Genomic DNA, 136,579 nt, shown 5'->3' on the forward strand with positions numbered 1-136,579 from the left:
GCCCGTAGTAGAAAATGAATAGGTCATTTGGTTCGCCTGTATATTTACAAATAATGGATGGTGAATTTCTCGCCAGTATGCTATGTTCATTTGCTCGTACATGCTATGGTAATTTGCTCGTCTACGTTATGATAATTCGCTCGTCCATGTTACAATATTTTGCTTGGTAAGATGTTTTTAAAATTGGAATAGAAAAAGAACAAAATCGCTTCGAAGCTTCCCTCATGCTATAAACTAATTCTGTGCCAAATTTCATGAAAATCGGGGAACGGTCTAAGCGCTATAAGCATAACAGACACCCAGAGCAAATACCAATAGCTGTTTTTTGCCAACAAATTGTAAATTTAAACTCAGCAGGAGTTATTTCATTTATTTTTTTGTGCTTTCTTCATCGTATATACTTGTTCTTATTACTGATAGTTATTTGTGAAATAGTTAAGATGACTGAACTTTTTCAGAATGAACAAACTGGAAAATTATTTTAAAAATTACTGAACAAAAAGAAAGAACATTGTATTTTATAATAAAACATGCATTAAAATAGTATTTTTTACTTTTGGCAGTAAATTTTCGCATTCAAAAAAAAAAAAAAAAAAAAAAAGTGGAACTATTTCACTTTTTTTTACTTCCTTTTACAAAAAAGGAAGTGTTGTATTCGCGAAAAAAATTTCACCCTAAAATCGGCCTTAAGTTCCATTTTGCTCACCCTCAAATGAATGTTGAGTTTTTTTTTGAACCCGACCACACGTGAATATGTGCCTAGGAACGTACAGACACCCGAAATATCCATTTTGACGATCCCCGAGTTTATTACAACGCGTTTTCTCGTGACGTCTGTATAAACGTAGGTATGTGCGTATGTGTGTATGTCGCACAATTCAAGAACGGAATGTCCTAGAAAGTTGAAATTTGGTAAGTAGACTCCTAGTGGGGTCTAGCTGTGCACCTTCCTTTTTGGTTGCATTCGTATGCTCCCAAGGGGGTCTTTTGCCCCTTTTTGTGGGGAAATCATTGTTAATTTCGATGTAAACTCAAGTGGTGTTATAATTTGGTGGTGTTTTGGTATTTTGGGTCGCCAAGTTTTGTCGCCAACTTGACGACACATTTGGCAATTTTTTAAGAATTTTTTTTTAATCTGGTTTCAATTTGGCCACTGTTGGTGATATTTAGAGAGTAAACTATTGAATCACATTAAAAGTGCCAATAATGGGAAAATGACATTAAATTGGAGTAAAAGGAAGTCATGTGATGCACGCATCAGCTCGTTTTCTTCATGGGGGCAGAGTGAAAAATGAAATATTTTTCCAGTGAAATATTCTCTATTTGAGAAGAAAAATATTTTTGATCAAATGAATCAGTAAATAAAAGGTTGAATGAATACATGAAAAAATACTGAAACAATAAACGAATAATTAAGCAAATAACTCAATTAATGTATAAAGAAAAATTAATGAGCGAGTAAACGAGTAAATGAATAAAAAATGAGTGAATTACTAACTGGAGAAATGTGGATGAATTGATTGATAAATGAATCTGTAAGTGATTTAGTGAAAGATTGAGTGAGTAAAAAAAATAAGCGTTTTCACTTTGTCCCATCCACTTTGCCCGAATTGTACTTGACTAAATGTACAAAATATTTAAATTGCAAATAAAAATAATCTTTTCTTTACTAAATAAAGCTGAAAGTCTCTCTGTCTGTCAGGATCCCTGTGACGCGCATAGCGCCTAGACCGTTCGGCCGACTTTCATGAAATTAGGCACAAAGTTAGTTTGTAGCATGGGGGGGGGGGGGGTGCCCCTCGAAGCGATTTTTCGAAAATTCGATGTGGTTCCTTTCCTATTTTAATTTTAAGAACAAAATTATCGTAAAATGGAAGAGTAAATTACGAAATTATCATAACGCGGAACCGTAACATGGGCACAAGCCAATTGGCGAGAAAATTCACCATAACATGATTTGCAAATATACAGGCGAACCAAAAGACTTTTTAATTTCCTATTACGGGCAAAGTCGTGCGGGTACCACTAGTTTCAAATTAAGTTTTCAATTTGCTCATTTTGAAAAAGCTCCGACATCTTAAACATTTTACTTTGCCCCACATTCCCCTACTACATATTTGCTTAAACTAGCATCGTTTTTACCTAATTTCCGGATTGTCCGTAAATTCGCTTATCCGTGGCTACCGTGCCACCCTATTATGCGGAAAATCGAGCGTTCACTGCAACATGCTAAAGGAGAAATGTCGACGCATGAAAAAGCTTCAGTTCAAAAGTCTGTCTTACCTTTAACCCTGTGTAGGTAGCGAATCAGCGTTTGCTTCTGAATACGTGTGTAGAACTTAGAGAGAGTCATGTGTAAACGATGAACACGTAAAAGATATATTTAAGAAAAAAAAATTAATTTGAATTTTTACATTTTGAATTCAAATTATGTTTTTCGCAATCACGAGTGTGCGTATGTAGGCGTGTGCGTTTGTGTGTGGGGGTATGTGTTTGTGTGTACGGGTTATGTGTATGTGTGCGTAGGCATATGTGTTTTTGTCTGTGTGCAGGCATGAATGTGTATGTTTTTGTGTGTGTGTATGTGTGGGTGTCTGTATGTATGCGTGTGTGTATGTGTTTGTGTATGTGTGTAGGTGTATGTGTGTGTATGTGTTTGTGCGTGCGTGTGCGTAGTCGTGTATGTATGCGCGTGTGTGTAGGACATGGATGCAACCTGGAGACGTCTTTCGCTAGAGGAGCAGCATCGTGAGGAGCCGGTCGACGGTGATGGTGTGGAGGGTGGCGGTGGGAAAAATCAAAGGAACGTCAAAAACAGTCAAGTGAGAACAATAAGCAATCGTGATTGCTCAATAAACTAAAACTTAAGTATATACACATAATTATAACGCATATCCAAACATCACGAGCAGATTACACGATTAAAGGCAAAACACGACAATGTAGGAGAAACAGACAGGAACTATTCGAAGAGTGTGTACGGCGTTAGAATGACCTTGCCTTTAGGGGGTTGCAATATGGAAAGAAATAATTTATTCAAATACAGTAGACCCTCGTTTTACGCGGGGGTTACGTTCCACGGAAATGCCGCGTAAATCGAATCGCGTAAACTTTGACCTAATAATAGTGTTATAATAGTGATTAGGTTCCGCAGATAAAAAATACTTTATTCTAGTGATGACTAATTGAATAATAAGTTTAATGTGTACTTATATCGATTTTTATGCACAACATTTATAAAAACAACATAAACTGATTTCGTGTTTTGTTTATAAAGAGGAGGCAGTCATTACGAATTTTTCTCTCTAATTCTTTGCAGAGCATTAACGCTCCATGATAGAATCTTCCTTCACCAAAAAATCAGAAAGATCATTTCTATTGTCTAGGAATGGCGCAAAATTTTCAATGTGGACGTTTTTGGTTGTGCGTCACCGACGTCGGTATCCTCGTTGGTTTTGGCCTCCCTTGTCACTCCTAAAAGCTCTTCTTCCAGTGAGTTCTGAACTGTGTGAGTTTAATAACTCTACTTCTGGAAAGAGCTTTGGAACCAATCGCACAAAATGTCTCCAGTGGCTCAAGCTCGATTATCAGCACGCCAAAATGCAGTTGATTAAGCGTAATCTGCAATCTTTAGGAGTTCGGATTTTGAGAGAGGGAAAAATTTTATCTGTTTGCATTGTGTGCCGCATCCGCGTAAAATAAAATAAAGCTGTCAAATCTTAAAACGCGTATTATCGAAACCACGTAAAATAAACCCGCGTAAAACGATGGCCTACTGTATGGGATTAGTTTGATACATTTATCACAAGCAGCATTTACCGGATTCATTTTACATTATTTGTTTTCATGTATTGTGTTGCGTATCATGGGGGAAAATGTGACCCTAACGTTTAATTCATACATTATGAACAAAATAAATGTTGTTATACTACTAGCGGTACCGGCAAGGCTTTGCCTGAAGTAAGAAATTAAGAGGTCATTTGGTTCGCCTGTATATTTACAAATAATGGATACTGAATTTGCTCGCCCGCGTTATGGCAATTTGCTCGTCCATGTTATGATAGTTTGCTCGAAAAAATGTTCTTAAAATTGGAACAGAAAAAAAAATCGAATTTCCGAAAAATCGCTTCGAGGTGCTCCTCCCTATGCTACAAACTAACTTTGTGCCAAACTTCAGGAAAATCGGCCGAACGGTCTAGGCGTTAAGCGCGTAACAGACAGAAATCCAGTGATCCAGATGTAAAGACTTTTTTTCAGCTTTATTATTAGTAAAGATATAGGATTGGTTTTCTGTATTTTTCACTAACAGCATTTACTGGATTCACTTTACATTAGTCGCTTTCATGCATTTTGTTACGCGCCATAAGGGTAAATATGCCTCCTACGTTTAATTTATACATTTCGGCCAAAATAAATTTTACTGTATTATTAAGTGTGATTTTAAATAATTTAAAAAGAGTAAGTACGGACGAAATAATTTCGAACGAAAAAACATATTTCGTAATAAACGTAAATACTGTCTGACCATCTATTACATGGAAAGGCTAATATCCGGTTCATAGGCGGAAATGGACCTATCTATTAGTTTATAGGGATGTTAGTTGGTTTGTTTCAGATGCGCACTTTTGCTTCTCTATTATTTAGCTTTGGTTTTGTAAAAATGAAAATTGGCTCACAGCAGCATATTTTAAATCTAAAGTATTTGATTCATATTCTTACGACAAAAATGAATTGATTTCTTTATTCACAACGAAGTTTTGAGCATCCATTTTGCTTTTACGTTACTGAACGAAATGAAAACATTTTCTTTTTGTTGTTTCCATGGTAACTATTTTTGTTTCCCCTATTTTATTTTTGAGAATGCAATAAATAAGGCACTAGTGACATTATAAAACGCGTGCGTAGAAATCCCATCGCTATTTTCCCTTCTCCTCTGCTAGATTCCTTCAGATGGAATCGTGTTTACTCGGCAGATTGCCGAATTACATACAATCCGTGGTCAAACAGTATGTAGCATTTTAAACATAACGTCACATATTTCTTTAAGTACTTTAAAAGCAGTTATTTTGGTGAAAATTTAGGTATCGGTGAATTTGCGAGCTGAAAACCCTCTTAATGTATAGCTTTGGCCACACGCGGCGGAAAATACAGGGCTGCTGATTTGGAGTTAAAGCAAAAGACTTCGCTTCCGGGAGAATTAAAAACCTCCATATCCCTGGTTTCACACATTTCTAGAGTACGGGGGTTCAAAAAAACTTTCTTTCAGCTACAGTCCAGGGCACCCCCTATTTTCTTTTAGACTTACTAATAGTATTAAGCTGTAAAAAATTTAGCTTCTTATTCAAATTTTAATAGGATGCTCAATGACCCCTTCATTTAACATGAGCCGTAGCATAGAAAATGCCACAAATTGAGAAATAATTAATTTTCCAAGCTGTTTTTATGTAATTAATTATTTTAACGGAATGTATTGGGCAGATTACTTGTGTATATTATAATCTCATCAAAAACAACCCTGTTGTAAAAATGTCCCCGCCAAGAAAACCTTTAACTTTTCCGCACAAAAAAGAAAACCTGCATCCTAAACCCAAAAACCCTCAGCCATAAAAAGTTATGATATCTAGTTTGCCCGCCAAGTATCTGCCAAACTATCATCCTCCCTCTTCTCCTCTTTCATCACACCTACTTCCATCAGAACCTCCTCCCACCTTCAACTCCTCAGAAATATGGATAGATCTTTTAAATTGTTTATCCTGTTTGGCGGGAAGCTTTTCAAAGTAAAGTGGTTGCTTGGTAAGCAAAAAGCTTCCCGCCAAACAAGATAAACAATTTAAAAGATCTATCCATATTTCTGAGGAGTTGAAGGTGGGAGGAGGTTCTAATCTTTTTTCAAAGAGGTTTTATGATGAGATGTGACGAACTGACTATTTTCAGTGGCTTTAACTAACTGATACTTTTCAACTTCCTCATTTTGTGAAATATTGATGCTTATATGTCAGAGCGACTGTGTGTGAGTAAATATACATTCTTCGTAACTTCTCTCTATGTTTTTTTAGTTAATACAACTAAATCATTTTGATAGTTTACTTCTAATGTAAAATGAGTAATAAATTTATACTTAATACATGTGGCTCGACAGATGGAAAAGATATAATGGAATTCGAAATGCAGCCACCTGTTTTTAGTGGATGCTGGACTGTTAATGTAATAAAGTTTAACTTCACTTCCGTTTAAAACTGCATTCTGTACAGGCATTTTAAAAAAGAAAACTGGATTTAAAAGAAGAAATAGTGCAATGTGCAAAAAAGCTTTAAAAAAGTCAGTTTTTGGTTAATTTCGCGAACCCTAACGGCTTATGTGCGAACTAAATGGTGCAAAGACTAAATAATTGTGAAGATACATGAAAAGAGTGTTCAAAGGAAGCATTTTAACCGTATTATAACAAAAATTTTAAACACTAGTATTTTCATAAAATTTTTGCAAAATTGAACTTTTTTTCCAATTTTGGAGAAATTCTAGCCTCGGTAGGACCTTCAAAGAGTTGTTCAAACTTGATAATATTTTACATGTGTGTTGTACTTACACATGCACAGCTTTTGGCAGGTATTCCAAATTAAGATTCGAAGTTTCGTTTTTTTCGATCCACCCTATTGAGCACCCTCTTTCAGTTGAAATAAGAAGCTAAAATTCTTGCAGTGTATTACTATCCACAAGTCTAAAAAAATGGATGGGTGTTCTGTTATCCAAGAGTAAATTGTTTTTTTTTTACATGTATTTTCTAACCTCTCTATTGTAGAGCTTCACCAAACTAGGATATCGATAGCTTCCAATAGCGCTACCACCCTCCCCTTCCCTCATCCTGCCATCAGTTTATTCTTTTTCTACGCTTTAAACATGGAAGTATTTCATGATTCAAAAGATAGGGAAAACGAGGTGCAGTAGCGTATCTACGGGGTCTAGGGCCCCTGGCTAACTAAAGAAATTGCACCCCCCCCCCAGAGCTCCCAGATGGGAGGTTACCGGAAGTCATTGTGCCCTCAAAAAAAAAAAAAAAATTTTTTTTTTTGGAACATTTTGCTTAATTGATTCGACAAATAGGAGGCAGCATTGTAATTTTTTTCTAATTTTCTTTTTTAGAATCGTTTCCAATGATGCCCGATGTTCCTTCTCAGTAGATGCTATGTATGTGTATAAATATATATCCCATCTCGCTCTTTTTTGTGCGAGTTTTTTTTTTTTTTTAATTTTTTAAAACATTTTTCAAATCTATACATATAATAAAATAAGATGTTTGTGTGTGTGTGTGTTGCGCGCTTCCCGGGAAAACGGTAAGGCCTAGAAAGATGAAATTTGGTATACAGGTACAGTTTCTGCCGAAGATGTGCACATCGGGCTTCGATTTTTGAATTTTGAATTATAAAAAAAGTTATTTAATGTTTTATGTGTTTTTTTGCACTTTTTAGTACTTTTTATATCACAGACCCCGAACCAATTGCACCACACAAATATTTTTTGTACTGTAGTGTTAGAAATTTAATTTTAAATGTGATGAATGAAAAAATTTTGAAGATTGAGCAATTTTTGTATTTTTTATGAACTTTTGAAAAAACCTTCAATTTGCATTTTTTCCTGGGTTTTATATTTTTCTAATATCATCCTGCGAGAAGTATCAAAGCCTCATTTCTAAAATTTAAGTTGGTAATAGTAAAAACATTTCACCCTCTTCAGAAGAAAAAAGTTCTTAAAAATACGCAATAGTTTTTTTTTTACAATTTTTTTAATGCTGAACACATCATGTCTTTCCACGCATCGGTCGAAAAAAGCGTTCTTCAATCTTTTATACCTCTGACGTCACTTCTTGGATTTCGATTCGATATTTACGACGGAATCTTAATCGCAAAGAATGTTAATCTTTTTTTTTTACTATATAGCTTACTTCTGCATTTTATAACGTGATGGTTACGTGTTTTTCCGGCAGCGCTTGCTTTTTTTCTTCCCTTTTTTTGTTTTATTTAATGATTACATTTATTTCTTTCCCCCCCCCCCAGCTGGAAGTTTTGCTGTATCTATATTACGTTACATTTCATATTTGTATGCATTTAATTCAATAAAAACAGCGAGATTTTTTTTTTGTCACTTGCTTTACTTTGTTACTTTTTGCACACTATGGGGAATTTTGGAGACAACTTTTTTTTTTTTGCTCTACTTAAATAAAAAAAGCTGTTTTTTTGAGTGATCTTTGTTTTTATTAGGAAATGAGCGGGGATGTTGAAATAAATAGAGATGGATAAGAAAATTTAGAGATAGATCGTGAAGGTAGATAGCCGCCAGAGGCGGCAATCTCGGCGTCAAAACGGGAATGGCACAAAAAAAGATAGAAATGGATTGATTAATACTGCTGCCAAATTTATTTAAACAATCGCCGAAGGCGTCAAACTTGAAGTAAAAAGGTAAATTACAAGTTAGCCAAACAGCCGCCGTAGGTGGCTGCTTGCATAGAAAGGTGAATGGCGTAAGAAGACGAACCAGCTGGTCGTCGCAGGCGGCTAGTTTTATAATAAAAAAAAAAAAAAAGAAAAAACTCTTTAAAAAAAATTTTTTTTAATCAGTCGAAATGCCGCCCCCCTGGCTGCAGATTTTTTAAATTTTATGATAAAAAAAAAACCTCTTTAAAAAAAAATATTTAATCAGTCGAAATGCCCCCCCCCCCTGGCTGCTGCGCCCCTGGCGAGAGCCACTCCTGCCAACCACTAGTCACGCTACTGACGAGGTGATAAGACCCTACCCCGAAGTCACACCGGTGACCAAAACCCTCGATTCCTCCCTTATCAAGTGTTTTCTCCAACAGATTCTGCGTCACGAAAAAACCCTGGACTCTGTAACACGTTTGTTGAAATACTCTGTTACACAAAAAATACCGTGGCCAGAAAAGAAAGAAAAAAAAAAAAAACCTCGTTGCTATCTGCAAAACGTGATCCATTTCTTTGCTGGTGTTCTTATCAAAATCAGGTCAAGATGAAACCTTCAAGATGAAATCGAAAATATTCACGGAGGGATTAAGACTGAATGAGCTGAACAAAATAGGAAGGTTTACGAAATCTTTGACAGCATGTTGACTGTCATTGACGCAGTACGTGTAGTGAAGTTGGTGCAGAGTACGAGCTGAAATTCTTCTAAACAATAGTTATATAAGCCATTGTTGTTTGTTTGGAGAATCACTTTTAGTTGGGTCACTGTGTTATGATAAAACTTCAATTTTTATTTATTTGTTTTGAAACAATGAGTCTGTGCTTAACAAAAAGAAGTCTTCAAGTGCTGAACATAGGAAATACGTGTTTAAGCTGGCGAGCTGAAAGAAAAAAAAATTTGAATTTTGACATCTGGAATTCAAATTATGTTTTTCGCAATCACCAGTGTGTGTGTGTGTATGTAGGCGTGTGTGTTTGTGTCTGTGTGCAGGTATGAGTGTGTGGGTAGTTGTGTGTATGAGTGTTTGTGGTAGGGGGGATGTGTATGTGTGTGTAGGCATATGTGTTTGTGTCTGTGTGAGGGCATGAGTGTGTGGGTAGTTGTGTGTAGGTGTGTATGTGTAGGCGTCTGTATGTATGCGTGTGTGTGAATGTGTTTGTGTATGTATGTAGGTGTATGTATGTGTATGTGTTTGTTTGTACGTGCGTGTATGTATGCGTGTAAGTGTAGGATATTGAAGCAACCTGGAGACGGCTTTCGGTAAAGGAGCAGCATCGTGAGGAGCCGGTCGACGGTGATGCTGCAGAGGGTGCTGGCGGGAAAATAAAATGATAGCACATCAAAACAGTCAAATGAAAGCAATAAGCAATCGTGATTGCTCAAAAAAAGTATTTTATAACTCCTTTTTACGTTCAGTAAACAGTGCATGAAGTTACCATTTTTTTTCTGTCTATCTCTTTCCTCGTTATACCGTAAAATGACTTTTGTTTTAGTGACGATGCCGTTTTTTTCTGCTTCTACCCCCCCCCCAAGTAAAAAAATACTAAATACTGCTGTACTTATGGAATAAAAACCATTGATATACTGAAATATTTTGGTAATAAATCTGTGCTAATAATATGATGCTGAAGAGTTTGTTTGTTTGAACGCGTTAATCTCAGGAAGTACTAGTTCGAATTAAAAAATTCTTTTTTTTTGTGGAATAGTCCATTTATATTGAGGAAAGCTATAGCCTCTATAGCATCACGCTATGACTAATAGGAGTGGAGAAGCAATAAATTGGAATTAATCAATGATAATCAGGATGCATTTTTTGTTGCATCAATAGCTCTAACTTTTGTTGCTCGAACAGCTCTGTCGGTAAAGCACTTGGCCAGCAACCCTAGGAACTCAGGTTCGAGCCCACCTGCGGGCGGGATTATTTTCAGCATTAATTACCCGACTCATTTAAAAATTAATTTATAAATCAAGGGTTTTCAATGGACTGTCATGCGTAGATAAATGACAATGATATTTATAAATGGATCACCCTCATAACAGCGCTGACTTGGGTAGTACGAGGCAGTTTAGGCACCAGTTAGATGAGAAAGCCCATTTGAAAATGAAAGTTCATAATATTTGAACTTTTATCTCAGAACAAATTGAAAACACTACTAAATTATAGCTAAATAACGCATATAGAGATGGCATTGATAACAATCAACAGTTCATTAATAAGATACAATATCAAATTATATCCAATGAATACATTAACAGATGGCGATGATATTTATCAATTTCTTATAAGTAAAAAACCAATAGAAAATTCTATCCAGTAAATAAATACATGAATTTAAATTGGCAGTGATATTTATCAATTGACAATGATTCAATGACAATTGGTAATGATATTTATCGATTGACATCAAATGATATTTATCAGTTTTTTTATAAATAATAATATCAAATAATTTATAAATAAATATCAAATTATATCCAATGAATACACATTTAAATGTCAATGGTACTTATCAATTGATCACAGTCATAACAGAGCTGGCTGAGTACGAGGCAGTTTAGGCACTAGTTAGATAAGAAGGCCCATTTGAAAATGAATGTTCATAATGATTTGAACTTGTATCTTAGAACAAATTAAATACACTACTAAATAATAACTAAATAATACATAATGAGATGGCAATGATATTTATCAATAGTTCATAAATAAGATACAATATCAAATTATATCCAATGAATACACTTATAGATGGCGATGATATTTATCAATTACTTATAAGTAAAATACAATAGAAAGCTCAATCGAGTAAATACACACACATATTTCAATTGGCAATGATATTTACCAATTGACAATGTTTCAGTGATAATTGTCAATGATATTTATCAATTGACAATGATTCAGCGACAATTGGCAATGTTATTTATCAATTGACGGCAATTATGTTTATCGTTTGTTTATAAATAAGATACAATGAATATGAAATATTTGTCAATTGTATCTTATTTATACCAGTTGTTTATAAATAAGATACAATTGACATATAACTGGCAATGATATTTGTCAATTGATGATCCTCAATGTGAGGCAGTGTAGGCACCAGTTTGATGAGAAGTCTCATTGGAAGATGAAAGTTCGTGGTGGTTTGAACTTGTTTCTTAAAACGAATAAGATACACTAGTAAGTTCTATCCCAAAGATGCATAGAGGGTGACTCAAAAGGAATAGTGGGGTTCCAAATGTGTACATTTTAAAAGGTGAAAAGGATACAACAACGAAAGTTTTTTAACATTCTCAAATATTTGTTACTGTCTTCCTCCTGACACTTAAACGATATCTCAACTGTACTAAAACTCCCACCATACCCTATGTAGCACGTACGCAGCTACAGAAGCAATTGCTACAGTCATCCAGTTTTTTATTTCATCAAAATTAACAGGTGAGGGGGCATAAACACAGTATCCTTTACCTATCCTCACAGGAAAAGATCAAATGGTGTTAGGTCTGGTGACCAATAATAAAGCACTAAATCACTTCTCCCTTTAAAGTCATTTTGACTAACTGAATATTAAATAACAAGTTTGACACATATGATAATATGCAGATATGTCTGGTGGTAGCCAATTGAAACTTTACAACTCGCTCTTTCATTTAGCTCTTAGGTCAATATCGCCCGAATTTGTGGCCTTATGAAATCCCTTCAGACATGGTATAAACCCAGTAACCTTTACATATCCTAACAGGAAAACATCACATGGTGTTAGGTCTGGTGACCTAGGGGGGCCCTAACGGTTGCCAGTTGAGACTTTACTACTTGCTTTTTCATTTAAGCTCCACCAGAGATCTTTGTCCCAATACTCTCCAACTCATGAACTTATGAAACATCTCCATTCTTTTTCAATCACCCTGGTATAGAGAGTGTATAAACCCAGTATCCTTTACATATCCTCTCAGGAAAAAATTCCATGGTGTTAGGTCTGGTGACCTTGGGGACGATTCATCAAGTATTAAATAACCTCTGCCTTCTTGATCAACATTTTGACTAACTGAAAACTAAATAACAAGTAGGATACATACGATAACACGCAGAGGCGTCTAGCGGTAGCGAGTCGAAAGTTTACAGCTCACTCTTTTTATTAAGCTCCTCTAAAGAAGACCAATATTCCCAAATTGGTGGCTTTATGAAACCCACCCACAATTTTTTCAATCACCCTGGTATATAGATGGCAGTGATATTAATCAAGATATGGTCCTTTAGAACGAAACATCAAGACCATTGAGGCGGCAGCTTGATGAGAAGGGCGCGAATGTAGATTATGATTTTGGTCCCATGTCAGCGAGGAGAGAATTTCTTCCAAGAACCAGAAGAAAAGAGATTGAGTTTTATACTCAGTAGATTATTTCTTCCCGCGACCTGTGTTTCTTAGAGTAATCCACCATCATAAGGCGTCCAGCGCTTTCTACTGCACCAATGACCTGAAAAAAAAAAAAAAAAAACCATCACATAAGTTAAAATACACCACCAGCTCAGTTATTCCATCCGAGGACTGCAGTTTCGTGCTTTTTAGCACTCATCAGCCCGGAATAGGAATCACATGAGCTGGAGGCGAAAAATCTCTCAACGGAGCCAAGAGAGCCAAACAAACTGGTAGCTGATGCAGAATTAGCAAACCAGATAAGCGACCGCAGCAATGGTGCGGTTCAACTCAAAGATTGATGGCAAAGCTAAGGTATTTTGTAGTAAGTTACCGCCCAAAAGCCAGGCTGGCTGATGAGTGCTAAAAAGCACGAAACTGCAGTCCTCGGATGGAATAACTGAGCTGGCGGTGCATTTTAAGTAGTTCTGCCTTAGCCCTGGCTTTAGGGCGGTAACTTACTACAAAATACTCTAGCTTTGCCATCAATCTTTGAGTTGAACCGCACCATTGCTGCGGTCGCTCATCTGGTTCGCTAGTTCTGCATTAGCTACCAGTTTGTTTGGCTCTCTTGGCTCCCTTAAGAGATTTTTCGCCTCCAGCTCATGTGATTCCTATTCCGGGCTGATGAGTGCTAAAAAGCACGAAACTGCAGTCCTCGGATGGAATAACTGAGCTGGCGGTGTATTTTAAGTATTTCTGCCTTAGCCCTGGCTTTAGGGCGGTAACTTACTACAAAATATATCACATAAGGTTTGCAACATTAGATGTTGGCTGCTTTAGAATTTACCTAAACGTGACGACATTAATATCAACTCGGGGTTTTGAGTGTTGCAATCAAGAAGTCTTATACATACACGCCTGGATTTACGTACAAGCTAAGCAAGCTATAACTTAGGGCCCCCGCTTTGTTAGGGGCTCCCATCTCCCGGAAATTAGCATGATTCCTTCCAAAAGAAAAATAAAAGTAACTTGAAAGTATTTCCCCTTCTTTTCTCTTCCCGTGCTCTTTCTCTCTGTCAGTTGCTGTCATTTTTGTTTGCCTATTTCTGTCCTGATATTTTTGTAGCTCCAACTACATCTTATAAGGCTTCAAAATGAAGAATTTTATATCTAATTTTCAAAATTTCCTCCGGGGGAGAATCCCCCCGGACCCCCTACAATAGGGGATATTCTATGCTCCACTTAAAGGGGAGTCCTCAGTCACTCTCTTGATACCATTTCCCTTCTTAAGGTAAATCCGAAAAGGACATCAGAGAAAACACGATAAAAAAAGTAAAAGTATTGCTGTATGTATCAGAAGAAAGAGACTGACGTAGTAAAGGGGAAAAAAATAAATAAAAGATTGCCTCTTACACCACCGAGAAAAACGTTATTCAAACTGCAAAAGGGGCCCCATTCCCGAAATAGCTTAGGACCCCGTTAAGTCTAAATCCGGCCCTGTACACATATTTATTTCATATATTTTTTGGCCAACCCTAAGCTCTTAGAAATAAACCTTAGATTTAAAAGAAAACATTTCTAATGTCACTTTAAAGTTTTTTCGATTTAAAATTTGTTTGGTGCTAAATTTTAGAAACATAAATTACCTATTACCTATCATCTTTATTTTTTTCTAATAAATGAATAAATAAATAAATAAATAAACGGTATTATTTTTGCTGTATTACAAATGTATCGCGCATATTGAGAGAATAGCTTATATTTACAGTTAATCCGCTCTAAATATTGCCAGTTTGTATGCTCGAATTTAAAAAACGTTTCACACCGGCATATTGCACAAAAAAAAAAGCTTTTAAAAAAGCCTATGAACTGATGACTCGAGTTGGACCGAAGGACGCTTTGAAAACCTGGATTATTTCAATACAATACAATCCGGTTTATTCGGACCGGAATCCGGAAAAATCCGGGTAAAAATACATTCATAAATGAGCAGACCTCCTGTTTATTACTTAAAAAAAGAAGCTTTGTAACAAAACTACTTAAGATTGTTCTGCCGTTTGCTGCAGAAGTAACTGCAAATTTTTCGTTTTTTCATTTTTTTTTTTTTTTTTTTTTTTTTTTTTTGCATTTTTGTATCAGTTGCAGGTTAGCTTTACTATATACTAGCGGTACCCACACGGTTTTGCCCGTAGTAGAAAATTAAAAGGTATTTTGGTTCTCCTGTATATTTATAAATAATGGATGATGAATTTCTCGCCAATTTTCTTTCCCATGTGACGATTCCACATTATGATAATTTGGTAATTTACTCGTCCACGTTGTGACAATTTGCTCGGTAAAATGTTCTTAAAATTGGAATAGAAAGAGAACAAAAGCGAATTTTCGAAAAATCGCTTCGAGGTGCTCACCCCTGTGCGACGATTTCATTTTGTGCCTAATTTCAAGAAAATCGGCCGAGCGGTCTGGGCGCTCTGCGCGTCACTGATCCAGACAGAGATTGACTCTCAGCTTTGTTATTAGTAACTAGTCCTACCCGCACGGGTTTGCCCGTAATAGAAAAATTAAAAGGTGTTTTGGTTCGCCTGTATATTTACAAATAATGTGTGGTGAAATTTCTCACCAATTGGCTTGTACCCATGTTACAGTTCCACGTTATGATAATTTTGTATCTCGCCAATTGGCTTGTGCCATGCTACGGTCCCACGTTATGATAATTTCGTAATTTACTCCTCCATCTTATGATAATTTTGTTCTTAAAATTGGAAAAGAAGGATAACAAAATCGAATTTTCGAAAAATCGCTTCGAGGTGCACACCTCTATGCTACAAACTAATTTTGTGCCGATTTTCATGAAAATCGGCCGAACGGTCTAGGCGCTATGCGCGTCACAGAGATCCAGACATCCTCCGGACATCCAGACAGAGAGATTTTCAGCTTTATTATTAGTAAAGATAAAGAAGAAGCTTGCGCATTTGGTTTCCGCTGAAAAAAAGTCTCATTTCAACATTTCCCCATTGTTAGTATTGAATCCAACACACTTTTCTTCAAATGTCTCGGAAACTCATATCTGCAGGTACTGCCGTTTACCTGCACATGGCAGTGTTATTGACAAGCACGTTATTGCACGACACGTGCAGATGTTGTACATTTAATCAAAATGAAGACTGAATATTTGGTGCATTTTTAGTTCCATTCTTGCTATTGTAATTTAGACGTATTATTTAAGTGAATGTAATTTTTTGAAACTCTACAAACTGTATCCGGATAAATGGGAACCGTATAACCGAGGTTAAACTCAGGTTTCAAATTAGATTTCTAACTTTATTGACAAAAATAACTTCATTATTACTTTTTTTTTTGGCAACAGTTAAGAATTCGAATAAGTGGAAAACATGACCGAGTAAGTTACTTATGAAATAGTTTTCAAAAAGAGACAGAACGAGCAGATTCGTCGTCAGGGGCGGACTGGGTCCCCCAAGAGGGCGTCAACCTTGACTCCCAAAGGCACAAAAGAACAAAAAAAAAAAAAAAAAAAAAAAACGAGTGTGCACAAGTTTGGGAGTGCAAAGAAGAAAAAAAAGCAAGAAAAACGAAAGCGGACATGTTCAAGGACGCAAACAAAGTAAAATAAATAAAAAAAACCGAAGGTGTTCAGGTTAGGAGGCGTAAGAAGAAAAGAAAAAGCTCACAGGTTCGAGGGGGCAAAAAAGAAATTAAGAAAAAGTGCACAGGTTTGAGTTTATTGCTGGCAGTGAAACGAAGGCACCCCGGTTCAAAGGCGTTAAAATATATAAGAAAAAAAAACGCTGCGTTTAAGGGCGTAAATAAAATAAAAGGAAATTAAAAGTTTGAAAGGGGAGGGAGCAAGAAAAATAAAAGGCGCATAGGTTCGAAGGCACAAAAAAAGCAATAGGTGCTAAGGTTTGAGGGTGCAAAAAATGGAGGTGAACAAGTTCAAGGACTCGGAAAAAAACCCCGAAGGCAAACAAATTCGGGGGCGTAAATAAAAAGAAAAAATGAATGCGCACATGTTCGAGGGCGTACAAAAAATGAAAGCACACAGGTTTGAGGTCGCAAAAAGAAAGAAAAAAAACGAAGTCGCACAGGTTTAAAGGAGCAAAAAAATATAAAAATGTATATCAAAGGTGTACAGGTATGAGGGTGTCAAAAAAAAAGAAAGAAAATACGAGGGTGCACAGAGGGCGTTCGAGGGCGCGAGGGCACATCGGCCCAGGCCGATGGTCCGGCGGGCCAGTCCGCCCCTGTTCGTCATCCTAATTCGTATTATTTTGAGGGATCTCACCTTGTCCAACATATCCTTTGTGTGAGCCGCAGAGAGGCAGAATCTTGCCCTGGCCGTAAGCAGAGGGGTCGCGGGAAATCCGACGGCTACGGCTGCCACATTCGCCTTCCATAATTGAGTCACGAACTCCCTTAGAACAGAGAAGCACAAGATAAACTATATGCGAGCTGTTTCATATTGAATGGGACGAAATGAAAGCCACCCCTTTTCTCTTGGCAAATGGATTGCTTCCGTAATTTTAAAAGTATTCTTTCTGAAAGGGCATGCTTAAAAACATAGGATTTAACTATTTTTTGAATAATTTGACGAAGCTTGATATTTTTGAACAATTATTTTAATCGATGCGCAGATTAAAATTCATATTTTACGCTTCTGCGCATGACGTTGGCTTATTTGTCATTCACCTATTTACTCCACGATTGCACCCCTTGGCGGCATTTTGAATAAAATTGGCTACGGTATTAATGAATCTATATCTATTTTCATCAATATGAATAAAATATTTTCTATATCTATCTCTAGTTCCGTTTTGAGCCATTCACCTTTTTACGTCAAGAATGCTACCTGCCGGGGTCTCTCTACTTATACAGTCTGTCTCAAAATTTTCAATTCCATCTCTATTTTAACCTAACAGCCCATTCCCTAACAAAAGCAAAGATAAAGAAAACTCTCTCATACGTTCCCCGTAGTGTGCAAAAAGTAGCCATTGCAAAAAAAAAAAAAAATATGAAGAGTTTTTCTAAAAACCATTTTATTTTTATTTAGCCCCGTTTTCGCTTATTGGCATAGATGAGGCTAAAAATCTTAAGAAATTAATGATCTTACGTAATTAAAAAGTGAACGTATGAATCTATTTATGTCCGAGTTACTTCTCCCGAACGTCTGTAAACTGACTATCGAACCAGGTATCGATGGTTTCGTCATTTTCCCGTCTTTTTGTTTGGCTATGGCAACATAATCCTCCGATTAGAATTTGCCGAAATATCCATTAAAAACTATTCGCAACTCCAGAGCTCGAATACGCTACCTTGCGGATATTTACAAAACTGCCGAAAAAACTAAAACATTGCGTTCCCGTGTTCATTTTGGGCAAAACAAACAGTTTATGTGCATTTTTTTTTTTTTTTTTTTTTGCGTAATTCATCATTTGGAATCGTCATTCGCAACAGCGTAACATCAAAAATATCTGATATAAACTGTGAGTACACATTTTATTTATCTTGTTCTGAGTGAATTTGAATAAGTATCAGTTTTTCAATTCGATGAAAAAAAGCGGACTTAACAACATTGACTGGACACTAGGGCGATGCTGAAAAATTACTCTTTTCCTTAACCTAATTCCGCATAAATGATTTAAATAACCTTTCTTACTACAGCATCCAACTGAAATGGACAGTATGTAAATAAATTTTCTTAAAAATATTTATTGCAGAACAGATTGAAAAATCCAGAAAGAACGTTAAGAATTTAAAAAATAAAAGTTTGGAATTTTTATCGCTAAAATATCGCGCCAACTTAACTTTATTGCTCTCCAAAAGCTGTCATTATCGGTGGAAGAATTTCGCCAAAAATCTGTTTATAGGGTTACGGTTTTAAAATTGTGTGAAAGAATAATGTATCTTGACAGATTTCGCATATCAGTTAAATCATTTCCATGACGAATGAATTAAATGCATGATGATTTCTTTTGATATCCAATCATATAGTCATAGAAATAAATTATTTAGTGTTAAATGTTACTCTTGAGTCTGTCATGTATGTGCACTATGTGACAAAAATGTCAACAAATGCCGGAAATGTCACAAAAATGTCAACAAATGCCGGTAATGTCACGAAACTGGACATAATATGTACTAATGTATAGAAAAAACGGTACAAAATGAAAATGCTGTTCGAAGCGAACCAAAAATTTATGAATTCCGAATTCAACATCGTAAAAATGGCTGCTTCAGAACAACTTACTGTGTGTTCTGCATTAATTTTTTACTTTCGTAATACTTTTTGATTTCTAATCTCTTTCTACATGGGTCAGAATAACCAAAAGACTTTGAAAAATCTTTTCAAATGAATAAAGAACAAAAAATCATGCATGCGAACAAAAATTTCTCTCATTTCGTAAGTTTAGAAGCAATTTATACGTTACAGCGTGCGTTTGTTTTAGTTTTTTCATCCGCCATTAGACAGTGACTGCAGCGCCCCCTATAGTTTGGAGTTGCGAATTCATTGTGGACACTTAGATTTCGACATGAAATCCCTATTTTTCGAAGGCTTTCCTCCATTCAAACTATTAATCAGTGCTTCATCTCCACTTCCCATAACAATGCTTTTACTGAAATCTGTAGCGTGAAGAAAATAATTGAAAAGAAAGATGTTTCCTTTTTTTTTTCGAACATGATCAAACAAAATTCTGGCTTTTGTTTTTGATGCTTTTCCTGTAATGTTTTGAGGCTTTTCCTGTAATCGGAGGATTTAAAATGTTTCCTTTCTGGTTATTTCTCCACAACCTGTTGTAAAATTTTACTGTTTTTTTTTTTCAAGCCGATTATTAAACACACGTCACTTGACGTAACTTTTACTTTCGAGGTAGACCGTGCAAAGCCGGGCGACGTAGCTAGTTATACCCTAAATATTGAGTTTCTGCACAGTGCTAAATTTTCTAATGAGTATTTTGAAAGTGTTTAAAAATAAAAATAATATTTCTGAAAAGGTGCATTAATTCTTCTAATTTTAGATTAGTAGGAAGAAACTAAACAAAACATTGTCCTTTTGCTTGGTTTGCGAAGAAAGCGGGACAAATGTACATCCTATAATTTAGCATTAAATGCATTTCGTTTACTGCAAATGCCTCTTAAATTTTGATCAAAAATGGTTTTTTTTTCTCAGTGTAATATTTTTATGGCTCACTTTAGTGGAATGGCTCCTGTTAAAGTAATTAACGACTAACCAGTTTGAAAATTCAGATTTTTTGAATTAAAAACCAAGGCTGATTAAATTTTCCTGAAGAATTTCATATTATATTTTTTATTTTCATATCATAGTGCGTCTTTCGCGTCCTAAAAACTTTGCATTAATTACTTTGCATGCACATTTCTCAAGGGTGCTTCAGGCACGTAGCTAGAACTTTGTTAAGGGGGGGGGGGGGGTCCAAGGTTGCACGAACTTCAAAAGAGGAGGCATGCTAAAGCAGAATTAGTAGCTGATAATTAAACAAGACTAAGATAAATCCAATCAAAACTGATCATTAAAATATGATAATTAACTAAAATTATTAAATAATTGAAATTAATAGAGTCATTAGTTAAAATTAGTTAACAAAAAGTTTATGTTAAGTTAAGTTATTAAGAAAAGAGAAAGAAATAAAGAAAACCCCGCCAATGAGACTGTGGGATGCGGCGGAAGTGGCAATAAATGCTTGTTTTTACTTTGCCAATGGCAATTTGATGGACCAAGGAGAGGGGCTGAATTTCAAGGTCACAGGACCCAACTGGTTTGAAAGTCGAAAGGAACACTTCCCCCGTTTCGGACGGAGTAGGTGACACAGCAAAAAGCAGACGAAAATTGGGGAACCTGCATTTGTTGCACGAGGTTCTCGTGTTCTGAATTGACTCAAGCGCTGGAAAAATTGCCGATTACTGGGAATATTTAAGGGGAGAGAATGCTGCGTTTTATAAAATCATTATCTTTCGGAAAAATTTTGTTGATGCGAGATGCAACAACTGAGAAAAAAGAAGAGGGGTCTTTCGGGAAGGGGGGGGGGGTCCAGACCCCATGGACTCACCCCTTAGCTACGTCCTTGGGTGCTTGCGAAGGGGGGGGGTGTTTACTTGGTTTTTGGTCACCTTTGAAGGGTATCCTTCTTGGGAGTGGGGGAGAGTGCTCCTTAACATTTTTCAGTGCTCGCCATCGGCTTTGGGGGATTGCGCGCATCTGTGTTTTTTATTCTGAGAAAATTGAGAAAGCGCCATGAAACTGCACGATCTCAATGCTCAGAAGTTGTAGTGTTAGGAAAAACTAGAAAATCACCCGCCAAGGTACGACGGGTGAAAATCGCTTCCACATTTGAACGAAGCAATGGGGTCGTTTCCGAAATTTTAAAAGTTTTTTTTTTTTCTGAAAGAGCATGCTTAAAAACACAAAATCTGACCGTTTTTTTAAATCGTTTGAGACAAAGTTTAATATTTTTTAGGAATAATTTTAATCAGTTCGCTTTCATTGTTTACTCTTCTACCGATAACATTTTATTTATTTACTAACAAAAACACCCGGCGTTACCTGGGTCAGAAATAATTGTGAGAAACGATTGCTACTTTTTACTTCCTTTTACAAAAAAGGAAGTATTGTATTCGCGAAAAAATTTTCACTCAAAAATCGCCCTTAATTTCCATTTTGCTCACCCCCAAATGAATGTTGAGTTTTTTTTTCGATTCGACCACATGCGGAAAAGTGCCTAAGAATGTATAGACACGCGAAATATCCATTTTGACCATCACCGAGGTAATTACAACGACTTTTCTCGTGACGTCTGTATGTATGTGCGTATGTGCGTATGTGCGTATGTGCGTATGTATCTCGCATAACTCAAAAATGGTATGTCCTAGAAAGTTGAAATTTGGTACATAGACTCGTAGTGGGGTCTAGTTGTGCACCTCCCCTTTTGGTTGCTTTCGGATGTTCCTAAGGGGGTCTTTTGCACCTTTTTGGGGGGAAATCATTGTTAATTTCGATGTAAACTCAAGTGGCGTTATAATTTGTCGGACACTTGGCGATATATCGCCAGTCTTTTGGTCGCCAAGTTTTGTCGCCAACTTGGCGACAAATTTGGCGATTTTTTTTTTGGTTTCAATTTGGCCATTGTTGGTGATATTTAGAGAATAAATATTGAATCACATTAAAATAGCGAATAATGGGGAAATGACATTAAATTGGAGTAAAAGGAAGTCATGTGATGCACACATCAGCTCGTTTTTTTCTGTTTTAACTGAAAGAATCAAAACACACCGCTTTGACGTGATTAAAAATCCAGAATCTTCCTTACCCATAAAAGTAAAATAGCAATAAGTATAAAAAGCGAAATAGCATTCAGTTAGAAACGAAAGCACGACATTTAAGCATATAAAAATTGAAAGAATTTCCAAAACATGAACTAACAAAAACAAAGATCGCTAAAAAACCGTGCGCTTTATTTATTAAACTAAATAGTACGCACACACACCCAAAAAGTGTCTGTTATGTTTCCCAAAGAGTGCAAAAAGTAGTTTCCAAATATTTAAACGACTTTAAATTTATGTTTGCTCCAGAGAAGTCTTGATTCAAAATTTTCATTATGACTAATTAATATTGCTGTTGTGAAGCAACGAATTTTGGTAATAATGGATTTTGTATTAATTCACTTAATGGGGAAATTACATGAAACTTACTATTTTCTATCTTAACTTTTATTAACTAAGTTTTTTAGAAATAAATTATAGCTTATGTTGCTTCCTGATAATGTAGCTATCTGTGGTGAAAAAATGGTTAAAATCGGTCCAGTAGTTTTGAAGTTTACCCCGGATATCCTTACATACAGAAGTACCCATTTATGTATATGGATTTTTTTTATTTATTTAAAAGCTAAACAACTTCACATACATAGAGGACTTGCCTCCGGAGACACACACAGGGAAGATTTACAACACAAGAGAGGGAAATAACACCCGAGGCACCGGCAGAAATCGAACCCACGACCTCCGGCTCAGAAGACGAAGCTTCTACCACAGAGCCACGGAGACCCCTATCGATGAAATGAGCAAATGCTATTCACTGATGCCATTCACAGAGCACACTATTTAATTCACTTCTTTACTACTGTGTACTGGCAACGATAGGGTTGATAGCAAGCGTAGAACGCCATATTTGATTCGATTCTTGATTATCCTAACGTGGAAACGCGGTGGACAGATGCATCTAAGTTCATCATTTGTAACGTCATAAAGACCACGATTTTGTTTCAAAATCGGACCTTTTAAAGTAATTATAAAAAATGAAGCGTTAAGAAAATGAAAGTTTTTTTTTTTTTCTCGCTTCATGTAATCTCCTCTTTTTTTTGCTTATTCTATTAATTTTAGTGATTAAAAGTAGTACTTTTGACTGAAGAAAACAACCCCATTGCCTGTTTGGTGATATTTTGATGGTTGAAATTTTAACCCTAACTACCGTGGATTGAACAATAAACTCCTGTGGATAGCGTTCGTAGTTGACCACTTTTTCGTTTCTTCATTCGCCTTAAATTAGTTTTACCAGTAAAACAGTTAAGTGACCGGATCCAATTCAGCCCTGTCAAAATGAAGCCCTGCATGTCAAGCATTACCAAAACATATTATCAAATTATCAGGCTGTGGCGCGAGTTTCATTGTTGATGAAGTCTGGAGCCTTACTCGATTTGGCTATTATAAGAAAATGAGGATGGTACATTAGATACCTACGGCGGTTTGGATAGGAAATACAGCATCAGGGGAACGACCGGAGAGTCTTCGTTGCCGTAGATGAGGAACCCCTTCTGTTTCAGCTTCTTGCGGAAGTAATGCGTGTTCCGCCTAAGTTGCCGGATTCTCTTGGAACCTGAAGTAAAAGGGAACAGAAAATGGAGTGAACTGAAAAAAAGAATATGACAATAAACAATAACCGCAGTCCAGGTTTCGCACCCAGAGACAGCAGTTCCGTCCTTGTTATGAACTCATCAGAGAACTCATAACCGAGCTGGTGGCAGATGTTATCTCATTGAAGCTGAGAGTACCAACACACTGGTAGCTAAACTAAATTTAGCTCAGAAGCGAGGGTCTGTAGCCATGGTGGGATTCAGATTGTTTATTGAAAGCAAAGTTCGGAAATGAAGGGGGTCGGTTCGGAACGTAAAAAACGTCACAGTTTGTAATTTTTTTATCATTTCAAAAACTTCTCTGTTTTCTCCTGCTTAAAAGGACGGTTGAATCTTGTGCCTATCTCACTTAGAACGAAAGATATACTGTCTGACCATCGATTACATGGAAAGGCTAATATCCGGTTTATAGGCGGAAATGGACCTATCTATTAGTTTATAGGGGTGTTAGTTGGTTTGTTTCAGATGTGCACATTTGCCTCTCTATTATTTAGTCTAAGCTTTGTAAAAATGAAAATTTGCTCACAGCAGCATATTTTAAATCTTAAGTATACTCCATCTATATTCTTACGGCAAAAATGAATTGATTTATTTATTCGCAACGAAGTTTTGAGCTTGCCATTTTGCTTTTAAGATCCTGAACGAAATGAAAACTTTTTTATTTTCTTTTTGATGTTTCCATGGTAACTATTTTTGCTTCAACTCATTTTATTTTTGAGAATGCAATAAATGAATAAGGCACTAGTGACATCATAAAACGTGTGCATCAAAATCCCATCGTTATTTTCCCTTCTCCCCTGCTAGATTCATTCAGATGGAATCCTCTTTACTTGGCACATTGCCAAATTACATACGATCCGTGGTCAAACAGTAGTTATTTTTGTTGCATGCATTTAACTAATATTATATTCATCTTAAAACTTTTAACGCGTTTTTCTCCATGATGCAATTTTGCATTCAAAATCTTATACGTCAAGAACTGATAAAGATAAAGTAATGAAATTTGTAGCATATCTTTCTCAAACAGTTTACTTTAATTTTTATTCTTCAAATTTAAAATTAAAAAAAAAAATGAAACAAAAAAAAGTATCTTCGAATTTTTCGAAATTTTTCTTCAAAAATTTTCTATTTTTTATTGAATTAATATTTTTTGCATCGCCGAATAAAAATTAAAGCTTAGATGTTTGTTCATATTTTTTTTTTCTGGAAAAAAATGAAAATTGACTAAGAATATTTTGAGTTATAGCGATTTTTCGCAACCCCGTTTTTCTCTTTTTTTTTAAAAAAAATTAAATTTAAATAAAAAAATTTTTTTTTTAAATATTTTTGTTTGATTTTGCTTGTTACATAGATGGTGAATCAGTGCAAAAAATTTCAACACTCTAAACTGTTTATTATTACTTTTTTTTTTTCAGAATGTCTCCCGGACCCCCTTAAGCAGTAAATTATCCCCCTAAGCCAGGGTTAGGGCAGAATTACTTGCAATATACCGCAGTCCATTTATCACATTCATGCCGATTTTTTTTTTTTTTTTTTTGCTCTTTAAATAGCAGGGTTCACAAGCTATAAGTCACCTTGTTCAAGCTAAGGCTACGGAAGAACTATAAGCAGTATTTTGTAAACCCAATTACTTTATCCAGAGACTGCAGATTCGTTCTTTTAGTCTTGCTGGTGTGCTGACTTAGCTTTAGCTACCAGTTTGAAGATAATTTCAGTTTCACTACTAGGACATCTGCCTCTAGCTCGGTTATCGCTATTTTGATTCCGGAACAGAGACAAAGCAGCAGTCTCTGGATATAGTTCAATCCATGTATTGATAGTAAGAATTTCTACCTCTTTCACGTGACCTAATCAAGGTTGCCAGGGGCTGGAAGGTGCCTAAAATAAGTAATTTACCCTCATCGAGTTTCCGAAAATCGTTATCATAAAGGAAGAGCAAAAGATGGAAATGAAACGCTTAAGTAAGGTTGCCTATCCTTTTCCGGTCACTAAGCAGGGTTGCCAGAGGCTAATTAGTGCCCAAAAATGAGCGATTTACCCTCATCGAGTTTCCGAAAATTGTCATCAACCTTACTTTAGCGTTTTATTTACAGCTTTTACTCTTCATTTATGACAACAATTTTCGGAAACTCGGTGAGCGGTCGATTATCTCCCTCATTGAAAACCTTTGATCCCCGGACAACCCTGATTGGCGACCCGAAAAAGGTAGGCAACCTTACTCAGGCGTTTCATTTCCATCTTTTGCTCTTCATTTATGATAACGATTATTGAAAACTCGATGAAGGTAAATGACTTATTTTTTAGACACCGTTCAACCCCTGGCAACCCTGGTTAGGTAACGCGAAACAGGTAGAAATTCTTACTTTCGCGTGTTATTTATAACTTTTACTATTCATGTACGGTACTGGTACTACATTCGGTAGATTGGTGGCTTTTCCCGTAATTTCGCACGTCTTCATATGTTTTAGCACCCATTTTCCAGGAAACTGACTATTGTTTCTTCTAAATAAAACATTTTTTCTAACGCTTGTAAAACTAATCAATATTGTTACAAATTCTGTAAATAGTAATTATTGTAGTAACGTAACCTGTAAATAGTTTCCCGTAATGAATATACAGCCCCTATGCATTCGGCTGAAGTATACGATCCCCTATTTCTTTTTTTTCATTGATAAAATTTGATAACGGTCTACGCATTTCGAGAAGCGTTTCGAATCTTGTGGAATATTTGAGAGCTCTCTTTTCGGTGTATATATAAGCCGTTACGCTGGATAAAAAGTTAGTTTCGATTGAGAATTTGTACTGTGAGTGTATTAGCTCTGTTTATTGCGAGGCATTTCGCTGGGTTGTTTTCGTATTTGGACGTAAATACGTGTGTAACAGTTGAGTTTACGGTGTTGAGTGATATTTGCTCAATTGCTGATGATTAATTTAGCAGTTGTTAACGATTTCTCCTGTACATAGTGCAAATAAAGCTCCTGTGTTTTTATCAAGAACTGTGTCTTCATTTTTCAAGAAAGTTGGAAGTCGCACCGGATACTTTAATGATATGATGGTTTTTGCTTAGAAATGGATCGTTATTAACACGCTTGTATTAGCTTCACTTGTATGTTTGTGAGTAACGCTCCTTTGGACTAAGAGCTAGTGGCTCTTAGTCCAAAGTAAACCAGTAGCGGATTTTAGGGGGGGGGGGGCACAGGGGGCACGTGCCCCCCAAAAAAGGATTAATTAATTTCACTATTTTATTTATTACTTCTAACTGACCTTTCCTTTGCACTTTCTTTACGTAGCTAATTAAAAAGAACACGAAACACACACACACAGCATATTTTGAATAAAGGCATTTTTGTTTGCTAAAGAAGTATTACTGGAGTCAGAGGCACAGAGTTGCAGAATACATTTAACTCATTATCTTCAAACTCAAGAGACCGCTTTATAGCGATTCGTCTATTAATTCTTCTTTGATGGAATCAATAATTACCTTTTTTTTTAATGTGTAGGCGCACTTAAAAGAGTCATTTTGATCTAGGAACGTATTTGCGAAATAATAGATTTCTTTTTCAGCTAATAAAAGATACAAAATGAAAGAAATTATGTGGTAGTTTCCTAGAAAATCCATGATTTTTAATAGAAACGGCATGTAGTATCAACTGTATCATGGCTTTAAGAACAAATCAGAAATTGTTTTGAAATTCATACAGAAATAGTTTCTGAATGCTTCAGTGAAACTTATATATGTTATGAAGTTATGATTAAATTAATTAAAAAAAAACTCGAGAGGTATGGGTTTATTTACTAACCATGCCCTCGTGTCACAATCATTACGACAATGTTCCTAGGTAAAGCCGCTCATTGTCTAGCATCTTGGTGACATTATATTGGGTTTAGTATTTAAATGGCTTGAAACGTTAAAGATGTATTCCGTTCACATTCAAAGTATATTAGTGCATAATATTCATGTACTTAGAAGTAGATTCATTGACCTTAAGGAATCCTAAAAAAAATAATAAATAAATAAATAAATAAACATGCACATTTAAAAATAAAGTCGTCAAAACTTTGTTATGAAACATCAAAGGCGGGGGGGGGGGGTATTCAATTTCCCGTGCCCCCGCCAAAAGATTTTTCTGTATCCGCCCCTGCTTATTACTGTTAGAACATTCCACCACTTTATGAACTTTCGTGGCCCAGCGGTCTGAGGCGCAGGTCTTCGCTGACGTCCACCTCCGGGAATCATTGGGCGTGCGTTCTAATCCCGTCTACACCGAAATTAAATTATAATCTTGCAACTCAATTTTCGCCCACTTTTTGTGATCGGATTCTTTTAAAATTTGGAATAAGTTATTAGTTTATTCTAATCAACACGCTTTTGTTAGCTTAACTTGTATGTTTGTGGGTCCAACTTTCCTTTGGACAAATAGCCAGTGGCTTCTTAGAATGACTTACAACGTAGAAATCAGAGCTGCAGTGTGTAACAATGTTTGCACATCAATTTACCAGAAAGCATTCAAAATGTCTGATGCAAATAATGCAATAGAATACTAAGATACATTCCGTTATAATAAAATAATAGTTTAAAAAACTAAAAGAACCCGCTTTTGTAGCAAAATGAACTAAAAAGTAAAAAATAAAATAATAGTTTAAAAAACTAAAAAAACGTATTTTAGTAGCAAAATGAACCAAAAAGTTAAAAATAATCTTTGGATGACAAGTGTATAAAGTAATTGACCAAACACTTAATTTTACTGTAATAAAAAAAAGCGTGGGGGGCTGCCTATTTACATTTTTGCATGGATAAGAAGTGGAAGAAATTTAAGAAAACTGATAAAGAAGCCCCCCCCTCTCACGCTTTTTTTTTATTGCACTAAAATTAAATGTTTGGTCAATTACGTTATACACTTATCATTCAAAGATTATTTTTAACTTTTTAGTTCACTTTGCTACTAAAGCGTGTTTTTTTAGTTTTTTAAACTATTATTTTTTTTTTTATATCACTCTGCACACAATGTTAAAAAAAACCTGAAATGTTAATATAAAAATTACTGCTATCCGTGTTGCCGGTAACTTTTACCGGAAAATCCTATTTTATTTTATTGTAAAATTTTATAGTAGAACTAGCAAAAATACCCGGCGTTGCCTGGGTCAGTAATAATTATGAGAAACAACCGCTACTTTCCTTCGTTTTTTGCTTTAACTGAAAGAACTCAAAACGTACCGCTTTGACGTGATTAAAAATCAAGCTTGTTCTTGCACATAAAAGTAAAATGGCAATAAGTATGAAGAACAAAATAGTTTTCTTTTATAAACGAAAAAACGACATTTGAGTATACTTAAATTTTAAGGAATTTCCAAAATATGATTTTAAACTTCAAATATCGAAAAAGATTTGTCAGTTATTGTTATTATTTTTTTAAATTGAACATTGTAGTCTAAGCTGGAGCTGGACAGTAAACATTTTCATTTGAAATTCTTCCAAAATACGAAGTAAAATTTGGCGATTGTTTGAAATTGCGCGGCAAGACTAATTAATGGAAGTTTTTGTGCTGCTTATGGATTTGCTTAATTTAGTTGGCGGATTATTTGCATTTTGACAAACGTTTTAAAGATTCTTTTAATGGCGATATTTTGGTTATATCATGAAAACCGAGAAACAGTATTACGTAGTCTTTAGCTTCAAAAACAGCGACAGTTGAAAAAATCTGCCTTAGCTATTAAAATCTGTCCGCAAAAAGATTTGGCGAGATTCCTGCTGGTCGCTTTGATAATGAGTTAGTGTCCAATCAACACAAATAAATAAATAAATCCATTAATTGCATCAAAGTTTCATTAAAATAGAAAATAATCAGCCAAATCTATTTATTATTTGCCAATCTTGTGCGAAAATGTTAATTAAGATTCTACTTGAGAAAAGCCTTGAACAGTCAGACGAAAAGCAAAAATATTAAACGATACAACTATTTATTGTAGCTATCGACGGGGAGTTGAGATGATACACTAAATACTGTATTGAGTTAAAGGAAAGCCTTCGAACATGGAACTAAAAAGCATATAACTCGTTTTTTATTCTACTTAGAAATTTCGAACAGGTGCCATCTTCAGAAGAAAAATCAGAGCTTTCAATGGACATAGATGTTAATATGTGCAAGCATTTTTTCACCCCATATTAGAGAATTTGTATGAAAATCTTGTTTTATTACCCCCTATGGTGGGTTTCCCCCCCCCCCACAACGGGATGAAAACTACCCTATGTGTTATTCTGATGCGTAAGCTATAATATTGTAAAGTTTCATTAAAATCCATTCAGTAGTTTTTTCGCGAAAGAGTAACAAACATCCATCCATACAGACAAACATTCGCATATATAATAGTAGTAAGATGCGCGAGTTAAAAAACGCAAAAACAGAGAGCAGCAGGTTTGAACTCGGGTTCTTCGCATTGGCAGGCGGCTTTGCTGAATACCATACAAGTCGAGGCACATTGAGTGCGGGGGAAAACGATGTCATGTGCTTTGTACTGTTGGTCACGTGATGCATCCATTGGCGCTGCAATCTTTTTTTTTTCGGTACAATTTACCGTCATTATTTTCTGTGCTGTAAACACTCCATTTTGCAGTCATATTTGCCATAAGAGTTTCCTGAATTTTTAACACTGCAGTTGACCTACCTTCATCAGTCCCGTCTTTCCCCATAAGTATTTTCATGGACGTGAGGATCTGTTGAGCCACGGGGGCTGACATGCCGTTCGCATACATGAAGCTGTGGCTGTTTCTGCGCAGGTGCTGAATCACTTTCTGAAAAAGATTTTCAAAAAAAAAAAAAAAAAAAAACGTTTTCAGAAATGAGTGAAATTTTGAGAAAAAATGTATGAAATCATTATGATTTAGAGCACACATTTTCAAAACAGAAAATGTTATACAATGTGAGGTTTTCGGGGAATCCCTTTTTCTTAATTCAGAACAAGTTTTCGACGCATATTCTCTAGAGTGTTTAGGTTATGATACGAAATGTGGATCTTATGTTTCCTGACTACTTCTATGTGTTTTATTATAACTATTGATTAGGGTGGTTCAAAAAAAACCTTTTTTCAGCTAGAGTCCAGGACACACCCATTTTTTTTTTTTTTTTTGAGCAATCACGATTGCTTATTGTTCTCATTTGACTGTTTTGATGTCCTATTTTTTTATTTTCCCACCGCCACCCTCCGCACCATCACCGTGGACCGGCTCCACACGATGCTGCTCCTATAGCGAAAGCCGTCTCCAGGTTGCATCCATGTCCTACACACACGCGCCTACATACACAACTACACACGCACACGCGCACAGACACACACACACAAACACATACACCTACACACACATAACCTACACACACATACACTTACACACATACACACACAAACACATACACACACGCATACATACACACATACACACAACTACCCATACATTCATGCCTGCACACAGACACAAACACATATGCCTACAGACACATACGCATACCCCCTCCCCCACACATACACATGCCCCCCCACACACACACACACACATTCATACACACAACTACCCACACACTTATGACAGCACACAGACACAAACACACGTACACATAACCCGTACACACAAATACCCCCCCCCACACACACAAATACACATGCCTACATACACACACTCGTGATTGCGAAAAACATAATTTGAATTCAAGATGTCAAAATTCAAATTATTTTTTTTTTATTTTTTTTTAGACTTACTAATAGTATTATGCTGTGAACGTTTTAGCTTCTTACTAAAATTTTAATAGTAATAGTAATAGTAAATTAACCCTTCCATTTAAATGGGAAGCTAAAATTCTTCCAGTGCATTGCTATCCACGCGTGTAAATATATGGAGGGGTGTCCTGGGAGATACTTTTTTACTAATATGTATTTTTGAACCACCCTACTATTGATGTTGCTATTACTATTATAAATTTTTGTTTCCACAACTTCGATTTTCGCTTATATTTTCTTCTTTCATTGTTCAGTTTTAATTAAAATTCAAAAGCTCAAGCCTGTTTAAAATCCTTTAAGTAACAAAGGGTTATAAGAGTTTAAAAAACGATTGAAACGGACATTTCGCTTCACGTGATTAATACATCCAATTTGATCAGTACCCCAATAAGTTGCATTTCTAAAGTTAAATATTGTTCTACTCAAAGGTTGTAACGTTTTTTATGTTCCCAGTGGAATACTTCGAAGCATGCGGACGTGCCTTCTTTTTATTTTTGAAAAAATATCTGGTTTTTATCCGCAGTGTTGGGAGAACATTTTAGATCTTTGCATCTATCGAGCAGCTAAATGTTCAGTTGTAAGGGACCATTCATTAATTACGAAAGGATGATTTGGCAATTCCCCCCCCCTTCTCCTCCCCTGTAAGGGCACGTAAGATGTTTCTACCCCCCCCCCCCACCCGCCCTATTCTTACGTAAGATTCCATTTCGTTTTTCAAAACAATTAAATTACGAATCTTACATCACTGGAATCGAAATTAAATTCACTATTTTGTGTAAAGGAAATATTTACTTAAAAGTTGGAATCTAGACTGAATGTTTTTTTGATATTTTTACTTCCTTTTACAAAAAAGGAAGCATTGTGTTCGCGAAAAAATCCACCTTAATTTCCATTTTGCTCACCCCGAATGAATGTTGAGTTTTTTTTCCGACTCGACCACACGTGGATAAGTGCCTAAGAACGTATAGACGCGCGAAATATCCATTTTGACGATTCCCGAGAAAAAACAACGAGTTTTCTCGTGACCTCTGTATGTACGTATGTATGTCCCATAACTCAAGAACGGAATGTCCTAGAAAGTTGAAATTTCGTATGTAGACTCCTAGTAGAGTCTAGTTGCGAACCTTTTTTTTGGTTGCATTCAGATGCTCCAAAGAGGGTCTTTTGCCCCCATTTTGGCCACTGTTGGTGATATTTAGAGAGCAAACTATTGAATCACATTAAAAGTGCCAATAATGAGAAAATGACATGAAATTGGAGTAAAAGGAAGTCATGTGATGCACACATCAGCTCGTTTTGTATAGGATGCGATACTAGTAAAAAATAAAACATACCGTACATAGTGCGATTCTTTTATTATATTTTACACTATTTATTCTTTGTTAAACAAATACAAAACAGCTCATCCTAATACGCTTTTTATCTTCCAGACGCAAATGAAATAGGATCCCTCTCAAACCACTTGACCGCGCGATTTCAAATGTAAAATATCGACTAGGAAAATAAAACGTAGGAATGGGTTTGAACCATCCCCCCCCCCCTTAAAGTTAAGAGTATGTAGAGATGTTTCCACCCTCCCTCCCCCTCGGGACCCTTACGTTATTAATGAATGGCCCCTTACAGCGTGTTCACAAGAGCTGTGTGAAAACGAAATAAGCTGTTTAAAAACACTTTTATAACACCGATTCTTAATGTTCTGTATCATATACTGGGTGTTCCACTTCAAATTGCAAAAATGTTCAAAATGAGATGCCGAGTTAGGATATTGAAAGTTTGAACTAAAAATGAAAATGAGTCAAAAAATACAGAATTTAACTTTTTATACGGGCCCCAAGTCCTCAACTTATATATTTGGGGATGAATTGTACATTGAAAAATAATTCCAACTCAAAAAGTTTGACATTAATACGACCAATAGTCACCGATATATGAAACGCAGCGTTTTGTGACTTACACCACTTTCCACTTGCCGTCAAGAACACCTTTTGGGGGAAAATATAGCGGTTAACAAGTGTTTAAAATTGTGTGTGTGCATAGAGTGTGGTTTTTCAATTTGTTCGAGGTTTTGTAGTGTGTTTTTGCGTATCACGGAATAACATTTGCAGTTGTTTTTGAATAGCAATTTAAAAAATATTTTTTTTTTGTTTTTTTACTTCAACAATCTGTCACTCTTCTGAAAGGGTCATAAGTTCCAAATCTCATCTTCTGTAGAGTCCCTTAAAACTTTGAAATGGAATATCGCCTTGAGTTTTGGTCGTACAAATGTCAAGATTTTTGTGTCAGTAATAGTTTTCATTGGATAATATTTTTCTAAATATATGTTAGGGGACCTAGGGCCCGTATAAAAAAAATTAAATTTTTGTATTTTTTGACTCATTTTTATTTTTACTTCAAACTGTCAATATCTTAACCCTGCATCTAATTTTGAACATTTTTGCAATTGGAAGTACGCATCTATAGGACTTTAAGTCATTTGGGTAATTAAATTAATCCTATCAAATTAATCCTTTAAGTCATTTGATTCCTAGCTGGAATCTGGAATTTAATGTTAAATTTTTAAACAAAGCAGAACGAAAAAAAAAAACCATTTGAATAAATTAATCTTTTAGATTTATCGCAATTGGGAGGGTCAGAAAGTCTATGTAACTCTTTGGTTTGTTTTGGTCTTGTTGTATTTCATTATTATTTAACTATAGTGGAGGCAAGCTTTTAAAGGCAAAGCAGTGCTTAGTTACAGCATTAGGCCGCAACCGGTTAGGTTTGCCTAAGGCCCCTATATAGACGAGCCGACGCATCAACTTAAGATCGGCCATTTTGGATCGGAGCGCGTGTTTGAGTTGTTGTCTTTTCTGGCAAATTACCGCATTTGGTGATTTCTCACTGCGAGCAACTATTAGCAGCAAGTGAATTGTTTATTAAATAAAGTTTTATTTTTGGCTATTTTGGCTAAACCCGAAACGTTGCTATGGTAACCCTAGCTACGCAACAGTGAAAAATCCCATCCAAAATGGCTAAACTTAGGCTGATGCGTTGGCATATATATATAGCGGCTCTAGGTTTGCCCATCTGTAGTCACGTTTATTTAATTTTCGTGACAACGACAACCGTTGCTGCATTATTAAAATTCGTTTTCTGTCATTGAGTAAAGAAACATGGAGTAAAGAAATTACGTAGAGAGGCCCCGCTATGCTAAGAAACTGAAGCCGGAAGTTGCACCGCTGTATCCCAAGATCCTTAGCTTCTTGCTAAATGTATTGAGATACATTTTGATTCAAAACATTCTGTTACTGAATCTCAATTGGTTGTTAATTTAAACTTAGATAGTGTTGCAAGTTTATGAGGCACGTTTTTGAAATTGCATTACAACATGAATTAAAATGTAAACCAATCCGCCAGCTACTTTGATTGGTTGTAATCATAACCTCACCCACAATTGCACCGCTGTATCCCATAATTCCGGCTTCAATTTCATCTCCTTTTTACCATAGACGGGGCCTCTCTGTTTAAATTTCTTTATTCTATGGTAAAGAAATTACATGGAGAGGCCCCGCTATACTAAGTAATTGAAGCCGGAAGTTGCACCGATGTATCCCAAGATCCTTAGCTTCTTGCTGAATACTTGAGATACGTTTTGATTCAAAACATTCCATTACTGGATTTCAATTGGTTATTAATTTAAAGTTAGATATTGTTGCAAGTTTAAGAAGCACGTTACTGAAATTACATTACAACATGAATTGAAACGCAAACCAATCCGCCAGCTACTCTATTCGGTCCCTTCGTGAGTTGGTGAAAACCATTTTCGGGAAGCGACTATGTTATCATAACTCCGCCCATCATTGCACCGCTGTATCCCATAATTCCGGCTTCAGTTTCATCTCCATTTTACCATAGATGGGGCCTCTGTATGTATATTTCTTTACCCTATATTTTCTGCGAAAACTTTTGAAAAAAAAAACATCAATTTCATCAAGACCGCTTTCCTAAACTGCAGAAGAATTAAGGGGAAAGGAAACTGAGACGTCACAACGAAGCCTCAGTTTCGTTGCTTTATCAATTTCATTGCATCATCAAAAGAGGATCCAAGTTTCTTTGACCAAAAAAAAAAATTAATTTGAATTTGTGGCATCTTGAATTTAAATTATGTTTTCGCAATCACGAGTGTGTGTGTGGGGGGGGTATGTTTGTTTGTGTGTGGGCGGTTTTTGTATGTGGTGTGTAGGCATGTGTGTGTGGGTAGTTGTGTGTATGTGTGCTTGTGTGTGGGGGTACGTGTCTGTGCGGGTAGTTGTGTGTATGTGTAGGTGTGTGTATGTGTTCGTGTGTCTGTATGTATGCGTGTGTGTATGTCTGTGTGTAGGTGTATGTGTGTGTGTAGGTGTATGTATGTGTAGATGTATGTGTGTGTGTGTGTGTGTAGGTGTAAGTGTAGGCAAGTAAGTGACGCAACCTGGAGACGGTTTTCGCTAGAGGAGCAGCATCGTGAGGCGGCCGGCCGATCGACGGTGGTGCTGCAAAGGGTGCTGGCGGGAAAATAAAATGATAGGAACGCCAAAAACAGTCAAGTGAGAACAATAAGCAATCGTGATTGCTCAAAAAAAAAAAGAACATACAAGGTGTCTAGGAAAGAACTCTCTGATTTCAAAATTAAATATCTCGAAAACAAAGGCCCATAGTGGAACTAAACAAACGGTATGTTAATTGTGAAACCCATAAAAGCCATGTACTGTTTGACCACGGATTCTATGGAATTGGCAAACATCCAATTAAGGCGACTCCATCTGAATGAGGGGGAAAATAAAATTTTTATGCGCGTATTCCGCTCGTTTGAATGAGACTCTGCTTAATTTAGAGGCTAACATACATCTCCAAAATCTGACAACCCTGAAAACTAATAGATGCTTCCATTTCCGCGTGTAAACCGGATGTTTGTCTTTCCATACAATCCGTGGTTACACAGTACAGAAACTTGGAAATTAGCACCAGAAATTGCTAAAGAAAGGGCCCTGCACTCTGTAATTGCAATAGAAGTCAAATAAATAGTGCTGTGAAGGGATTCGACGATAACTTCTAGCGCGAATGTAAGTACCTCTGAGTGGTAAAACTACTGCTGAAGCGCCTAGCCCCCTTCGCAGCATTTTTTATGGGGATTCTTATTGCAATTACAGCGTGCAGCGTCCCTGTAGGCAATTTTTGGTACTAATTCCCAGGTTTCTGTGCATGATTTTTATGGGTTTCACAAAAAACATACCGTTTGTTTTATTCCAATACCGGCCTTTGTTTTCGAGGTATTCAATTTTGAAATCAGGGAGTCCTTTCCTGGACACCCTGATTTTTATGGGTTTCACAATAAACATACCGTTTGTTTTATTCCAATACCGGCCTTTGTTTTCGAGACATTCAATTTTGAAATCAGGGAGTCCTTTCCTGGACACCCTGTTCAAGTACATGTAGATCAGGCACGTCTCTTATAACAGCCTCGTGAAACTATTTTATGTGACACGTATCACACATTACCAAAATGGACAGAAATGGCGAAAGTGTTTTAAATTCCATCATCAAAATCTATGAATTTTGACTTCCAACCTTGCAACCGGCGATGTAGCCCCCGTATCCTGCAAAGCTCTTGCTGAAGGTCCCCATTAGGAGATCCACCTCTTTCGGGTCGCAGCCGTAGTAGTCCGTCACGCCGCGCCCCCTAGGGCCGATGGCGCCTACGCAGTGCGCCTCGTCTATGTACAGGTAGCACTTGTATTTCTTCTTCAGGGCCAGCAGCCCTGGGAGGTTCACTATGGTGCCTTCCATGCTGGAAAAGGAATCGGATGCTTAATACAACGACCTATACGCAGAAGGGTCTGAATTTGAGTGCATTCCTTTTTATTTTACCACTAGCGGTACCCGCACGGCTTTGCCCGTAGTAGAAAATTAACAGGTCATTTGGTTCGCCGGTATATTTACAAATAATGGATGATGAATTTCTCGCCAAATTGCTATGTTCATTTGCTTGCCCATGTTATGATAATTTTCTCGTCCGCGTTATGATAATTTGCTGGTCCACGTCATGATAATTTACTCGTCCACGTTATGATGATTTCTTCGGTAAAGTGTTCTTAAAATTGGAATAGAAAAAGAACAAAATCGGATTTTCAAAAAATCGCTTCGAGGTGCTCACCTCTTTGCTACGAACTAATTCTGTGCCAAATTTCATGAAATTTGGCCGAGCGGTCTAGGCGCTAAGCGTGTAAGAGATATCCTGACAGATTTCCAGAGAGACAGAGATCCAGATTTTCAGCTTTTTTTATTATTAGGAAAGATGCTCTCAGTTTTGATTGAATGTTTGTCATACACAATTACCTTGAAGTCTTAAGAGTCATAAGCATGGGCAGAAACAGCATGCATGTCATAACACGGCTGAATTCTGCGCCGTGTTCTGGCAGATGTCTATCGAAGTTTCGAGGATTTGACGCTTAACGCAAAAAAGTACCTTTTGTACAAGTATGCATAGTTACCTTGAAGTTATAAAACCTATTCATAGAATAATAGTAGTATTACTTATAATACATTTTTACATGTATTAAGAATTATTAATATATTATTCTACATAGTTATCTTGAAGTCTTAAGAGTCATATGCATTGGCAAAAACACAATTCATGTCGTAACACAACTGAGTTTGGCGCAATGTTCTCGCAAATGTTTAGCGTTTCGCTCATTTTGCGATGATTTACAGAATAATGTCTGTGAGAACTTAGCGCAGAATTCAGCTGTGTTACGATATGGGTGGTGTTTCTGCCGATGTTTATGACTCTTAACACTTCGAGGGGACTTTGTATGAGACACACATTCAACCGTAACTGACATATTGGGGGGGGGGGAAAGGTGGGTACAGTAATTTCGGACCCAAAAAGTATCAAAAATAAAATTAACAGAAAATAATAATGACTCAGACTACCTCATGATGATATGAACCTCAGTTCGTATCAAAATGAACCCCGCTTGCGTGCACATAAATAACAATTTAAATAACTTAAATAACAATTATTTAATGTATAAAATTGTATATGTAATTGCAAATATATTTAATTTTTTTCTTTAAAGCAAGAAACAACATACAAAAAGCAAGACAATCGCAAACTACTGAGGTTTGCTAGTCTTAAAAGCAGAATCTAGAAAAAAAAAAGTGCAAATTGTTTAAGCTTGCATTACTAAACACAACTACAAGTATCTTATGTGTTAACAAACAAGAATTTGAAAAAAAAAAAAAAATATTTTAAATAATTGAGCTTTTGTGCTTGTTTGATCGTGTGGCAACCATGAAATTGTTACCAATCACATAAAAAAGGGCTCAGAATTTTATTTAAAATTTACTAAAAAAGGGTTATAATTTTAATTTTATGCAACTTATAATTTCTAAACAAATTCCATCAAACGCCAAAAGAAAATTGTTCTTTCTGTTGGTATCAATCTTTTTGATAAGTGCGCAAATTATCATTACCGAAATTGCGAATGGATGCTAATTCGGTTTTCAATTTATCCGCCGATTAAAGTGCTACCAAGATTAGACTTAGCTCTGGATAAAACCACAGTTAGAACACGAAATAAATTTCAAAATTGGTTCGTTTATCTAAGAGCTACGATATCACGGAAGCACGCACATACACGGAAAACGTATAGCCCCATTCCTTTTTGCGTCGGGGGTAAAATAATACAAATCAACAAAATAAATATATCTAATGCGCACACTAAAACAGAGACAATAATAGTAATGGATTTGTTTCCTTCAGTCATCAAACTTTTAGTCACTGAAATTGATAGAATAAGCAAAAAAAAAAGAAATAAAAATAACATGGAGCGAGAAAAAACTTCATTTTCCCAACACTTAGTTTTTAATTTATTTTTCAAAATATCTGATTTCGAAAATAAGGCGTGGTTTTTATCACGTCATTGTACTTTGGCGCGTCTGTCTACCGCGTTTCCACTTTATGATAATCAAGAAGCGAATTAAATAGTTTGCTCTAGGCTAGCTATCAACCCTATCGTTGCCAGTACCGTGAGTAAAGATGCGCATTTAATATTGCGCTTTGCGCATGGCATCAGTGAATGACAGTTCATCATTTGTGATGTCATCGGCAGAAGCGTAAACAATGAAAGCACACCCAATAAAATATATTTTTAAACATTAAACTTATTCGAAGTATTCAAAAAAAAATGGTCAGATCCTATGTTTTTTAAGCATGCTCTTTCAGAAAAGAATACTTTCAAAATTTCGGAAACGATCCCATTATCTTTGCATAATATGCCATGTTTCCACGTCTGATTTCTTTTTAAATTCAGATAAACCGCACCATATAGTTAAATAAATAAATCCATTTTCTCTTTACCTGTATAATCCTTCTACTAAAAGAATTATCTTCTTCCATGGTCGATGTGTTTTCGGTTGCCCATATACGATTGCTGCTCTAATTTTTCTCTCCAGGTCCTTCATGTCTAGGAAAAAAGCCATGAAGTTATTAAAAATGTAGCTAATATAATATTGTTACTATTGTTACAAATTCTGTAAATAGTAATTATTTTTATGATTAATTTGTTGTAATCGGACTAAATTTGACGTTTATTCCATTAATTTTCACCTAAAATTGTCTTAGTAACGTAACCTGCAAATAGTTTCTCGTAATGAGTATACAACCCCTTACATTCGAATGAAGTATACGGCCCCCCCCATTTCTGAATAAGATTTGTGAGTGGAATAAAAAGAAAATAAGAGAAATTGGTAGAACATTGTAGGATTTTCTGGATATTTCTTTACTAGGTATAAAACGCCGGGCGTCTTGTGAATGAAAGGAGAGTTAGTTTTGCTTTCTAACTGTGGAGTCTCGTTTTATGTCTTTCCGCTGGAAGTGTGTATTAGCCTTTGCGCTGTATTTTTGTGTATTTTTGACGTAAATACGTGTGTAACCGTTTAGTTTACGGTGTTAATTGATATTCGCTTAATTGTTATGGTTAAGTTAGCAGTTGTTAACGATATTTCTTGAACATAGTTGTAAATAAATCTCCTGTGTTTTTCTCAAGAACTATGTCGTCATTTAAAGAAAGTTTGAAATTGCACCGAACTCGTAACAATATTCTGATTTAATTGTCTAACAATAGTCCTATTTGTATAGCCTTTAAAATAGGCGTGTCAAGGACACGTTTGCCGAGTCGAAAGTGCGAAGACCGTCTGAGAAATAACAACACGACTCTTTCATTTATGCAGGGCCGTCGCCAGGTACATTCGTTTGGGGGGGGGGGGTGTTGAAACTGATTTTGCCGACTGACTCCTAACATTTTGCCGACCCGAGAGATACATACGTACACACATTATATATACGTACATACACACACACACACACACACACACACACACACACACACACACACACATATATATATATATATATATATATATATATATATATATATATATATATATATATATATATTTATATATAAATTCAGGGTCTCTGACTAGAATTCGTTACATATTGCAGTCTGGAACATGCAATTGTAGACGTGCTTCAGTGCTACTAAGGGGATGCATTAATTTCGATTAAAGGCAAGATAGACTGCTGTCCTCCGAAAAATTTCTGAAATTGGCATACTAAAAACATGATTTTAGGCTTTGGTTTATATAAGAAGCAAGATGACCGTGGATTCATTCTCATCTTTTTTTCGCTGGAGTCAACATGCTTTTTTCTAGAAAAGGTGGTTTTCGGGAGTTCTTCCTTAAAAATTTCTAAAAACAAAGATTTTATGCCATCTTTATTGACGCGAAGGAAAGGATAGGGGGTTCGGGGGTCCTCCCCGAAGGTTTTTCGAAAAACACAGTTTTAGGCTATTTAAGGATACTTTTGGGGAAAGGGTAGGCAGTGACGGATCTACATTTTTTTCCCGAGGCGGGGCAAATATCGAAACTGCCGCCTTTATCCATCTTTCAAGTTTTAAAATTGAGTTTCAACGAAAAAAACATAAAAATAGTGTGATTTTGCTGCCTTCTAAAAGTCGCCGCCCTTGGCAACCCCCGTCTCCTCCTCCCCTTAAATCCGGCACTGAGGGTAGGTATTTACAGATGTCCAGTGGACAGTGGCAGATTAGCTAGAGAAAACGGCAGTGAGAAATTACAAGGAATTTTGGAGGAGACATTCTGGGGAAATTCGAAAAAAAGAAAAAGAAAACGTACTTTATCCATATAAAATTTAACACATAAGAACATTTTCTACTCAAAAAGTTTTGTAATATAATGGTGAATTAATTATGCTGTACATAATTTTTTGGAAGGGACGGGGGACCCTCATGGTAATCATTCGTTTTGGTATCTCTGAGTACATTGATTCTGATTGAACATTTCCATGGCGCACAAATAGGGATTTTAAGTATACAAATCAGAGAAATTGCTTTGTGTGGGAGAAATAGTTTGCAAAATGAGTTATATCATGCTAGTAATGTTAAGCTAGAAAAAGTGGTGTTCGGAGATTTCTGCCCCTAAAGATTCTAAAAATGAAACTTTAGACAGTCTTTGACGATGTTTGGGGGAGTTTAGGCTCAGAAAAGTTTTCGAAACTGAAGACTTAAACAGGTGATAGTAAGTCATGTTTGGTTCCGCTGGGGCTCAGGGGCACTTCCTAGGCGATTTCGTGAAATTAAAGTTCCAGAAAGGCAATCATAGACCACTATTGGTGATATTAAGGAAAGGAGAGGGGAATGACATTTTTTAGTGTTGTGGGAAAAGAGTGGATTTCATAGACTCTCCCCGGAAATTTTCTGCGAATGATGTTCGAAAAATGTATTTTTACGCGATCTGCAATGATGTTTAGGAGGGGCTGCCCCCCGGAAAAATTTTAAGGACTTAAGTCTTGAAATAAAAAATCCTCTAGACAACTTTGATGGATTTGGGTAGCTGCGTAGACAGGGGAGGGGCCCAGCGCCCAGGGAGAAGGACCGAGGGCAAAACGCTTCTAAGATAGCCTATAACCTTGTTTTTCGGCTTTTAATTTCGGAAGATTTTCGGGGGCGAGCCCCCGATCCCCAAGCAGTTCCGTAATGTTTTTAAAAATGGTTTTCGGGTCTTAAGTTTTAAACATTTTTTGGTAAGACCTTCCACTCCTCCCCCTCATTCAACTTAGCAAACCATAGCGTTTACAATGTTCTTAGCAGGTCAGCTCCCAAACACCATATTCAGAAATACTGAAGGAGAAAACATGTCAGCATTTCTATCCTCTAGTTAAGAATATAACTCATGCATAAGTTTTGAGGTTATTTATCACTTTTTAAAATACCCAGACTTAACAAATGGGAGTGTATTGGTGTTTTAAACAACTATTAATTAATAATTAGCAGATATAAATAATTAGCATTATCTATAATGAAATCAATTTAGCAATTCAATGAAAAATAATTAATGTGATAATCTCCTTGAGGTAAGAACCTAAGAACCTGGGCCTCTTCCGAAATAGAATCTTTGCTACACCACACGATTTAAGAAAGGAGTATCGGCTAGTGTTTTCCCAAGCGTTATTTGAATTGTAGTTTTAAACATATAGTTTTAAACGTTAAACGACTATTGGTGATGTTAGGAGAAGGTGATACGAAGTGATTTCGATCGAAATTTTTTTGAAAATTGAGATCTTTAAAGTGCCATTGTAGGCCATTTGTGGTAAACGAGGTTCAGAAGCTCTCTCTTTCGACAACTTTCTGAAATTGAATGCCAAAAAACGAAGTTTCAGACGATCTTCGTTGATTTCATAGGAACCTCCTGCAGTAAGTTTCTAAAAACGCAACTTAGATTACATTTCATTACCATAAGATAAAAGGAAATGGTTAGGTTCTGCGATTCCTCCGTCCTCCCTCCTAAGCTACTTCCCTAAATCATTTTATTTATTAAAAGAAAAAAAGGTAGGAGATCCTCCTCCAGATTTTCTTTTTAAAAAACATTTTAGCTGTTTTAGTTTTTCACGACGAAATTTTCAATTTTCACTCTAATGTTTTTAATTGTTAAAAGTACAAAATTATGCAACCTTAAAACAATCTGTTAACATTTTGAACTTACAGACTAAGATAATTTAAAGCTTTTATATTTTAACTTGAGGAAGGGTTAAACGTTTAACATTTTGAATACAGGTGGTATTTTTTAGTGATGCCTAATAAGATACCTTTTTTTACTTTTTTTAAATATCAGAAATCCTGAATCTCTTGATAACTTTCATTTTACTTTAATTTTTTATAACTCATTTTTTAAACACTCATTAGAATTACTGGTGTGACTTTTCTAGACAAGATTTTGAATCTTTTCTTCTATTTGAAACATATTTTCCTTATTTTTGTACGGGTGTGCCCTAGGAAGCTATCATGTTTATTTACCTATCGGTTTTTTTTAATTGAAACTTGTTATGCAATTCTATAACGCTCTGGCTATTCTTTTTCTCTATTGGTTGAAAAAATGTTTGAAACGTATTTCAGCTGTCTTTGGTTTGGTAAATGGTAATTTTAATGATGTTGTACATGTTTGAATGTTCCTAAATAATATTTTTAAATTGCATTTTCTTCTGAAATTTTAGAGCTAAAAAAAACATTCATTTGCCCTCCCCCCCCTTTTTTTTCCTTTCTTTTTTGAAACTTTTCACAAAAAAATTTTCATCCCAGCAACTTACTTAGAACTCTTATTTTTCAATATTTAACGGAAGATATACATATATTTATGTAAATGGGGAAAGATTAAAATAATGCTTTGAAAATATTAGTTAAAATAATCATACCTTTTCTGCTGCATTTCAATAAGCTTTTTTTTTTCCTCTCAAATTCAAGTAAAATGCTTTTTCAGATTTTTCCTTACTTGCCACAATGAGAATTATTGTTCATTCACATGAGAATAAAGTTCAAAAACTTTAACTAGTCTTTTTTTTTTCTTTTGAAATTCATAATGAATAAAATAGCTATGCAGGATAGTCACTCAAATCTTCTGCCAAACTCGGGAGCCGGACAAAGTCAATACACTTGTATCTCTTCAAGGCTCCAACGCCAATAACCTTCTTTTTCCTTCTTCAGGCGGAAAGTTCACACAGCAGGGGCCGGACAGACCGTCCTAAGCACACAACAACAGTTGATCCAACTCTTCTCTAATTTTCCCTCGAGCTCCTAGTTCCAGAGAAAGGTTTTTAACAGAAAAGACCCCTGAAGGTCTGACGTTTCTAATGTCACCCCTACACGCGATTACGCCACGCCGTCTCCACGACGGCATTTCTGAGTGTTACAATTGGCGGACAAATATCTTGCTTTAGTTACACAATAAACTTGTGTGGTCGACAAATAGGCATAACCCCTGCGAGTAGAATACTATTTCGGTTTTTACCCGTAAGCCTAGAAAAAGGGAAACGGTGCTGAATGTGTATTCAGAAGTTCGTCTCAAAATCAAACACTTAAAAATACATACCAATGGGACTTTGTGTTGTAATAAAATCCTTCTCTCTATTTTAATTTTTTTTATCATTTCGGCACCCTATGCATTTCTCCAATTTGCTGTGAATTTTTTTATTGATGATTCAATTTTATAAATGTGTCTACTGTGCACTGTTCAAAGCTATCATGTTTCTTAATGTAGTTGTGTTTTTAAACTGAGACTTTCCGTGGGTTTCTATACAAATATTTTTGAAAAAAATATTTGAATCTTACATCTCGGCTGCTCACAGGTAATCTTAATGTGTGATACAGCTTCGCAGATATTTCTAAATAATATTTTAAGATTGAATTATCTTTTTAAAATTTACAATATAAACACTCATTAGAACTCAGGATTTGCATTGTAAATTTGTTAAAATGAGAAAATGTTAAAGTGCACTTCCATTTATCCAAATGCACTTCCATTTAACTTTTATCAAAGATATAGTGAACTTTGAATTCACTCTAAAAGTAAAAATTGCCGATTGTAGCTGAAATTGCCGACTGAGTACAGGAAGGCGGCGCCCATTGGGAGGTCCCAGTGACCTCCATAAAAGTCCTTATTCGGCCAAATTTGTCTGATTATTCGGCAAGTTTTAAGACATTATTGCATTTTTTTAAATTCCTGAATGTCCCTTCTCATGTGTGCATTGCATATCCGTATTTTATCATTCGGAAAATTGAGGATTTTCCCCAAGAATTTAAGTTTGGGGTGTCCCTGGATATAGTGTCGGCAAAATAATACTTTGTTCAAGTAAATGTCGGTAAATTGAGAATACTGTGCAATTAGCAGTCGGCGAATTGATTATGTCTTTCAGGTGGGCTTTGAGATGAATAGTCGTCAGTACGCAAAATATACATGTTTTTTGGTTTTTCCTTTTTCAATAAAAGGTGAAAACGTGCACATGGTCAAACCACATACTACTTTACTCAAAGATTTAGAATACAGAATCAACTGAAAAAGAAAAAAATGCCGACTCTAGCTGAATTTTCTGAGTGGACACTTATTGTCTCGGCAAAGTGAGCAGTCGCAAACTAAGCAATCAGCATAGTGTGAGCAATGTAAAACTGAATGTAAACGGAGACACCATTCATTATTTTTTCTTGCGCAAAGTATGAAAAGGTTAGATGTATAACTTTGTATGAATATGATACCTTTTTTTTTAATTTCTGTCAATTAAAACTTTGAAATTCCGAAACATTGAAAATGCCGACTTATGAACTGATTTTGCCGACTGGATGAAATCAGTGGGAGGGTGAGACACCCTCCTCACTCTCCCTATGGCGACGGTCCTGCATTTATGCACTGCAGTCGAATAGCATTTGTAGCTTTGTGCCAGAACTTGGAATTTTTAAATTTTGCATCTCCTAAATCGTTTCATTAATTATTTAAAGATACAGTATTGGATAATATCTATCACTAAAATTAGAAAATCACCCGTCAAGGTATGACGGGTGAAAAATGCTTCTACACTTGAACGAAGCAGTTGCCTGTCGGGTGATATTTTGATAAATGAAATGTTAACCCTAACTTCAGTTGAATAACCCTGTAATCCAGTAGTTCATTATTGACCATTTTTACCTTTCTTCATTGGCCTAAAATGACAATCTTGCCAGTAAAACAGTCAAGTGACCGGATCCAGTTCAGCCCTGTCAAAATGAAGCATTTTTACCGGCCATGTCAAATATTACCAAAAAATACTATCAAAGCATCATGCCGTGGCGTAACCAACGTGCTCCATCTCCAGCTATACCTTTCTCATGAATAAACCGAAAACCCAAGGATTTTTCACAAAATCCGAAGGAACCAAGGTCTGTATTGCGCAATCTCCACCTATAACTTTCTCATGAATAAACCCAACCCCAAGGATTTCAGACAAAATCCGAAGAAATCAAGTTCTGTATTGCAAACTAAAGATATTGGGGGAAAGCTCTAGCCCTAGTTACTACGGCAGTTGGGAAAAGAATATTTTTAGATAAATTTTGTAAACAGGATGTTTTGAACTCACCATTTTGCTTGATGAGGTAAAAAGTGAAATTTTAAGAAGCGGACCAACGTGTTCCATCTTCCGAGTAGGCTTCATGAATGAACCTAAAACTCAAAGATTTCAAGCAAAACCCAAAGAAACCAAGGTCTGTATTGCAAACCAAAAAAGTTGGGGGAAAACTCTAACCCTGGGGACGGACTAACTTGCTCCATCTCCACCTATACCTTTCTCATGAATAAACCCAAAACCTTACTTAATTTAAATAAAATCCGAAGAAACCGATGTCTGTGTATTGCCCAATATCTACCTATACCTTTCTCATGAATAAACCCAAAACCTTACTTAATTTAAATAAAATCCGAAGAAACCGATGTCTGTGTATTGCCCAATATCTACCTATACCTTTCTCATGAATAAACCCAAAACCTAAGGATTTCAAACAAAATTCGAAGAAACCAAGGTCTGTATTGCAAACCAAAGATATCGGGGTCCTCTCTCTACTCTAGCCCTAGTAATTACGGCAGTTTATGATGGTAAAAAAATATTTTTTGTTAAATTTCTCAAAATCAGATGTTCTGAGCTCACCATTATGTTTGAAAACTGTGACTTTTGCTCCGGACAGCCTGCAGCCAAAGGCGATCGAGGCGTGGTTGAGTTGGTCGCTTAAGATCAAGCTTCCCTTGGAGATGATGGAGGGAATGGACGTGGTGTTGGTCGCGAAACCCATGCCCACGATGATGCTGTCATCCACGCCCAGGAACTCGGCAGTGAGCTTCTCTAGCTCTTGGTGGATCTCCAGTGTACCTAGAATCAGACTTGTTATGGAAACTCTGGGCTAGGCAAAGATTGTACATACATATGTATGTAACAGATCGTATACAAATTGTTCCACTGCCGCTTTTCAAAATGGAATTATAATGGAACGGTGACAGATATTAAATTTATTCTTGCGGTGTGAACGTGCGAGGTCAGAAATTTTTTCAGGTTAGGTTTGAAAGTTTTATATGGTATAAGTTTTTAACGACAGATGTCGCTGTGCTGTCTTAGGATATCGCTGCTGTCGCATGCCTCAACCGAAGCAAAAATTAGCAATGGCATTCTAAAAAAAAAATTCTTGGAATATTTTTATTCATTAAGATTGATCTCACCACGTCGTCAATCGGTGTAGGGTTTTTTGATACACAACATCCTTCAAGCACCACAAAAAGAAGTCTCATGGATGAAGATCTGGTGAAGACGAAGACCTTCGTGTTTTTTGTTTGTGTCGTTTGAGTAATCCAACGCACGCCGCACGGTCATTGAAGTATTCATCGAGGAACATAGACCTTTCTGGTCCGATGAGTACACGTGCATAATGATGCTGAAATCGTTATAAAAACATGCCTACTGTCGTTATAATCATAATAATGAATTTTCAGGAGAAAACTTGGCGTATACATCTTGTGCATCAATAGGAAGCTACAGCGCCATCTATTATCAGAATTTTCAACTACCGACATAAATGACATGCAACAAATTCCTGTCTTCGACCGTTCATAACCCAGAAGAATGAATTTAATATGGGTCACCGTTCTTTTGTTTTTTCGTTTTGAAGTCTGACGATTCATTTTCGAACACCCTCTATGTAATGCATCCGTTAATTATGTTTGGCGTTATGTCACAGAAAATTCCATGCATCGATGATTTTGTTCTCCTTTCAACTTAATATTTTTCTTTACGTGTATAAGTCGAAACACAAGAAAATTGACTCATAAAACTGAACTACACAGCAAACAAAGACAAACATGTTTCCAATATTTCGGTCTACATAATTATAGATGTACTTATTTCTCGTCTTTTGAAAAGTGGAAAAGTTTAAAAACTGTAACCTGACTAAGGAAAAAGGAGAAACATTTAAAGGGTAAGAAACAAGCTAGGTGCTGTTTGACATGATCGTCTTGTTGAGTCATTTGATATGTTAGATATTCTCATTCATTTCTATTGAAATCCTCTGTCACTTTCACATTATTGACATTATAATTCAATTCAAATACTGTAGGCGTGCGTTGTCAATTAATCATAAAATTAAAATGCTTACTTTTTGTAGTTGACAACGAACAGCAACGGCATTTGAGTTGAATTGTAATGTTATTAATGTGGAATTGACAGAGGATTTCAATTGAAATAAACGAATAAGAATATTTCACAAATCAAGTGACTTGTTTCACTCAACAAGACGATCATGCCAAACAGCACCTAACTTGTTTCTTACCTTTTAAATGTTTTTCTTTTTTCCGTAGTCGGCCTACAGTTTTTAAACTGTTTTTATTTTAATATTTTCCGTTTTAGCTTGTGATGCAACAAGAAAAGGAGGAGTGATACAATGGGGTGGTTTCCTTCAGTCAAAAGCACTACTTTTAGTCACTGAAATGGATAGAATGAGCAAAAAAAGAAGAAAAATTAATTTGAATTTTGACATCTTGAATTCAAATTATGTTTTTCGCAATCACGAGTGTGTGTATGTAGGCGTGTGTGTTTGTGTGTGTGGGGGGGGGTTTGTGTGTACGGAGTATGTGTGTTTGTGTCTGTGTGCTAGCATAAGTGTGGGGGGGGGTATGTGTATGTGTGTGTAGGCATATGTGTTTGTGTATGTGTGCGGGTAGGAATGTGTGGGTAGTTGTGTGTATGTGTGTGTATGTATGCGTGTGTGTTTGTGTGTGTATGTGTTTGTGTGTGTATGTGTTTGTGTGTGTAGGTGTATGTGTGTAGGTGTATGTGTGTGTAGGTGTATGTGTGTGTAGGTGTATGTGTGTATGTGTATGTGCGCGTGTGTGTGTGTGTAGTTGTGTATCTGTGAGTATGTGTGTGTAGGACATGGATGCAACCTGGAGACGGCTTTCGTTAGAGGTGCAGCATCGTGAGGAGCCCGCCTGTCCACGGTGATGGTGCAGAGGGTGGCGGTGGGAAAAATCAAAGGAACGTCAAAAACAGTCAAATGAAAGCAATAAGCAATCGTGATTGCTCAATAAATAAGTAACATGGACCCAGAAAATACTTTCATTTCCCCAACATTTTTTTTTTTAAATTAATTTTTTAAAATGTCCGATTTTTCAAACAAGACGTGGTCTTTATGACGTCGGAAATGATGAAATTTGCCGCATCTTTCTACTACGTTTCCACGTTATGATAATCAAGCAGCGAATTAAAATTGCGCTCTTCGCTTGCTATCAACCCTATCGTTGCCAATGCACGTGAGTAAAGATGCGAATTAAATATTTTGCTCTGTGAATGGCAACATTGAATGGCATTTCATCATTTGTGATGTCACACGATAGTGAAAGCGCACCGATTTAAGTATTTTTTAAAAAATATTAAACATAAACAAATTACTGAAAAAGTGGTCAGATCCTATGTTTTAAGCATGCTCTTTCAGAAAAAAATACTTTTAAATTTTTGGAAACGACCCCACTTCATGAGTAATACATACTTTTAAAAACTCGCGCTAAAAAAAAGAAAGGAATGAAACCGTTAAAAATCGGGTTTATAAGATAAAATCGACTCCTACTGCTGTTGAAGTCGGTTAAAATGAAGTCTATGTTAACCGGGCGATAAAAAATAATCGATTGACTCCTTATTCAGCAAAATCGGCGATACGGTATAACATAGACCTCTATGTTCTACAGTGGGTGACCCAAAGCAGGTAGGTTAACGAAGAACGTTCGAAAATTGTTGTTTTTGGATTTGTATAGCAACACTTTCCGCTTTATTTCTTATCAGGGATCGCGAACTTCATAAAAGTGATTCTTGCATTATTTTAAACCCAATATTAATTTATCATCAAACATTACAAACACTTGAAAAACCCTCTTTGCCCTGCCAAGGGGCTTAAAGCGGGTAAACCGTTGGGGTAAGCCGGGTAAACTTAACTAATTGCGATTTTGTACATTTGTCAATCAAATATGAAGTTATAAAAAATTAAATCAATTTACTAGCTAACTGCCATCATAAAAAAAGAATAATAAAGTTAACATTTCAATCAAATGCAGATTCAAATGTTAAGTCAGCATATTTGTTTATAAAATCTAAAGAAATCATTTATAAAATAATTGGACTAACTAATTACCATCGTAAAAAATAACTTTTTAAAGTTATCTCATTCGAATAGGAAATCGAAGTCAGTACATTTGCCAGAAAAATATACATAAATACATTAATAAATCTTATGCTCGCTTTTCCCTACCCGCTTTGCCTAAAAGCATGTTTTTATTTTGATAATTATAACCTTAAATTTAAAAAAAAAGATACAAACAGAATTACTATCGCAGTTTATAGGTGGATGGTGCCAGAATAACGAAATATTATTTGTCAATAAAATAAAAATAAACTAGTAATCACAATTACATGAAATCCACCGCCAGCTCAGTCATTTCCAGCCGAGGACTGCAGTTTCGTGCTTATTAGCACTCATCAGCCCGGCATAGGAAAGTGACTGAGCTGGAGATGTAAAACCTCTTAAGGATGCCAAGAGTGCCAAACAAACTGGTAGCCAATACAGAATTAGCACTGACCAGACGAGTGACCGAAGCAATGGTTCGGTTCAACTCGAAGATTGATGGCAAGGCATGGTATTTCATGTATTTCTGCTTTAGCCCTGGCTATTGGGCTGTAATTTACTGAATATAGTAATCACAAGTTACATACCTTCAGTTTATTTTTAATATGTACCTATTTTTTATTTTAAGCCTGGCTACGCCATGCCGCTTCCCAGCTGCTTCTCTAGGACTGATTGAAGCTCTGGGGTGTTCGGGTAAACGCAACATATTCATGCATCGCCGCTTGCGCGGTGGCATGCGAATGCCTACCCGCTTTGGGCCACCCTCTTCTACGTAAATACAAACATACGTAGTCTGCTGAAGCTTGACCACGGAGAGATGGCGGATGACCTTGAAGCGGGAACATCATTTGCAAGAGGTTGTTTGTTATTGCTTTGTAATAGGTAGGATCAGTAAGATCGCGCCTCTTACTACTCGGTGCTTTCTGGCTGACTCCGTCAATTACAAATGATGTTGCCGCTTCAAGGTCATCCGCCATCTCTACGTGGTCAAGCTTTTTAAAATCTTTGGCTTTGCCGTAAAAAGTAACTTCCATTGACTGAACGAGCTTTTTAAATACAGGGTGTCCTGAAATAGATTGACTGTTTTCGAAACTAGTCGCTAAATAGACGAATGGACGTATCTCAAAAAAATCGAAAAATGAGTTATGACCCCCACAGAAATGTCCAAAGTCGATTTTATACTATGGCCAATGGGCGTATCTCTACAATAAATAGCAAAAAAGTCCCTCACATTGGTAGCGGTTCTCAAGCGATGCAGTAAACTGGAAATCTTGAAACCGATTTTCTGCAAAATACTTAAACGTGAGATACCCCCATTCGTCTTTTTACGACGAATTTTTTTAAACATTAAAACAGTTAATGATAAAAAACAAAAACTTCTTGCAGAAAACTCATGTGGCTGTTGGTAAATCCCCCCCCCCCCCCCCGAGTTCCAAATTTTAGTTCAAAAATGCTTTAACAGATGGCGCTGCTCATAGTAAGTCTGCAGGTCAAAAAAGAATTGAAATTCACAGATTATTAATCCGATTCGACATGTGATTACAGCCGACTGATGTCATTTTCAAAATATTGTTACGTACTTTTGTTCATTAAAAATAATTTTCGAAGATTTATGACGTAATTTTCTCTCTCTTCTTTTTTTTTTTTTATTTACGGGCTTACTATCTGCGGCGTTTCAATTAAAACATAGAACAAAAGGGAACTCTCCACATGAATTTTCTGCAAGTTTTTTTTTTTATCATATAACGGTTTTCCTGTTATAAGTTCTTGAAAACAGTCAGTCTATTTTAGGACACTCTGTAAGAACCGGTTATTTACTGATTTAAGCAAGTTTGATTCTAAAAGTTATAAGAACAGGAAACGAACGGGACAGCGAACAGGATTGGACAGCCTTAGTTATTCTTAATTAAAGACAAGGATTTTATTGTAATTTAGCAAACTCACCGAGTTCGTGCCGCGTGCTGCATATTCCAACGCCATTTTCATTCAAGCATTTTGCAACGGCGTCGGCGCACTTTCCGTTGTTGTCTGCCATTCCCAGGTAGTTGAAAGACGCCAAGTTGATGCATTCGCTTTCATTTCCGGTAAATCTGAAAATGGATTATGTGCTACAAAAAATGTGTTTGATGGCACAATAACAATTAGCTTTGTCTCAAATATTTGATATTCAAGAGTTACTTTTTGAAAGGGTAGAAAAGTAACGCTTAATCCATCGAGGTATTGTGGCTTCCTTCGTTCCACCTAGGTTTTTATTTATCTTTTTCAGTCACTATATCAGTGGGTTGAAATAAAATATTAAGCCACGTGACCTCAAACGGTTGTCTCAAAAGGTTGGATAACTCAAAAAAAAAAACTCCTGTTTCTAATGAAGCTTCAACTTATTTCGTCTTTCAGTTTGTTACTTTTCTTCCATTAGGGTAACGGCACCAGTAACAGACATGCTTAAGACAACGCTCCCAATTTAACTCCATTTTCTGAGTCTTTTAATGTATTTAGACTGAAAACTATTTTCCTCTCGTGCAACTACATCTCATCTGACGTTTGGCTGCTTCTGGATCCTCTGAATGAGTTAATTCTATTTTTATTTGCTCTGTTTTGAAAACAAGTCCGAACCCCAGGAACAGACACCGACAATTCCGATGACACCCAGTAACAGATAGGATGAGGAAAGGATGAGAAATGGACAGAATTCTCTTCAAAATTCTTTATTTTTAGAACTAGAGCCTTGTTTAATTCAAATGAACATGAAACACCGGCAGACCTCGTGGTGGCTGTTCATCACCTTCCACCACTGCCTCGTGAATGCCAACTGGCTCATGATATTCACTCTGATAACACAAGAGATTTTCACCGTATTCATGGGCCACAGCAACATTTATTTTTCCCAATTAAAAGGCTTATTATTTAAATCCAAACTTGCGACTCTCTGTTACTGGGCCCTTGTCTGTTCCTGATGCCGCTACCCTATGTTTCAAAAGGTTGGATAATTCAAAAAAACTGTTTCTAATGAAGCTTCAACTTGTTTCGTCTATCAGTTTGTTACATTTCTTCCATTATGTAAGTTACAAATTGTTAATAAGTAACAGCATGTTTTCATTCACGAGTTTTTAGACTAGGTGATTAAAAGCAATGATCGTAAATGTTGATATTATATTGAATATGCACTGGTGTCAGCTTTTTAGTCTAGTGAGACCTCGGGAGCTGGTACAGGAAACAATCTTGTGTCGCAGCTTCCTAGGTTGTCTTAATTGAAAATGCATTTAATCGAAATGCAAGATCAGAAAAAGGATGTATCATCAGAATGTTTTGAAGCAACTTCATCTAAGTGAGGTTTCCAACCCGTTGTTTTCTGTTCTGACAGTCATTATTACTATCATTATCATTACTAGCTGCGTCCTGGCTTTGCACGGTCTACCTCGAAAGTAAAAGTTATGTCGAGTGACGCGTGTTCCGCAATCAGGCTTGAAGAAAAAAAGAATGTTTTTTCTTTTTTTTGTCTTTGTTTGTTAATAAGTAAACTTTTGCGGCAGATTGCGAAAAAATAACCGAAAATTAAACATTTTAAATCCCTTGATTACAGGAAAAGCCTCAAAACAAAAGCCAGAATTTTATTTGTTCATATTCGAGCAAACAAAAAGCCAATAGATCTTTCTTCTCAATGATGTTCTTCAAGTCACAGATTTTAATAAAAGCATTGTTACGGAAAGTTGAGGTGAAGACCTGAATAATAATTTGAATTTAGGAAAGCCTTCGAAAAATTGAGATTTTGTGTCGGAATCTAAGTATCACAATTAATAGTTTTTAATGGATATCTCAGCTAATTATTATGGGAGGATTATGTTAAATAGCCAAACATAAAGACGGGAAAATGACGAATTTATTGATTCCTGGTTCGATGTTCAGTTCACTGGCGTTCAGGAAAAGTAACTAGGACATAGATACATACATACATAGATACATACGCTCAGATTTTAATTATTTTGTTTAGGATTTACATGTGACAAGTAGGGATTGAAATACCGGAACCAAAACTCAATACCGGTATTCAATCGGAATACCGGTTATAATACAGGTATTTGAAATTTCTTAAAAATTGCTGTTTATTAAACAAACTTTTAATTATTTTTCACCTAATACCGAAAATACCGGTATTTTACCTTAGCAAATACCGGTATTACGAAATTGCAAAATTGCTCGAAATACCGATATTCGATATATCGGTATTGCAATCACTAGTGACAAGCTTAGCGAAAAAATAAGCTGTCAAGATAATGACAAAAAAAAAAAAAAAAAGGCATCAGGCAGCAATATAAATTTCTGAAATGTATTCAAACCGAAATAGCTGGAGTGAATCATTTAGAGATAAAAAGATAAAACATAAAAGCTTAGATGCAAAAGACGACTTACTCAAAGGTGTAGTTGAAGTCGTGGGATACTCTCTCTTTCACCGTCACAGTCGCCCCGGGCATGCTGCAGATGGTGTTGTTGATCACGTGACATAACCTTCTGTATATATTGCGGGTGTAAAAGCTCTCGAAGCTCTGGTACAGTGGGACGTAACCCTGAAAAAATAATGAAGTATTGGATAAACGCTGCGTCCGGATCTCACTGCAGTTGAAAAGCACTCTTAAAACGACCAGACGAGATAACTGTTGGTTCTTTTTCTGTGAGCGGCAACAGCTTAGCGATGCTTTTAGCATTAATGTAAGTTGCATGGATGAAGTCAAACATAAATGTGCCTCCGTAAAGAGTTGTTTTAAATGTTGAATATGGTATATTTTTTACTAAAAAAAAAGCTGAAAGTTTGTCTGGATATCTGGATCTCTGTCCGACTGGATCTCTGTGACGCGCATAGCGCCTCGGCCGTTCAGCCGATTTTCATGAAACTTGGCACAAAGTTAGTTTGTAGCATGCGGGTGTGCACCTCGAAGCGATTTTTCAAAAATTCGATTTCGTTCTTTTTTTATTCCAATTTTAAGAAAATTTCCCCGAGCAAATGATCACAACGTGGACGACTAAATTAAGAAATTATCATAACGTGGAACCTTTACATGGGCAAGCAAATGAATGTAGCAAATTGGCGAGAAAATCATCATCCAATATTTGTAAATATGGAGGCGAACCAAATGGTCTTTCAATTTTCTACTGCGGGCAAAGCCTTGCGGGTACCACTAATTTTTATATAAATATCATATTTAAGTTTAAAAAACGCCTCCACGGTTTGATTCCTGATTTCTTTAAGATACTTAAGTGTAGCATGTAAAGTTTCTGTTTCTATTCGTTCCATACATTGAAGCGAAACCTGTATAAGTTGACCACTTGCAGTGCAGTACTTCTTTGGTCAACTTAAACTGGTGGTCAACGTGTGGAGGTTGGTTTATATGATATGTTATTAATTCTGTACTTTAAAAACACGGTCAACTTGGACAGGTTTGTAAACTTAAAAGGGCGGACAGATTTTCAGTTTTTCACTGCAGATGGAAAAAATTACGGGGGGCGATTTTCGAAAAATGTCCCATGCGTAACGCTGAGTTTTTAATTTTTTCCAGGTAACCAAAGCCTTCAAATAATACTATGCTTTATAAACAATCAAAGCATAACAGTTAATCCCAAATTTAATTAATAGTTACTCGAATATAGTAAAAAATATTTCTGTGCAAGAAGGTTTTGTGTAATATCCAATCTAAATAGTTAAAAGAGAGTTGATATTTATGGATCAATAGTTAGTTTTTTATATATTTTTAAATTAGCTCTCTTTGAAGGTGGGACAGCGTTTGCACAAAATTAAAACTATTAGCCAATAAAATTATTAGCCAACCCGAGTTTACGCAGGCTACCAAAAGAGGCAAATTTACTCGATTGAATCAAAACGTTTTGAAATAAATTACTTTATTTCTTTAGTAATACGCTTTTAACTTTAGAAACTTAGCATTCGAAGCACAGGTCATCGCGTTCTACCAACTTAAACTAAAATCTAATATCACTTTGATAATAGTTTGACCATAGATTGTATATAATTTGGCAATTTGCCAAGTGAGGAAGATTCCATTTGAATGAATCCAGCAGGGGAGAAGGGAAAATAACGATAGGATTTTGGTGCACACGTTTTATAATGTCACTAGTGCCTTATTCATTTATTGCATCCTCCAAAATAAAATAAGGGGAAACAGAAATAGTTACCATGGAAACAACAAAAAGAAAAGAAAATATTTTCATTTTTTTCAGAAACGTAAAATAAAAATGGCAAGCTCAAAATTGTATTGTGAATAAATAAATCAATTAAGTTTTGCCGTGACAATATAGATCGAATATACTTTATATTTAACTAGTGGTACCCGCACGACATCGCCCGTAATAGAAAAATTAAAAGGTCTTTTGGTTCTTCTGTATATTTAAAAAAAAATGTATGGTGAATTTTCTCGCCAATTGGCTTGCACCCATGTTACGGTTCCACGTTATGATAATTTCGTATCTCGCCAATGGGCTTGTGCCCATGTTACGGTTCCACGTTATGATAATTTCGTAATTTACTCGTCCATCTTATGATAATTTTGTTCTTAAAATTGGAATAGAAAAGGAACCACATCGAATTTTCAAAAAATTGCTTCTAGGTGCACGCCCCCAGGCAACAAGCTAACTTTCTGCCAAATTTCATGAAAATCGGCCGTACGGTCTAGGCGCTATGCGTGTCACAGAGATCCGGACAGACAGAGAGAGATCCGGACAGAGAGACTTTCAGCTTTATTATTAGTAAAGAAAAATGTTGCTGTGAGCTAGTTTTCTCTTTTACAAAACTAAGGCTAAATAATAGAGAGGCAAATGTGCACATCTGTAGCAAATCAACTAACACCCCTATAAACTAATAGATACGTCCATTTCCGCCTATAAACCGGATATTAGCCTTTCCATGTAATCGATGGCGAGACAGTAGTACTTTGCTGCGATTATTATGATGATCATAACCTATCATAGTAATGACATCAATGTTGTAATAACTATGTTGCTATAGTGCTCTGCCACAACAAGCCTTCCCCTTTAGTGCGCATCCGTTTAGCACTCATACAGTTAAAAACGTTTTTTAATGTTGATTTGACTTGAATTAAAGAAAACTTTGAGAACCTGCATTATTTGAGAAGTTTTAAATGCACAAAATCCGAATCTATGCTGAATTTTATCAACAAAATCCTCATATATATGATAGCAAATGATAGAATGAACCTCCTGACTTCATCAACAAGGAAACTCGCCTCATAACACGATAATCTTATAATAATTAAAAACTGAGCATATGTATCTATGTATGTATCTATGTCCAAGTTTCTTCTCCCGAACGACAGTGAACTGACCATCGAACCAGGTATCGATGGATTCGTCATCCTCCCGTCTTTATATTTGGCTATTTAACATGATCCTCCGATAATAATTAGCGTAAATATCAATTAAAAACTATTAATTAGTACACTTACATTTCGACATAAAATCTCTATTTTTCGAAGGCTTTCCCTCTATCCAAATTATTATTCCGTGCTTCAACTCTACTTTCCATAACAATGCTTTCATTAAAATTTGTAGCGGTGAAGAAAGTTATTGAAAAGAAAGATCTGTTGCCATTTTGTTTTCTCGAATTTGAACAAATCAAATTCTGCACTTTGTTTTGAGGATTTTCCTGTCATCGGGGGATTTAAAATGTTTCATTTTTGGTTATTTTTCCGCAATCTGTTGCAAAATTTTACTGATTTTTTTCTTTTTCTTTTTTCAAGCCTGGTTGTTGAACACGCGTCAATTGATATAACTTTCACTTGCGAGATAGACCGCGCAACGCAGGGCGACGCAAATAGTTTGATAATATTTTTTGGGAATGCTTGACCTGCAGGGAAATGCTTTACTGTAACGAGGCGGAACTGAATCGGGTACCTTAACTGTTTTACTGGCAAGGCTACAGTTTTAGGAGACTGAAGAAACGAAAAAAGGGTCAACAATTGAACGCTATTAATTGGTGGTTAGGGTTAATCCACTGGAGTTAGGGTTAACATTTCAACAGCAGGCAATGGCTTTGTCCTAATTTAGAAGGAGATTTCATCCGTCATATCTTGACGGGCGATTTTCTTGTCAACATAATAATTGCTATTATTCATTAGCTATAATTAAAAAGCGGAATCTTCCTACAACACTGTTGGTTATTGTACTTCTTAAGGGCCCTCCGACGCATGTGTCTAACCCACTGTCCTGAACTTACTAAATCGGACCCTCCACAAGGTTAATTCTTTTCTGAATCATAGGCTCTTACATCATCTCTTGACATATTCATCGAGGATTTTGAAACACCACGCATACATAGAAAGATATTTGAAAAATTTGATAAATCATTTCCCAACACACCCCTGCCACAGAAACCTAAAAAACGCGCGTATCAGTTTACGGAAGTTAAAAACTTATCTAAGTGGGTTATACAGAAGAAAAACTTATCATTGTAGGTTATCGTTTCGATTTCCGACTGGAAATCGAAATCTCATGGCAGCAAAGAGGGCTCTACAGGGAAGCCCTGTTTCGATTACGTTGAGTGTGATTGGAGGATGCAGGGGTTCCGTTCAGCACCTCTTTCGGTCAAAATTGGCGACGTCCAATCAAAAATAAACGAACTTTGAAACGTTAAAATTGATTGGTAGATGCATGAGCTACATGGGTTTAACCCAGAAAAGTCATAAATTGTCAAGACCCGTTAATCGCCAGCGCCATCTAGTGGGGCTATGCATAGAGTAAAGAAATTTACATAAAAAGATGGTAAAAAGATGAAGCCGGAATTATGGGATACAGCGGTGCAATTATGGGCGGGATAATGATAACAACCAAATAAAGTAGCTGACGGATTGGTTTACATTTTAATTCATGTTGCAATGCAATTTTAAAAACGTGCTTCATAAACTTGCAACAGTATATAAGTTTAAATTAACTACCAATTGAGATTCAGTAATGGGGTGTTTTGAATCAGCGAGAAGCTAAGAATCCTGAGATAGAGCGGTGAAACTTCCGGTTTCAATTTCTTAGTATACAAATACAAATACAAAAGTGACGACCACCAACAGGCTCTGGGCCCAGCTAGGCTGGTCCTAATCCATTTACAATCCCCAGTGAAAATCAATGGCCCTCTTAAAACTATCTACTCCCTTGCTGATTACCACCTCTTCCGGTAAGCTGTTCCAAGGTTCCACTGCCCTGCTGAAATAATAATTTTTCCTAATATCCATGTTAGCATGAGATTTAAATGGCTTAAAACAATAACCCATTGTCCTGTTTTCAGTGCTAAACTTCAGCCCTGTAACGTCTTTCATTTTAATAAATTGGAACAACTGAATCATGTCCCCACGGTCTCTTCTTTGCTCAAAACTGTACATTTTTAGCCTTCTAAGCCTGGAATCATAGTCTAAGTGAGAAAGACCTAGAGGGACCTCTCTTGATATAGCGGGTCAAATACAACACAAAACAATACATATACACAAAACAAAACAAACAACCCAAAACAAATACACACAAAAATAGTGTGACAAATTTTGTCACACTAGATAGCGGGACCTCTCGATATTATTTCATCACTCTATGATGCATATGCACCTTGATATTAGTTAAAAGTGTGGCTGCATTGCACAAACTAGTGTAGTGCAAGCTTTTAATTCAAATTAATTAAAATTCCGGTTAAAGCCGCTGAATCGAGGGAAATGATATGGTCAGTTTTTGATAAACGTCCAATGTTTGTTTGACACCAGAACATCGTAAAAATATCACCTATAGACTTTTTTTTCATTCGTATTTTAGTTCTTGACGCATTGTAATGATAAATGAAGAAAACATTATTCCCATAAATATTCCCACGGAGAACTTCAATTTTGTAAATTTTCAGAAAGGAAACCCCTCCTTTATGGCTATGTCTTGTACATCAAAAGATCGTGAATAGATTCCCTAGAATGAAAAAGTAATGAACTCTTCCACAGTTTAACCACATTTACTATAATTGGAGCAAAGCTAACCTGGTAGCTTTGTGAAGGCTAAGCAGCTCCTGATTATAGCATTACGACGCGGTTTGTCCTAACTAGAGACATAATTATCGCTTGTTGGTAAATTTCGTTACACAATAATGAGAACATCTTTCTTTCTAGATTAGATTATGTTCTTATGATTATATAATCTGACTAGTATGTTGTGGCTATCACGAAACTGTCTTCGATATCTTTTTTATAATTCTGATCCCTCCCCATGCTTAACGAGGAAGCAATATTCCCAACAAAAACAAAATTACACACGCCAAACCTTGACGACCATCCCAATTCCTGATTTATCTCCAAAACAAAGAATGGAAATTGAAAATTATTTTGAAAGCCTTGCTTAAAATAATTACAAGCATTTATTTGTTAACAAACACAAGATGGCAACAGTTAAAAATTTTAAATCATTGAGATAATATTTCTGATCATTTCCATGCAATTAAAATCACGAGATAGGAGATACACGCAGACGACAGTCTGTTGCGATTTATCTTTCTTATTGTCTTTCTTCTTTACTAATAATAAAGCTGAAAGTCTCTCTGTCCGGAGGATGTCTGGATGTCTGTAGGATATCTGTAGGATGTCTGTGACGCGCATGGCGCCTAGACCGTTCGGCCGATTTTCATGAAATTTGGCACAAAGTTAGTATGTAGCATGGGAGTGTGCACCTCGAAGCGATTTTTCGAAAATTCGATTTTGTTCTTTTTCTATTACAATTTTAAGAACAAAAAAATATCATAAGATGGATGAATAAATTACGAAATGATCATAACGTGGAACCGTAACATGGGCACAAGCCAATTGGCGAGATACGAAATTATCATAACGTGGAACCGTAACGTGGGCACAAGCCAATTGGCGAGAAAATTCACTACACATTATTTGTAAATATAAAGGCGAACCAAAAGACCTTTTAATTTTTCTATTACGGGCAAAGCCGTGCGGGTACCACTAGTTGCATTATAAAGCTATATTTTCTTGTTCATCATGTTCTTTTACAATTAGCATCTATGTAAAAAAAAAAGCTCCCCATGACTGGTGTTCTCTTATCGTTATCCCTTAAATAATTTACTACAATGAAATACAACAGAAACCTTAGCCACAGCAACGCGTGCCCGGGTCCGCTAGTATTAGATATGGAAGAAAGTAATAAGCAACAGCTGCTACATTTGTAAATCGATGGCTATTATACTCAGAAAGAATGATTTTTGACTTAGGAGAAATATAAAGCGTTAGTTATGAAAATCCACTTTGTTTTTCGAATATGATTACAGCTGCACATTTTGGAAAAGGAACTTGAAGTTTTTTTCGACCTCAAATCGCAAGATTCTAATGTCTTCGTTCAAATCTTGTGGTGGCTTTTAGCTGTGCCAAGTGGTGTTAACTTCAGTTCCTACTCTGAAAAAAGTTGATCAAAATTCTGATCGTACCAAAACGATTCAGAACATGTCTAATTTTAATGTCTCTCCCAGCACTAAACTAGCTAGAATAGACACACTTCTCAGTTAAGGGGGACTTAGACGCAAAAAATAGTCAAATTTTGCTTTTTTTTTTTTATCATTTAAAAAACTTCCTCATTTTTTTCTGCTTAAAACGACGTTTGAATCTTGTTTCTATCTTAGCAAACTTTAACCGCGTTTTTCTCCATGATGCAATTTTTCCAGATTTTTCAACTTCAAACTCTTATCAGTCAGGAACTGATAAAGATAAAGTCATGAAATTTGGAGCAGATCTTTTTCAAACAGTTTACTTTCATTTATATTTGGAAAAATTGAAAAAAACGTTTACTGCAAAAAATGTGTTTTTTTTTTTTTTTTAAGTATCTTCGAATTTTTCGAAATTTTTTTTCAAATATTTTCTATTTTTAATTGCATTAACATTTTTTTAATCGCCGAATAAAAATTAAAGCTTAGATATCTTTGATATTGTTTTGAAAAAAAAATTGGAAATAAACCCAGAATATTTGGAGTTTTAACGATTTGAAGCAACCCTATTTTTTACGAAAATTAATTAAATTTAAATTGAAAAAAATCTTCTTTTAATATTTATGTTATGATTTTGCTTATTAAATAGATTGTGAATTAATGCAAAAAATTTCGAAACTCTGAAGTGTTTAATAAAACTTTTTTTAAAATGTGCCGCCCCCCCCCTCCCCCCCCCAAAGCGCAAGCACCACGTATCTCAATCAGTTAGCACTTGGCCTTGGACCTGAGCTCCAACTGGCTTGGAAACCAACTGACCTCATATCTAGTGCCAAAATCTTTTGGACTTCTTTTGTGGGAATAATGCTGGACACCAAACTGACCACTTAATCGAATTAAACCAATTTTGTCGCCACGCATTTCCCATGGTTAATCTTGGTGAAAGAAATTCTGTATATGTTGTTTCGTTCCCAGCGCAGTGTAAAGGTAAGGAAAACAACCTGCCCTTACTAGGTTCAAAAATGACTCTAACGCCTTTGTAAAAATAATTCACACGTTGAAAATTGAATATACGCCTCAAAAAATGTGGTGATTCTAGCAGAAATGTTTTCAAGCTTTGTGTTTGTGATAAAGACATAGGAGTGTGAAATTGGAAAAACGAAAGACAATTGAAAATTTTAAAATACAGTAAAACGTAAAAAATACGGAACGCCAAAAATCCGATGCGTCAGAAATCTGATGCGTCAGAAATCCGATACGTTGGAAATTAGATACGTCAGAAATCCGATGCGTCAGAAATCCGTTACGTCAAAAATCCGAAAAATCAAAAATCCAAAGATTCAAAAATCTAAAACGTCAAAAATACAAAACGTCAAATATCCGAAACATCGAAAACCCGAAGAGTCAAAAATCCGAAGAGTCAAACATCTAAAACGTCAGAAATCCGAAACATCAAAAATCAGAAGCATCAAAAATCCCAAAGGTCAAAAATCCGAAACATCAAAAATCAGAAGCGTCAAAAAAATCCGAAACTTCAAAAGTGTGATTATCCAAATAAATAAATCAGACCACAAAAAGATATTGGAATAAAAAATAATTTGCCAAATATTTTTTGAAAAGGCATTAAACAACGTTGAAAGTTTTATTAGAGTCTAAACTCCATTGTTTACTGCAAGTTTCATTAAATCCTCGTATAAATAATAGTCGATGATCGAGTAACTCGCGAGTTTCAACAATGAAACTTGCACCACGGCCTTATCATTTGATAATATGTTTTGGTAACGTTTAACATGCAGGTAAAGGCTTTATTGTAACAAGGCTGAACTCGATCCGGTCACTTCACTGTTTTACTGGCAAGACAGTCATTTTAGTGAAATGAAGAAACGAAAAAGTGGTCAATAATGGACGCTATCCACTGGAGTTTAGGGTTAATACTCTGGAGTCGGGGTTAAAATTTCAAATATCAAAATATCACCTAACAGGATATTTCTTCGTTCAAATGTAGAAGAGAGGATGCAATTTTCACCCGTCGTACTTTGACGGGCAGCTTTCTAGTTAAAAATAATTGGCCAAATATTTTTAGAAAAGGCTTAAGCAACTTTAAAAGTTTCATTAAATTGTAAAGCGGTCCTCCAACGCCATTGTTTATTGCAATCCCGCCAAGCAGACCACGTTACCATTACTTCGCCGGAAATTCGCCAAGCTTCTGACACCGTGCAAAATATTTGTCTTTTCTGCTACAAGTATACATATTTTTTTAACTCCTAAGGGGAAAAACGAAAAAGCATATAATCTACACGTGTTTCACTAGCGTTATAATGGAATTGTTTCCTTCAGTCAAAAGTACTACTTTTAGTCACTGAAATTGATAGAATAAGCAAAAAAAAACATGGAGCTAAAAAAAACTTTCATTTTCCCAACGCTTAATTTTAATTCATTTTTTAAACTGCCCGATTTTGAAAATAAGACGTGGTCTTGATGACGTCACAAATGATGTCCTTTGTTGCATCTGTCTATCGCGTTTCCACGTTATGATAATCAAGAAGCGAATTAAATAGTGCGCTCTGCGCTTGCTATTAACCCTATCGTTGCCAACACACGTGAGTAAAGATGCGAATGAAATGTTACGCTCTCTGAATGGCAACAGTGAATGGCATTTCATCATTTGTGATGTCATGTGCAGAAGCGTAAACAATGAAATTGCACCGTTTAAAATAATTGTTAACTAATATTAAACTTAGTCAAATTATTTAAAAAATGGTTAAATCCTAAATTATTAAGCATGCTCTTTCAAGAAAAAACACTTTTAAAATTTCGGAAGGGACACCATTATTTCTTACCTCTCTATTTCTCTCCCGAACAATGCAATTTTTTTCCAGTCCCAGTCTCCGCAAAAAGTCTCGCAAATGGCCAAATACCAGGAGGACAAAATACGAAAAGTAAACGGTCACCTTTATTAGGAAAGAGGAAGCTTCGTATTCTTCCCCTATTTCCTTTTGTGGTAGTGGTTTCTGAAATAAATAAATAAATAGGAATGAAATAAAGTCCTTTCATTATGGCTTATATTTAGAAAATAAAGAAAGACAGAGTGTTTGTAAAGTCTTGTATTGATAAAAAAAATTACGACATACGACAAATAAACGGTCACCTTTATTAGGAAAGAGGAAGCTTCGTATTTTTTCCTTATTTCTTTCTGTGGTTGTGTTTTCTGAAATAAATAAACGATTAAGAAATAAAGTCCTTTCATTATGGCTTCTATTTAGAATCTCAAGAAAGACAGAGTGTTTGTAAAGCCTTGTATTGATTAAGAAAAAAATTTACGACATACGATAAATAAACGGTCACCTTTATTAGGAAAGAGGAAGCTTCGTATTCTTTCCTTATTTCCTTCAGTGGTTGTGGTTTCTAAAAAAATAAATAAATTGTAATGAAATAAATGTCCTTTAATTATGGTTTCTATTTGAAAATCAAGCAATAGAGTGTTTACAAAGTCTTGTACTGACAAAAAAAAAAAAAAAAACATTTATTACATACGATAAATAAACAGTCACCTTTATTGAGAAAAAGGAAGCTTCGTATTCTCCCCTTATTTCCTTTTGTAGGTGTGATTTCTAAAAAAATAAATAACAAAAAATTAAATGAATTTGAATTTTGTCATCTGGAATTCAAATTATGTTTTTTGCAATCACGAGTGTGTGTGTGTGTATGTAGGCGTGTGTGTTTTTGTGCGTGGGGGGGGGTATGTGTGTTTGCGTGTAGGGGGTATGTGTGTGTGTAGGCATGTGTGTTTGTGTCTGTGTGCAGGCATGAGTGTGTGGGTAGTTGCGTGTATGCGTGTGTGTATGTGTTTGTGTGTGTATGTATAGGTGTCTGTATGTGACTGTGTGTATATGTGTTTGTGTGTTTATGCGTTTGTGTGTGTATGTGTATGTGTGTATTGGTGTATGTATTTGTGTGTGCGTGTGTGTGTGTAGTTGTGTATGTGTGCGTAGGAGTATGTATTTGTGTGTGCGCGTGTGTGTGTGTAGTTGTGTATGTGTGCGTGTGTGTAGGATATGGATGCAACCTGGAGACGGTTTTCGCTATAGGAGTAGCATCGTGAGGAGCCGGTCGACGGTGATGCTGCAGAGGGTGCTGGGGGGAAAATAAAATGATAGCACATCAAAACAGTCAAATGAAAGCAATAAGCAATCGTGAGTGCTCAATGAACTTTAAGTCCTTTCATTATAGTTTCTATTTAGAAAATCAAGCAATACATGGAGTTAATAAAGCCTTGTACTGATAAAAGAGTAGAATTTTTTTTAATGCTAAGGGCAAAATAACTTTTCTGGGTCCGAAAGGACGATTTTAGTATTCCTGCGGTTTCAATTATTATAAGAAAATGATACCACAAACGAAGAAAAGGGCGGATCAAGTCATGTAGAAAATTTCTTATCATTATCTAGCTTTCAGTCTTAAATTTGAGTGTTGAAACATGCATTTTTCTTAATGGGAAAGTTGGGTTTGAAGTGACACGAACCGCACTTTTCTTCGTTTGTGGTGTCAATTTCTTGGAAAAATTGGAAACTAAAGGCAAACGTAAACTGTCCTTTTTGACTCACAAAAGTTATTTTGACCTTTTGAGTGCGCTCTGCAAAGTACTTAGTACTTTTTGAAAAAAAAAATATTATTTTATTCGTTTTTAGCAATAAAATAATGTTACCATCACGAATCTTCACCTTATTATTTCATGCTAAAAGGAAAAAACTATATACGTGACAAAAACTTTAAGTAATTGGCACTAAATTAATTTTTGTTCCTCTCAAGAATTTATTTGCGTGCTAATTTAATTAGAACCATATAAATATTAAATGTTTTTTAAGACTAATTTTTGGTTCACAACATGCAAGTTACTCGTGATAAAGATCCTAATACGTCTCTTTACTTAGCCCCGTTATCGATCATTGGTATAAATGAGGATTTAAATCCGAATAAAGTGATGAGATAGTGAATTAACTTCATGCTTGCTCCAGAAAAGCCTTGATTCAAAATTTTCATTATGATGACTATTAATATCACTGTTGAACGGCAACGAATTTTTGTAACAACAGGTTTTATATTAAAGTATTTAATGGGGGAAATGACATTAAATTTAGTTTTCCATTGTAACCGAAATAATTATTTTTTTTTAGAATTTTAATTTTTTAGCGCTAAGTTGTACCTTAAGATAACACCATTTTGGAATTATGCGAGATACATACGCACATATATTAGTACATTGGGTCGTCACGAGAAAACTCATTGTAATAACCTCAGGAATCGTCAAAATAAACATCTCGGGCGTATATACGTTCTTATATACTTATCCACGTGTGGTCGGATCGAAAAAAATAAAAAAAAACTCGAAGATCATTCGGGGTGAGCAAAATGGAAATTGCTCAATGGATTTTCTGCAAAATGGAATTGCGTGGTGGCAATCTGGAGGGGAGAATTTTTTTTTTTCCTAGCGTACCAGGTATTCAAATAGGATGATAAGTGAACCTTAAAAAGGCCACCATTCAAAGGACGTTTTGGAAGTGACGCAAACTCGTACCGAATTTTTGAAAATACTAAAAAAAAAAAAAAGAGCTGATGTGTGCATCACATGACTTCCTTTTACTCCAATTTAATGTCATTTTCTCATTATTGGCAGTTTTAATGTGATTCAATAGTTTACTCTCTAAATACCACCAACAGCGGCCAAATTGAAACCAGATTTAAAAAAAAAAAGGTTAACTCGCCAAATTTGTCGCCAAGTTGGCGACAAAACTTGGCGACCAAAAGACTGGCGATATATCGCCAAGTGTCCGCCAAATTATAACACCACTTGAGTTTACATCGAAATTAAAAATGATTTCCCCTCAAAAGGAGCAAAAGACCCCTTTGGAGCATCCGAATGCAACCAAAAGGGGAGGTGCGCAACTAGACCCCACTATGAGCGCACATACATACGTACATACAGACGTCACGAGAAAACTCGTTGTAATTGACTCGGGGATCGTCAAAATGAATATTTCGGGTGTCTGCACGGTCCTAGACATATATCCACGTGTGGTCGGGTTGAAAAATAAACTCAACATTCATTCGAGGGTGAGCAAAATGGAAATTAAGGCCGATTTTTGAGTAAAAAGTTTTTCGTGAATGCAATACTTCCTTTTTTGTAAAAGGAAGTACAAAAAAATCAACCGCGTTCGAGAATGTCAAGACAACCTTTTTTTTTTTTTTTTTTTGCAGCTTTGTAAACGTGTCACACCCTTACCCCACGCTCTAACCGTCAGATTTTTAAATGTACACTTTTTAGCTAGTAACATTTCTTTTACTAATCTGACGGGCTGTCCTAGATGCCTTCACCAACAAAAAAAAGGTTTACTTTGGTGTAGGTACTCGACAGGATGTGACGTATCTCCCCTACGTTTATCTTACGCCTATTTTTAATAAAATTGTATTTCTTAACTTTTGACTAATTACAACATAATTTTGACATTTAAACTTCAATATATACATATATATATATATATATATATATATATATATATATATATATATATATATATATATATATATATATACTAGCAAAAATACCCGGCGTTGCCTGTGTCAGTAATAATTGTGAGAAACTACTTTCTTTCGTTTTCTGTTTTAACTGAAAGAACTCAGAACACACCGCTTTGACGTGATTAAAAATCGACCTTCTTCCTTACCCATAAAAGTAAGTATATATGAGTATTCATTTAGAAACGAAAGCGCAAATTGAAGCATATAAAAATTAGAAGAATTTCCAAAATATGATCTAACAAAAACAAAGATTAGTAAAAAACTTTGAGCTTTATTTAATTAAATAGTACACACACACAAAGAAAAGAAGAAAAAAAGCTCTCTACTATGTTTCCCTAAGTGTGCAAAAAGTAGAGTTCCGAAATGTTTAAATGACTTTAAAATTATTTGCTCTGGAGAAGCCTTGATTCAAAATTTTCATTATGATTACTTTTAATATTGCTGTCGTTGGCAACGAATTTTTGTAACAATGTGTTTTATATTTAATCATTTAATGGGTACATGAAATTTACTGTTTTCAATCATAACATTTTTAAACTAAGTTTTTAGGAATAAATTGTAGCCTAAGTTGCTTCTTGGTAATTTAGCTATCTATTGGAAAAAAATGGTTAAAATCTGTCCAGTACTTTTGAAGCTTATTCCGGACATACATGCATACATACAGAAGTAGCCATTTATGTATATAGATGAGGATACAATTCCTAAGAAAGCAATAAATGTCATGCTTGCTCCAGAGAAGCCTTGATTCAAAATTTTCATTATGATTCATTATGATAGCTGTTGTTAGGCAACGAAATTTCGTAACAACGGGTTTTATATTTAAACATAATATGGAGAAAATAAAAGAAATTTACTGTTTTCCACCATAACTTTTTTAAACTAAGTTTTTAAGGAATAAATTATAGCCTAAGTTGCTCCCTGATAATGTAGCTATCTATGGAGAAAAAATGGTTAAAATCCGTCCAGTAGTTTTGAAGTTTACTCCGGGCATCCCCACAGAAGTAACCATTTATGTATAACTAGGGTTCGCCCAGCGGTCGAAATTCGTCCTTATTCATTATTGAATATTTGAGAAAACTTACATATGAATTTCCCTGTTTCTAACAGTTTTATTTTTACTCTTATATACATTTGTTTAGTGTACATCCGGGAACTTATAATTTTTGCATGGGCTCACAATACCAAACAGTAATAATTTATTCCGATTTTACTATCTGTATGTGCTATAGCATAGCCTATTAATAACGCTTTTGCGACAAATTAAAAAAAAAAAGATTATATTAATTTGAATTTTTGGCATCTTGAATTCAAATTATGTTTTTCGCAATCACGAGCGTGTGTGTGCATGAATGCGCGTGTGTTTGTGTAGGCGCATGTATGTGGGTGCGCGTGTGTATGTATGCATGTGTGTGCGTGTTGTGTATGCAGTGCTGTGTGTGTAGGCGTTCGTGTGTGTATGTAGGCATATGTGTTTGTGTCTGTGTGCAGGCATGAGTGTGTGTATGTGTATGTAGGAGTGTGTGTTTGTGTCTGTGCGCAGGCATGAGTGTGTGTATGTGTGTGTAGGCGTGTGTGTGTATGCGTGTGTGTGTAGGATATGGACGCAACCTGGAGACGGTTTTTGCAATAGGAGCAGCATCGTGAGGAGCCGGTCGACGGTGATGCTGCAGAGGGTGCTGGTGGGAAAATAAAATGATAGGAATTCAAAACAGTCAAATGAGAACAATAAGCAATCGTGATTGCTCAAAAAACAATACAATCAAAACTTTTTGCATGTTAATCTCAAGATAAATGAATGAAATGGGATATTTTGATGATTGGGAAATTGGCGTAGTCGTCAAATTCTTGGCGTGAGTAATTTCATTTTGGATAACACATGTTCCCTTGTGATAACCCGAAGCAAGTATATATTTCTCTACTCTTTGTTTACGTGGGCGAAGGTAAAACATTTCTCGCGCTGGCATTGGTGCCAAAAAATTGACGCCAATGGATAAAGATCAATTTCCCAATGATCGAAAGATTCTCGTATGAAATGATACCGCAAAACTCAGTTTATACGTAAAACTTCTGTATAAAAAAAACTCCTCATATAAAGTCGACAATCATTGATTAAGTTACCTTGATCTTTGGCTTTAGAGGTGTAAAATTTCAAATGGTCAAATGAACCAACCCTACTTGCTGCATTAAAAATTGTCAATTCGAAAACACTGGACATCGCAATAATAGTACAATTTTAAAAAGTTTTGTCTTTGTGATTTTTTAATGGTTAAGGGCTGTGCATAGCTAATGTCACACTTTTTTCGACATATTTGACACCCTTCCCCCTTTGTCACAAAGTTTCACACTTCACCATACCATCCCCTCTTTCTTTATGAAAAATAGCGTGACAAATACCATTTTCATTAAAAAAAAACTTGCGATGGCACATTTTCCCGCTGCATGTCTCTCTTATCATTAATGTATCTCTCTCTGTCTCCCCCCCCCCTTGTCACAAACTTACAATTTTATAAATCCCACCTTAAAACGTGACTTCATTCTTGAACAGCACCCTGCTTAGCAATAACCCTGTGCAAATAGATATTTCCCTACTATGTGTTTGCATATGCAAAGGAAAAACAACTATCGCGCTGGCATTGCTGCCAAAAATTTGACGCCAATAGATAAAGATCGCCAAATTCCCAAAAAACCAAAATCTTACTGAATGAAATGATACCGCAAAACTCAGTTTTCACGTGAAACCTTTGTATAAGCGAATTTCATTTCTTAATACTCAAGCAAAAAATAGCAACACGTAATATTATCCATCAATTTCTTCATGCTAACTATGTCGCGTGAAAAAGCAAATAAAAATGAATTGTCACCAACTTTTAATTGCTTCTAGCGCTTTTTCTAGCACTTCTAGCGGGTTGGCATTTTCGCTCGGTAAAACCGCGTAGAACGTGTTTCAAAGTATTTTTCACGAGCTTTCCAACCATACCAAGCTTGAAGCATTAAAATGCATTTTTCGTGCAGTAAAAGCGGTTTAAAAAATGAGTTAAAACTTAATGTTTCACGCTTCCAACTATGAATTTCAACACTGGAAAAGAGATAAAATTAAAAATTTTGAGTTTCGCTGACTGAAAAACGCATATACCTTTTTTTCTTTTGAATTTAGGTTATTGGACCTTGGGCGCGTTGACAATTTCTTCGTTAGGAGTATTTTTTAAAGATTTTCGAACCATTTCAAATTTGAAAAAAATGGACCATCCGTTCGCGTAGAAAGAGCCCTTTAGGAGGAAAATGCGTTTTTAATTAATATCTCGTTAATTAGCGTTCGATTTCAAAAATTTTTGTTGATGACACTAAAACTCGGCAATAGCTACTGAACAAAAAAGAATGAAGGAAATCTGTTCACAAACAGAAGAGAAATCGGTGCCGAAAGAAAACGGCTTGCCTATTAGTATATAAAGCTAGATTACACTAGCCTATTTGGAAAATACGCACGACCTTTGTTGTAAAAGACGATGCACCCGCCAGAAGGTTAATCAGACAATTCAAGAAAATCTTACCTTAATACCGTTCCTTAACATCGCGTGATATCAGCGCCCACTGATCCTTCCACTGATTTCTAAAATCATCATTAGAATACCCCAAATGCATTTTTTCGGCAAAAATATGCTCCTCAAATAATCGCGATTCCCCCCCCCCCCCAGGAAGCTTTTGTTGGAAAACACGTTACGTAACTCGTAAGAAACCATGTTTATCAGTCTTTCACAGACTGAGAAGGAGAAAGTGCAAGGAACATGCCATATCTTATCGCTGCATTGTCTTCTTTTTTTCCCTCCCGTATCCACTTGTGATCTCTTTGGTGAACAATGAACCTTGTTTATGTGGGGGTAGTTTCCAATGTTTTGAAAAAAGTGGTCAAAAAACAAACTTGTCCAGCGTAATCTGATATGGACTTCTCTTTTTTTTTAAGTAAAGAGATAAGGAAATGAAAAAATGAATTCGTTTCCGACAAGAATCACAACCACGTTACGAAACGTGTATGCAGGGTGTTCCGTTTTCACCGCAACCGTTTTTCCTAGATGTATACTTCCAATTCCAAAAATGTTCAGAATCAGAAGAGTTAAGATATTGAAAGTTTGAAGCAAAAATAAAAATGAGTCAAAAAATACAAAATTCAACTTTTTATACGGGCCCTAGGTCCCCTAAATTATATTTAAGGAAATAATTTCCATTGAAAATTAATTCCAACACAAAAAGTTTGAAATGAGTACGACCCATATTCACCGAGATAAGAAACACAGCATTTTGTGACATACACCACTTTTCACTCGCCGTCAATAACACCTTTTGGGGGAAAATATAGTGGTTAACAAGTGTTTCAAACTACATGTGTGCATAGGGTGTGATTTTTCAAATTATTCTAGGTTTTGTCGTGTGTTTTTGCGTATATCACGGCATAATATTTGCGTTTATTTTTGAATAGCAATGAAAAATATAAATACCTTGTTTTTCTTACTTTGATGACCTGTCATTCTTATGAAAGAGCGATAAGTTCCAATCTCATCTTCTGGTCCCTTAAAACTTTAAACTGGAATATCTCCTTGAGTTTTGGTCGCACAAATGTCAAGGTTTTTGTGTTAGTAATAGTTTTCAATGGAGATTATTTCTCTAAATATTAGTTAGGGATCTAAGGCTCGTATAAAAAGGTTAATTTTTCTATTTTTTGACTCATTTTTATTTTAGCTTCAAACTTTCAATATTTCAATTCTGCATCGGATTTTGAACATTTTTGCAATTGCAAGTGTACTTCTAGTGCTAACGATTGCGAAAATAAAGGTCTTGCAGATTAAAACGGAACAACCTGTATATATATGTGTGTATATATATATATATATATATATATATATATATATATATATATATATATATATATATATATATATATATATATATATATATATATATATATATATATATATATATATATATACTAGCAGTACCCGCAGAGCGATGCCCGTGCTAAAAATTAAATGGAATTCCTCTGAATAAAAAAAATTGACGCCCCCTCCCCCTCTGATGTGAAATGATCATTTTTCTTTGTATAAAATGCGTACAAACCTTTAAAAAAAAAAAAAAAAAAAAAAAAACTATAAAAGCTTTTTTGGATTTTAAAACTTTTCGCCAAATTATTAAATTAGATTTAGTTGCTTTAAAACTATATCTAGCCAATGAAACGGTTTTAACTGCAATTTTAAATATTTCGCCAAATAAACAAAAAAAAAAAAATGCATCAAATAGTATCGTTCAAAAGGAAAAATTATTCCGCAACTTTATTGTTTATTGCCAAAATCGCCAAGCAACCACGCTATCATAATCCATTTGTCTAACGGGGAAAAATTATATATATCCTGTGAAACATTTAAAAATCATCGTCAGAAAAAAAAAAGAAGAAAATGTCGTACATTTCACTCGGATGAAAACAAATTAAAAGTTTCTTTTCTTTCAAAATAAAGCGCCAAAACAATGAATTACATTTACGGTTGCTTTTATCTTCGGCGGTATTTTTGTCCTGACTAGAATCGACTACATATGGTAATACGTAGTCAAAATAATACCAGATAGGTGGCGCTAAAGGCAGAGTAAATATTTCCCCATTTCACTTTGCACCACGATCCCTTTCTATTTTTATGCTTTTATGTGCTTAATTTGTTTTAATCTTGCGAAATGTGACTTTCATATCATTAATTTTCACATAAAATTTGTTTAGTTTTCGATGCACTACCTGTATGTTAATTTTCCCTGCTTAGTACCATTTAGCTTAATGGCTGCGTGCTTGGAACGAAATTCTTTTTTTAATTAATAAATTATTTTTCGTGCAGAATTCAGGAACAATTAACATAAATGAAATAAAAACATTCTCCCTAAAGATTAAAATTAGAATCAAACTTAAACTTCAGTTTGCAATTAATGACAAAACACGAAAACTGCTCAGAAGTAATTATAAAACACTGAAAACTAAATTTTTACTAACTAATATTAACTAATTTTACTAAGTTTGACGAGAAGAACGTTTTCTTAACGAGTCTTATTAAACTTGCAGTTAAGGGCATCTAATAAACTGACAAAGTATTTGCTAAAATATTTAAAAAATGTATAAGAACTTTTCAAAAGTCGAATGAGAGTTCGATAACGCTGATAATTGAAAATCGATATCGAAGATTTTAATTTAATAATATATATTCGAAACTTGAAGATAACGAGATTTAAGTATTGGAAATTCTCGAGCGTTATATTATGCGAGTTTTAATTACATGGAAGTCGAAAAGCAAGCGACGAATATTTCAATAAGAAAGAACTTGAATAAAATTATTCCTAGCTTCCAAACAGTTTCCGCTGATTGACTCCGTAACTTCTCAATGCGATTTCGTAAAAGTTTTTGGATTTTTATTTATTTATTTTTTAACACTTTCGTTAACCAATAATTTTGGATTTAAATACGAGAACATAAAAATTAAGAGTATGTATTTCTGTTTTTTTTTTAAATTGTATTTATTTATGTATATATTGTGTATTTATTTATTTATGTATATAGTGTGTTTATTTATTTGTTTGTCTCTGTTTGTCTGTCTGTGTGATTGTCCGTCTGTTTGTTTGTGTGTCTGTTTGTATGTTCGTCTGTGTGTCTGCGAACGGAAGATAAACAAACCGGAGAGCAATGTAAGATGCGAACGAAGGTTTGTACACCAAACTCACTTGTACACCAAAAACCCTAGACATCAAACTGTATTTTTTTTTTTTTTTTGTATTTGTGATGTGTGTTTGTGTTTATGTTCATTTTTGTACTGTTTGTAAAATTAAATGTGTTTCGTCCACGATTCTTCCTTTTAATTGGGATAAATTCCCACACATATATGTACTTTGTTTTTTTTAATCCAAAGAAATTTTACTCTTAAATGCAGTTAAGAAAAAAAAATAATAAATATTTTTCTAATCGTAATAAAGGGGGTGAATCATTGAATTTCTCTCCGTAAAAGCGTTTAAAAAAGCAATTTTTTTCTGTCTATCTATATAAAAAAAACAAAAAGGTTAAAAAAACTGCGAAAACGAAGACGTTTCTTCAATTCGAAGAGGTATTTCGTGCATCCATTAAATAGAGAACTTCTCCATTTCTTCTCCCAGATATCGAGGATTTGTTTATTGTGCGTTTTCCATTAAATTTAAAAACCAACGTAAATAAAGCACAAATTAACACATAAATACAGCATATAGTATCTCAAGGATACAATGGAACCTCTTCAGCACATAACCAGAAAGTCGTTGGAGAACTGTTGTTCGCTGATTGGTTGGTTGTCGTCACTTTTCGTGAATTCCTATTGGTTGACCTATCTGGTATAAATACCAGTGTCCGCGTGGTGGACGTTCAGTTCTCCCACGACTTTTCGGATGTGTGCTGAGTTTTTTGAACTGATGAAGAGGCTACATTGTAGCCTTGAAATAGCTATATGATGTATTTTTGTGTTAATTTGTGCTTTCTTTACGTTGGTTTTTCAATTTAATCATAATTATAATCAAGCTTTTTTTTTTTTAATTCTACCATGTATCCAAGAAGCTAGGAAGAAGAGTAATTATGCTAAGGGATCGTCTACAAATTATGAGTTGCTTTGAGGTGGGAGGGGAGGGGCTCGTAGAATTGTGACAGATTGTGGAGAGTTGTGACACACATATTTTGGTTGATACAAAAGCATTTCTGATTTGCAACCTTTTTGTGTGACGGAAACCATGTAGCTGTATTTTAATTGTTGCCAAAAACAATGAAAAGTAATAATAACTATAAGGTTAGTTTTGTTAATAAATTCAAGAAATTAATTTCAAGACTGAAACTAAACAAGCATATATTTTTGAATTTTGTTCATTTTGAACTTTTCAAACAAGGCATGTTTTTGAAGATTTCTTTGATTTAAGTATAGTCATACGTTTAAAAGCGTAACCCACATTGCTTAAGTTCTGCCTTTAACTAGTTTGTCTGCTTTTGTTAGCAAAGTGAACTTTGTAATTACCAATAATTTTTATAATAAAAGTTTAAAATCCATAATAAAAATTTTAAACAAAATGTTTAAAATTCCACTAAGTAACTTTTTTTTAATATAAAAAAATTGAATGGCACAAAGAAAAGACTATTCAACCATGGGGACACTTTGTGATAAATTGATAATATTTTCTGACAAATTAAGAAAATGAAAAAAATTGTTCGCATCTGTGCTCCCCTTTCCCCTGCAATCTTCTTGTGAATATGCCTAAGTCAGGCGCAGAAAGAACAAGAACGTGGCGTGAGAGAATACGCGCGGGTGAAGTGACAGTTCAGAACGTATAAAATACAACAGATAAACGTTTATTTCTGTGTGTGCCTTTGCGACGTAGTATTTTTTCCAGTTTTATTTTTTATTCAATATTTATTTACGAAAATGTTAGCATATAAAATTATTTTTAAATTGTATAGTCACAGAGAGCGGAGCAAATGAAATAGTCAAGATAACTTATCTTTTTCAAAGTAAACAAACTGGGGAAAAAAATTAATTCCATTACATATCGAAAGATTTATGTATTTTGTACCAAAACTTTCATTGAAATATTTAATAATGATTTCAGTTTTGTTTAAATGTTGATTACAGAAATTATTCATTTTATAGTACCGAAAGTTAATTTTTGATAAATCGCAAGTTATCAGAATGCTTACTTGCGATATATTTGATAAGCATATGATTATATGCTTATCAAACATTGAAAATGACGTAGATAACTTTTGCATTTTCTATGACTTCCAATCCAAATTTTATTAAGATTACAACTAATTAATCATATAAAACATAAAAATAAGTCGGATCCCGCTACAACGCGATCCGACTTATGCGAAATGGCTACAACGCGAGTTTTTCCCTGAGTAATGATTTTTTTTTTTTTTTTTTTTTGCTGACGCTAATTCCACGACTGCAGCGCGAAAATTTTTATAAAAGAATCGCGGAGTGTTAATATAGGCTTCACTGACACTAAATATTGGTTTCGTGAATGGACTTTCATCCCTTTGGAATCACTGAAACAGGAAGTTCACTCACTGTATTAGTCTAAACATCGCTTTGCTTTCAATTATACAAATATCCACTCGGTATTCTTCATTCAGTTTTATTCATTCTACATATGAACGTTTATAAAGTTGAATGGCACCCAAACGTTTTCTTTCAACTAACGTTTCCAAAGATAGAAAGAGAAAGTTTCTGACGATTAAAGAAAAGGTCAAAATTTTGGACATGCTTGAACACTTAAAAAGTGCATCAAAAGTAGCGCGAAAATTAGGTATGAGTGAATCTTCAATTCGGATAATTAAAAACCAAGAAAAGGAAATTTAGAAAAGTTATAAATTAAGTTTTAATACTGAAGCTCGCAGAGTAGTGTCGAAGCAAAATACTAACATCATGAAAATGGAAGCTGCTCTTGCATTGTGGATTAAAGGGGCTAGAAAGAGGGGTGTTCCGTTCTTTGTAAAAGATACAATTTATAGTTAATAAATGGTTTGAAACAATATGAGGGGTTTTTACAAACGTCAGAAACAATTGGGTATGCTTATAAAAAATTACTTAACATACCTTGTTCCACAACGCGAAATTCCGACTTACGCGAGGTGTCTTGGAACGCATCCCTCGCGTAAGTCGGGACTCCACTGTACCATCCATTTTCAATATCTGTAACACTATGAAGGGGCTATAAGAAACCTCATTTTCAGTGAAACCGAAGCGATCAGCCATACATCTTGCATTTGAAAAGAAGTTTCTTTGAAGCTCAAAACACGCGTCTATAATAATTTTGCTATTTAGTGAACTTAATCATTCTTTTCTCTGTAATCTCAGATTGACATTGATATGCAAACTCTGTACATAAGAATTTTTGAGAATGTCCCTTACGTATATATGATACATCTATATTCTTTTTTCGCACTCAACCGTAAAAATCTGTGAAACTAATTTCTTACATCTTTTTAATCATATAAATCATATGCAGTGGAATCCGCTTAATTGGACTACCGGTTAATCAGACCAGCCACTTATTCGGACCAAATCTTAAAGAACACAAATTCGATTAAACAAGACTAATATTATTTGCTTATTGGGACCAACAATCCGTTTGATCAGACCAACAAATTGGAAAAAAATTAAAAATCGACTGCTTAAAGCGAGTTTTAAGTGCGTCGAAGAACTTAATAGTTAGTGCAATAAAAATTAATACTGATTTCTTGTAGCTTTCAATTAAGCCCAGCAATATAACTTAATAATTAGTGCAATAAAATTAATAATGGTTCCTTGTAGCTTTCAATTAAACCCAGAAATATAGCTTAATAGTTAGTGCAATAAAATTAATAATGGTTTCTTGTAACTTTCAATTAAACCCAGCAATACTTACAGGAAAGAAATGGTTAACGACTCTTCTTTGGTAGCACTGTCCCAGCAAAAATCAAAATTTCAGTAAAATTTCAATTTTTTTCAATTTAGCTGTAAAATATGTAATTTACAAATCATTGGAAATTTTAATGACCCATTAGTTCTTTGTAGCACATATTTTTTCACTTTCGCATTTATAGTTATTTCTGGTTGTTGAATTGAATCGACATACTGACTGAAAGGAGTAACTTAAACCGTATCGGCTTGGGACGAGTGTAAAAAGTTTATTCTCTTTATTTTAATTTAATGTTTAATGGATAAATTTCGTAAACAGCAATTCTTCCTTGTATGCTTACCATATATATGGGAGCTCACAATAATCATAGGGGCATTTATATGCTTTGTGTAACATGTTCGGTCAAGCTACACAGGTCCTGTTCGCTTAATCGGAACGGCCGGTTATTAAGACCAAAATGGGTCCGTCCCAATGTGGTCTTATTAACCAGAATCGACTGTATATTAGGGTGGTTCAAAAAAAAAAAAACTTTGTTTCAGCTAGAGTCCAGGACACATCCAATTATTTTTAGAAATACTAATAGTATTATGCTGTAAAAGTTTTAGCTTCTTAATCAAATTTTAAGACGGTGCTCAATTACCCACTCATTTAACATTAGCAGTAGCATTAAAAATGCCACACATTTAAAACCATTTAATTTCCTCAGCTGTTTTTTTTTTTTTTTTTTTTTTTTTTTGAGCAATCACGATTGCTTATTGCTTTCATTTGACTGTTTTTGGCGTCCTGTCATTTTATTTTCCCACCGTCACCCTCCGCACCACCACCGTCGACCGGCTCCTCACGATGCTGCTCCTATAGCGAAAGCCGTCTCCAGGTTGCATCCATGTCCTACACACACGCGCATACATACACAACTACACACACACACAAACACATACACCTATACACACGCATACATACAGACGCCTACACATACACACACAAAAACATACACACAACTACCCACACATTCATGCCTGCACACAGACACAAACACATATGCCTACACACACATACACATACCCCCTACACACAAACACTCATACCCCCCACACACAAACACACACGCCTACATACACACACTCGTGATTGCGAAAAACATAATTGGAATTCAAGATGTCAAAATTCAAATTAATTTTTCTTTTTTTTTTTTTTTGTAAATTATTTTATTGCAATGTATATGCATATTACAAGTGTACATTATGATATGTAGCATTGTTTTTTTAGTTAAATGTATTTTTTAACCACCCTCCCCATCCGTATGAAGTTTGGTTGAGGGGGCTGAGTTCAGTTGAAATAGGAAGCTAACATTCTTCCAGTCTATTACTATCCACAAGTCTAGAAATATTGAGGGATGTCCCGGTATCTAGGAGAAACTTTTTTTTTACATGTATTTTTGAACCACCCTACTCTACTGTCTAACCACGGATTGTATGGCAAGGCTAATATCCGGTTTACAGACGGAAATAGACGCGTCTATTACCTTTTAGGGATAGTAGTTTTTCTGACAGATGTGCGCGTTCGTCCCTTAATTATTTCTACTCAGTTTTATAAAAATCGCAATCTATTCACTGCAATAATTTTTGAATCAAACTGTATTCGATCGATATTCTCACTCAAAAATTAATAGATTTATTTTGTTTACAACATAATTTGGATTTTACGATTTTGCATTTAAATTTCCGAACGAAATGAAAACATTTTATTATCTTTTTGTTGTTTCCATAGAAACTCATTGTGTTTCCACTCATTTTCATCTCAATAAAAACAATAAAAAAAATAAGGTCCTGGTGAAATTATGAAACGTGTGCATCAAAATCCCATCGCTATTTTTCTATCTCCCCCATTGGATTCATTCAGATGGAATCGCCTTCACTTGGCTGATTGCCAAATTACATACAATCCGCGGTCAAACAGTATGTTTCTCAAAGGTATTTTCTGTGAGATTACCATAACTTTCTAAATACGTCATCAAACTCTTGAAGTAAGGTACAACTAGGGGGCTCCCACTCGCCAACCCTCCGGAACTGCTCTGCAGTTCCATGCGGATCCCTTCGAGATCCGAGCTCGCTGCGCTCGTCCCCCGGAAACTACAATACTGTAGTCTAGTACAGCCAGGGCCGGATTCAGACTTGAGGGGGCCCTAAGCTATTTCAGGTATGGGGTCCCATTTGTAGTTTGGACAACGTTTCTCTTGGTATTGTAAGAGGCAAATTTTTTTCCGCCTTTACTATGTTTGTCCTTTTACCTCTGATACACACAGCAATACGTTCACATTTTGTGTTAGTTTTTTTAATGTGTTTCCCCCGATGTCCACTTTAAGTGGAGTATAGAATATTCCCAATTGTCGATGGTCTGGGGGTTTCTCCCCCGGAGGAAATTTAGAAAAAAAATATAAAATTCTACATTTTGAAACCGTATAAGATGCAGCTGGAACTACAAAAATATCAGGACAGACATAGGCAAAAAACTTTTTTTGAGCAATCACGATTGCTTATTGCTTTCATTTGACTGTTTTGGCGTGCTATCATTTTATTTTCCCGCCAGCACCGTCTGCCAGCACCACCGTCGCGTCAACCAGCCTCACGATGCTGCTCCTCTTGCGAAAATCGTCTCCAGGTTGCGTCAATATCCTACGCACACACGCATACACACATAATTTAACACACACTCATGCCTGTGCACAGACACAAACTCTTACACACACACACATACACATACACACGCCTATACACATAATTTAACACACACTCATGCCTGCGCACAGACACAAACTCTTACATACATACACATACACACACTCATGCCTGCACACAGACACAAACACATATACCTACATACACACACCCACTCACACGAACACCTACACACACGCAGCACTGCATACACAACACGCACACATATTCATACATACACACACACGCGCGCACCCACACACATGCGCCTACACAAACACACACGTGCATTCATACTTACACACGCTCGTGATTGCGAAAAACATAATTTGAATTCAAGATGCCAAAAATTCAAATTATTATTTTTTTCAGTTATACCCTTTCGAAAATTAAGATATAACACGCAGTAAAAATAGTTTTTGATTAAATAAATCAATGACAGCAGTTGACGGAGAGAAAGAGCACGGGATGAAAAAATCCAATGCACTGTTACTTACTCACATTGGCTTTGGGTAAAATTAGTTTTAAATCACCACTCCAGCCCACCATCAAATACAACAATGAATTAAATATAAAATGATCAGTAGTAAAAATGCTTTCAAACAAATGGCTCACAGTTTTAGAAAATATATAACAAGAGAGTAACATACTGTCCATTTGAACAATTCATAATGTATGCGTCTGATCTTTACTAATAATAAAGCTGAAAGTCCATCTGTCTGTCCGGATCTCTGTCTGTCTGTCAGGATCTCTGTGACGCGCATAGCGCCTAGACCGTTCATCCGATTTTCATGAAATTTGGCACAAAGTTAGTTTGTAGCATGGGGGTGTGCACCTCGAAGCGATGTTTCGAAAATTCGATGTGGTTCTTTTTCTATTTCAATTTTAAGAACAAAAATATCATAAGATGAACGAGTAAATTACGAAATTATCATTACGTGGAACCGTAACATGGATACGAGCCAATTGGCGAGAAAATTCACCATACATTATTTGTAAATATATAGGCGAACCAAAAGACCTTTTAATTTTCTATTACGGGCAAAGCCGTACGGGTACCACTAGTTTAAATATAAAAGAAAAAAGAAACTATAGATTTCTCCTGGCAACAACTTAGCATTAGTTGCAAGTGGGCAATCCCCCCCCCCCTCCCTTCTTGGAAAAATTCGAATTGACGAGCCTGGTAACAATACAATTTACAGCAAGGAAAATGAAGCACTATTATGGAGTGATAAAATTTGAATTATTATTATTTGTTACAAAAATAGGCACTAGATGACAGCACTAGATTCTGCACCTGCTAAATTCTGTAAATTCTCACGAAAAAGAATCATATCAAAACATCCAAGAATTGTTTTTAATTTTTCCGTACCTTTTAATGGTAAGCAATTTCATTGTAATCATTTTATCTGAAAATATTCTTTTATTGAGAGTTGAAGTTAAGCGTTAAGAAAAGCGAATTAAAAATACTCAGTTTATTAAATTTAATTTAAATTAAAATGCATTATTTATAGTTTTTAGGTGATGGAGAAAAAAGTTTTTTTCTGGAAAATAAAACAAAATAAGCTGATAAATATTTTGAGACTTTATAAGCGTTTTATAATTTTAAACGTGCTTTTCTTAAGGTTAAAAAGTCATCTGAATATGACGGCTGAGGATAAATGGAAGAAAATGAAGTGAAGTTTGATATTCATCAATAGATGGCAGCACTAGTAAAGCTTTGAAAGAAAAATGTTAGAACTTGGCGCACTTTGATAACTTTCAAATTGATAAGTGTTCATTAAGGTATCAGTTACTACTCAGGGAGGGGTGCCCACAGGGGGGGGGGGATTATGGTACAAGTTGCGCCATCAAAATTGGGATTTTTTAAATTTGTTAAAGTTATTTATTTAAATGTACTTATTGATTTTTTTTTTTAATTTCAGTTATTTATTTTATTTTATTCTGTTTATATTTTATTTCATTTATTTATTTAGTTTGTGTGGGCACGTGTATGTCACTGGCGCAGCACAGAACGTTTCTAATAAAATAATAATAAAAATAATTATAATTAAAATTAAATAAATAAATAAATACAAATATTTTTTAAAAAATAAGCAAAAAAAGAAGGGGAGACCTAAAAAAATTAAAATTAAAAATGGGGAAAGAAGGTTGATAAAAACTTTGCGGAGGGACGGGTAATTTGCTCCATTAAATTAGGGGGAAATGGGCACGCACCCCTGTTACGCGGGGGGGGGGGGCATGACGCGGTTCAACTCGTAAAATGAAGGGAAAGTTGAACCGCACCGTTGCGGCGAGCTCTCGCTTGTGTGCTTAATTTTAATTTAAGTACCAGTTTGTTGACACTATGACATCTGCCTCCAGTTCGGTTATTCTAGACTGATGAGTCCATATAAAGACGAAACTGCCGTCTCCGGATGGAATAACCGGGCTGTTGGTTTGTTATATGTTTTCGATAACATGATAGTTAATACAGAACCATAGAAAGCTGTTCTGCCCTTTATTTAGGACTAGTAGTTATAATAGCAGAGGAAACATGAATCAAGGGATGTATATTTTGCAGCAACATACCGACCCACTCACTTCGTAAAATCAAGAAAAAAAAAATTAAATTAATGTAATTCTTCGATTTGCATAAATTCACAAATACTGTCCGAGCTTTTTGCTCGAAAAAAAATACCCTACGAGAGCTAAGAAAAACTTTTAATTTTCATCAGTGGCGACTAAAAGAACAGTAAATTCAGTTTTTATATCTTTATTAATGGCAAAACTAAAAATTGCATTAATAGGGCTTCAGTTTTCGAAAATTTCCGGAGGAGAGCTCTTCACCCACCCGAATTTCTCACTCCTTCCCCTAACATCGCGGAAGAAAAGATGAATTTAAATTTCATTTTAGAGTCTCATCGTCAAAAATCTTCCGGTGGAACTCCTAAAACCCTTTCCCTTCTCCTAACGTTCCTAAACATAGCTTAGCAATTTCGAAAAATGATCCCAAACACAGTTTAGCAGTTTCGAAAAATGTTCCCAAACATAGCTTAGCAATTTCAAAAAATTTCTGGGAGAATGTATCCACTTTCTACTTTCACCCTCAAAATCTAGTTTTTAAAAACTTCAATATCAAAAAATTGGGAATATCTCGAATCCTAGCAATTCTACTAACAAAGCCTTAGATGCGTTTTTAGGACATGAATTTCGTAACGTTTCTGAGGGAGGGTCCCTGAACCTTTTCCTAACATTACTGCAAAAGATTGACATTCCGCCTGCTAAGATAGCAATTCCAAAAAATCTCCGAGAGAACGCATCCACTTTCTCCTTTCAACCTTAAAATCGTGCTTTTAAAAACTTCAACATCACAAAATTGGGAACACCGCGAATCCTAACAAGTCTCCTAACAAAGCCTCAGATGCGTTTTTAGGACATGAATTTAGTAACATTTCCGAGAGACGGCCCCTTAACCACCACCCTTTCCCTAACATTACTACAAAAGATTGTCTGGAGTTCCGCCTGCCAAGATTTCAATTTCGAAATTTTTTTGGAGGGAACCCCCTTATCGCCTCCCGTTCGTTTAATGTCTCTAAAGACAGCCAGAAACTCAGCTTTTAAAACTTAGATTTCGAAAACCTTTTACGGGCGTATCCCCGAATCCTTCTTTCAATAAAGTTAGGCTCAAATTAATCGCAATTAAAAATTAAAAATAACTCGGCAGCGAACCCTTTCTCCTTCCGCTTTCCTCTATCATTACCAAACAGTAGGGCCCGATCAAGGCACAGTGGATCCCAGAGAGTTCATGCGGGTCCTCACACCTCTATTATTATTGATATGAATACAACTAAAAGACTCCGAATATATATATATATATATATATATATATATATATATATATATATATATATATATATATATATATATATATATATATATATACATATATATATATATATATATATATATATATATATATATTTCTTACTTGAAAGCAAAATTTGCTCGTTTTGTGCAAGATACAATCTGACGTTGAAGCATTATTACAGTTTTGTATTCAAGTACAATCATGTAAAAACCACAAATAATAGAAAAATTAAAGAAAAAGAAACAATATTTAGTTTAACAAATATTTTATTTGTATTCATTTAAAATTAATAAGTTCAAGCTCTATTACATATAAAACAATGAAATGGGGACAGGCCCGACGGAAGGTCTTATCAGCCTAGTCGGAAACTAAGGGCCGGGGCTTGGGGGGAGGCGGTGACACTGACGCCAAAAAAGAAAGAAATAAAAAAGAAAGGAAGAAAGCAAAACGTTAAAAAAACTCCGACTAAGAGAAAACATAAAGATTAAGTAAAAATTACTCTTTTGGTATTTATTGTTGTGGCACTTAGAATAGAGTTAATTGTTTTCCAATAAGCAGTTTTTATTATTTTTCTGTTTTCCCCCTTTTTTCTCCCTTTAATTTTTTCTTTCTTTTTTTTTGGGGGGGGGGAGCAGGGGCCCGGTGACATAACTGACAAGGGGCCTGCCTTGGATCTCTACGGCCCTGAATGGGGGACCTAAACCTTGGGGGCCTATGCGTAAATCAGGTCCTGCCAATCAGAGAGGGGTGCCCCAAGCTTAAACTTTCGAGAGGACGGAAATTCTCTATTTGCCGAACAGTGCTCCAAATTTTGCCGAATCGTCAGACAAAATTGCCGAATAAGGAAATTTTTAGAAGGTCAAAGCGACCTCCAGGTACCTTCCATCGGGCTGCCTCTGCAAACAGGACTAACGTTGCACTTCAGTTACGAAAAATTTCCGGAGAGACCCCTGGAATCTTTCCCTTATCTTTACCGAAAATAACAGATACTGTTAAAAACTCGGGGAACTTTTATGGTAAATATAACTGTAAGAAGGAGTGTCCACTGTACCGAAAAAAAAATTACAGTGAATCGTACCGCAAAAAATATACGGTTGCAGAGCCAATTAGTACACCACGTGACTTACAGTGCGAAATACATAAACCGTATTTCCCCTCTCTCAATGTGTTTTAACTCGTATGGCGGGCAGCAAAGTCACATGCCAATCCGATATCAAACCTGCTGCGCGTATTTTACGTTCCTTAACTCTCGTTTAATCTACCGTAAAATTTTACTGCAAAATTGGATTTTACGGTAAAAGTTACTGGCAACATGGATGGATGCAGTACCTTTTACTGTAAAATTTCAGGATTTTTTTTTTTTTCAACAGTGTAGGATGGGTCTCAATACTTGTTGTGCCCCTAACTTCAGTTGATAATAAACTTGCAGTGCCTACATACATAGCTTCGGGAGCGGACTGGCCCGCCGGCCTCCTGCCTATTCGCCCTCAAGACTGAACACCTTTTTTTAATTAATTTATTTATTATTATTTTTTGTGCACATTTTCTTTTATTTATTTATTTATTTATTTATTTTTTTTTTTTTTTTTTTGAAAAATGTATCCTTTTTTTTTTGTTTTTTGGTGTGCAACTTCCTTATCTATTCATTTTTGAGCTCACAAACCTGTGAGACTTCACTTCGCTTTTTCTTTTCTTTTCTTTAAACTTCTAACGTGTGTATCATCGTTTTTTCTTTTTCTTTCTTTTTTTTTATTTGTTTTTTTTTTAATTATTTATTTACTTATTTATTTTAGCTTTCTGTACTTTTGCTTGCACTTTTTTTTTACATTCTGAACTTCTTTTTGCACCTTTTTCTTTGCGCCCTTTGTTGGCCAAAGTTAGTGCCCTCTTGCGGGACCCAGTCCGCCCCGGCATAACATTGATTAATTAATTTTCTGGTGCATTCACCTCGAAACAAGGCCACTTCGGTGCTGTTTTTCTGTTTTCTGGAACTCCCTCGCAAGTCACCGACCAACAGGTGAGACCTCCAAGGATGAGGGAATGGAGGTGGAAGCGAGGCCTTCGAGATAGGAAGGCCATCCAACTAGCAAATGACGTCATCGTTTGTCGATCCACAATGATATTGGGAAGTGAGCACTTCGATTAATATTTTGGTTAAATAAAACTATTTGGTTTATTTATTATTGACTTTTGTTATTTTAGTAGCATTACAAGTTCTACTTTTTCATTTGAAAACATAAAAAGGAACCGATAATCATACATTAAAAAATACACTGAGCTTAATTCATTATATTTGACATAAAAACATTTATAAGTATTACAAAGTATTCAAATAATTAAACACGATTTTATTTTACAATCATGTTAAAACAAAGTGATAAATAAACACAGTTTTATTTTTCATTGGAAATTGTTTTTTAACTAATCGCATTTTAACTACTCGTATATTGTATTGAAACATTAAGTCTTAAGAAGTATTCAAATAAATAAATGAACTTTCATTTTACAATTACATCAAAACAAAAAATAATATTACTATTGTATCTGAATAAGAATTAAATGAAATTTTAAAAAATAAATAAACATTTTTACTTAAGAAAACGGGAAACATGACTGCAATATGTTTCAAAGACATAACATCAAATTAAAGTACATAATACCATATTATTAATGTTAACTTAGCTGAGCAAATTTATGCTTTTCAAAAGACGTGAATGCTTGGGTGCCATCCCCCAAAGTAGACGGTGCCCTACCCCCTTCAATTATGAAAACTTCAAAAAAAAAAAAAAAAAGAAAAGAAAAACCCCAAAACATCTCCATCTCCCTTAAAATTTCAAGGGCACAGTTATTTATAACTATAGCCGTTGAAAAGCTATCATTACTATGAGACTATGATTCCGACCCCCCCCCCTTCGGTGGGCACTCTCGAGAAATTACACAGGAATTCAACTTGAAAAACGTTAATTAAAGAATGTATAATACAACATCATGAATACTGTATGTTGTACATCCAAAAAATGTATTCAATATCTAAACAGCCTTTTTTTTTTTTTGGAATTCGGCTACTTTTCCATTTTCAGCTTTTTCTGCTGCTAATGATTCTTGTGTGTGTGGGGGGGGGGGCTTTAATAGTTCATCATTTTAGGCTTTTGAAAAATTATTTTAAAAAGCATTAATTGATGACAAAGTAACCTTTTTCAAAAAACTTTTCATAGAATGACCATTTTAGCAACTTTCTTTAATACTTAAAACCTCATATATGTTAAATTTAGATCAACATTTTGCTGAGTATGCTCTTTTAGGAAATCAATGTGACAGTTTTGTGACAGGGGGAAGGGAGGGGATAACAAGAAGTGTGACATCACGCGTTGTTTATAACAATATGCTCATGTTGAACAGCGTTACATGTAACAAGGAGGAGGGGGGGGGGAATTTGTTCAAAAGTTTGCATAATACTTTATAGACAGCCCCTTAATTCAATTTATGTTACAGTTTCAGAGTTCCTGAAAGCTTATTAACAGAAAACCCAAGGAGTTCAAAAAATATGCAGTTCAAGATATTTTACCCTTTTTAAGCATAAACAAACAAGCACAGAGCATTTGGCAAAAACACGTTGTGTATCCACTGCTCAAAACTAATCTTTCGCAAGCCCAGAAATTATGAATACCGTTAACTTAACCACAATGTGTGCATAAATATAATAAAACTTAAAGACAACAGTGAAAAAAAACCGTATATATTTTTTTAATTTACGCACAGAACCAGCTTGTTTGAATAACATTGCAGGGGCGTAGTTGGGGGGAAATGTTTGAGTATCGGACCCACGACCTCCGGCGTTCAAATCTAATCTTCTATCTCAGAACTACGGAAGCCCATCAAGGAATGTTTTTTGATCAAAATAACACATGCTAGCGTATGAAACAATTTAATCGAAACGGAAAATATAAGATTAGTTCAGTTAAAAGCCTGTTTCAATAAACTTGTTTACATATTAACTGAATATCAACACCAAGTTTGCTTCTGATAGCAACAAGTATATTTGCAGAAAATTTTGACATATGTATATTGTCAGCTTGGAAAATCCATTTCGAATAAATGCGTGTACAAAGTTGAAAAAATAAAGAAATAAAAAGTTGCAAGTTAACCGTTTCAAATATTAAAGCAGTATACTAAAATTACAAATTACAGACAAAGATATCAGAAAGGAAACTGACAATTGTTCGTGTAATGGAGGAAAACGTAAGTAATCTTAACTGCATAAAATGTAAATTTGTTTATCTGAGAAAAGTACTTACCTCCGAACTTTAAAATTTATTCCATGAGACGCCCAGCTTTTTTCTTCACATGCAGGTTGTTCGGAAGCGGAAATCGCTGACTCAAATTCACTCAGCAGACACTTATATTATATCTATATTTTTTAATTGCCTCTACATTCCGGTACGTGGAAAGGATGAGATAAATCCAACAGTATTGTATTCAAAAATGTGCAGCCGAAGTTAATATTTCCTATTTCATCTATTTCAACCAGACCAAGAAGCACTATTGTTTAACTGGTAGACTGCACTGCTTTCAAAGTTTCGCGCCAAGTTCAAAGATCGACTACTGGTGGCGTAACGAAGCGGGGGGGAGGGGAGTTGTCTGGCCTGTTATCACGTGGGTCTCGGTGGAAGGGAGTTTCGCCACTCACTGCCAGAGAGTGCAAGGTTGGGTGCGGAATCGGAGCGCGACTTCAGTGACGTCACCTCACTCACTTTCGTTTCAAGACATCGAGTTAGAAAATGAAAAATGAGCAGGGGTGGACCATTCTAGGGTCCGATTACCGCACAGCAGGGGTGCCCATCCCCCCCAAGTTCAATGGCGTTAATCCCCCCCCCCACTCTCTCCATCCCCAAAAAACAACTCTTTCATTGTTTTATTTATTTTTATTTTTTTGCTCTCTTTTTGTATTTTATTTACTTTTTTCAAAATGTTTTTTTTTTTTCATTTTTAGTTTCTTTTTCTTTTTTAATGTATTTTTAATTTTTTTATTAATTTATTTTTAATTATAATTATTATTTTATTATAAAAATTCTGTGCTACGCCACTGACACAAACACACACACAGAGAGATAAAATAAATAAATAAAATACAATGTAAACATCTATATATATAAAAATGGAGTTTGGTAAATTTGTTCCCTAAGATCTCAGAAACTACCCGGCAGATTTGGCTGAAACTTTCACCGTTTGTTCAGTTTGGTACTGGGAAGGTTTATAGACCAGTTCGAAAATAATCCTATTGATAGTTCCCTTTTTATTCCAGTTTTAGTCCCAATTTTCGCATAAATGCCCCAATAGGGGGGTGGAAAAAAACGTGCAGATATTAACATTATATGTTCATCGAAAGCGCCCTGCTGAAGATAGCATCTGTTCCAAGTTTCTAAGTTGTATGAAAAACGAGTTATCAGCCTTTTTGTTCCCTGTTTGAAGGCTTTCATCAACCCAAGTCATTATTTAGTGTGTCATCTCAACTCCCAAGAATTGTTGTATTGTTGAATATTTTTTGCGTTTCGTCTGACTTCTTGAGGCTTTTCTCAAGTCAACGTAACGTTTTTCCACAAGATTGGCTAAAAATAAATGGATTTGGCTGATCATTTTACTTTTAAATGGATTACTTTTACGGAACTTATGTAATTAATGGTTTATTATTATTATTTATGCTGATTGGACACTTGCTCACTATATCCAACCAACCAGCAGAAATATCGCCAGAATTTTTTCAGAAAGATTTCAGTAGCTGATGAATTTGGCAGTTTTTTCCACTGTCGCTGTTTTTGAGCCCAAAGACTACGTAATAATGTTTCTCAGCTTTCACCATATAAACAAAATATCGCCAATCAAAGATACTTAAAAAACTAGTATGTTGTGGCCATCACGAAACTTTCTTCTATATTTTTCTTTTTTTTCTGATCCCTCCCCATGCTTGACGAAGAAGCAATATTCCCAACAAAAACAAAATTACACATGCAAAAACTTGACGACCATTCGCAACTCCAACAAACTATAGGGGGCGCTGCAGCCACTGTCTAATGGCCGATGAAAAAACTAAAACAAACGCACGCTGTAACATATAAATTGATTATAAACTTAGGAAATGATAGATATTTTTGTTCGCATGTTTGATTTTTTGTTCTTTATTCATTTGAAAAGATTTTTCAAAGTCTTTTGGTTATTCTGACCCATGTAGAAAGAGATTAGAAATCAAAAAGTATTACGAAAGTAAAAAATTATGCAGAACACACAGTAAGTTGTTCTGAAGCAGCCATTTTCACGATGTTGAATTCGGAATTCATAAATTTTTGGTTCGCTTCGAACGGCATTTTCATTTTGTACCGTTTTTTCTATACATTAGTACATATTAAGTTCAGTTTCGTGACATTTCCGGCATTTGTTGACATTTTTGTCACATAGTGCACATACGTGACAGACTGTCAAGAGTAACGTATAACACTAGATAATTTATTTCTATGACTATATGATTGGATATCAAAAGAAATTATCATGCATTTAATTCATTCGTCATGGAATTGATTTAAGGGGGTCCGGGACACAAAAATCCTCAAATTTTGAAAAAAATTTTTATAATTTGAAAAATTGCTCCGTTTTTTTCTGCTTAAGAGGACGTTTGAATCTTGTTTCCACCTTAAATAGAACGAAAGTTATAGTTATTTTTGTTGCATGCATCTAACGAATGTGTACATAACTTTAAAACTTTAAACGCGTTTTTCTCCATGATGCAATTTTTCCCGATTTCTTGCATTCAAACTCTTATAAGTCAGGAACCGATAGAGATAAAGTAATGAAACTTGGAGCATATCTTTTTCAAGCAATTTACTTTAATTTTTATTCGGCGAATTTGAAAAAAACGTTTACTGCAAAAGTTATGATTTTTTTTAAAAAAAGTATCTTCGAATTTTTCGAAATTTTTCTTCAAATATTTTTTATTTCTTATTGAATCAATATTTTTAAAATCGCCGAATAAAAATTAAAGCTTAGATATTTGTGCATACTTTTTTGAAAAAAAAATGAAAATTGACCAACAATATTTTGAGTTATAGCAATTTAAAGCAACCCCATTTTTTTGAAAAAAACTAATTAAATTTAAATAAAAAATTTTTTTTTTTCATATTTATGTTATGATTTTGCTTATTAAATAAATGATGAATCAGTTCAAAAAATTTCAAAACTCTAAAGTACATAATAAAAAAATTTTCAAAATGTGTCCCAGACCCCCTTAACTGATATGCGATATCTTGTCAAGATACATTATTCTTTCACACAATTTTAAAACCATAACCCTATAAACAGATTTTTGGCGAACTTTTATTTTTTATTGTTCAAATTCTTAACGTTCTTTCTGGAATTTTTCAATCTGTTCTGCGATAAATATTTTCAAGAAAATTTATTTGCATACTGTCTATTTCAGTCGGATACTGTAGTAACAAAGGTTATTTAAATCATTTATGTGGAATTAATAGGTTAAGGAAAAGTGTCCAGTCAATGTTGTTAAGTTCGTTTTTTTTTCATCGAATTGAAAAACTGATATTTATTCAAATTCACTCAGAACAAGATAAATAAAATGTGTACTCACAGTTTATATCAGATATATTTGATGTTACGCTGTTGCGGATGACGATTCCAAATGATGAATTACGCAAATAAAAAAAATACACATAACAAACTATTTGTTTTGCCCAAAATGAACACATGGAACGCAATGTTTTAGTTTTGTCGGCAGTTTTGTAAATCCTCCGCAAGGTAGCGTATTCGAGCGTTGGAGTTCCGAATCCCAATGTCTGAATTATTGCAAAAGCAAAGCAAAGAGCGAAAATTGAAAGTTATTTTAAAAGCCTTGCTTGAATTAATTACAAATATTTTATTTGTTAACAAACATAAGATGGCAACAGTTAAAAATTTTAAATCATTGAGATAATATTTCCTATCATTTCCATGCAATTAAAATCACGAGAAATACGCAGACGACAATCTATTACGATTTATCTTTCTTATTGTTGCATTAATAAAGCTATTTTTATTCGCAAAAAGAAAAAAAAAATCAACACCTCTTGGAGCGATTGGCGTCAAAATTGAACCAAAGCCTGTTTACGTATGGATTCACATATATTCCAAATTTCAACCAGAACGTAGCATTACTTCTTGAGATAGGGTACTCACAATGGAAAAAAAGAACGGGCGATTGCGCTACCCCCTTTTTAGCTGTTGACACCAAAATAAAATCAGCTCTTATACCCACTAAGGGCTACTTGCCGATAAATTTTTCTTTCATTCCGTTCATTATTTCTTGAGATACAGCAGTCACAATTGACGACAAAAAAAACGTTCTATAGCTCAACCCGAGTTTGAGTTATTGACACCAAAATTGAATCAGCACCTGTTCCTGTTAATGGCAACATATGGACCAAATTTTGTTTGATTCCGCCAGTTACTTCCTGAGGAATAGCAAGCACGCGTAACTCAAAAAACGTCCCATTGCTCCACCCCCCTTGGAGGAATTCGCGCCAAAAACCAATGGGCACAAGTTCACATACGGGCACATATGTGTACCAAATTTCGTTCGATTTCATGCGGTAGTTTTTGCTGTAGAGCGGCCACAAAAAACTGGTCACACACAGACGTGACACACATACATACACACACACATACATACATACACACATACATACATATACACACACACACAGACAGACAGACATTTTCCAAAAATAGTCGAAATGAACTCAGCACACCTCAAAACGTTCGAATCCGTCAAAATTCGAAATTCGAAAATTTGCACGAATCGAATACTTTCTTCTATATATTAGATATAGAAGAAAGTAAAAATACTGTGTAAAATAATTAAACAACTAAATTAGGGAAATCCATAAACCGCACAAAAACCTCCATTAATTTTTCTTTTAGCACGATTTCAAACAATCGCCAATTTTTACTACTTATTTTGAAAACATTTCGGATGAAACCGTTTAGCGCCATTTTTTTTTTTTTTTTTTTTTTTTGACCAAAAGTATCTCAGCATCTGGCAACAATATTTCTATAATAAAAATTAGTAAGGAGGGGGAGTATCGAAAGTGTCCCGAAATGATTCTCGCAAATTTGGTAAGATTTTAATCCGCAACACAAAAATTGAAATTTCCCAAAATAACTAAAGCAAGTGTAAGGGGAACACGGGCGGCTACATTTTTTAAAACAGTTCGTACATCAATAGCCATACAGAGAAGGTTTTAGATTAAAAAAAAAGTACTAACAGATAAATCTTTTTAAACATGTAAAGTTTAATTTCATATTTCGGAAATTCTTCAAATTTGTATATGCTTAAATGTCGTGCTTTCGTTTCTAATTGAATACCATTTTGTTTTTTATACTTATTGCTATTTTAGTTTAATGAGTAAGGAAGAAGCTCGATTTTTAATCACGTCAAAAAGGCTTGTTTTAAATTCTTCCGCTTAAAACAGAAAACAAGGGCAAGTAACGGTTGTTTCTCATAATAATTACTGACCCAGGCAACGCCGGGTATTTTTGCTAGTAATAATATAAAAGATTTAAAAAAAAAATCAATTAATTAATAAATCAATTAGTAAATAAATTTAAAAAATGCGCCATAATCCTTCCTTGTGGGCACCCCTGCCGCGCAGGCCAATTAGACCAGGGTTTGAGGCCTTATCTTCCTAGCTTTTAAAATAAATTTTAAGATAATTATTAAGAATTGATGATTTATTAATTAGAAAAAATATTTTGATACTTGATGAGCATTTCTCTTATTTAATTGGTTTTATATGAGAACGAAAACTTTATTTCTTGAGAATTTCATGCAAAATAAAATCTAGCTACAAGGTCCTCCCTCCACCCCCCCCCCCAAATGACTAAAGACCCCTGGTCACGTGACTCAGCAACGGCGAATGGTTGGCACGTTTTGCTTGAAACAAGCGAAAGAAACCTTGATTTCTTCCAATGCTTCGCTTTAAAATCTACCACGTGACGAATGCAAGTCTTCATTCTCTCCATTTTATCTCTTCTCAATGCTATAAAGGCCATTTTACGACTCAAAAATCAAGCAGTTTCCAGTGGAGGATCTCTCCCCTCCCGTTCCCTTGTCTAATGTCATCAAAAATAGCTTCAAAATTTGTTCTGAGAAAGGAGAGCTCCAAAATTTCCAACTTTTCCCCTAACATCACTAAAGATTACTTAAAATTGCATTTTAGAACCTTCAACGACGAAAAGTTTCTGGGACAGTCCTCAATCCTTTTCTCTTCCCCCAACATTGCCAAACATGGCCTTTTTAACATAAACATATTTTTAGGAATTCAATTGAGGGCAGTCTACAAATGATGTCAAGCTTTGAGGGGAGAGGAGATCACGAAATTGTGACAGTTTGTGACAAGGAATAACAAGAAGTGTGACATCAAGTGTTTTCTATAACAATATGCTTATGAAAATCAATGTGACCTGTGATAAAGGGGGAGGGAGGTAAGGTGAAGGGTAACACTAGGGAGGGTTTCGTTGAAAAAAGTGATATCACATATATGTGTGTGTGTGTGTGTGTGATATCACTCTTTTCAACGAAATATATATATATATATATATATATATATCTTACTAATATTATATATGCGAAAGTTTGTCTGTATGGATGTATGGATGGATGTATGGATGTTTGTTACTCTTTCACGCAAAAACTACTGAACGGATTTTGATGAAACTTTACAATAATATAGCTTATGCATCAGAATAACACATAGGGTAGTTTTCGTCCTGTTATGGGGGGCAAAACCCCCCTAGAGGGGCAATAAAACACAATTTTTGTATAAATTCTCTAATATTGGGATGAAAAAATACTTGCACATATTTACATTATATGACCATCGAAAGCTCTGATTTTTCTGCTGAAGATGGCACCTGTTCGAAATTTCTAAGTAGAATAAAAAACGAGTTATGAGCTTTTTAGATCCATGTTCGAAGGCTTTCCTCAACTCAATACAGTATTTAGTGTATCATCTCAACTCCCTGTCGATAGCGACAATTGTTGTATTGTTGATTTTCTTTGCTTTTCGTGATTGTTAAGGCTTTTCTCAAGTCAAATCTTGAAGTAAGATTTTTGCACAAGATTGGCAAATAATACATGATTTGGCTGATGATTTTCCATTTAAACGGAACTTTAATGTAATTAATGGTTTTTATTATTATTTATGCTGATTGAACACTTACTCATTATCCAAACAACCAGCAGATCGCCAAAATTTTTGCAGAAAGATTTCCGTAGCTGATGCATTTGGCAGTTTTTTCAACGTTGCTGTTTTTGAAGCCGAAGACTACGTCATAATGTTTCTCAGCTTTCACCATGTAAACAAAATATCGCCAATCAAAGAATTTTCGAAAGACTTTTTTTTACTGTGTTAAATAATCCAGCAACTTAATTAGGCAAATCCATAATCAGCACAAAAACTTCCATTAGTTTTCCTTTTTGCACAATTTCAAACAATCACCAAATTTTATTACTTATTTTGGTAACATTTCGGATGAAACTGTTTAGCGCCATTTTATGGTGACCAAAAATATCTCAGCATCTGGCGACGATATCTCTGTAACGAAAATTAATAATCATATCGTTTTACAAAGTGAGGAAAGAATGGGAGAGCATCATCGAAGGTACCCCGAAACGACTTTCGCAAATTCGGTAAAATCGCACCAAGAGCCATAATGATTGAAATTTCCCGAAATAACTAAAGCGAGTATAAGGGGATTACGAGCGCAGCTACTTTTTTTTAATCACTTCGTACTTCATTAGCCATACAGAAAAGGTTTTAGACTCCATGTTAAAAAAAAGTATCAACAGATTAATCTTTTTAAACATGAGAAGATTAATTTCATGTTTTTAAAATTTGTATATGCTTAAATATAGTGCTTTCGTTTCTAAATCAATACTACTTTGTTCTTTATATTTATTGCTATTTTAGTTTTATGGGTAAGGAAGAAACTTGATTTTTAATCACGTCAAAAAGATGTTTTAAATTCTTTCACTTAAAACAGAAAACAAAAGCAAGTAACGATTTTTTCTAATAATTATTACTGATCCAGGCAACGCCGGGTATTTTTGCTAGTATATATATATATATATATATATATATATATATATATATATATATATATATATATATATATATATATATATATATATATATATATATATATATATACCCTTTATACAAAGTTAGATTGTGTATTTTTTACTATTTTTTCCCGCGTCATACTTCTAATATATTAATTACTGTGCATCTCCGTTTGACTATATTGTAATGGGGTCGTTTCCAAAAATTTAAAAGTATTTTTTTTTCTGAAAGAGCATGCTTAAAAAAATAGGATCTGATCATTTTTTAAATAATTTATTTAAGTTTAATATTAAAAAAAAATACTTAAATCTCTGCGCTTTCATTGTTTACACTTCTGTCGTGTGACATCACAAATGACGAAATGCCATTCAATGTTGCCATTCACAGAACAAAATATTTAATTCGCATCTTTACTCACGTGTATTGGCAACGATAGGGTTGATAGCGAGCGTAGAGCGCGATTTTAATTCGCTGCTTGATTATCATAACGTAGAACAGTGGTAGAAAGATGCGCAAAAATACATCATTTGTGACTTCATCAAGACCACGCCTTTTTTGAAAAAACGGACATTTTAAGAAATTAATTTAAAAAAAAAACTTTTGGGAAAATGAAAGTATTTTCTGGGTTCAAGTATTTTTTTTTTTTTTTTGCTCATATTCCATCCATTTCAATGACTAAAAGTAGTACTTTTGACTGAAGGAAAGCACCCCATTGGAAGGATGTGTCTAGGACCAACGGTTGTAAAAATATAGGACGTTCAAAATAAACCGCGAGACTCAGCACTGTATTGGATGTATCGTGCATTAAGTTTGATCGATCATTTTTTGCTTTGAACTGATGTGATTTAAAAAATTTCGAAAATCGCGTGCATGCAATATAACTTCAGTTTCTAAATATACGAATTCCAATAAACAAAAACCACAGATAATTTGCATAGGAAAGCAATTTCAGGCGGCGTTGGTGCAATAACGTGCTATTGTCCTCATTCTTTTGCGTTATTGAAGGTGGACTGTATCATTTATTAGAGATAAAGAATTTCAGGTTTATTTTGTGTTTTGACTCAGTATTATTATTAACTCTTTTGTTGTGTCAGACCTTTTAATACTTTTAAAAGTTTTATTTTGATTGTTCCGTCCCAAATTAGTCGCTGCATTTGAGTAGAAAATTTTGTCCCAAATTAGTTGCTACATTTAGATTTTTTTTTTTTTTTTTGAGCAATCACGATTGCTTATTGTTCTCACTTGACTGTTTTGATGTGCTATGATTTTATTTTCCCGCCAGCATCCTCTGCAGCATCACCGTCGACCGGCTCCTCACGATGCTGCTCCTACAGCGAAAACCGTCTCCAGGTTGCGTTCATATGCTACACACACGCGCATACATACACAGCTACACACACACACGAGCACACACAAATACATACACCTACACACACACGCGCGCGCACACACAAATACATACACCTACACACACATACACGAACACATACACACACTCAAACACATACATACACTCACACGCATACATACAGACACCTACACACAACTACCCACACACTCATCACACTCATGCCTGCACACAGACACAAACACATATGCATACACATGCATACACATTCCCCACGACACACAAACACTCAAACACACAACTACCCACACACTCATACCTGCACACTGACACAAGCACACATGCCTACACACACATACACATACCTCCCTACACACAAGCACACACCCCCCCCACACACACATAAGCACACATGCCTACTTATACACGCACACACACACACACACACACTCGTGAATGCGAAAACCATAATTTGAATTCAAGAGGTCAAAATTCAAATTAATTAATTAATTATTATTTTTTTTTTTTACAAATAAGTCGCAGTATTTAGGTTGAAAATGTTGTCTCAAATTTGTCGCTGAATTTATGTCAAAAATTTTGTGCCAAATTAGTTGCTGCATTTAGGTCTAAAGTTTTGTTCCGAATTAGTCGTTTCATGTAGGTCGAAAATTTTATCCCAAATTCGTCGTCACGTTTAAATTGAAAGTTTTGTCCCAAAATAGTCGCTACATTTAAGTAGCAAATTTTGTCTAAAAGTAGTGGAGCAAATGTAAGTCGAAAATTGTGCCCCCAATCAGTTGCCACCCTTTGAACGAAATTTTTTTCCAAATTATTCGCTGCATTTACACTGTAAAAAAAATTCGGAAACGTTTCTGAGTATATCGTGCAGCTGCGGTTCATGAAATTTTCAAAAACGTTTCTGAGTATTTCGGAATTCTCTTTCTGTAATGTCCGGAAACGTGTCTGAGTATTTCGGAATCCTCTTTCTGTAATGTCCAGAAACGTGTCTGAGTATTTCGGAATCCTCTTTCTATAATTTCCAGAAATGTTTCTGAGTATTTTGGAATCCTCTTTCTGTAATTTTCAGAAACGTTTCTGAGTATTTCGGAATCCTCTTTCCGTAATTTCCAGAAATGTTTCTGAGTATTCTGTGCAGCTGTGGTTCATGAAAGTTTCGAAAACGTTTCCGAGTATTTCGGAATTCTCCAAACAATTTTCAAAAACGTTTCTGAGAATTTCGGAATCCTTTTTCCGTGTTTTTTTCTAAAAAATAATTCTTTTTTAATAGTATTGCATGCCATATCAGTTTCAATTCTTTGATATCTAAGAGCAATGAAACAAGCAATTTTAGAATCATTCGTGGATTTTTTTTTCTGAATTTCTAATGACAAATAGCATGGTTAACAGCATAACATATGCACAGTTATAAATTTTTGAAAATTTCTGAAATAATATAGTAGTTTCATTCATAATCACAAAATCGTCGGGGGAGGGAAGGGGAGCACTTTCTCAAAAGTGGGATTGTTTGTTAAACAATATTAAACTTCAGTTTTTCTCTCAATATTTTCAAGACAAAATTATCAACATATTGTATTTTTAATGCAGAACTTAAAAACATATCTTGTATCAAACTTGATAGCTTTTATTTTCGGATAAAATTTGACAGAACTTACCTACACTTTTCGTTCCGAAATTATTTCACGTCAAGTCAATTTCTTTGACGAACAAAGTGTACCGAAAAGTACCAACAGAGAAATTGATGAATTTAAATATGACACCAAAGTCCCCCTGCTGGAACCATTCGGGTTTATTCCTCTGTTCTTGCCCTTTTCCAGTTTATCACAAATATAGATAATTAATCAAAATAGGTTACTGATTTAGAGTGTGCGCAAAATGCATTATATATTTTATTTATTAAAACATTGAACTCTATTACATGATTATTCCATTTCATATATACGAGAGCTCCCCCCCCCCCCACACCATAAGAGTGATGGTGCACCCATAAAATGATATAAAGCGCCCCCCACCTTAAAAAAAGCAACCCCTTGAAAATGTCAATGGCACAGTCTGCGTGGTGAACGCCCCTCGTCTTCTCACCATATGTGCATTGCATATTAATAACATAGTATTTAAAAACTGATCACTTTTAAAACGATGACATGAAATAATATTACTTTTTATTTCAGCATGTAAATGCAGCTGTTCCATTTTTGCCACTGACTCATTTCTCCTGACTGTCCTACATTAAACTAGTGTATCCACGAAGGAAATGTTATTTTCGGAACTAATGTCAAGGAATTTTTTTATTGTTAACCACATTTAACAAAATGAATAAGCAGATGAATTAATTTCATAACTATGTTCTTACTAATAGATAACATGGTCATTTTCTAATGGTATAAATATTTTTAAATGAATGAATAAATTATAATAAAAAAAGATAAATTATACCGGCACATTTTTTGTGAAGCATATTACAATACTAGAAAATATTTGCATTACCATATTTCTAATGAATTAAACAATTGATTTTTTTTTTCTTTTTGAACCAAAATGTATGTACATCCAAGTATTTCGAAATAACTTTTCTGTGATTGCTTCTCAAATATAAATCTTACTTCTTTTGCGTAATTAATCAGTTTCAGTTGGTTACAACAAATAGTACACCGCGCACATAGGTATGTAGGATAACTTTAAATTAATTCGATAAACCCAAAAACAGTTACAATTGGAGCCTCATCAAATGCAAATCAACAAAAATATAAATGTATATAACAACATGTTTTAAAATATTCATTAATACTTACAAGTGAACATGAGCGGAAGAAAATCTAAGTACCTCCATTACAACTGAATAAGTAATCCAAAGGGTTTCCTTTCATTAAGTATAAACACGGATGTTGAAACTATTCACGCTTGAACACACAATATATATCTAATTATGGTCGCATTGGAAATTGTAAAGAAGCAAATGGTTATTAACTAACTTAATAGCTGCGACATCGTCTAAAAAATCAAGGGCAGTCCAAAATGCAAAGGCGTAAAATTAGTTTCGACACATTTTACTACTCTCTAGACATGAAATAACAAGCAATCCAATGCTCTGCAGCAACCATAGATAAGAAAAAAAGAAGTTCTCGTTATTTCCGACTCATTGGCGCCTGTGTTGGAAGGATGAAATAGGTTTCGAAGCGTTGCGTCATCACTTCCGCTTCTAGATATCTTGAAATAACAAAAAGCTTTCTGAATATTGAGGAATTCGCTATTGGATGAAGGATTCCTACTATTTCGGAAACGTTTCCGATATATCCAGAAACATTTCCGAAATTTGTTACAGTGTAGATCGAAAATTTTGTACCAAAATAGTCGTTACATTCAGGTCGCAAACTTTGTCTAAAATTAATCGCAGCATTTTAGTCAAAAATTGTGTCCCAAATTAGTTGCCACACTTAGATCAAAAATTTTAGCCAAAATTTTTCGCTGCATTTAGATCGAAAATTCTGTCCCAAATTAGTTGCTACATTTCACTCGTTTTTTATTTATTTATTTATTTATTGTTTTTTTAAGAGTCGCCGCATTTAGGTCGAAAATATTGTCTAAAATTTGTCGTTGCATTTAGTCGCTGCACTTACCAGGAAACATCACGAGTTCAGTAATCATGAAAAAAGTTAAAAATGGTCGCATTCGAAAGAGTATCTTTAGAAAAAAATTTGACCCAAATATTGTGTGCCCTCGTCCTTTTGTTTTTGAGACATGGGGGGTCAAAGTCTGTCGAAATCGTACGAAAATTTGCCAAATTTAAAGACTTGGCAAGAAATGGAAAATACCACGTGATTTCATCGCCTGCGTCTAGCAAGACTCTCATTTCCATTTCTGGTCATCTGCAAAGCGCGTAAACGATGTTTCGAATTAACCCTTTACTTGTGTGGGTAAAATTAAAAAGTAACTATGAAGCCTGTGAAATGGAAACTAGAGAGTTTTATCCAGAGGAGCTACAACTTTATAACGAAATTGAACGTAGGATTTAACTTTGTAATCGTGATAATAATGCATTTCAGAATTTAAGTGGATTTCAAGTGTGTTTTACTTAACTAATTTAAGTTTGTACTCTTGTAATGAAATGTGTTGTAAGCAATTAATAATTATGTACGAGAATTTATATGAATAAGTAAAAAAAACATGCTTATTAAAGCTTATATATTGAAAATAAAATGGATAGTTTTTGATGTTGAAAGAACATGATCATGGATTGTAGTATCCCAGCTCTTATTCATTTTTTCAAAAGGTATTATCATTCATGAAGTTTTATTGTCTGACCACTGCTAGCGAAAATGTTTAATTTTTAATTTAAAATCGAAAAAAATAATAATTAAAAACAAGAAAACAACGGATAGTAAATGTCAAAAATTTGCACAGCAAAACTAACGATGTCGGAAATTACTTCATAACAGATTCTTATCAAAAATTTTATAGTCGACGTTCATTACAACAACCCCTGTAGTTCGAAAAAGTCTGTCACTGCAACTGAAAGTCGCTATAACGTAAATGCACATCATATTGCATGTTATTTAGTCATTTTTAAAAATACTGAAGTCACTTTTACCAATTATGTTTCACGTTAAAAGGGAATTCAAATACGAGCAAAATAAAAATTAATACAGTTTCTTTTTTTATTTGACTTGTTAGAGGGTTTACACATAACTTGAAGACGATACACATAACGAAAAGCACACTGGAAATAACTGACAGAAATCGTTTTTTTTTAAATTTGAGAACATGGTTTGAAATCTTTAAAAATGTCGTTTTCTTCGTATTTAGATACTGTTGAAGACTTCAGATTTACGACTTAAAAAAAGAAAAGACTTTAAAGTGTGTTTACCGTTTTTCTACGGTTATCATATTTTTTTCAAAACAGTTTCATCATCGAATAAACTCTTTCAGTGGAACTATTTCAACCGCAGAAGCATAAAAGTTTTAAACATCAGATTTTTAACAGACAGTCTTAAGAATAACAAAAAATTCCATTGTTTTTACAGTAAAATAAAACAAATATTTTGGGCTGTGGCGTTTTCCCCTATACAGTTGCACGTTAATATCCCGGAACACAAGCCCCTAAAAATTTCAATGCCGCAGTCTGTGCCACGATACCCCGCGCCATGGTAGTCACCCCGAGTGAAGAATTAATGCGATATTTCTCACGCGCTTTGGTGGTGACCAAATATGGAAGTGAAATGTCTTGTCAGATGCAGATGTTGAATTCGCGCCGTACCTTCCATTTCTGAACAAAACTCGCTAAATTTGGCGACTTTACTAAAAATTTCGGCAATTTTTAAGACCTCATATTTCGATAACGTGGTCACGAGGGCACGTAGTTTCAGTGCCATAAACATGTTTTCCAATGCTCTTTCGAATGCCACCAATTTGGAATTTTTTTGAATTTCCTTGATCGTGATGTTTCCTGGTTAGATCGAAAACTTAGTCCCAAATGAGTCACTGCATTTTGGTCGAAAATTTTGTCCAGAAGTATTTGCTACATTTGAATAGTTTTGAGATAAAAATTGCAAATAAAAATTACATGAACTTTTGGAGCATTTCCCAGAAATTTCAGGTCGCTTAGAGGCTAAGATATAGTGAGGCATCTATAAATAATGTCACTTTTTTTTCGTCGTCATGTTTGACATCCGTCCCTCCTTTTGTCATAAAGTGTCACTTTTCACCTTACTCCTCCCCTTGTCACTTGTCACCTATAACAAAATGCTATAAAACTGTATGATGTAACACTTTTTGTTACCCGCTAGACACACCGAAGATGCCACACTGGCCCCTTCAGTGTTTCTAACGCCCTACATGCAGCTGCTTGACGAGTAGCAATTTGAGCTGCAATGAGAAACAAAACCCGAGGAACAAATTTGAGTTTTTCTTCCTTTTGGGGCAATCACGATTACTTATTGTTCTCACTTGACTGTTTTTCATGTTACGCTGATTTTATTTTTTCGCCAGCACCCTCTGCAGCATCACCGTCGACCGGCCGCCTCACGGTGCTGCTCTCCTCTAGCGAAAGCCGTCTCGAGGTTGCGTCCATATGCTACACACACGCGCATACATACACAACTACACACAAACATACACACACTACACACACGCGCGCACGCACAAATACATACACCTACACACACAAATACATACACACACTCAAACACATACACACACATACTGACACCTACACACACACACCTACACACAACTACCCACACACTCATGCCTGCACACAGACACAAACACATATGCCTACACACACATGCACATTCCCCCCCCCCCCCCCACACACAAACACTCATACACACAACTACTCAACTACTCACACATTCATACCTGCACACAGACATAAACACACATGCCTACACACACATACACAAACCCCCCCACACACACGCCTACACACACACACACTCGTGATTGCGAAAAACATAATTTGAATTCAAAATGTCAAAGTTCAAATCATTTTTTTTTTTTTGCCTCCATACATTTTTCCATCATGAAATTTGCGCCCCTAAGATCTTCCGCCCTACGCAGTGGCACTGGTCGCCTACCCCAGGAGCCGGGCCTGTCTAGTGCCCTACTCGGGGGGGCCTCAGGGACGCCCACAGAGGTGGGGGAGAGGAATAATGACGCCAGTTGCGGCATCAAAAATTTGGGGGGCGATTTTAAAAGTTTTTCATTTATTTATTCAAATTTATTTATTGATTTATTTTCAATTTAGATTATTTATTTTATTTTGTTTTATTTTTTTCTGTCTATATTTTAATTCATTTATTTATTGAGTTTGTTTGTGTGTATCTGTCTTTGGCGTAGCACACAACTTTCTTTTGAAATGGTAATAATAATAATTTAAAATAAATAAATAAATTATAAAAGAAACATATTAAAAAATATATATAATATTTAAAAAGAAATAAAATTTCAAAAGAGAGCAGAAAAATAAAAAATAAAAAAGGGAAAGAGGGTTGAGAAACATTTGAGGGGGGGATTTGTGACGTTGAATTTGGGGGTTGTTGGTCACCCCTGTACAGCCCGACGAAGAAATCAACGCGTTTCGTGCCACTTTCGTCAGACGACGGCCCCGATAGAGTTCGTAATGTGGAAAGCGCGGGTGTGCACCGAAGAAGGACGCCCGGCCCTGTTGTTGACAGCAACAGTTGGTTGCTACGCTTCCGAACGAACAGTGGACCGCACAATGTAAGTAGCTCTCTGATCTTTTCTTCCCCGCTGGTTCGAACGACGGCAGCTGGACACCTGCCGTCGTTCCTTCCGCAGACGACCGAACTCTTTCGTGCGTTCCGTTTCAGAAATGTTTGCTGTGAGTTTATTGAGTGCCGTTGTTGTACAAATAAATTGACTAAAATTTCTCAAAATGTACTCCTTTAACCACTAAGCGCCTGTGTGAAACACAGGCCCCATGAACTCGATTTTTTGGGGGATGGCGGAAATTCCCAATAGAGAAGTTTTCGATTTTTCCATTTTATTTTTATATGATAGAGTAACATGTATGAACATTAGAGGTGAAAAAAAAAATAATAATTTGAATTTTGACATCTTGAATTCAAATTATGTTTTTCTCAATCACGAGTGTGTGTATGTGTTTGTGTGTGGGGGTATGTGTGTTTGTGTGTAGGGGGTATGTGTATGTGTGCTGGTATGTGTGTGTGAGTAGTTGTGTGTATGAATGTGTGGGGGTGGGGTATGTGTATGTGTGTAGGCATGAATGTGTGGGTAGTTGTGTGTATGTGTGTGTATGTTTTTGTGTGTGTATGTGTTTGTGTATGTGTTTGTATGTGTGTAGGTGTATGTGTGTGCATGTGTTTGTTTGTGTATGTGTGCGTGTGTGTGTGTGTGTGTGTGGGTGTGTATGTATTCGCGTGTATGTAGGACATGGATGCAACTTGGAGACGGCTTTCGCTATAGGACCAGCATCGTGAGGAGCCCGTCGACGGTGATGGTGCGGAGGGTGGCGGTGGGAAAATAAAATGATAGGAAATCAAAACAGTCAAATGAAAGCAATAAGCAATCGTGATTGCTCAAAAATGCGATACGATAAGTAGTTTTTTTTTAATTAATTTTTAAAGTTCAAGCGATTGTGACGTCAAGTTACATAGGAAGTGACGTCATGCGCTCTTCCGATAGGGGAGAAACCGAAGGACTTGCAGTTGGCTTTGAAGGCGAAACGTATTAGGCTTACCTTTGTTGTTTAACTCCTCGCGTTTCTGGAAAATTAAACCTCTCATCCTTTCGGAAATATTCGAATACCATCATTGATGTTACTTGAGAAAGATTATTAGATTGTGCTTTAACGAATCCGGCTTCCATAGTGTGTTCAAAAGGATTATTGAATTTCTAAAAAATAAAAATATCTGCCCACTCAAAATGTCCGTAGCGAAAACAAGGGATCTTCGGCGGAAGGCTGCCCATGAGTGCCCTATGACGTAAGCTCGTGACGTTTCAGAAGAGCGCACTTTTGCGCGTGGATTTCTTTAAATTCATTAAAAATCAACCAGGGTGTTTTAAAGTTCGGCGATGGTGAATTTTTTAGTTTTGAGGGTCAATTAACAATATCCAATAGTCAAAACAGGAACATGTAATAGGTTGCAACTTCCCTATTTGCCGAATGGAACTCCAAATTTCACCGAATGATGAGAATTTTGCCGAGTGATGATAATTTTGACGAACCGTCAGACAAAAGGTTCCGAATACGAAAATTTTTGGGAGGTCACGGTGCCCTCCCGTCGGAACGCCCCCACTGAGACAGGTGAAAGTGACCGGCAAAGTTGCCCGTGTCTCAGAAGGGCTGTGTCTCGCAACCAGGGGCTTGCCCAGGAGGGGAGAAGAGATACCAGTTGGCTCGGGCCCGAGCCTGAAAGGGGCCAGATAATTTTGAAATTAGGGGTGAAATATAGGAGTAAACAATATGAAGGGGGGCCCGGAAAAGTCATTTGTTACGGGTCCCAAAATTTCTATGCACGTCCCTGCTCGCAACTCGCATTATTTTATTTCTAACTTTTGGTTTGCCTGTATATTTACAAATAATGTATGTTGAATTTCCTTGCCTATTGGCTTGTACACATGTTACGTTTCCACGTTATGATAATTTCGTATCTCACCAATTAGCTTGTGAACATGTTACGGTTCGACGTTATGATAATTTCGTAATTTACTCGTCCATCTTAGGGTAATTTTGTTCTTAAAATTGGAATAGAAAAAGATCCACTTCGAATTTTCGAAAGATCGCCTCGAGGTGCACATCCCCATGCTACAAACTAACTTTGTGCCAAATTTCATGAAAATCGGCCGAACGGTCTAGGCGCTATGCGCGTCACAGAGATCCTGACAGACAGAGAGACTTTCATCTTCATTTTTAGTAAAGACTAGCAAAAATACCCGGCGTTGCCTGGGTCAGTAATAATTATGAGAAACAATCGTTACTTGCCCTTGTTTTCTGTTTTAAGCGAAAGAATTTAAAACAAACCTTTTTGACGTGATTAAAAATCGAGCTTCTTCCTTACTCATTAAACTAAAATAGCAATAAGTATGAAGAACAAAATAGTATTCAATTAGAAACGAAAGCACGACATTTAAGCATATACAAATTTGAAGAATTTCCGAAATATGAAATTAATCTTTACCTGTTTAAAAATATTTATCTGTCAGTACTTTTTTTTAAATCTAAAACCTTCTCTGTATGGCTATTGATGTACAAACTGTTTTAAAAAATGTAGCCGCCCGTGTTCTCCTTACACTTGCTGTAGTTATTTTGGGAAATTTCAATTTTTGTGGGCACTTGGTGCGCTTTAAAATCTTACCAAATTTGCGAGAATCATTTTGGGACACTTTCGATAATACTCCCCCTCCTATTTTTTTTTTTTTTTTTTCTATTTAAGAGTCACAACTGACTACAACTGTATTTATGTCGAGGACTGCATACTAGTGCCTTGCCTCCATTATTTTATATACCGATAGATGGCAGCACCATCACCGGATCGAACAGTTAATGAGAATTTAGAACTAGTCCAAGAGCTATACTCCCCCTCCTTACTAATTTTTATTATAGAAATATTGTTGCCAGATGCTGAGATACTTTTGGTCAAAATGAAATGGCGCTAAACGGTTTCATCCGAAATGTTTCCAAAATAAGTAGTAAAATTTGGCGATTGTTTGAAATCGTGCAAAAAGAAAAAGTAATGAAAGTGTTTGTGCGGTTTATTGATTTGCCTAATTTAGTTGTTGAATTATTTTACACAGTATTTTTTTTTTTTTTTAGTATCTTTGATTGGCGATATTTTGTTTATATGGTGAAAGCTGAGAAACATTATTACGTAGTCTTTGGGCTCAAAAACAGCGACAGTGGAAAAAAACTGCCAAATGCATCAGGTACTGAAATCTTTCTGAAAAAATTCTGTCGATATTTCTGCTGATTGTTGGATATAGTGAGCAAGTGTCCAATCAGCATAAATAATAATAAACCATTAATTACATAAGTTCCGTTTTAAAAGTAAAATGATCAGCCAAATCCATTTATTTTTAGCCAATCTTGTGGAAAAACGTTACTTTAAGATTTAACTTTAGAAAAGCCTCAAAAAGTCAGACGAAACGCAAAAATGTTCAACAATACAGCAATTCTTGGGAGTTGAGATGACACTCTAAATAATGACTTGAGTTGATGAAAGCCTTCGAACAGGGAACAAAAAAGCTCATAGCTCGTTTTTTATACAACTTAGAAACTTCGAACAGGTGCTATCTTCGGCAGAAAAATTGGCGCTTTCAATGGACATATAATGTTAATATGTGCACGTTTTTTTCCACCCTCATATTGGGGCATTTATGCGAAAATTGGGACGAAAATTGGAATAAAAAGGGAACTATCAATCGGATTTTTTTTGAACTGGTCTATAAACCTTCCCAGTACCAAACTGAACAAACGGTGAAAGTTTCAGCCAAATCTGCCGGGTAGTTTCTGAGATCTTAGGGAACAAATTTACCAAATTCCATTTTTATATATATAGATGCCTGTTTGAGATTCGTTCTAATAAAAATTGATTGACTAGTTTTGTAACTAAACCTATTTACCCCTATTATTCATCACAATACAGCATTTTTCTGGTGTATACCAAACCATGTATGTTGACAATTAGCTATAAGTTTGTCAGTAATTCTTTGCTTTAAAGCAGTTTGCGGTGAAAATACGATCTATCCATTTTCATCGTTTAAATTTTAATGGAAGTAAAAAATCCATAAATTAACTTTTACTGAGTGTTTGTGTTAGTTGTTTAGAAAAAGGTATGTGATAATGAGTGATTTTTACGCTTTTGAATTTGCCAATTTGTCAGAAGTTTTAGCGATGGAAGCGAGGATCTCGTGAGTGAGGGAGTCCTCCCCCTCCCCCACCCCGCTCTCCAGCCACTCCTCCCTCTTTCATACCTGAGAGCGCAAAAATACCTATACTATACCTATACATTTATTTTCTGTCAAAAAAAAAATCTCGATTATTTTTAACCAATTCTCTCCCCCCCCCCCAAAAAAAAATTGAACTTTGACATCTTGAATTCAAATTATGTTTTTCGCAATCACGAGTGTGTGTGTGTGTTTGTGTGTGTGGGGGGGATATGTTTGTTTGTGTGGGGGGTATGTGTATGTGTAGATATGTGTGTATGTGTTTGTGTGTGTATGTGTAGGTGTCTGTATGTATGCGTGTGTGTATGCCTTTGTGTGTGTAGGTGTATGTGTGTGTGTGTGAGTGTGTGTTTGTGTGTGTAGGTGTGTGCGTGTTTCTGTTTGTGTGTGAGTGTATTTGTGTGTGTGTGAGTGTGTGTTTGTGTGTGTAGGTGTGTGTGTGTGTTTGTGTTTGTGTGTGTAGGTGTGTGTGTGTTTGTGCTTGTGTGTGTAGGTGTTTGTGTGTGTATGTGTAGGTGTCTGTATGTATGCGTGTGTGTATGCCTTTGTGTTTGTGTGTGTGTTTGTGTGTGTAGGTGTGTGTGTGTTTGTGTTTGTGTGTGAGTGTGTTTGTGTGTGTAGGTGTTTGTGTGTGTGTGAGTGTGTGTTTGTGTGTGTAGGTGTGTGTGTGTGTTTGTGTGTGTAGGTGTGTGTTTGTGTTTGAGTGTGTAGGTGTGTGTGTGTTTGTGTGTGTAGGTGTGTGTTTGTGTTTGTGTGTGTAGGTGTGTGTGTTTGTGTGTGTAGGTGTTTGTGTGTGTAGGTGTTTGTGTGTGTATGTGTGTGTGTGTTTGTAGGTGTGTGTGTAAGTGTAAGCAAGTAAGTAACGCAACCTGCAGACGGCTTTCGCTATAGGAGCAGCATCGTGAGGCGGCCGTTCGACGGTGTTGTTGCAGAGGGAGGCGGGGGGAAAAATAAAATCATAGGACATCAAAACAGTCAAGTGAGAACAATAAGCAATCGCGATGGCTCAAAAAAAAAAGCTCGTGCTTTAATGGGTTAACATCAGAATATTGCTTTGAAACTATTTTCCATTCATGAACTTATCCGACTTTGAGCCAAATAAAAACTTCTCCGCGCTAACCCTGGTTGTTGTTTCTCTCTTAATCTTGCATAGCTTTCTTGCCGATCTTGTACTTTCTGTATGATTGTATCAAGTCAAGACAAAAATAAAACTTCTTTCTTTTGAAGTATACAATTTTCTCACAACGTTTTTAATTAACTCCCTCCTCACCCAGAAGAAAATAATATTGAGAGATCAATTTAAGTACTATATACCATAACTTTTCTGTTTATCATTTTCAAAACGCCTAAATGGTCAACTACAATAACAGTATTTACAAAAGAAAAACGAGTAAGAATTCTAGATTACGTGATCTTGGACTTTCTTACTCATCTGGGGTTTTGTTTTCGTGACCTACGAATACCTTCAGTTTGCCCGCTCAACTCGCTTCCGTATCGCTGTCGAAGCGCTCGTGCCATTATTGTCCGACAATGCCACCTGTAGGAAGACTGCCGCACTATTGTAGGTCATCAAACAGTCGTTAAATCAGAGCGCAAATGGTGCGATTACGACAGCCTCTCGTATTTCATACGCTTCATCGGATTCAAGGACGACTAGTTGAAACAGCGACCAGGCTGCACGGAAGAAGTAATTCGGTCAGTTATATTAACGACTAGTAAGCATACCCAGCGTTGGCTGGGTCAGTAATAATATTGAGAAACGATTTATACTTTCCTTTAGTTATTTTTAGCTGTGCTCCGCGGTTTCATCCGCGTTAATAAGGCAACAAATGGATTAAAAAACTATTTTAAGTACATCACGCTATGATATATATATATGATATATATAGTAAAAAATTACACACCCTTATCCATCGATGTAGAAAATCGAAAACAAAATAACAACAATAAAACAACACAAAACAATAAAAAACATTTGACTTATAAATTAATTAATTTTTAAATGATCCGGGTAATAAAAGCTGAACATCTTCCCGCCCGCAGCCGGGTTCGAGCTCGAGACCCTAGGTTTGCTGGCCCAGCGCTTTACCGACTGAGCAATTCCAGAAACAACAATTTCAGCTAGCGGTGCAATAAAAAATGCATCATGATTATTATTTATTTAATTTCGATTTATTACTGCTAAACTCCTACGAATAATAGCTTGATGTTATGTAGCCTATAGCCTTCTTCAATAAATGGACTATTCAACACAAAAAAAAAAAAAAAAATTCAATTCGAACCCGCAGTTCCTGAGATTATTACGTTCAAGTAAACAAACTCTTCAGCTTCATATTATTTTTAAAGATAGCAAACTTCTGTAAACCGAATTATGAAACAGAGAAAGAAATATAGGGCCAGTTGAGGCAAAGAAAAGCAGAATTTCCAATGTTCCAACTTTGGATCCTTTTTTTTTCTTTTACATGAACTGAGACAGAACATTTGGTGGAATGTGTACAAGAATACGCTCAGGGGCGTCCAGAACTTAAATATTTAGGAGGGTGAAAATTCTCAATTTGCCGAATCCCAAATTTCGCCGTATAATGATAATTTTGCCAAATCCTCAAACGAGATTTGCCGAATAAGAAAACTTTTGGAAAGTCATAGTGACCTTGCCGTAACCTCCCATCGGGGCATCCCTGACTACACTCTCTAAGAGTAACTGGTGACTGTTTAGGGGTGACCAACCCCCCTAAGATCAAGGGCGCACCCCCCCTAAATATCGAGAAGATCTCCAAAAGCAAAGTTCCCCCCCCCCCCAAAAAAAAGAGAAATACCCCTCAAAACAAAATACCCCCCCCCCAAATTTTAATGGCGCAGTCTGCGCCATGACCGCCCCCCCCCTTTAAGGTGGCACCCCTGGTCTCGCTGTTTGCTAACAAAAGAATTAAAAAGACAAAAAAAAAAGAGATAATAGTTGATAGATAAAATAAAGTTATAATAAGATTATAAAAATGAAAAATAAACATAGATGATAAAAACCGGTATTATAAATAATAAATATATGTCTTAAAAACAATAGATAATAGTGTAATAATTAATTGTTGGCAGAAATTATTTACATTGATAAAATTTAAGCGTGTCGGACATGAGAATGACCCATTATTATTTTGTTATTTGCGCAGTTGATTGGCACGGGTGTGACTTGTAAACGCTTATATTTGCACTTGATTCCCGCAATTTTAAACATTGATTTTTAATTTTCATATTATTCTAGTATAAGGAACCTTAATCTTTACTAATAATAAAGCTGAAAGTCTCTCTGTCCGGAGGATGTCTGGATCTCTGTGACGCGCATAGCGCCTAGACCGCTCGGCCGATTTTCATGAAATTTGGCACAAAGTTAGTTTGTAGCATGAGGGTGTGCACCTCGAAGCGATTTTTTTGAAAATTCGATGTGGTTCTATTTCTATTCCAATTTTAAGAACAAAACTATCATACGATGGACGAGTAAATTACGAAATTATCATAACGTGGAACCGTAACATGGGCATAAGCCAATTGGCGAGATACGAAATGATCATAACGTGGAACCTTAAGATGGGTACAAGCCAACTGGCGAGAAGATTCACCATTCATTATTTGTAAATATACAGGCGAACCAAAAGACCTTTTAATTTTTCTATTACGGGCAAAGCCGTGCGGGTACACCACTTGTGTATCATAATATGAAGTATCAACTGACTTTTAAAAAAAATGAAATAAAAAATTGTATTTAAAAATTATGTTATTTTAATTGTATTAAAAATTATATTTGTTCGTGTCGCGGGCGTGACTGCACTGTCACGCCCGCAACACACACAAATCATTGCTTTGAAATGCAAGAGATTTTTTTAGAGTTGATACAGTTGGACCCCGATTTTAGGAATTCATCGGGGCCGAAACTTTTATACGTTAAATAGGGTTTATTCGTAATATCCGGGTGTGAATTTTTTTTTTCTGAGCAATAACGATTGCTTATTGTTTTCTTTGCCTGTTTTTGACGTTCCTATCATTTTATTTTCCCACCGCCTTCCTCTGCAGCACCACCGTCGACCGGCTCCTCACGATGCTGCTCCTATAGCGAAAGCCGTCTCCAGGTTGCATCCATGTCCTACACCCACGCGCATACATACACAACTACACACGCACGCATACACACACAAACACATACACACACGCATACATACAGACACCTACACATACACACACACAAAAACATGCACACACACACATAAACACAACTACCCACACATTCATACCTGCACACAGACACAAACACATATGCCTACACACGCATACCCATACCCCACCCACACACACATATTCATACACACAACTACCCACACACTTATGCCAGCACACAGACACAAACACACATGCCTGCACACACATACACATACCCCTACACACAAACACGCATACCCCCCACACACACAAACACACACACACGCCTACATACACACACTCGTGATTGCGAAAATAATAATTTGAATTCAAGATATCAAATTTCAAATTAATTTTTTTTTAACTGCACTTACCTTATCTAAAACCTCTAATAAGCAACTGCGCAAAAATAGTCGGGGAAAAAGAAAAATTCGCTAAATCGCAAAATTCGTTAAATAGAGGTTCTTTAAATCGGGGTCCCGACTACTTCACATCATTATGATAATAGTTCCTCATATTTGAATACATCAGAAAAGCCCAAACTTAAAAGTCCATGAATAAAATGCAATTATATGCGAAAAAATGTCAAACCCGTGTAAACGGATTTAGCAATTTGTGTTAAGGGGTCTAAGGACCTTTAACCTTCAAAATTTTCTATTTTCTGGAAAAAAATATATGTTGTGCATAATTTAATTCTGAACAATTTGATTCCTTATTTATTACCATACGCCAAAAACTTTTCAAGTTATCGAAACAATGCGTAAACTTTCCCCATAGATATTTATGTTAACAGCAGATGTTTAAGCCTCTTTTTCTCAGGTGCCGGTTTCTTCGGTTTTTCGTTTTGCGCGCATGATATCTCAGAAAGTTTTTTACATATATCCGTAAAACTTTTCATGCATGCATGTTTGTCTGGTATATTTATATGGTCTGAACATAATTTCAACTAAAAATGAAAGTTAATATTTTAATATATATATATATATATATATATATATATATATATATATATATATATATATATATATATATATATATATATATATATTAGGGTGCATCAAACGCCCCATCAAATTTTTTTTCGTTTACAAATGCTTTGTCCCTAAGCTATTTTTATTCTACATACAAAATTAATAATTTGTGTGAAATTTTTCACACTTTGAACAATATCTATGTGTGCCACCTGCCAACTGAAAGTTATGAAAACTCGGAAACTCGGAAAAATAACACATTAAGCAATTTTTTTACATTTGTTTAGTTACTGAAAGAGTTATTTTACTTATTGAAGCAAATTTACAGTATATTTCATAATATTACTTTGTTAATTACTAAAGTTTGGCTTGAAAGTTAGTTTTTAATCAATTTTCCTCCTTTTGAGAAGATTTGGGAATTGTTTTCGATCATGCTCAACTACTTGTAATATATTCTGGTAATGATCTTTAGTTTTGGCTGATATTAAAAAGTCATTGTTCAGCTTTATTCCTCGCTCAGCACAATCGTTTACTACATTTATTCCTTTCAAATTAGTTTTTGAAGTCTGAAATAAAGTACAATTTGGTCACTGTTTAACATCTTCCACCATGACTTCTGAATCTAACTTCAAAATTAAAAGTAAAAAGCAGGAATCAATGCCAACAAAATCAGACAGTGTTGATGATGAACCAATTTCTGTTGGAAACTTTGGTTTTCCAAATCCCATACCAAATCTGTGTTTTGGATTAGAAAGATTAGCTGGTCTAATGGCTAACATACTGTCAGCAAGAGCACTTTGCTTTATCACTTTATAGTGCTAGAGGTACAGTTTCTTCTGTCAGATACCATAGGTGATTTTTAAAAGCATTAAGTGCACTTCCAGAAATTTCTGAATTTATAATACTATATTTTATAAGTAATTGAAAGAATTCAAGTCATTCCATGGTGCATCGAAGACAGAAGTGCATGTCATCCACCATGAACTATATACCAAAGTGACGAAATTAACAAAATTTCTAAATTTTAAAACTTGTTAATGTGTAGTTATTGTTCCAGTTGGCAGTTCTCGGATTTGATGTTGAAATAAGCAAATTTTGATTGAATAAATTAATTTTGCCATCCATCGTGCTTTGTGTAAAGCTCCTGGGCGTTTAAAGTCGACTGCAGTTATCTCATTTGGATCGTTTACGAAAAATAAAAGACAAAGTTGAACAAATTCTAAGTAGTCACCTCTACAAAACACATTTGATTTAGCTGATTTGATAACAATGTTTTTGCACTCGTCAATTAATCTTTTTGCGAACTCACTGAATGAACTGTCATCAAATTTGAATAAATTTATAGGTATATCAGCGTCACTCTTCCACAAACTGTAGTAATGTATAATGTTTGGGAAATCTTTTAAACAGATATGTGTGGTGACTTCGATGCTTCAATTTTCAAATCGTCAAACACATGTGACAACATAATTTCTCCAATGTGGTGACGGTAAGCTGACCACAGGAGAGCTTTACCCAAATGCTCTTGAATAACTAAACATGCTGCAATTATATGCCCCGTATTAGAAGCAGTTGTGACAAACGACATATTAACTGTTGAGTCAGAACAGTTCCATGAATTTAGCAAATTAGTTGTTAATTAGCAATGATATCTCCATTTTTTTTGTCTGTTCCTGGTGGATATGCTGGAATACCAAGAAGCTTAACTTCATAGTGAATTACCCAATATAACTGCAAACCTTTCTTCTGCAATATTTTGATTTCTTAAAGTTGGTAAGAGTTTAGAATCCCAGTGCAAAGTTGCAAAATCATAACCATTCCATTGATCCTTACAAGCTTTGGCAATGTCTCTGTCACTTGATCATCTTGCTCTGTCTGTTGTTGCATATGATGCTGAAGTTTTGGATGAATCACCACCAGCTTCTGCTATTAAAACTTTAGTGTATGAAGCTTACTTGCTGGTGTCATTTTTAAACGTGTTGCTAATGATATAACATCAGGTCGTTTTATAATATCATGTGGAATAAAAGCATATGTACAGTTCGTATTGTACGATGAAGATTTCTGGTATTATGAGCATTATAAATCTGATCTCTCAGATCTGTCTCATCACTTGCATCGCTATTTTCATCTCTTAATTTCATCAATAATAGCTGAATTAAAACTTGTATTGAAGTTGCTTGTTTCCTTGGCTATTTTTTCATAAAATGCTGCTTTTGATATTTCATGCATTTCCCTGACACTAAATTTTTTGATGTAATATTTTATCATGTGAGCCAAAGGTTGCTAGACGATAACTTTTCATGGATTGAAGAAAAGCTAACTCTTCTGAATTTTTTATAAGGCATTCTTCATTTTTAAGCCATAATGAAAATGTTTTAGCTATTTCTTCTTCCACTTTCTTTCCTTCATTAATGGAATTTGTTGTATTTCTTCTTTGAAGAGGAATTGCTTTTAATTTTGTAATGTCTTCATGAAGTTTTAGTATTTTCTCACATGATTTACATTCAGTAATCATTGGAATGTTTGCTTTTGCATAGAAATCGGATATTTTTGACAAGACAAGTTTTGCAGACTCCCACTTCGTAAGATTATGATCGGCACCTTTCTCAATATGATACATCAAGCAGGGAAGCACTTGCAAGCTAGTGCTTGAACCCTTAAATTCTGAGTCCTCTTGAGTTATTCCACTTCCAAGTCCAAATACCATTGAAGATTGTCTGGTTTTGACTTTTACCTTTTATACAGATGAACAAAGCTTTCTTTGTGGAGAAAATGTCACTGATTCAACAGCAGCTGATTCACTCATGTTTATTAAAAGTATTCAAAATACGTTACTTTCAAAAATTCATACACCTTATGAATTAAAATAGAATAGATTAACTTGTTTAAGTTATTTACGACACAGATATGCATAGAATAACAAGAAAACTTAAAGAACTAGCATTAGTAGTTGTATGATAGAAGAAAATGGTAGAAAGTTGAAAACGAATAGTGAACCTGAACAGTGAACAGTTACTGAAAATGTGGTAACAATTAAAGTTAACACAAGTACAATGTAAATTAAATAATTAAAAAATTATTTCCTAGTATTGCACTTTGAGTCACTTTTGATGTTATAATTGTTCATTTACCTTAAAAAAGAAACTTCTTGCTTGAGGTGGGATACCTAAATTAATTTTGATTTTCATAAAAATTCACAGGAATGCTATCTAGTGGTATGAGAACATTTTTAAATTAGGGACAAAACAATTTTAGACTAGTTGGGCAAATGATGCACCCTAATATATATATATATATATATATATATATATATATATATATATATATATATATATATATATATATATATATATATATATATATATATATATATATATATATATATATATATATATATATATATATATTTGCCCAAAAGTTTGGAAATTTTGGATATTAACTTAATTTCAAAAAAATAAATAAATAATTAAAAAAAATAAATAAATGAATTTAGATTCAGGTCATAAATATAAACCAGATAAACATACATTAAAAGTTTTACGGAAATATATAAGAAACTTTTTGAGGTATCATGCGCGCAAAATGAGAAAAACCGAAGAAACCGGCACCTGAGAAAGAGAAGTTGCTGTTAACATAATCTTTATGGGGGAATTTTCGCATTTTTACGATAACTTGAAAAGTTTTTTATGTATGGTAATAAATAAGGTATCAAATTGTTCAGAATTAAACTATGCATAACATATATTTTTTCCAGAAAATCGAAATTTTTGAAGGTTAAAGGTCCTTAGACTCCTTAACACCGTAAAATTTCGTTTATCTGACCCCTGTTTATCCGGATCTCTAGACCAATTTTGTAAGTTTTAAAAATGTTTATATAAATAATACATAATTTTATACTGTGATTACAATTCCTGGAATAAGGTCCGAATATACGCGAAAAAAGTCACACCAGTGCCAACCGATTGCACATATTAAAACTTTGAAAACCATTTTCTTTTGAATTAAATGCCAGTTTATGCATTGAACTCAGTTATCGCCAAAGGCAAAATGCCTAAAGTCAGTGGCGCAGCGAAGTGGGTGGGGGGAACACCCCCCAGAGGTATTGATTTTAACATAAATGCAAATTCTAATATAGTAGCTTGCATATGAAAGGGATGTTTTGATCCAAAAAAAAAACATTTTTCAGAAGGTATGTTTGATTAAAAACTATTTTACCAGAAGTTATTTTTTATCAAAAAAAGAAATCCTTTTCCAGAAGATATTTTTGATTAAAAAAAAACCTTCAGAAGATATTTTTGATTTAAAAAACCCTTCCAGAAGTTATTTCTGGTTGCGCTAGTACCTAAAGATTTTTAGAAAATAAAGTCTCGTTGAAACGAATTAGATTTGTTATTTTTTAAAGAGTTTGTCAGGTGTGTGTGTGTTTCCCTATCCCCACTGTTCCTTTTCCCTTCACCACCCAGTGTGAGTGACCGCTGTCCATTTTTTTTAACTCAAAACATTATTTGCACCGTTTGTTTGCCCCCCCCCACGCCCTCCCCCCTCCATCCCAAGGCCCGCTTGGCCACCACAGTCCTTGACCAGGGGATGGAGGAAGGATTTCTCCCCACGTGACGCAACTACCTGTCGGTCCTCGCTCTCCTATTGGTCGGTCGGAGGGGTGATTGAACTCTTCGAGTTCTTGTTCGTTTTGCATCGATTTGCTTAAAGGCGGGAATGATGAAGGCTTAAAAGAAGTATGGATTTTCTTTAGAAAGAACTTCTGTTGGTTGATTACTGTGTAATGATGCTTTTATCTAAAAACGCATAACGGTAACTTGTTTTTCGAGAGAGAAAAAAATTGAAACGTGGTTCGGTTCTTCTTAGTGATGGACATATTCGTGATCTTTTGATAATCGAGATTTCGGGAATCGAGTACTTCTGATAATCGAGAACTCGAGCGATTGATAATCGAGATCTTTTAAAATCGAGAACTCTGAAAGTGATAGTCGAGTTCTTGAGATGTTATAATCGAGAACTCGAGATGTGACAATCGAGAACTCGAGATGTGACAATCGAGTACTCGAGATGTGATGATCAAGAACTCGAGATCAAAAACCGAGAACTCGAGATAATCGTGTTCTCGAATGATCTTGACTAATCGAGTGATTCGATTATGAGAATCTCGGTGTATCGAACAGGATCCGCAAGACTTCCCGGCAACTTTTAAATATTAGAACTGAATTGGGACTACTTTCAGGTTACGGGAGGTCGTCCTTATTTGGTAAATTTTGTAAAGGAAGCAGTCGAAACCTGTGTACAATGATATGAGTAAAACTATGATTACGTGTACATACAGGGTGTTCTGAAAAACACTGTCAGTTTCCAAAAAATTTATAGCAGGAAAACGGTAAATGATAAAAAAAAAATTCTTGCACAAAATTCATGTGATGGGCCGTAAACTTTTTGCCCCTGAGTTCCAAATTTCAGTTGAAAAATTTTCCAATGGATGGCGCAGCAGATAGTAAGTCCGTAAATGAAAAAAAAAAGATTGAAAATTACATCATAATTTTTCGAAAATAATGAACAAAAGAACAAACTAATATATTATTCAATAAAACAATATCATAACTTCAAACAATCATTGGCTGTAATCACATGTCGCAATCAGAGGAAAAATCGGTGAATTTCAATTCTTCTTTTTTGACTTACAGGCTTACTATGTGCAGCGCCATCTATTGAAACATTTTTGAACTAAAATTTGGAACTCTGAGGGGGAAAAATTTAGCCCCTACCACATGAATTTTCTGTAAGAATTTGTTTTTTATCATTAACCGTTCTCCTCTTATAATTTTTTGAAAACAGTCAGTCTTTTTCAGGACACACTGTATGTACAAATAAAAGCATTTAAAAAGAGTTTAAAAACTCTGCACACAGTTGATTCGGGGTTATACAATCAAACCCATTCTTCAGTGCATAAAAGGAGCGATTGCAGAGTTTTTAAACTCTTTTTAAATGCTTTCATTTGTACATATATATACACGTTGTCATATTTTTACTCGTATATATGTATCTATAAAAAAACAACTTTTCCCCCATAAGCTTGGCGTTTTTAATCTTCCTTACGAACTTTTTCCGGTGCTATATATTGTGATTTTGTGTACTTTATTCATCTCTCTCCCCCAGGTCTAAGTTTAATTTCCACTCGCTGTTCACAGACCACAAAAAAATTTCAGTCTGGCCACTGGTGGTCCGTGGGCCACAGGTTGATAATCATTGTGTTACAGTATCCTCAGTGATGGTTTGAACCCATAGTGACGTCATGCGATAGAGCCCGCAATAACACTCCTCCCCTAAACACTTGTCAATCCTTTTCAATCGTCCATCATTTCACTACCAGCAGATGATCCTTTTTGCATACTTGTGCTTTCAACAACATTTTCGTTAAAACGAATGCAACGAAACATTCGTTTTAACGAAATAAATGTTTAGTCCGCATTTAATTTACATTGCATTGCTTGAAGTCCATTATCACGAAATTCCCGTTTGAACGAACTAAATTTGCGGTTCCTTGGCGTTCGTTGTAACGAGGTTTCACTTTGTAACGAAATTCCCGTTTGAACGAACTAAAGTTTTCGGAAACTTCTTATCACCCATCAGTTTTAAGTTAAGAACACTTCTATATTTTCTCTTCACTCCTAATTACATTTCAGTTTATATTTTTGAGCAATCAATTTTGCTTCGAGATTTCACTTTGCCGTGGCTTACCATTTACCTACTGTCGTTGTGATTGGTAGATAACGAGACACTGCTTTATACGGATGCTACAGTTGCCAAATCGATTAACTATTCAACAGACCCTCCTTTTTAACGGGGGTTACGTCCCATGAAAATGCCGCGTAAATCGAAACCGCGTAAATTGAGACATAATACTAGTATTCAGTAAGTTACCGCCCTATAGCCAGGGCTAAGGCAGAGAAATACACCGCCAGCTCAGTCAATTCCAGCCGAGGACTGCAGTTTCGTGCTGAGTGCTAATAAGCACGAAACTGCAGTCTTCGGCTGGAATTGACTGAGCTGCCGGTGTACTCTATAATACTAGTGTCAAAATACTGGTTTGGTTCCGTAGGTAACAAAAAAATTCACTCTAGTGAAGACTAATTGTATAATAAGTTTAATGTGCACTTACATCGATTTTTATGCACAACGTGTATGACGAAAACATAAATTAATTTCGTGTTCTGTTTGTAAAGAGGAACTGGCTATGATAGTCTTTTGGCAGTCATTAAGAAATTTTCTCTGTAATCCTTTGCAGAGCATTAACGCATCCATGATCATTTGCGCCATTTCCATGATACAATTTTCCTTCACTAACAAATCAGACAGATCATTTCTATTGTCTAGGAATGGCTCAAATTTTTTAATATGAACGTTTTTGGTTGTGCGTCACCGTCGTCGGTATCCTTGTTGGTTTTTAACCTCTTTTGCCCCTAATAAAAGCTCTTCTTCCAGTGAGTTCTGAACTGTGTGAGATTAATATCTTTAATTCTGGGAAGAACTTTGGAACCAATTGCATAAAATGTCTCCAGTGACCCAAGCTCGATGATTAGCACGCCAAAATGCAGTTGATTGCGCGTAATCTGCAATCTTCTGGAGTTTGGATTTTGAAAGAGGGGAAAATGTTATCTGTTTGTATTGCCGCATCCACATAAAACCGAAACTCATCCGCGGAAAAAAAAAAAAAAAAGTGTCAAATCTTAAACCGCGTATAATCGAAACCGCATAAAATAAACCCGTGTAAAACAAGAGTCTACTGTACTTTTTAAAAAATCATTATTTCTGTTTTAATAGTGCTTAATCAATGCTTAGCATGAGAATTTATATTAAACTTTTGGTTCAGTACATTTCTGACCATGTGATGGCAGAAAATTTTACACGAGGTCCCATTTACTCCCATGGATAACACCATCTTCATCATCACTTTTCCATACTTTTTGTTTTATGGAGTTTATCGATTTGGCAAATGAGACGTCCATATGACAAATAGGTCGATAGTTGTGTTGTTGTTACTCATTGGCGGAAAGTTACTCGATCATTGCTTTTTTCCCCCCTGCGAGCGATAAATGTTTTCACATTTTATTGACATTTTAAAAATGTAATCTTTTCCCCTCGCAGACGATAATTGTTTTCGCATCTTATTTAATGTTTCATTACTTATTCATTTATACTTTTTCTATTTTAAGCAGACGATAAATGTTTTCACATCGAATTAAATTTTATTCGCAACTCCAGAACTCGAGTACGCTACCTTGCGGTGATTAACAGTACTAAAGAAAAAGGTAAAACATTCCATTCCACGTGTTTTCTTTGGGGTAAATTACAGACTTCAGACAGTTTATGATGCAGTGTAATTACAGAAGAATAGAAAAAAAAAAGCTTCCCATAAACACGATGAAAAATGACTGTCATTCACTAAGCGTCGAAGCAAGTTATAAGTTACGGCATTTGTTTGTTTTACCTTTTTCATCCGCCATTAGACAGTAGCTGAAGCGCCCCCTATAGTTCATTGGAGTTGCAAATTCTTATTTGTTATGTTACTCATTTTCCTCTTTTTATTTTTCTCACCAACTATAAAAGTTTCCACATAGAATTGGTTTTTATCTTTTTGTGTAAATTATATTTTTTCTCCCACAGTGATTAAAATGTTTTCGCATCTTTTAGATTATTTTTAATGAGTTAATTTAATATCTTTTTAGGCCATTAAAGTATTTATTTATTTATGACTTTTTTCACTCTGTTTTAATCGGTAGGGTTTCCAACCAAAAAAATATACTTTATCGAAAGTCCTAAGATTCACCGACACCAATTTGCATAAAGTACTTGCCCGCCAATTTACGGCAGAAATCCCCATTCAATCCTTTGCGCCATTCCCACTTGCTGTCCAAGGTGCCTGAGAACTGCCGCCCGTGACCCGCTTTCTCCCCTACCTCGACCCCATTTCCCGCGCTCTCCTCTCGCTGCTCTTGAAACTCTCGGAGAAGTTGTTGCATCGCGATAAAAGTTCCATCACACCCCATGTCAACCCTTGCTTCATCAGAAGGGGGCAAATCCTCCCATTTCTCGCATCGTTATTATAAGGTGAGTACTTTCCGTTATGCGTATAGTACAGTGAAATCCCCTTACAACGAATAAAAATGCAGCGAAACATTCGTTTTAACGAAATAAATGTTTAGCCCGCATTTAATTTGCATTACATTGCTTAAAGTCCATTATCACGAAATTCCCGTTAGAACCACCTAAATTTGCGGTTTCTTGACGTTTGTTTTAACGGGGTTTCACTTTGTAACGAAATTCCCGTTTGAACGAAATAAATTTTTCGGTTCCTTGACGTTCGTTGTAACGGGGTTTCATTTCGTACCGAAATTCCCGTTTGAAAGAACAAAATTTACAGTTCCTTGACGTTCGTTGTAACGGGGTTTGACTTTGTAACGAAATTCCCGTTCGAATGAACTAAATTTCGCGGTTCTTTGTCGTTTGTTGTAACGGGGTTTCATTTTGTAACGAAATTCCCGTTTGAACGAACAAACTTTTGCGATTCCTTGACGTTCGTTATAACGCGTTTTCACTTTGTAACGAAATTCCCGTTTGAATAAACAAAATTTGCAGCCCCTTTGAAGTTCGTATCATAAGATTTCACTGAAAAGAGGGATCAGACAATCTGATTTCTTTCAATAATTTTAGATCGATTTCATATCTGATGATCCGCCATTGTTTGATGGATCATGGATCAAAAGATCTGATGTGTCAAAATTATTCCTTTTTTTTTGTCATGCATGATTGTCCGAATTTTATCTGAATGTTGGTAACTCAAAGTTTAAAACTCGAATATTCCTTTATCTCGAAGTTTTCATCTGGTCTCAAACTCTTGAGAATGTTGTGGAAACTTCCTATAACTCGAACTACCAATAACTCGAACGTTTTGACCTGTCCCTTGGGTCTTCGAGTTATCGAGAGTTAGAATGATGCAGTCTTTGTTTTGGTTCAGGTACCCATTGGCCAACGTAATCATTTTAAGATGATACAATCATTGTTCAGGTTCAGGTACCCATTGGCCAAAGTAAATATATTGAGACAGTGCAATCATTGTTCAGGTTCAGGTACCCATTGGTCAACTTAAATATTTTGGAATGATACCCATTGCTCAGGTTCAAGTACCCATTGGCCAAAATAATTATTTTGGTATGATGCAATCATTGTTTAAGTACCCATTTGCCAACGTAAATATTTTTAAGTGATACAATCATTGTTTAGGTTCAGATACCCATTGATAAACATAAATGTTTTAAGAAAATACAACTATTTATCAAATTCAGGAACCCATTAGCCTACGTAAATATTTTTAAATAACACAATCATTGTTCAGGGTCATTTAACCATTGGCCAACGTTATTTTTGAATTATAATATACCCACTGACCAACATAAATATTTTAAGATGATGCAATCATTGTTAAGGTTCATGTTTTCATTGGTCAGCGTAAATGCAATAAATGTTTTAGAATGATACAATCATCGATCTGGTTCACGTACATATTGGCCAACGTAAATATTTTTAAACGATACGATCATTGTTCAGGATCAGGTAACCATTGGCCAACGTAAATATTTTAAAATGATACAATCATTGTTCAGTCTCAGATACCCATTGGTCATCGTAAATATATTTTTAAAATGATGCAATCAGTGTTTAGGTTTAGGTACCCGTTGGCCAACGTAAATATTTTTAAATAATACAATCATTATTCAGGTTCAAGTACCCATCGGATAAAACGTAAAATATTTTAAGATGATGCAATCATTGTTCAGGTTTAAGTACCCAACTTAAGTCAAGTAAGCAACGTAAATAGATTTTAAAATGATACAATCAGTGTTTAGGTTCTGGTACCCATTGGCAAACGTAAATATGTTAAAATGATTCAATTATTTCTCAGGTTCAGGTACTCATTGACCAATATGTAAATATATTTTTAAATGGTACAATCATTATTCAGTTTCAGGTACCCATTCACCATCGTGAATATTCTTAAATGATACAATCATTGCTCAGGGTTAGGTAACCATTGGCCAACTTTATTTTTAAATTATAATATACCCATTGACTAACATAAATATTTTAAGCTGATGCAATCATTGCTCAGGTTCAGGTACCCATTGGTCAACGTAAATATTTTAAGATGTTACAATCATTGTTCCGATTAAGAACCCATTGGCCAACGTAAATATATTTTACAATGATACAATCATTGTTCAAATTCAGGTACCCACTGACCAACGTAAACATTTTTAAATATTGCAATCATCGTTCAGATTCAGGTATCCATCGGTCAAGTAAATATTTCAAGATGATAAAATCATTCATAAGTACAAACAGCCCCGCGGAGTTCCATCCTCATAGAACAATGCTCATTGGCTATTAACTATCACAATCATCGGACACGCATGGTTGTCACGTCAGAGAGCCTTTGTTTGTTTCTTTTCATCCCCAATCGATGTTCGAAAGAAACAACACACGCGAACCTTTTCTGCGGAACAAAACGCCTCTTTTTTGTCCGGTGTCACATTTTGCACTACCCCCTCCCCCCCCCCCCGCTGATAGAGACGCGTTGCCATGGTCACCATGTTATTAATTCGGAGGGGCCACTCATAGTCTCGCGTGTGTGTTTCCGAACCACCGAGTTATGAGGGATTTTCGAACGGCTCCCGATTCCCGCGCTGATTTGTTCTAAATGGTGATCGTCTGCAAAGTGCCGCTGGGGGATTTTTGTAGATTTTCTGGAACTTTTTCGTTGAGATTGGTTAGGATTCTTGTTCCACTGTTTTGACGAGTTTTATTCTGTGAGTATACTACGTTGCATCTTACCATCATTGTAATTAAAAAAAAAAAAAAAAAAAAAATTAGTTGATCCCGCTTAATAGAATAACCATTTTGCCACGAAAAAACATTCTAAAAAGCGGGGTATTGCATTAACCGGAATCAAAATAACACAGTATATTGGTTTGGTACTTTGAAAATGTATTATATTAAGCGGGATATTCTTTTAACCGATATTCTAATAAGCGGGCTCGACTATACAAATTTTCCTGGAAAATAAGGAGTAGCTAATGCGTCTATTGATGTCGTTTTCGAAATTTTAAAAGTTTTTTTTTCCGAAAGAGCTTGCTTAAAAACATAGGATTTGACCATTTTTTAAAATAATTTGACAAAGTTTACAATTTTTTAAAAATATATAAATCGGCGCGCAGATTTAATTCTTTTTCCGCTTTTGTGCATGACATCACAAATGATGAACTGCCATTCACTGTTGCCATTAGCTCAGAGCGCGATATTTAATTCGCTTCATTGCTCACATGTGCTGGCAACGATATGGTTGTTAGCAAGCGTAGAGCGCAATATTTATTTCGCCGCTGAATTATCATAACCTGTAAACGCGGTAAACAGCAAGCGTCAACATTCAGTGCACCAGTGAAACGCGCCAAAGTACATTATTTGTGACGTCATAAAGACCGCGCCTTGTTTGAATCCCTTGTTGAATCGGACCTTTTTAAAAGATAATTAAAAAATGGGGGAAAATAAAAGTATTTTCTGGGTCCTTTTTTTTTCCCCCTGCTCATTCTATCACTTTCAGTGACTAAAAGAAGTATTTCTAACTGAAGGAAACAACCCCATTCTTGCCAGTAATGCATTTAGCTTAAAAAGGAAAATTGCCCGCTAAAAAGTCAGTAACCTTTCTGAAATAATCCTAGAATCTTTCTGAAGAATTCTAAAACCTTCCCGATGAAAACTAATCATGTTTCTCGAATAAATCAATAACTTTCAGTTAAAACTTATAGCGTAAGCTATTGTGTCGAGCTATTAGGGTAACGACACCAGTAACAGACAAGGGTCTAGTAACAGACAGTCGCCAGTTTGGTTTTTAATAATAAGTACTTCAGGCGGTAAAACGGATGCTGCTGCGACCCATGAATACGGTGCAACCATCTAGTGTTATCGGAGTTCTTTTTAAGAGCCAGTTGGTATTTACAAGGCAGAGGGGGAAGGTTATGGACAGACACCAATGTGGCCTACTGGTGTTTCATGTTCATTTGAGTTTAATAAGATTTTAGATCTAAAAATAAAGATCTTTTGCACATTTTGAAGAAGGGGAATTCTGTCCATTACTCATTCTATCTGTTGTTGGATAGCATCAGAATTATTCAATAAATTATCGCCCATTAGCCAGGGCTAAAGCAGAATTACATGAAATACACCGCCAGCTCACTCATTTCCAGCCGAGGACTGCAGTTTCGTGCTGTATATGACTTGAATATACCATGCCTTGCCTTCAATCTTAGAGTTGAACCGAACCATTGCTTCGGTCACTCGTCTGGTCTGCGCTAATTCCATATTAGCTACATGTTTGTTTGGCACTCTTGGCTTCCTTAAGAGGTTTTCCACCTCCAGCTCAGTCACTTTTCCTTTACCTGTCTGATTAGTGCTAATAAGCACGAAACTGCAGTCATCGGCTGATGGAAATGACTGAGCTGGCGGTGTATTTCATGTAATTATCAGAATTGTTGGTTTCCGTTACTGGGAGTGGCACCTTTTTTCGAAATGGAGCAAATAAAAATAGAATGAACTCATTCAAAGAATCCAGAAGCAGCTAAGTGCTAGATGAGATGTCGTTGCATGAGAGAAAAATAGTTCAAAAAGTCTAAATACATTTAAAGGTCAGAAAGTGGAGTTAATATGGGAGCGATATCTTAAGCATGTTTGTTACTTGTGCCGCTACATTACTTGATTATCGCAATATGTGTTTTTATATTAGTACTTTGGCTCTTTTTTAATTTACCAGGAACGTTCTTGAAGCAAATATGACCGAAGCTATGGAGGAATTGAAAGCAAATACCAAACAGACCATTTACTTGCAATTCCTGCAGAACTACAATACTCAGGGACTGACATTTCGCCTTTGTTTGGGGCTCAATCCATCTGAGAGGGTCATAATTTTACTGAAGGCGAAATACCTAATAGGGTAGCTGAATATATTTTCACACTAGTAACTAAAATTTATTTTATGTTTTAAATTACCGTGTGAAATCTGCATTGATGAAACTTGTAGCAATTCAGAAAAGATTTTTCCCAACAAGTAACTAAAATTAAAAATTCAAAAAAAAAAAAAAAAAAAAAAACCGACTGAGTCGCAACTGTAGAATCAAGAGGGAAAATTGAAAATCCTTTTAAAACCTGATATTATTAAAAATCATTGTCAAGTATTTTATTTGCTACTAAATTGAGACTGGCAACAGATAAAAAAATTTGAAGTCATTGTATTTAATGAGATTGTTTCCTTCAGTCAAAAGTACTACTTTTAGTCATTGAAATTGATAGAACGAGTAAAAAAAAAATAACATGGACCCAGAAAATACTTTCATTTTCCCAACAGTTATCTTTTAATTAATTTTTTAAAATGTCCGAATTTGAAAAAGGCGTGGTCTTGATGACGTCACAAATGATGCAATTCGTGGTGCATCTTTCTACCACGTTTCCACGTTATGATAATCAAGAAGCGAATTAAATATTGCGCTCTACACTTGCTATCAACCCTATCGTTGCCAATATACGTGAGTAAAGATGCGAATTAAATATTTTTCTCCGTGAATGGCAACAGTGAATGGCATTTCATCATGTGTGATGTCACACGACAGAAATGTAAACAATAAAAGCGCACCGAATTAAGTAATTTTTTAAAAATATTAAACTTGAACAAATTATTTTAAAAATGATCAGATCCTATATTTTTAAGCATGCTCTTTCAGAAAAAAATACTTTTCAAAATTTTGGAAACGACCCCATTGCCTTGTCGGCCTACAATGAATTAGAAGATCAATCGCGTGAATAAAGGATTAGTCGTTATTAAAATATGTTTTTTAAAAACGTTATAATTCGAGTTCTATGCAACATGGAAGTTCCAAAACACATTCTATCAGACGCAGAAAAAAATTCTCTCTATTTTGGTATTAAATTTTAAATTTTTTAAACATGTTTTCACTGCAAAAATCGCGAAAATCCTTTTAGAGATTTTTAATTAATATCTTCTTTAATGAATGTCATCCGAAGACGCAACCTAGCTAAGAACAATCTCGATCAACTCTCCTTTCGAACATTTTTTTTTTTTTTTCAAAATCGGTCCATCCGTTTAGGCGCTAGAGTGCCACAAACAGATACACATACACATACACACAGACACGTCAAACTTATAACCCCCTTCCTTAGTGTGTCGGGGACGGAGGGGGGGGGGTAAAAATACTTGTTTTTCACAGGAAACGGTGAAATGCCAGAACGTTGCCCGAAAGTAACCAGTGATGTTTCGGATTTTTTTTCCGTGAATAAAGTATTTTGTTTCATTCATCGAAAAATATAAACTGTACAAAAGATTTTTTCCCGGGGTTAATTTATTTTTTAAGCTGAATTTAAAGGAATCCGTAAGTCAGTCAGTTACTGTTACTGACATGGTAACTGACAGAATATAATATAGATTGAATATACAGAGTGTTCCATTTTAACTGCAAGACCTCTATTTTCGCAACCGCTAGTCCTAGATGCATACTTCTAATCAGTGGCGTAGCGAGAGAAAATCCTTGCGGGGGGGGGGGGGGGGAGTAATTTTTTCTAAAGTTTAAAGTAGAGCTATGAGCCTCGAGTTTATACACACACACACACACACACACATATATATATATATATATATATATATATATATATATATATAGGATATATATATATATAAGATAGGGGGTTTCTTACCTCCCTATCCCCCCCCCCCCATGGCTACGCCACTGCTTTTAATCACAAAAACGTTCAAAATCAGATGCAGGGTTAAGATATTGAAAGTTTGAAGCAAAAATAAAAATGAGTCATAAAATACAAAATTTAACTTTTTATACGGTCCTTAGGTCCCCTAACCTATATTCAGGGAAATAAACTCCATTGAAAAATAATTCCAACACAAAAAGTTTAGCATTATGCATTTATGACCAATATTCACCGAGATATGAAACGCAGCGTTTTGTGACTTACACCACTTAACACTCACCGTCAATAACACCTTGTGGGGGGATATATAGCAGTTAACAAGGGTTTAAAATTATATGTGTGCATAGAAAGTGGTTTTTCAAATTATTCGAGGTTTTGTAGTGTGTTTTTCGCGTAACATGACATAACATTTGCATTCATTTTTGAATAGCAATGAAACATATAAATACTTCGTTTTTTTTTTTTTTTTTTTTTCCTCCGACAACCTGTCATTTGCCTAACTATCAATTGCAATCTCATCTTCTAAATGGTCCCTTAGATTTTTAGGTAGCACAAATGTCAAATTTGTTGTTTAAGTAATATCTTACAATGGAGATTATTTTCCTTAATATAATTTAGGGGACCTAGGGCCCGTATAAAAGTTTAAATTTTGTATTTTCTGATTCATTTTTATTTTCGCTTCAAACATTCAATATCTCAACTCTGCATCTGGTTTTGAAAATTTTTGCAATGGAGTGGTTTCCTTCAGTCATAAGTACTACTTTTAGTCACTAAAGTTGATAGAATGAGCAAAAAAAAATAACATGAACCCAGAAAATACTTTCATTTTCCCAACAGTTATTTTTTAATTAATTTTTTTAAATGTCCTATTTTTCAAACAGGGAATGGTTTTTATTACGTCATAAATGATGAACTTAGGCGCGTATTCCATTGGCGCACTGGACGCTTACTCTTGCTCTCTACTGCGATTCCACGTTATGATAATCAAGAAGTAAATTTAAAATTGCGCTCTACGCTTGTTATCAACCCTATCGTTGCCATACATGTGAGTAAAGAAGCGAATTTAATATCATTCTCTCCCCGGATGGCAACAGCAAATGGCAGTTTATCATTTGTGATGTCATGCGCAGAAGCGTAGAAAATGAAACTGAATCTGCGCACTGACTTATATAATTTTTTAAAAATAGTAACTTTTGTCAAATTGTTTAAAAAGGGGTCAAATCCAATGTTTTTAAGCATGCTCTTTCAGAAAAACATACTTTCAAAATTTAGAAAATGACCCCGTTGGAAGTATGCATCTAGGACTAACGGTTACGAAAATAGAGGTCTTCTAGGTAAAAATGGAACACCCTGTATATACCTATACTATCAAAACCTGTATGCTACTGTCGTTGTGTGCGTCTGTAAATGCGACTGGAAATGTCTACTTGGTGAATACTGGCACCGTTGGATGCAGGACATCCAGGGAGAGCCATTCCGCCCCATCTCACTTCTTTAAACCTTAAAGTGCCGGACATCCAGCTCTAAGGATGTCCCGAGGCCATCCTCACCCCTGAATGTCCTCAGGACATCCATTGGTAAACGCAGTAAATCATCAATTGTCACCCGTCGTAGGTGGTATTGAGCCATCGCAGGTAGCGAACTGGTGTTAGTGAGCGAAACGAGCAGGTGACGGAGCTTCCTAGTCGGCAATTAAAATGACTACCCTCGCAGACTTAACTTTTTCAAAAGTAACGCAAACGATACTTTGAAGCAGTATCTGCAAATTCATAAAACGAAGGATTAGATAATTTTATCTTTACACAGCAATGGTAGTCAACTATATTTTTAACTAGCGGTACCCGCACGGCTTTGCCCGTAGTGGAAAATTAAAAGATCTTTTGGTTCGCCTGTGTATTTACAAATAATGGATGATGAATTCCTCGTCAATTTCCTATGTTCATTTGCTCGTCCATGTTATGATAATTTGATCGGTAAAATGTTCTTAAAATTGGAGAAGAAAAAGAACAAAACCAAATTTTCGAAAAATCGCTTCGAGGTGCTGACCCCCATGCTACGAACTCATTTTGTGCCAGAGTTCATGAAAATCGACCGAACGTAACAGGCTTCCAGAGATCCAGACTTTCAGCTTTATTATTAATAAAAGAATATAAATTCTCAATGCTCCGTTTTCTGGGTTTTTGTATTTAGTGTATACTCGCAAGCTGGAAAAGTTTTTAAAAAATCAAACTTTTCACAATTTTGCCGAGTTCCGACTTTTCAACTTCTTAGAAGTAAAAAGGGCTCAGAATTGATTGAGGCAACACGCTTGATGGGATAACACCAATTCCTTTTTCGTGGTGTTACGGAGTTTCGTGCAAAAATTAAATCACAACAAATATTTCGTCTCCATATGTATCCTAACAACGAAACTACATACTGAATCAATGCAATTCACCATACGATGGCCTTGGACTTTATCGCACATGAAATGGTGACAAAGAATGACTTTCCACGAACAAACTTTGGGCTCTATTTTTAACAAAATGAAGCTTAAGTAAAAATAGGGAAAATACTTTTGAGTGGCTGAAATATCTCGAGTACAGATATTTTACAGTGAAATGAGTTCCAAATATGAAGCTTTATACTGCCGTGCTAAGCACAAAAGCCGTATCTACACTTTTTTTTTTAAAATCAGAGTTGAGTTACGGTCGCCAGGTGTTTCTTTGTCACGTATTTCACCTAAATGCAATGTTTAAATGGTCATTTGTCGATGGGAAATGTTTTTAAAAAACTATAAAAAAGTTGCATCTGGATCAAATACATGGAGGAGCGAAACTTGAAACGGTAATTTCTCATTTTGAACTCATCTGCAGATTCGACTTTTGCTCTTGGCATGGCAGTATAGTGAGTGACTCATTTTCATACTCAGCCAATGTACTAATAGACTTATACACTATAGATTTTGTTTCTTGGGGTAAAATAATGGTTATATCTTCTCATTTTTCATTATACTGTACAATACATACTAGGAGGTTTTGCCCCCTGCTCGCTTCGCTCCCGAACCCCAGAAGTTCATCGAGGAAGAAAGTACTTAACCAATCACATTCTAACTTCGTTGGGCTTCTGCTTCAACCATTTTCGTTTTACTAAGAGTGTGTAGATCCAATTTAGTTGTTTTTTTTCCGAAGCTTTAAAAATATTTTTTCTGAAAGAGCATGTTTAAAGACAAAAGATTTAATCATTTTTTAAATAATTTCACAAAGTTTAATGTTTTTTAACAATTATTTTAATCGGTACGCAGATTGAAATTCATTTTTTACGCCTCTGCACGTGACATCACACGTGATGAAATGCCGCTCACTGATGCCATTAGCGCAGAGCTCTAATTATCATTTCCTGGCAATGCGGGTCACCGCAAAACGTGAACATTTAGCGCGCCAAAGTGTATCACTTGTGATGTCATAAATACGCTTTATTTCCAAAATCTGACATTTAAAAAAAAAAATAAAAAATAACTTTTTTCGGGCTCCATGCTTTTTCTTTTTTTTTTTGCTTATTTTATTCTATTATTATATTATTATTATTTTCATTGCTTATATTAATTTCAGTGACTTAAGGAAACAACACTATTGTAATATCGTGCTTGTTGCTCGGTTGAATGAATACAAAATTGGTTTGAAATAGCAAAAGAAAAAGCATTACAAATGATGGAACGTACCTCAACTGTGAACGACGCAGCAAAATAATTTGACTGGTATCCACAATAACAGTGACTGTAAACAACGCAACAAAAAAAAATGTGAATGGGTATCCACAATAAAGACTGTAGACTGTAAATTAAGCAACAAAATTTTAATTCAAGCACAAATAAAATGAATAAATAAATAGGGGTCCAAGTTTTAACAACAGCTGTAAATTTAGTGGTGTTATCGTGGAGACTTTTCTTTTTGAAAACCACTAACAATTTTCGCCAATTTAATTTGTGCATTTATTACAGATACATTCAATTGATTTTTTTTTTTTTTTTTTTTGAGCAATCACCATTGCTTATTGTTTTCACTTGACTGTTTTTGGCGTCTTCTGATTTTTCCCATCGACACCCTCTGCAGCATCACCGTCGACCGGCTCCTCACGATGCTGCTCCTTTAGCGAAAGCCGTCTCCAGGTTGCATCTATGTCCTACAAACACGCGCACACATACACAACTACACACACACACATGCACATACACACATACATCTACACTCACATACAAACACATACACACACGCATACATACACACACAAAAACATACACACACACATACACACAACTACCCACACGTTCATGCCTGCACACTGACGCAAACACATATGCCTACACACACATACACATACCTCGTCCCCACGCACACACACTCATACACACAACTACCCACACACTTATGCCTGCACACAGACACAAACACACATGCCTACACACACATACACATAACCCCTACACACAAACACACACACACGCCTACATACACACACTCGTGATTGCGAAAAACATAATTTGAATTCAAGATGT

At 35.3% G+C, this 136,579-nt stretch overlaps 1 protein-coding gene across 1 annotated transcript; it reads right to left on the bottom strand.

Annotated features, from left to right (window-relative positions):
- Window positions 1–12,855: 12,855 nt before the first annotated feature.
- On the bottom strand, window positions 12,856–72,675 carry LOC129233346 (serine palmitoyltransferase 2-like). Its single transcript, XM_054867385.1, has 11 exons — window positions 72,655–72,675; window positions 65,374–65,544; window positions 55,483–55,637; window positions 53,020–53,165; window positions 47,568–47,786; window positions 39,909–40,014; window positions 37,115–37,334; window positions 30,425–30,551; window positions 23,589–23,724; window positions 17,128–17,257; window positions 12,856–12,942 (listed from the first exon to the last, which is right to left on the bottom strand). The coding sequence occupies exons 1-11, from the start codon at window positions 72,673–72,675 to the stop codon at window positions 12,856–12,858; spliced, it is 1,518 nt and encodes a 505-aa protein (XP_054723360.1).
- Between the last annotated feature and the right edge of the window lie 63,904 nt (window positions 72,676–136,579).

This window comes from Uloborus diversus, unplaced genomic scaffold (assembly GCF_026930045.1).
Source record: "Uloborus diversus isolate 005 unplaced genomic scaffold, Udiv.v.3.1 scaffold_35, whole genome shotgun sequence".
In the NCBI taxonomy this organism is placed as follows: Eukaryota; Metazoa; Arthropoda; class Arachnida; order Araneae; family Uloboridae; genus Uloborus; species Uloborus diversus.

Bases quoted from the DNA above. Each gene is read 5' to 3' on its own strand.
- LOC129233346 (XM_054867385.1), bottom strand. From the start codon at position 72,675: ATGTTAAGGAACGGTATTAAG. The intron at 37,335-39,908 runs GTAAAGAGAAAA...TTCCTTTTCCAG, and splicing joins TTAGTAGAAGGATTATACAG to CATGGAAGGCACCATAGTGA. The intron at 23,725-30,424 runs GTAGGTCAACTG...CTTTTACTTCAG, and splicing joins GAAAGACGGGACTGATGAAG to GTTCCAAGAGAATCCGGCAA.